General features: G+C 40.7%; 2 protein-coding genes and 1 pseudogene across 11 annotated transcripts in view; all 3 read right to left on the reverse strand.

The window, feature by feature from the left end:
- Positions 1-3,155, reverse strand: part of Rhoh (ras homolog family member H) — a 26,616-nt gene extending 23,461 nt beyond the window's left edge. The window contains exon 1 of one of the 4 annotated variants that reach the window (XM_070012326.1): positions 3,068-3,155. The gene's annotated coding sequence lies outside the window, so the exon portion shown is untranslated. Of the gene's footprint in view, positions 1-1,041; positions 1,448-2,091; positions 2,312-2,396; positions 2,680-3,067 lie in introns of those variants that run through there. The other 3 variants (XM_070012322.1, XM_070012324.1, XM_070012323.1) reach the window with 3 other exon arrangements.
- Positions 3,156-32,044: 28,889 nt separating this feature from the next.
- On the reverse strand, positions 32,045-109,789 carry N4bp2 (NEDD4 binding protein 2). 7 transcript variants are annotated; one of them, XM_070012755.1, is made up of 20 exons: positions 109,627-109,789; positions 102,518-102,569; positions 101,641-101,736; positions 99,043-99,145; positions 90,426-90,773; positions 84,007-85,159; positions 82,933-83,057; positions 81,043-81,131; positions 76,963-77,039; positions 70,598-70,753; positions 65,064-67,420; positions 63,916-64,001; positions 62,873-62,918; positions 61,324-61,514; positions 56,954-57,072; positions 52,226-52,364; positions 49,181-49,369; positions 47,708-47,876; positions 41,871-41,994; positions 32,045-40,747 (listed from the first exon to the last, which is right to left on the reverse strand). In XM_070012755.1, exons 5-20 carry the CDS (start codon positions 90,649-90,651, stop codon positions 40,702-40,704), a joined length of 5,292 nt encoding a protein of 1,763 aa, XP_069868856.1. In that variant the 5' UTR covers positions 90,652-90,773; positions 99,043-99,145; positions 101,641-101,736; positions 102,518-102,569; positions 109,627-109,789; the 3' UTR covers positions 32,045-40,701. The 7 variants fall into 7 exon arrangements, with proteins under 7 accessions (XP_069868856.1, XP_069868855.1, XP_069868857.1 ...); XM_070012754.1 differs by lacking the exon at positions 101,641-101,736; XM_070012756.1 differs by lacking the exons at positions 101,641-101,736; positions 102,518-102,569.
- Positions 109,790-142,467: 32,678 nt separating this feature from the next.
- Positions 142,468-142,872, reverse strand: LOC138820786 (splicing factor 3B subunit 6 pseudogene; annotated as a pseudogene).
- Positions 142,873-144,179: the final 1,307 nt, after the last annotated feature.

Genomic DNA, 144,179 nt, shown 5'->3' on the forward strand with positions numbered 1-144,179 from the left:
ACCCTAACTCTTGAATAGAAATGGGTTTTTTAGCTATGGCTTGCTAGCCCTAAAATCAAAATGCTCTAAAATTAAATAACTTAATTTAAGCTAGTCAAGTAGGAAATGTTGTTCCATCAACCTCTGCTTCCACTCATCTAATTTTGTCCAAAGCATTAAAGCAACACCAACCCAGATGCTTGCAAAGAAAACTCAGAGTACTTTCATATGCCTGAGAAACCAGTACAGAAAATCTTGAAAATAATCAATTCCTATTTTGGTTTTCTTTTTGCGTCTATGTTACCACTATAAAACCCTTCACCCTGTGTCTAGTCCATCTGTATTCAGCACTCAAGAATATTAATTTCCAGCCTCTCTAATATCACCAATTTCCTTATTACTGTACCCAGAGTTATTTTATAGACTTTTTTAAGAATCTGAACACAGGAGCATCTAAGTAACAGCCCAGAAATGATAGAACCAGGATTCAACACAAGACAGACAATCTGGCTCCAAAGACTCAGTTCTCATTCACCTTACTGTGTGTTTGCTCTGATGTTCGCTATGACTCAGTCACTACATGGCCCAGGAAACATTATGTACTGACTACCTAAAGGAATGGCCAGAAAAAAAATAGCAGCATGTCCTGACATTTCATTCAGCTATGCCAAGCAAGTAGTACAAAGTTCGTGGCATTTTGAGACTAGCGTTCCAATAACAGAGCTGCTTATCTGTCCACCAACTCTTCCTTCCAGAGGACTGCCACTTTAATTACAGGATGAAAAAGGGTCTGCTTAAAAAAAGGGGGGTTTCCCCAGGCCTTTCTCTGAATAAGGGATGCACCAAGGAAAAATCGTAGAGAATAGATGGGGGATCATAGATAGACATGGGGATGCAGAAAGCCACCCCAAGGACAAAGAGGCAAAGATGTCCCAACTCTCCTCAAATGGAATTGTGATGGTTAATAAGGAGGAGCCTGGTGGCATGAGGAGAGTAGAAAATCATCGAATGAAGTCTGTTCTGCTCTGTTGGCCCTCAAAGTCCCCCCTAACGTATCCCCACCTACCTCTCTCATCCTGTTTCCTGCTAGGGTAGAACAAACTTTCTTTTCTTCTCAGCTAGTATCTTCAACTGGGCTGGTCACCCCCAATCAGACTCCCCTTATACTAAGGTCCACAAGGTCCTCCCAGTGTAAAATGGCCCTCCCCTTCTCTTCTTCCTTCTCTTCTCCATCTTCTCAAGCTCACTTCCCTCCACAGCCTTTATGTTCCTTGACCCCAGGCCCCTTCTTGGAACTCATCTAACTCTTAAAGTCCACACAGTTTCATCACTTCATTCCCAGCTTGCAGTTTCCTAACGCTTCTTCTTAACATGACTACTACATTCTAAGGCCCTTCAAAGAACAGATTGCTTTTGTGTGTGTGTGTGTGTGTGTGTGTGTGTGTGTGTGTGTGTGTGTGTGTGTGTGTCTGTGTCTGTGTCTGTGTCTGTGTCTGTGTCTGTTTGTGCACACATGCTTGCATCCGCACATGCACGCATACCAGTACTGGGTACTGTCTCTTAGCTTTTCACTCAAGGCTGGCACTCTATCACTTGATCCACAGCTTCATTTCTGGGTTTTGGCCAGTTAGTTGGAGATAAGAGTTTCACAAACTTTCCTGCATGGGATGGCTTTAAACCTCAATCATCAGCTCTCATTCCCCTGGTAACTAGGATTACAGGCATGAACCCCTGGCACTCAGATCTAACATCCTACATAACACAAATTTACAGCCAGTAAATGATCAACTATTTGTCGCTCACTTGAATACATCAATGGCAGCTTTAATTCAGCATAACCCCTAGAACCAGTGATTTCCTAAACTTCATTAAATTACATTCTGGGCTACTAATTGGTACTTCGCAGTACAAAGGGAAATCAACCACAATCAAAAACTAAATTGAACTCACAAATACATACTTGTACATCACACAGCCCTTTTAGTAAAGAGGACTATAGCATTTGGTAATAGGGGAAACAATGAAGGTAGGAAGTCCAGATCCAAATGCACACCATTTTGATTTTGCTTTTGCTTCTCTTCATAACTGGAAAATGTGAAAATTGATACTTACACAAGTTAGAACCTTTAGGTCTAGTTCATGCACAGGGCGATATTTAAACTATCCACAGAGTTGAATTCAGTTACCTCTCACCATCTGTAATGATTCAAAAACTAGGATTCTAGTCAGGACTTTGTGAAAGGAGGGGAGGGGGGTTGTGGGATGGAATAACTACCTTCCTGCTATAAATTGGTTCCATACTTTATAATCCATAAACCCAGGTTATTACAATAGTTAGCCTAAAGTAAAAGCCAAATAAAATTACAAAGATGGCCATTGATCCTAAAGAAATATTTTCAAAGAGGCGAAAGTCTTACCTGTGGTAAAATATCAAAGAAATTTCTCCATACCAAAATGACTGACTCCAGAAGTCCAATTGGCTGGTAGGCACAGGTAGGTCAAAAACCCATGTAGTCAAAGCCTTTTCTTGGGGTAAGTTCCTCCCGGGATCTGCCTTCTTTTCCTCCCAGACAATGACTGACTCACATTACAAGAACTAAAAGTACGAAGTTGGGCTGGGAAAAGATCTCAGCCTAGATGCTGGGCTGAGCACAGCGTGTGCTGCGCTTCTGAGGAAGACAGCAGGAACCAAAGCGATTAGCAAGTTCCTGTGCGGCCGTTGATTTCCTGTCACGGGCTTCTCTGCAGAAGGGGTTTCATCTGTGTGGGGTTGGGGAGGGAGGGCAGTGTCCCACATTTCTCTCCAGGAGAATAGGTAAGCTACCCAGCTAAGAGGCACACAGAACAAGGCTTTGTTGGCGGATGCTGGATTGGCGTTTAATTTAGCCTTCTTCCTTACCCCCAGGTTGTATCTGTCTGTCTCCCTAACACTTCCTGCATTTTCCTTCAACAAATCACTGATAAAAGGAAGAGGGAAAATCCAGGATGGTTCCTCAAGGATGTGAAGAAGAAAGAAGAAAGAAAGAAATCCCCTGCCCTGGCTGGCCTTAGCTAAATCGAGCCTAAGGAAAAGTCCCTTAGAACTTACCGTTAGCTTGCTGAACCTGTGACCCACCGTGTGGTGCTTGCTTTATGTGTAACTGCTGAGTAATAATTTGGAAAAGTAGGGCTCAGTCACCGATCAGGCACCCACACCTGTGTGGGGACCCACTGGACTCTGAGTTGTTTTCAGACTCCTCTAGGTTTCATAATTTGCCTAAAAACCCAGATTGCCTGTCTTGTCCCCTATGACATCCAGGTGCAGGGGCCATCTGCAATTACTTAGATCATAGCCAAACTAACCGCCTAAACCAACTAACCCACCCATAATCCCTGAGCTTTGACTCCCGGAATCATTATAACTACTACTGTCAAGGGTGATGTCTGGTCAAAATGTTTGTGTGCCATCAGAATAATGTCAATGCCACTGAAGTCCACAAATGTAAATAGAAAGCAGAGCACTGGTGGCTCACGCTTATAATCCTAGCCACTCAGGAGGTTGAGATCTGAGGCTCATGCCTGGGCAGACAAATTCGAAAGACTGTGATCTCCAATTAATGAACATAAAGCCAGAGGTAGAGGTGTGGCTCAAGTGTTAGAGCATCAGTCTTGAGTGGAAAAGCTAAACAAGAGTACAAGAGTTCAAGCCCAGTACTGGCACACCAGCACACACCCACATCAAGAACAGAGACCCTGTGAGTTGAGACACAATGTCCAGTTCTGGGACGGAGCTGAAGACATACCCCAGACTCCTGTATTTCCGGGTAGCAGTAGAGAAGCACCAAGGCCAAAATACGTGTCCACTGTCCCTACAGCACCTCAGTCCTAGGGAAGGGGCTGGGAAACCAAACAAAAAGGGTCACATAAATTCCATCATTGCTAATTATGGCAACCATTAGAAAGGAACCAGAAAAGAGGCCGCATCAGATGCAGGATAATGACTGAATCCTAGAGGTGGTCTTAAGATGAAACTTAGAATCACCTGAGAAGTCTACCAGTTGCCAATGGCGCATGCTTATAATCCTAGCTATTCAGGAGGCTAAGATCTGAGGATCACGGTTCAAAGCCAACCCCGGGCAGGAAAGTGCATGAAACTCTTATCTCCAAATAACTACCCAAAAACCAGAGGTGCCGCTGTGGCTCAAAGAGGTAGAATGCTAGCCTTGAGAAATAAAGAGCTCAGGGACAGAGCCCAGTCCCTAAGTTCAAGCTCCACAAGTGACCAAAAATAAAAATAAAAAGTGTTATCTGAGAGGTCTGTTCAGTGCATCAGCTGCTGGAAGCACATCTGCAAGGAATTTCATTTCACTGGTGTAGATTGGGTCTTGGCATTGACATTTGAAAGTGAGGCTGCTGGTCTACTGGGTGAGAAGGAGGGGGCCTGAGGGGAATAAGAGGAAGAGCATTCCAGGTTTCCCTTATTTGCAAAAACTAATCTATGTCTGAGTCCAGCAGAAAAGGTCAGATAAGGTGATGTTAGGTGAAATGAACCCCAAGATAAGGATTCAAACGTTTTTTCTTTCTTGTGATTGTTTCTAACATATTATAAGATGATTTCTTTGTTGCTTTGTATGTCCCTCCCCCACGGTATAACCCCTGCTTTCATTGTATTTGATGTTGGTATAATTTGTGGAGGGGAAGGGAAAAAACAAATCATTTAAATAGGGATACAGGTGGACCCATTGCAACAATGACATATACAAGTCATTATGTCGAAAACGAACTTTACATCTTTGGTGGGGGCGGGCGCGGATGGAAAGGGATGTGAAGGGAAGGGGAAACAAAGGAGGAGGCAACAATGCTTGGTAAGAAATGTACTCATTACCTTGCCCATGTAATTGTAACCCCACTGTACGGTATTTTCACAATTTAAAAAAAAAAAAAGAGGAAGAGCATTCCAAACAGAGGCAAATAGTGTGTGCAAAGGCCAGGAGGTACAAAAGGGCTTGACTTAATCAAGAAAGTAAAAGGCTAATGATCCTGGGGCACAGTGATAAAGGGAAGAAATGTAAGAAGATAAGTACTCATAGAGATGATCACATGGCCCCCAAGCCCACAAGAGACTCTTGTTGTTGTTGTCCATTGTGGAGCTTGAACTCTGGGCCTAGGTGCTGTCCCTCAGCTCTTCAGCTCAAGGCAAGTGCTCTACCACTTGAGCCACAGCACCACTTCCAGTTTCCTGGTGGTAAATTGGAGATAAGAGTCTTACCATCTTTCCTGCCTGGGCTGGCTTTGAACCGTGATCCTCAGATCTCAGCCTCTTGAGTAGCTAGCATTACAGGCGTAAGCCACTGGTGCCCGACCACAGGAGTCTCTTACATGAACCCAAATAGGAACTTGTTAAAGTCCAGTGGGATACCTCTGCCAATTAAGACCTTTGAGTTCTCTGATAGGTGCATTATCCTTCTAGAAAATTCTCTGTGGAAACCCTAATCACTAGTGTAACATTAAAGTGAGTAGAACATATGGTGTGTTGGGTCCTTTATTTACCTTTTCTTTAGTCAAAATATTTAAAGCCACTTGTAATATATCTTGTACCTACACCTGGACCAGATAAGATGACCTAAAAACTGAAAGGAAATAATGAGGCCAAGAGAAATAAACACACACGAAAAGATAAACCAACATGAAGGGTGTGATTAAACAGCAAATGTCTGCCATGTGGCTTGAGGCTTATGGGCAACCAGTAAGAAGCAAGACTCAAACGCCACAGAAAATTGGGTGCTCACTGGGGAGAAATTAATGTGATCTTAGTCCTGGCTTCCTTAGGCTGAGACTAAGAAATTGCCACTGGATTCTCACAGAGAATCTGTAAGAGGTGCTGAAAAGTTGCTTTTGCGAGGCCCAAGCATCCACTAAAAGCAGAACAAAAAGCTAAAAGGTATAAACAACAACAACAACAACAAAAGTTTAAAAAAGGTGTAACGCTGGGACACCCAGCTCCCACCCCACCCCACTACTTCATATCTGTGTCCTTTTACTCCTGCGGACACTTATTAATCATCCAAGACTCCATCTAGGGAAGGATTTCCCAGTAAGACTTCGGTGACCCAAGGCAAACTGCCACTGGGACAGGCAATGGCATCTTTTTTTTTTTTTAATCAACTTGGGGCAAAAGGCAGCACTGCTCTAAAGAAACAGAACAGCGAAAACTCAGGCCAGACAGCAGCCAGTGACAGTAACTAACTTGCTCCAGCTCCCTTCCAGTCATGAAGTGATAACTGCCACTTTTCCGGAAACAGCCTGAGATAGCGACCACCAGGCCACACCTGTGACCAGGCATGTTGTGTCATCGTGCATCATCCTGCCTGCACCAGTTCTCCATCTGTTCAAGCATTGCGCTCATGTACGCGCCCCAAAGATGGCTGAAGTTGTGCTGAAATGCTCTCTTCCTGTGGCTGCCACGTAATAAATCTTCTTTCTCTGCCTGTTACCACATCTCCTAATTTGGCATCTTGGGGTGAGGGACCAAGATCTGATATGTGGAAATCCTGGGGTTAGACCCTCGGATCTAAATCAACCCATTTCCAAGAGGACCTCGTGGCGATGGCAAAACACCATCCTTACACTAAATTCGGCCAGCAACAGGTTTTGTCAAGCACATCCTTCGCTTGATTTCATCTCATCAAACAGTTCATCGAAACACAGCTCTAGAAATCTATAGAGTGGACTGTGGCTGGATCCCAGAAAAATGGTCTGAGAAAGGAAGGTTAAAGCACTCCCTCAGCAGTGTGCTGATTGCTCATGCTAGTAATCCTAGCTTCTCAGGAGGCTGAGATCTGAGGATCATGGTGCAAAGCCAGCCCAGACAGGAAAATCCATGAGACTCCAATGAACTAGGAAAATCTTTGAGCAGAAAAAACTAAGCAAGAATGTGAGACTCAGAGTTAAAACTCCACTACACACACACACACACACACACACACAGAGAGAGATTTTCACGCAATCGTCTAAAAGATTTGAAGTGGCAGTGGATGTGCATCTAGCAGAAAATCCAGTGGGTTTCTCAGAGTCCTCGCAGCACGTACCATCCATAGACTAGCAGAGGGACAAGGACAGCTGGCTCCATGGACCACCCCTCCGGCAGCATATGAGGCTGCTCGGCTTTTTGGTGGAAAAAAGCAAGAAGCACTGCAGCGTGGTTTAGAAGCTGAGGGCCTCCTGCCTTGTGTAGTGTCTCACCTTGCTGTGGGTTGAGAGTTATCTCAGAAGCAGGCTGGGAAGGGGCTCAGACGGGGCTGGCTGCAAGATCCCCTGAGCACGCTTCCTTTCTGAAGGATGCCTTCTCTCTGTCTGGGGATGGCCAGACAGAGACAATCATAAAGAGCCAAGCATTGTCTGCTGCTCCCATAGGGAGGCTTTCCCTACTGCCTCTCACACTCTTCCAGGCTTCACGTACAGATCAATTTTAGAGGGAGACAGGCTCTAACTTGCTTTCCTAGAAATGTATCTTTTTTTTTTTCCTTTTTGCCCATCCTGGGGCTTGAACTCAGGGTCTGGGAACTGTCCCTGAGCTGCTTCTGCCCAAGGATAGCATTCTACCCTTTGAACCACAGATCCATTTCTAGCTTTTTGTTCGTTTAATGGAGGTAAGAGTCTCATGGACTCAGATCCTCAGATCTCAGCCTCCTGAGCAGCTAGGATTACAGGCCTGACCCATCAGCACCCAGTGAGACATTTCTTTTTAATGCATTTTTCTTTCTCTCTCTTCTTCCTTCCTCTCATTCTTTGAACTGAGTTATAGAGGTAGTTACACGGGGAAAAAGCAAATTACTTAAAATACTGCTGCACACACACACACACACACACACACACACTACTCTCAGTGTGTTATTTCTGCCATGGTATAGGACAGCCAGGGCACAGAAGTGAGGGGAAGTCCTAGACACTTGAGAATGGCAGACAGGAGGGGAGTTATGGGCATGGCATCACACAAGGGGAATCAGATCCTCCTTAGAAACCACATTGTATTCACCCTTCAGTATGACTACCAAGCAAGAGACCAGAGGCCTGGCCTGGCTTACAGAGGTAGCACAGGCATGGATAATCAATCACTCAGTCATCACTTGCTGACCAAGAGCTTGATGCGCTCAGCTAATCCTCCCAACCATCCTGTTACATCTTAAAACCTTTTAACAGACAGGATCTCAAAAGACTGTAAATAAAGCTTTTGAAAAGCAAGACCAAGACTCAACCCATCATTTCTCCTGGCTTTGGACTCTGCTTGCTTCACAGGGCAGAGCGGGGAGGGAGAAGCAGCCGAGCCCCAACTTTTTCTCAGCGCTGAGCTTCACTCTTAGATTCTCAGACATACGCAATCGATAGGGGAAAGTGAAAAAGCGAAGTCTTTCTGAGAGACATCTTTGCTTGGAGTGCGTTCTGATACAGCCACAGAGAAGAGCTCGTTTTTCTTGGTCTCCTGAGAATAAGGAGCTTTTAAATGGAATGTTTTCAATCATGTGACAACTCCATGCCCTGAACTCACACGTAGCCGTCTTCAAAAAGCAAAGGTGGGAACTTGAATCAGGAATCTTTCACTGAATTATTCTGACTTAGATTAAGCTCAATGCTCCCCACACCTACTCACTCCAGCCATACATTTTTCTTACTAGTTTTGTTTTTATTTGTCTCTCCCCCGACTCCTCGTCAGTCATAGGGCTTGAACTCAGGGCCTGGGCCCTATCCCTGAGACTTTTTGCTCAAGGCCAGTGCTCTATCACTTTGAGCCACAGCTCCACTTCCGGTTTTCTGCTGGTTAATTAGAGATAAGAGTCTCACAGACTCTCTTAACCCTACTGGCTTCGAACCACAATCCTCAGATCTCAGCCTCCTGAATAACTAGGATTGCAGGCCTGAGCTACCAGCACCTGACTTTCTTTCTGGCACTCTGTTAACCAAAATGACTTAGCTTCCATAGCTTTTCATGTTGACATAGACTCTCCTTTGTGACATGCCACTTCGGATAGGAAATACGTCCAAATCTTGTCCTCCTGTTTTCAGTTTTAATCCCAGGACACTATAATTTTTCATTGTGTGTGTGTGCTAGCACTCAGGCTTGAACTCATAGCTTGAGTGCTATCTCAAAGCCTTTTTTTCTGAATTGCTATTATAAAAATGACATACAGAAGAGGTACAGTTCCATAAGTCAGGTAAAAAGTACATTTCTTTTGGATAATGTCACCCCTTCCCTCGCTTTCTCCCAGTTTTTCCCTCCCATCCCCACCCACAAGTTGCATAGTTCATTTTCAACATCGTGTCCAGTGAGTACCACTGCTGCATTTGTTCACCTTTGTCCCTCATTTCTGTAGTCCTTGAGCTTTTTGCTTCAAGACTGGCACTCTACCACTTGAACTACACTACTGGCCTTTTGATGGTCAATTGGAGATAAGAGTCTCATGGACTTTCTTGCCTAGTCCTGCTTCTGAGATCCTCGGATCTCAGCTTCCTGAGTAGCTGGGATTGCAGGTGTAAGCCACCAGCACCTGACAATACTATACTTATTCATATCTAGCTCCCAACTAAATGATAAACGACTGCATTAAAACAAAATGTCATTCCCTTCTGATCGAGATATAATGATGGGAAATATAAAATGTTAACTCATCTTCAGTGTAAGATCCGAATTCTGAGGTGTCACTTGAAGAGTAAGATTAGGCTCATAAAGTACACCTTAAAATTCTAAATATTGAGCTATCTTAGGAATGCCACAGGTTATTCATTTCATGAGTGACTTCCTCCTTGTGCATTCCAACTCATTACAGACAACAGGCTGCCTAGCCAGATAAGAATATCATTTCAAACATCATCTAGCTTCCCTCCTATAGAATGTAACAGAGCATATTGCTTTTTGATTTCCATTAACCTTAGATTATCAGATTATCTGTTGTTTTATCCTGGCTTGTTGGTCTTGTGGAACCATGTTTATCAAGGAAATATTCAGTGGAAGTGGCAAGGTGTTTCAAAGTGGTAGAGCACTAGCCTTGAGTGAAAAAGCTCAGGGACAGCACACAGGCCCTGAGTTCAAGCCCCAGAACTGACACCAAAGAAAAAAAAGGAAAGAAAGAAAGAAAAAGAAAACATTCACATTTTGGTTCTTCTTCATTGCGAAGCCACAATTCCTAATGGAAGATGATAGTGCCTTAGATAATTGTTCAAGCCAGGGCACTGCATAATTCAAACCTTGTTTAAAGACTATGAAACATAGGCAGTTGCCAGTGGCTTTGTAATCCTAGCTACTGTGGAGGCTGAGATCTGAGGATTGTGGTTCAAAGACAACCTAGGTAGGAAAGTCTATGAGACTCTTATCTCCAATTAACCACCAAAAAACTGCAAACGGATCTGTGGCTCAAGCAGTAAAGTACCAGCCTTGACTAAAATAGCTAACGGTCAGTGCCCAGGCTCTGATTCAAGCCCCAGTTTCAGCATAATTGTCATAATAAAGCAAACACATAAAACATATTTTTAAAGGCTGTCAGAGATGATATAGTCAAATGACAGTGCTCGTCGAAATAATCCTTGATTGCTGATGTACTTTCTAACATGGTAGACATTTGTCAATGTGCTTTTAGAACTTTTTTCTTAAAGCAAAATCCTTCAGAGACAGTTTAATAAACTACAGAACAAAACCAGTGTCTTTGCATTCTATGCCCAATTTACTGGTTTTCTTTGCCAGTCCTGAGACTTGAACTCAGGGCCTGGGCTCTGTCCCTCTCTATACTCAAGGCTAGCGCTCTATCTCTTGAGCCACAGCACCACTTCCATGTTCTTCTGTGTATGTGGTACTGAGGAATTGAACCGAGGGCTTCATGCATGCTAAGCAAGCAACTTTATCACTAAGCCACATTCCCAGCCCCCAACTTATTTTGTCTCAAAATATTACCTAACATGTCCACCCACCTGGTTCTCTGGACGTAGCTGCAAACAGTTGTCTTCCCAAACCAAATCCACTCTACAAGGGCAGCAATTGGCTATCAGTGGCAACATGTTTAAAGAAGGCGCTTCAGGCTGTGATTGCAAATCCAGACAGGAGTCTGAGATAGGAGGCTAGTAAGAGCAGGAAGTGCCCAGCTAGCAGCTGCAAGCCCACAGCGGACAGGCGTGCTGGATGGGTTGAAAAGAGAGGATGGAGGCCATCGCCGCGACTGCTGCTGCTGCTACTTCTCAAACTCAACTTCTGCTCATGGCCTTGATAGGGATCTCTCATTTGGGCACAGACATCACAGGGTGTCTGCAGCCGGCACATCTGCTCGGAGCAGAGCAGACGTTGCGAACATTTCAGTTCTAACATTTTCAGTTACAAGCAGGCAGCTGCTCAGGTTGCTATCTTTTCAAAGTCACAGCTCTCTTGCAAGGTTCTGGGGGGAACACAAAGACCAAAATTTTGGAGAAAGAGTAAGTTTGGATTCAGGCAACAGAAGATTTAAATCCCAGTGATACTCAATGTTAAGGATGAGGCCCTGGTCCACAAAAATAGATACAATACTAGCAACCTTGGAAGAGTGTGTTTAAAAGCAAAAAGCTGTTACCGAGCTTGGGAAAGCAGACGCACGCTACAGAGTAGTTATTGCTGCTACTCCTTTTGTAGATTTTGGCCTCCTAGATGTGTTTATTCTTTTCTTCCATCTCTACCCTTCTTAAAATAACAGCTGTTGGTTGAATTTCAATATTTTAGATACTTTCCCGGTGTTTCAATTTATTCCTTATATATCACACATATGATCCTTATATATCACACATATGGTCATTGCCTTAATGGCTTAATAACTCCAAAACTCTGTGTGTGTGTGTGTGTGTGTGTGTGTGTGTGTGTGTGTATTTGTATGTGTGTATGCCCCTATTAGGGTCTGAACTCGGGGCCTGTGTGCTTCCCCTTAGCTTTTTGACTCAAGGCTAGTGCTTTAGCCCCTATTAGGGTCTGAACTCGGGGCCTGTGTGCTTCCCCTTAGCTTTTTGACTCAAGGCTAGTGCTTTACCATTTGAGCTCCACATCTGGCTTTTTGGTAGTTAACTGGAGATAAGAGTCTCACAGACTTTCCTGCCTGAGCTGGCTTTGAACTGTAATCCTCAGATTTCAGCCTCCTGAGTAGGTAGGACGACAGATGTAAGCCATCAATGGCCAGCTACATCTAGAAATTTTAAAGTCAACTTGTTAGTGACATTTTTCTTATGTATCATCTGAACACAGAATCTTCAGGAATGCCTCATGAAATCATCTGCACTACAAATGCTTAGGATAAATGAGAATTTACCCTTTCATTTGATTCAGCAAATATTTATTAAACACTTGCTACACTGTTTATCAAGGCAGCAGAGAACTGCAAGGGGAAAAAAAAACTAGCCTGCTCTCATGAGCTTACAAGCTAAGCACATGAGTTTACAGGCAACGCACATACAACTTGGTAATGAATTATGTTACAATGTGCTAAGTCTTATGGAGGAAAATAAAGCAGGAAATGTGATAAGAAGCCTAGGAGTGTGCACATTGAAATAGAATCATCAGATAATTGGTGGCAAGAAGGTAAACTCTTTTTTTAAAAAACATCCAATGGCTATTCTCATCCATAGATCTTCACCATCAGCATAAATTAGGATTTAGCATTCATTTGCATCTCCATGTTCTAGCCTCTCTTTACCCATGGAAGCCCACTCCTACTGTTAGAAGGAGAAATAGAAAGGGAGTCCACCTCATAGCTAGCTCTGCAGGGCTGCTCTCCTCCTATGGCAGGGAACCAAATTCATGCTCACCTCTCTTCTCTAGCCCTCAACTTGCTCACCCCTTTACCTCTCTGGTCCTTTCTGAATCTCTTCTCTGTATCTTTGAGTCCTATATTCATAATAGACTGCTGACTGGCATCTAGAGAGAAAGATGACCAGGACTTAGGTGTCCAACAGAAAATGTCAGGCTAGCTAAGAGGCTGAGATCTGAGGATCTTGAAGCCAGCCTAGGGAGAAAAATCTGGGAGACCCTTATCTCCAAGTAACTCCCTCAAAACCAGAAGTGGAGCTGTGGCTCAAAGTGGTAGAGCACTAGTCTTGAGCCAGGAGCAACACCAAGGCCCCGAGTTCAAGCCCTACCACTGGCCACAAAAGAAAAACAAAAATGAGTCTGTGAGAAAGTGGAATTTCTTTGGGATTTTCTTTTGTGGTCATTGTGAGCAATTGCTTTTTCCTGTACTTAGCTTCACATTCTTCCTCTGTTCTAAAACTTAGACTGACATCTAGCCTTGACAATCATAGTATGTTTTATTTTCCTGAGAGGGCAATAACTTATAATGCTGTTTAGTTTTGTACTATTGGTGTGTTGGTGAATTTTTAAACTGTGTGCTAACTGCAATAAATTATATGAACCGACAAAAAAAAAACAAAGAAGAAAATGACAGGTTAGTACTATATTGCTGTTTTCTTCTTCTTCACTTTGTTAATCTCTGCTCTCTTAATCTTTTTAGCCACATCCTAAGAACAATTTGTCAGTAGTCACTCTGGAGTCAGACATTCGTGACTCAAATCTATAATCTTAGCTACTTCTGACCAACCTCTTTCTCACCCATTAGCTGGGTTCTGAGTAGAAAATAGTGATCAGTGGTGCAGCTTTAAAAATGTTTAAAGATCCAGGCACCAGTGGTTTATACTTATAATCCTAGCTACCCAGGAGGCTAAGAACTGAGGATTGCAGTTTGAAGCCAGCCCGGGCAGCAAAGTCTGTGAGACTCTTATCTCCAGTTATCTATCCCTAAAGCTGGAAATGAAGCTGAGGCTCAAGTTGTTGAGCACTAGCCTGGAGGGGGAAAAAAAACTTTTAAACACAAATATCTGGAATATGTGTAGACGTTTGGTTTTGAATGGATATAGGCTTTTTTGTGTTCAAAGATTCCAATTACAGTTGCTTTTTAAATGGTTGAGAATAATATTTTCAATGCATATTCTGTTAAACGAGGAAAAGTGAGGGGCTGGTAGGGTTGGTGAAGATGGGGGAAATGATGAAAGGGGTGATATGGATCAAGATGCATTATACTGATAAACTGATTTGTTGAATGGTAACTCTTTGTACAACTACTTAAAGATAATAAAATAATTAAAATGGTTGTGAATCAGCTCAACAAGAGAAAGTTACTCCTTGGATTTTCTTAACTTTAATGTGAAGTTTATATATGACCTGTTGGTAAATCTAGAACAATTTGACTAGAGCGTTAGGCAGATTATCTATCATACCCAATAGCTTTTTCCCCCCTGTGCTAGGAGGGGGCTTTATATGATGAGTAAGCTCTCTGCCATTAAGGTTCAACTCAGCTCTCAATTAACTTATTTTCATAGAAATATCTATGATAAACGTTTAATCACTTGAGTAAAAAACGTAATTTCTGTTCTCTTTAGTACTGATGAAACTTTCATAGAGAGATATCTGTGCGGAAGTTTGTACTTACTTGTAAATTGCAATTCAGTCTCTAGATGAAGAAAGTACATGGATAAATCAAAATGCTATGTAGTCTAGTTGAGACAGCACCACACACATTGCTTAGTAGGAAAAATAGTCAGGGGCTCAAAAGAGACAGGTGTCTAGCACAGCTGTCTTCTGTTGGTCACTGGTGGCTCCGTTTCAGGAAGCTGCAGTACCAGCTCACTATAAATCGTGATACAGGGATCTGCTCCCAATACACTATCAGTTGGGGGATAGGGAACCAGTTATACAACTTGAATGCAACTTGTGATCACATCCATATACATATATCCAAATACATATGGGCTAACCTTGTAAGTCAGGCCATAATTGATTTTCATGGTTTCCTTTCGGCTTTTCTATATGATTTTTCTAAAGCAGATGGAGAAGTTGTTGTTGTTGTTGTTTATAAGTTCATTGAACAAGCCTACCTAACTTTTCTCTAAAAACTCTTGTCATTTCTTGACAGGCAACATGTTTTCGCAGAATGCCCATTGATTTTACAGCAGCTATTCACACAACTATTCACACAGGTATTCACACAAGAGTCCGTGGACCACAGCCAAGCCCAGCAAGGCCATCCTTCTGTCGCTCAGCCCCGATGGGGTCACATGTACTTGGTCACAACCAGACACACAACCAGCTCTCACATAGACTCCCCAAGTGAGGAATTCCAGAAGTTTCTGCCTTAAATCTGCTAGAAATTCTGTCTTAGCTTATGATAGAACCCAGAGTTGGAAAAGCCATTCTGGGCTATTTAGCCACTCCATCTTTTTCTGGAGTGATAAAGAAGTATTCAGAAGTAAGACAGTGTGGGGGGGGGGGGGCGGTTCTGGGAAATTAATTCAGTGTCTGAACTCAAAAAGAAAGAGGTAGTGGGAAATGCTTGATGACTACTAGAAGAAAACATGTTTATGACAAGTGCAGTCAACGATTGCAAGATGGGCTTCGAGCTAAACTCGCTTCAAGCTAAACTTATTATTATTCATAGTGTTGCTGTGCATTTTTCAATCATTGAGAAGAAAAGGAAAGACTTGTCAGTTCTCCTAGGTGAATACTTTCTGCTTTAATTGTATTCAAAATTTCATTGTTAATCATAAACAAGTAGTCTGTTAAATTTTTGCCATATAAAATATGCCACACTAAAAGGCAAATATTTACACTGGTTTCCATGTTAAAATACTAATTTTTAAAAAATGTTTATCAAAAATGAAACAGCTTAGCAATTTTGAGCAGAACTCCCTCTATGGAAGTTTTCTGTTGGACAATTCCTGTCTTTTAAATTAGCCTCGTGGATTTAAAAGATTATAACAACTTTAAAAAACATTGTGAAAGGGTGATATTGACATTACTATACTTTGACTTGAAATGTTTGTTTTTTACATTCAATTCATTTTATTTTGTGTATTTATTTAGGTATTGGTGCTGAAGTTTGAACTCAGAGCCTATGTACTGTCCCTGAGCTTCTTTTGTTCAAGGCTAGCACTCTATCATTTCAGCAAGTTTCACTTTCTGTGTGTGTGTGTGTGTGTGTGTGTGTGTGTGTGTGTGTGTGTGTGTGTGTGTGTGTGTGTGTAGTTAATTGGTGATAAGTGTCTCATGGACTTTTCTGATCTGCGGATCACAGTTCAAAGCCAGCTGAGGTAGGAAAGTCTGAGACTCTTTATCTCCAATAAAAACTACCAAACAAAGGCAGAAGTGGAGCTGTGGCTCAAGTGGTAGAGCACTAACCTTGGAAAAAAGCAACTCAGGGATAGCACCCAGGCCCTGAGTTCAAGACCCAGTACACACACACACACACACACACACACACACACACACACACACACACACACACACACACACACACACAAAATTACTTTTATGTAAAATTGATTAGAATGTATTATAAACATGTGTAAAAGGGGGGGGGCTGGGAAGGTGGCTCAGTGGTAGAGCGCTTGCCTTGCATGCATGAGGCCCTGGGTTCAATTCCTCAGCACCACATAAGCAAAAAAGAAAAAACCAGAAGTGGCACTCTGGCTCAAGTGGTAGAGCGCTAGCCTTGAGCTGAAGAGCTGAGGGACAGCGCCCAGGCCCAGAGTTCACAACCGGACCAAAAAAAAAAAAAATGTATAAAAGTATAACAATGAAATTCCTCTTCCTCTCTGTATAATGTAAGCTAATAAAAATGCTTAAAAAATTACTTTTATAATAAACAAATATTACTTTTATAAAGATTTCCATATTTGATCATTACAAGAGCACCATAAAATGGGGGAAAGCATTATCATTGTCTTCATTTCATGAATGAGAAAACAGAAACTCAGAGAGCTTAAGCAAGTTGCATAAAGCCACACAGTCAGTGAGAGAGCTGTCTGCATCAGTTTGTTCCTATAGCATGTTCCCTTCCCTGAAAAAAAAAGATTTTTCCAAATTCTTTCTAGCACAAGATATAGACATTGAATAAAGTGATACAAAACAGTAGAGAAAAATCTATTATTTTAGAAGAGTCAAACTATAAACTAAATATGCTGAAGAGTAAAATCCAAATTTTGATGCCCAAAAATTATTTCAACCTATGTGTCTGAAAGTCTAAGAATGATTATACCAAATAGTAATAGGAGAGGGTCTCTACATGTGAAACTAAAGAGATTTTTTTTCATGTTTTCCTTTTCTTGCCCATTTTTTATACTGTACATATTTTTGATCATCAGAAAGGTAAACATTATAATCTGCTTTTAAATAAGTGCTACTGATATATAGTTTACACTTGCTGTGATTCTCTAGTGTATTTCGTTTCACTTCAGTCTTTTGGTTTGCTGGGAATTTTTTATTTGAAAAAGAAAGGCAGATGTGGTTTTGATGTTAAAAAAAAAAAGTAATGTGTAATCACCACAGGGCTATTTGGAGAATCTCTCTCTGTTCTGGCTCATGTAACATACAGGCAGGTTTTGAGATTTTTTTTTCACTCAAAAAATCCATTTCTGTGGTTTTCATGGTCTCTGCAGTAAGTCTCAGTGTTTAGTATACATGACTACTACCTGCCTATACTCAGGTCCAGGTCCTTTCTTCTTTCTAAAATAACTTCTATTTTGAGATGGATAAAGTGTGCTGTCCAAGGGTTTTCGTGTCGTCCAGTCACTGGGAATGAAAAAGAATCTGGCTTCCCAGCTTCCCTTGAAGCTATGAATGACCACACCACCCTGATCTAGTCAATGCAGCATTCCAGGGAGTCTCGTGTTTGGTCACCAAGGGGATCGGGGAGAGTGGGATCCAGAAATCCTGCTTTCTTTTCATGCTTTACATGCTATATACAAGTGCAATCCTCTGAGAGCCACAGCTGCCATCTTAAGAGGCAGGAAAGCTAAGAAAAGCTACAGACAGACAGTGGCAAAGATTTGACCGCCTCGTAAGTTTTAGTGTGTGAAATCATTAGTGGCGGTATTAGTCAAGCCATCGTTGTTTTTCCAATATTTAAAACTGAGTATCTTCTAATGCGTATAATAACAAAAACCTGAAGGCTGAACACCATGACTCATATGTATAATCCCAGCTACTCAGGAATTGGAGATCAGGAGGATCATGGTTTGAGGCCAGTCTGGGCAAAAGTCTTCTGAGACATCTTATTAATTAATAAGCCAGCCAAACTGGTGAATGTGTGATCCCCACTGCACAGACGCCGTAGTTAGGAAGATTTCATTCAGGCAGCCGAGGGAGGGGGAGGGGTGACAAGAGGGAGGAAAATGAGACCTTATGTGAAAAGTAACTAAAGCACAAAGGATTGTGAGGTGGGGCATGGCTCAAGTGGTAGCATGCTTGCTTAGAAAGCCCAAGACCCCCTGAATTTAAATCGTAGGACTGCCTTGTGAAAGTTAAAATGTGTTTGTGACTCTAAGTATCACTATTCCACAATACTGTGAAATATGTGAAATTTATATAAAGTGAGAGAAGGGATGGGTTAAGAGAGATGGGTGACAATGCTGTCAGATACTTTGTACTCATACACTGTTTGTAGAATGGGAACTTCTTTGTACAACTACTTAAAGCTAATAATAAAAAAAATTGGGGGCTGGGAAGGTGGCTCAGTGGTAGAGCGCTTGCCTTGCATGCATGAGGCCCTGGGTTTGATTCCTCAGCACCACATAAGCAAAAAAGAAAAAACCAGAAGTGGCACTCTGGCTCAAGTGGTAGAGCGCTAGCCTTGAGCTGAAGAGCTGAGGGACAGTGCCCAGGCCCAGAGTTCAGGCCCCACAACCAGACCGGAAAAAAAAAGCCAGGCTAAGCACTGGAGGCTCATGCCTATAATCCTAGCTACTCAGAAGGCTGAGATCTAAGGATCACAGTTCAAAGCCAGCACAGAACGAAAAGTCAGTGAGATCCTTATCTCCAATGTATTACCAAACAAGCTGGACAAGGATCAAGAGTGGTAACGTTGAACGAAAATTTCTTGGACAGCCGGGCGCCGGTGGCTCACGCCTGTAATCCTAACTACTCAGGAGGCTGAGATCTGAGGATCACGGTTCAAAGCCAGCCCAGGCAGGAAAGTCTGTGAGACTCTTATCTCCAATAAACCACTAGAAAACCGGAAGTGGCACTATGGCTCAAGTGGTAGAACACTCATCTTGAGCTGAAGAGCACAGGGACAGCACCCAAGCCCAGAGTTCAAGCCCCACAACCGACATAAAAAAAAAATTCTCGGACAGCACCCAGACCTGAGTTCAAGTCCCAGGACTGGCAACCAAAAATAAATAAGTGCCAATACAACCTGAGGCTGAAGCTGTCAACATAAAGGAACTTAGCTGACACTCAACCTATGTAGTCAATAGTGTAGAATGATACATAGAAACAGCTTGTAAATTGTTTTACTGGGACATTATATAGACATTTAAATAATATTTAGGGAGAGCAAGGAGAGCCACAGAAATGGAGAAACAACAGGTGAACAAATGCAGCAGTGGCACTCCTAGACATGATGTTGAAAATGAACTATACTTCTTACGGGTGGGGATGGCGGGAAAAACTTGGAGAGAGAGGGAGGAAGGGTTACATGGTCTAAATTGAAATGTACTCTTTACCTGACCTATGTAATTGCAATCCCTCTGTACATCACCTTTATAATAACAATAAAAAAATTTTAATAAAATAAAATATATTTGGGAAGATCATATGACCATGTGCTCATGATGTAAGTTCATGAAAACAAAACTAAACAAAACAAACCCAGAACTTGACATCCTATGAATACAATTAACTCCGACTGGCTGAGTGCTGGTGGCTCACGCCTGTAATCCTAGCTACTCAGGAAGCTGAGATCTGAGGATCATGGTTTGAAGCCAGCCTGAGCATGAAACTCCCTATGAAACTCTTATCTCCAATAAACCACTCAAAAACCAGAAGTGGCATGTGGCTCAAGTGGTAGATCACTATCTCTGAGCACAAAGAGGCTCAGGGACATCACTCAGCTCTGAGTTCAAGGCCCACAACCAACCAAAAAACAAAAATGCAAAAAACACAACAAAAAAGACGTCAGGAAATAGTGCCAAAACACTAACCAAATTTGTCTTAGGGCACTGGGGTGACACGTTGGTTGGGTTTTATCTGTTCCTGTTTTCTAAGTATTAAAGTCTCACAGGTTACCATTTTTTACATTTTAAAAATATCAAATACAGTAACTCAAATAGACAGACATTAGCCTAAATTTCACAAAGACGCTGTATCAAATATAAGCATATACTTGGCTCCCTCCCACCCTCAAGCTAAAAGCCAGCTTTGCCCACCTGGCTTATCCAGTCCCTCACCATCTCCGCCTGTGTTTTCAGTCTTACTTCCTACCACCAGTCCTCTCATCACCCTAACAAACACATTTTTGTACCTCTGGGAATGATCTTGCCACAAGCTCAAAAAGTGTCTCCTTGCCAGCACTCTAACTCCACTCAGGAGGCTGAAATATGAGGATCATGGTTGAAAGCCAACCCAGGAATGAAAATCTGTGAGAGTCTTATCTCCAATTAATCAGCAAGAAGCCGGAGGTAGAGTTATGGCTCAAATGGTAGCATGCCAGACTTAAGTGAAAAAGTCAAGTGAGAGCATCAGGGCCCTGACTTCAAGCCCCAGTCCCAAACAAACAATTACCTCTTGTGTGCCATTCAAAATGCTTAATAGAAGTTGGGAAAGTTTTTCACCACAAAAGAAATGATGCACGTTTGGGAAGAGAAATATGTGGAATGCAATGTATGCTTGTATGGAAACATTACGTGGTTCTCTATTACTCTGCAGGCATTTTCTATTTTTTTATGTCTCAATTGAAAATACCTGTTCACAAGATAGAAAATGTGGCTTGCATGTGGCAGAGACTGTGGATTCCTCCACAGACAGAGCTTTCCTTTCAGCTGGATGCAATTCTGGCTAACGGGATGTAAGCCACAGCCAGCAATCTCCAGGAAGGTCTCGAATGAGAACAGGTGCTCCCTTTCTCTGAGCAGCCGACTGAGATGAAGTGGAGGCCATGAGCTATGCTTGGAGGAGCAAAGAAGAAAACTAAGTCCCCCGGTACCCACATTGCTGGATCTAGCCCTGGAACACCTACCTCTGAGTTCTGTTTCTCATTCACACGGAGGAGAAGGGGAAGTCAACTTTCTTCTTACACACACAGTTGTGATGGTTGTGTCACGCAAATGGCAAAGGAGTTTATGAATACAGTGCATTCCTGATCAGTTTTTACCTTCTCACCCATCCCTCAAAAAATCAAGTTTTCAGAAGAGTTACTATCTGAAGAAATGACTTGAAAGAGAGGGGTTGAGCTCATTGCAAAGGGAAAAAAGAACGCAAAAGAAGGCAGCAGAGAAGGCCAAGGCCATCCATAACCAGTGGAAGGGCGGGAAATGAAGACAAAGATTTAGCCAAAGAATTTTTAAGAATAAAAATGGCTAATATGAGTCAGGCACTAGTGGCTCACGCCTGTAATCCTATCTACTCAGGAGGCTGAGATCTGAGAATCACAATTCAACATCAGCCCATCCAGATAAATCTGAGAGACTCTTATCTCCAATTAACTAGCACAACATCAGAAATAAAGGCTCAGGTGGCCACTGCTCACACTTAGAGTTCCAGAAAGAATTTACTGTAGTGGGAGAAGAGAGGTTTCTCAGAGGAGACTAGGGGTCAGATGTATGAGAGAGGCTTCTACTGAGGGATGGCACCCAGGCCCTGGCTCAAACCACAGTACCAGCACTAATTTAAAACAAAAGATAAGGGCTGGGAAGGTGGCTCAGTGGTAGAGCGCTTGCCTTGCATGCCTGAGGCCCTGGGTTCGATTCCCAAGCACCACATAAGCAAAAAGAAAAAAGCCGGAAGTGGCGCTGTGGCTCAAGTGGTAGAGCGCTAGCCTTGAGCTGAAGAGCTGAGGGACAGTGCCCAGGCCCAGAGTTCAGGCCCCACGACCGGACCCAAAAAAAAAAAAAAAAAGATAAGACAAAACTAGAAAAGAAAAGAAATAAGGCTAGATGTTGGGCTAGGAGTGCAGCCCGAGTGGTAAAATACTTGTTGTATGTGAGAAGATATCTAGTACACCTATATTTAATTTGTATACACAGAATAGACAAGTAAATAACTAAACTATTTGTTATTATTCTTATTTTAGTGTTTTCCTAGCAAGCAGTATTACTTTTAGAATCAGAAGTAAGTCCAAAAAAAATCCATGGTTAAAAGTCTCAATTTTATACCTTCCATTTCTTGTACTCCTTTCTAGAAAAAGGAAGGGAGAAACGTGCAAAGGAAAAGGAGGTAAGAAGAGAGGAGAGGGTGGAGAGAAGTTAGACTCTCCAGAAATGCACCTGTGCTTGGGTTCCAGGAGGGGCAATATGCAAACTGTTTATGGTCCTGCCCCAGGCTCTGCATGGAGACCACACAGTGAGAGGAGAACTAGCTAGACTACTCTCACCACTAGACATCCGGTAACAACAGGCTGCTTTCAGCTTCTAGCCATAGCTTTGAGCTTCATGGGTGCCATCTCCCTGTCTAGAGCACGGCTCCCTACATGTCTCTCAGATGCTCTGAGCTGTGTACTTTTCCTGCCCTCCCCTGCTAACTCTCCCCATATCTCACATGCAGTAATTATAATAAAGCAATAACACAGCAATGGCGTCCTCTTGGGTTTTTTGCTTTTGCGTGAAATGCTGAAGGCAGGGTCTGTCTCCACACAGCATCTATCATGGCTGAGATCACACTAAGAATCCTCATACAGACCTGTGATCATTGCAAGTGCCTTCCAGAAAGTTCCTGGGGTCAGGGTAGTCATATGACTATTGCAACTTGGAGTTTCCATTTTGCTCATACTTGGGGTTCCAGAAATTGGTTGTGGTGGGAGAACAGAAGGCCCCTAAACCAACCCCTTGGAGAAGACTAGGAACCTGATTGCAAGGGGCTTTCTCTACTGATGGTTAGACTGGAGTAAAGACCCTCCTTCACTCTTGGAGAGGGTAGAGATGGGAAAGAAATTGTCAACATCAAGGTGTCTACCTGAATCCAGTGTCAGCGATAACTGCAGAATTATTAGGCTGGCTTTTGAAAAAAACTGGTAGATTCCGTATCAACATTTGCTTGTTCAGTCAACAGACGTTAATACTTCTTGAGCTTGGCCTGGTATCAGGAGATTAAGATGCAATCTCTCAGGAAGGTGGCAGTGAAATGGCTTCTCACAGATAGAAACTCACACTGCAGAGTGCCATTGATCCAACCTCACAGTATTTGGTTGCTGGGACAGCAGTGACCATGTGCTAAGGCTTGGTGACTTGCACCAGTCTTTTTGGCTGAAATGCAAAACTACATTGCCTGCAGAGTTCCAGACTTCAAGGTTGTAAGAGAAGAATCTGCCCTTGACTCTCTCTTGGGCTTGTGTGGCCATCTTCTCCCAATACCTCATCGTATCATCTTCCCTCTATCCATTTTTCTTTTCTTTTTTTGCCCAACATGGGGTTTAAATGCAGGGCCTGGTCCTGTCACTGAGCTTTTATGCTCAAGGTTAATGCTCTACCACTTGAGTCACAGCTTCACTTCTGGGTTTTTGGTGGTTCATTGGAGATAAGAGTCTCATGGACTTTGCTGCCCAGGCTGGCTTCAAACCAGGATACTCAGATCTCAGCCTCCTGAATAGCTAGGGTTACAGGTGTGAGCCATCAGCACCCTGTCCATTTTTCTGTGTCCAAATTTCTCCTTTTTATAGGGATAAAAGTCACACTGGATTATGGCTCAAACGTCCCTCAATAAACATCTTACCTCTAACTCAAATACCATTCTGAATTTAGGATTTCCACATCCTAACATCCACCCACACCTTAGGGGCAATCCAAAGCCCAAGTGTCATTGCTGACATTAAACCATTTCCTGGCCATGTTGTGTGACTACTCCTAACACTGTCCCTGTTGGCAAAGGCAACAGGAGTCAAGGCCGGCAGCAGCAGGGGAGACACACGATGGCACCCTTGTCCTCCAAAGGGGCTTGGTGATCTCACAGTGCTCACTCCTGTTTTCTACAAGCATGATCCACACAAATGCTGAACTCAATTGTGGAGCCATTTGTCAAGAAGAGAAGACAGACTGATTAAAAAGGATACCCAAGCCAGGCACTGGTGGCTCATGCCTGTAATCCTTGCTACTCCAGAGGCTGAGATCTGAGGATTGCAGTTCAAAGCCAGCCTGGGCAGGAAAAGTCTAAGAGCCTCTTATTTCCAATTAACCACCTGAAAACCAGAAGTGGCGCTGTGGCTCAAGTGATAGAATTCTTGCCCTGGGCTGAAGAACTCAGGAACAGTGTCCAGGCCCAGAGTTCAAGCCCTATGACTGACCAAAAAAAAAAAGGATATTCAGTCCTTTACACATACAACCCAACCACATGTCCAATCTAAACAGTTTACCTGAACTCCCCTGTAAAATAAGAAAATCATTCACCAGGACACAAAATAAAATATGCCAGTCTGCTTTCTCTAAAATACCAAAATAGCATTCTCAAAACAAGAATCCAAATAGGAAATCTACCTAATCATTATCTCAAGAATAAATTTTATGTCTCAGTTTCAAGCACACAAATAGGACACCAAAGTGGAAAAGCTTTCACTAAACAAAATACATTAAATGGCTCCTGACCCATGAACTCAATCTTTCAAGTAATTATATAACCTGATATCTCTATTAAATAAGAAATAACCTCATTTGGTAGCATCTGAACCAGAAAGATTCAGCTGAAAAAACAGTCAACAGGTTCCAATTAGAGCACAAAACCCAGAAACTGTCTATGAGCGAATGCTTTGTCCTTTCTAGAATCTACCTCATTTGTTTTGTTTTCATTTTCTTTTGTAATCTTTAAATCTGGTGCTATTTGTGAGCACTTAAATGGGAGTGGAGATAGCCAGTGTGTCTAGTTAGTAGGCAAAACACACACAGAAAAAAATAGAGGTGAATGATGAGAGCAAGTTATTACAAGTAATCCAGCTGCTTTTTAAAAGGGTACCAAAAATAGAGCTACAAGAGGTTCTTTTAAACTTTAAACGCCTTCTAAAGACATTAGTAAGGGGGCTGGGAAGGTGGCTCAGTGGTAGAGTGCTTGCCTTGCATGCCTGAGGCCCTGGGTTCAATTCCTCAGCACTACATAAGCAAAAAGAAAAAAGCTGGAAGTGGTGCTATGGCTCAAGTGGTAGAGCGCTAGCTTTGAGCTGAAGAGCTGAGGGACAGCGCCCAGGCCCAGAGTTCAGGCCCCACGACCAGACCCAAAAAAAAAAAAAAAAAAAAGACATTAGTAAGTACCTTGAACCTGATCTGAAAAATGAACATTTAGGGGAAGTATTCATGGGCTAATTTCTGACCTCTTGTGGTCAAGCTGTAATAAGGTCTTCAAATATATCACAATTCTAAATTATTGCTGCCACTAGGAGAACCTCAATCTATGGAGGATTACAAGGAAAACAGTCATCCACAGGCCCAGGGACACTTATTCTCTTTGCCCCTAGAGAGTTCTATAGATGTTGTAAGCCCTTTGGCTAACTTCTGCTCAATGGATGACTGAAGAACCCCAAAGTAGTAAGCCTTGGGTGACTCTCTTCTTCTAACCTCTGCAGAATATTAGTGATTGGGAGAACACCCCAATGCAGCAAGCAAGTTGTGCATAATTGGCCCCCTAGAAGTGCTGAGAAGAGCAACTGTGTTACTTAATCATACCTACCTGATAGTGTGTCCCCCTAAATAAAGGCCATATTAGTACATCAAGAAGAATGTAGCCAAGGGCCAGGGGCTCACGTCAAACCCTAGCTACTCAGATATCTGAGATCGGAGAATGTGGGTTTGAAGCTAACCCCAACAGGAAAGTCTGTGAGACTCTTACCTCCAGTTAACCACGAAGAAGTGGAGTTGTGGCTCAAGTGGTGGCAGCCTTGAGTGAAAAAGCTAAAGGACAATGCCCAGGCCCTGAGTTCAAGTCCAAGTACCAGCACAAAAGAAGGAGGAGGAAGAAGGGGTAAAGGAGGAAGAAGAAGAAGTGGGAGGAGGTAACATTTAGACCTCAGAAAGTAATCTTTCACTGTTGTTTATAATTAAGACTTACAACCTGGAAACCACTGGACTGTGATCATCTGAATTCCATTCTCCTGAGTAGCTAGGTTTACAAGTGTGAGCCACCAGCACCCAGAGATTACTTGCTGTTTGGTTTGGGTTTTTTTTTTTAAGCCTTCTCTGTTTATATAATCACAACTATTTAGAGAGACAAAATAAAATTTTCAAGATTTTTTTGTTTGCTTATTTAACAATAATACATCATGGATTGTCCTCTAAATAAGCTGATAGGGATCTGTAGCACATTGCCTTATCCAAAGGAATGTATAACATGTGCTTCTGTACATGCTTTTCTAGAACCTGTCACACTCCCATAAACATGTGGAATCTTTTTTCCTCTTCTTGAACCATCATGACAAACAGAAAATGTCAGAAGCAAGGCTGAGTGAGCTAGATTAGCAAAGAGAATTCTCCTCTCCTTCTCCCCGACACTCCATTGAGGGGACCCCAGCTACAGAGGGACCCATACGTAGAAGTTCTAACAGATTTAGGCTTAGGGTTAGATCTTGAGTCAACAGCTAAACTGCCAGATATGTCAGTGAAGGGGCCCCCCAGATGGCTAGAACCTACCATGGAATCCTGCTCAGCTTTTTTATTGTCTAACGAGACTTCCCACAATGAAGAAGAGACAAACCACCTCTATTTCCTGATAGTTTCTTTTGTCCTGAATGATATTCTTGACACCCCAGAGTCCATGAGTATAATAAAATTTCATTTTATGCCACTAAGTTATGGGGAATTTATTATATGACAATAGGTAGCTAGAACAGAACCAGTTCATCCCTTCTAATGGTTGCACATTTCACAGTATGGCAACAACACAGCCTGCTCAAGCATTCCTGGCAAGGGCATGCACTTGGTTTCTAGTTTTTCCCACTACAAAGCTTACTGCATAAACAAAATAGATCCCAGCAGATACGTAGTTACCTTGAGACTTTTGTTTTCTTTCCATGAGAATTATGCAGAATTGATGAGTTAAATATATATATATATATATATATATATATATATATATATATTAGGGTTTTTTTTTTTACAAATTAATTTGTTTAGAATTTGTCATTTAGAATCTTCTTCTCATTGTTCCTTTGGGGTAGGAGAAGATGGATGCTCTATTCTTTCTCTCTTTCATCCTAACAAGTAGATGGTGTGGAGCTAGTAGATGGTGCTTTTCTTAAGCTATGAATGTGAATCCATGCTTTTATGCCTGGGCAGTTTTTAGTTTCCATTTTTGAAGGACCTCTAAATGTGCAAGATGTTTCTTTTTAACACCGAGACTCGTGATTCAGGAATTCTGTCAGGACAGGTTGAAATATGGCCTTTCTTTCATCATTCCTGCCTAGAATTTAATGATTTAATGTAAGACTTTATTCAGCTCCAAAATTTGCATCTGTTAAACCTGGCTTCACATGAAAAGCCCTGTTACTCATGTTAGAATTAGAGTACCAATTCAAGATGATAAAAAAAAAGTAGCTGAGTACCTTTCCTGAAAACATTGGATCATCACAGATGTTAGTTCAATGATCTGACATTTGGCTCTTGAAAGCAATCTGAAGTGCAATAAAACAAAATACATAATTTACCCTAATCTGATCATTACACAGTGGTGCATTTAAAAATATCACACTGTACCCCATAAATATGTACTATTTACTATGTGCTGATTTAAAATTTATAATGTATACATTAAACAATTCACTGTAGTATCAATGATGGTATTTCATTATAATTATATATGTATATATTTATATATATATATGTATATGCTGTGTCTACTTTTAAAAAGAATGGGATACACAGTTTGAGGGGAAAGAAAAACTACTCAATAAAAATAAAATATCTCTCATATTTAATACTCCCCAAGGCCTGTCCCAAGATAACCTGATATTCTTTTTTTATAAAAGCTTTCAAAAATTCAAGCTGGGCACTGGTAGCACATGTCTGTAATCCCAGCTACTCAGAAGAGAGATATGAGGATGGCAGTTCTAAGCCAGCCCAGGCCACAAAAGTCTGTAAGACTCTTATCTCCAATCAACCACCAGAAAACTGGAAGTAGTGCTGAGGCTAAAAGTGGTAGAGTCCTTGCCTTGAGCTGAAGAGCTGAGGGATAGCGCCCAAGCCCAGAGTTCAAGCCCCACAACCGACTAAAAACAACAACAACAACAACAACAAATCTTTGAGAAATTCTTCATGTGTAACAACAACAAAAATTGTTAGTGTGGGAGTATGCATAATTTCCTTCCTCCTCCTAATAACATCATTTGTACCCTGATCATTTCCCTTTCATTGGCTTATTATGTAAATTGGATAAATGGGAAATTTGGAAAGTTGAAAGTAAAACCAAAAGCCTGATATGAGAGATTTGTATCTGAAAGGCCCAAAGCTATTCTCTACTCAGAGAACCAATGGAAAGCAAAAGGGAGCGTTATTAACGAGGCCACACCTGGCATACATGTCAGGGTTGTGATGAAGGGCCAAAGCAGGAAATATGGAGACAAAAAATGCCTTGGGGTATCTACAAGATATGAGAATGGGAGACAGAAAAAATACATGGGCAAGGAAGACTTTAAGGAGTGTTCTTACAAGTTATGCCTATAGAGCTGGGAAGGTGGCTCAGGGGTAGAGCGCTTGCCTTGCATGCTTGAGGCCCTGGGTTCGATTCCTCAGCACCACATAAGCAAAAAAAAATCCGGAAGTGGTGCTGTGGCTCAAGTGGTAGAGCGCTAGCCTTGAGCTGAAGAGCTGAGGGACAGCACCCAGGCCCAGAGTTCAGGCCCCACGACTGGACCCCCCAAAAAACAAAAAACAACAAGTTATGCCTATACAATTTGTGTTATATAAAACAAGGCAAAGAAAGCCAGGTGCCAGTCACTCACACCTGTGAATCCTAGCTACTCAGGAGATTGAGATATGAGGATTATGGTTCAAAGCCAGCCCAGACAGGAAGGTCCATGAGACTCTTATCTCCCTATAGGGCATGTAAGCTCTTTGGAGAATATAAGTAAATATTAAATACTTCTCTGCCTTCTGAAGTAGACATTGCATGAAGCGGAGTCATCAACAACCCAGAATCTGTTCTACTTACTTCTTGGGCATGCTTTAGTGTACATACAAAAATAAAGCAATTAGGAAGCGATGTCTAGTAGATAAAATAATATGGCTACTTAGAATGTATTGTGAGGAAGCTTTTGCATCTGCTTCTGTATCCTTTAAAAGTAAATATTGAGCTGAGCGCTGATGGCTCACGCCTGTAATCCTAGCTACTCAGGAAGATGAGATCTGAGAATCACGGTTCAAGGCCAGCATGGTTTGGAAAGTCCATGAGACTCATATTTCCAATTAACTACCAGAAAACTGGAAGTGGCACTGTGGCTCAAGTGGTAGAGCACTAGCCTTGAGCTGAAGAGCTGAGGGACAGTGCCCAGGCCCAGAGTTCAAGCCCCACGACCAAAGACCAAAACAACAACAAAAAAAGCTCAGGGCCAGCACGAAAGCTCTGAGTTCTAGCCTCAGGACCAGCACCCCAAAAAAGAAAAAAAAAGAGAGAGAGACAGAGAGAGAGACAGAGAGAATATTGAGGCCAACTATGTTGATTCACATCTGTAAAATTCCATCTGCTTAAAGACTGAGATCAGAAAGATTTCATTCAAGACCAGTTTAGACAAAGAGCTAAGAAGATTCCATCTTCTTAAGCAGGGCTAGTGGTTCACACTAGTTATCCCAGCTATGTGAAAAGTATAAATAGGAGGATAAAGGTCTAGACAAGCCTAGAAAAAAAAAACTCAGGTTCCACTTCATGACTCACTTCTTTTCTCTAGTCTATCAGCACACCCCTAGATTCCACTTACTCCTTATTCACCCAGTATTCCACTCAACCACTTCACCCTTATGCATGGCCCAAATTCCCCCTCCCTCCCATAGCCATACCTGGTTGTCAGTCACCAACTCTGGTTAAACCCACTGAAGTCTCCGCTTCTTCTGACTCCCAAAACTGCTGGAGAAATGTCACTTGATTTAACAAAGGCATGCAGAGCTCCATCTAAAAGCTGGCTCTGCTACTTACCAGCTGGGAAAAATAACAAGATCTCTCTGAACATGTTACCTATTCTGAAAATGTAATCAAAAACTTCAACCAAAAGCAGTTTACCATCACACAAAGAAAAAGCTGCTAAAGATCACTCTGGGGTTGGTTCTAGGACTCAGTGGTATCATGGAGAACATTCTTTCCTCTCTGTTCCTAACTGTCCATCATAGGATTTTAGCCTGGCTCTTGCTGGTTTCAGCATGACTGCACTTCCAGGCATCACAAATTCTCACAAAGTACAGCTGGAGAAGAGTGCATACCACCTTGTGCCTCTTTATAATAATGAAAACTTTGATTGAATTCTTTTTTTTTAATTCTCTTATACATCATTCTACACCCATCCTTTAAACAATCAATGGCTATGAGAGATGGGATTGCATGGTCAGCTTGGAGAACAATCATAATTCACCTAATAACTTTGAACCTTGAGATGGGCCTGTTCTTGCACATACTGTCACCAGCTGGTGTCCTGAATCAACTCCAGATGGGAAGTAATCTCCCAAATGGTTGTGATGTCATTGCGTCACACCATTAAGGAAAGTACCTCAGAGGAACAGCCTCCCACAAACACTTTACCCTTTCCTAGTTAATCAAGGTACCTTTCCTTGACTTCTACCCCAATTGTGGTTTGCAGGTCTCAATCATAATACATGGAAAGAAATCTACCCTTTTAAGATGTCATAAGTTTAGTCCTCATAACAGTAGTGGGAGAAACTGAGGCATAAGGATGTTAAGCAGTTTGCCCACAATCATACAAATTCTTGTTTTCAGATTAATTCTTGAAAAGGAGTTGTGACTATGCACACAGGAATTTTTTTATTAATTGGTTGGATAATTTGAAGTGATAGTGCTCCTATATAGAACATTTGAAGAGTTTATTTTTGGTCCTGGGGCTTGAACTCAAGGCCTGGATGGTATCTCTTGAGTTGCTTTCTGCTTGGGCTAGCACTCTACCACTTTGAGTCACAGCTCCACTTCCGGCTTTCTGGTAGTTAATTGGAGATGAGAGTCTCGCAGCCTTTCCTGTCCGGGCTGGCTTCAAAACTGAGATTCTCAAATGCTCAGATCTCAGCCTCCTGAGACACTAGGATTACAGCTGTGAGACACTAGTGCCTGGCTTGAAGGAATCCTTAAGTGTTTGTTCATTATGATGGATTTCCTTTCTCAAAACCTGAAAAGCTTTTCAATGCACTTGTTTTTATGTATTCCAATTCTGATTTTACCTACCAGTGAACATAAAATCTTTACCTTCCTCCTTGTGCTTGATGGAGGAGGAGGGGGAGCCACACCTTCAGCCCTGTTCTGGTTATTTTTAGAAGGTGTTGCTTTTTGCCTTGGCACATGCTTAGACTGGGTCCTTCTCATGGGACAAATGGCACAGAGTGGCAAGTATATGCCACTGTGTCCAGTAATTGGTCAGAAGGTCTTATGAACCTCAGTGTCCAGGCTGGCCTCAAACAGCAATCCTCCCTTTCTCAGCTTTCCAAGGGGCTAGGATTACCTATGATTGATGAGTGGAGCCCAAAAATGTGGTGCCTATTCACAATGAGATTGTACACAGCCATTAGAAGGAATAATATGTCATGTGTGGGGAAATGGATGGACCTAGAACAGATCATGTTAAGTGGGGTAAACAAAGCTGAGAGAGACCAACAGCACATATTTTCTCATTTAAGGAAGCTAGGTCCAAAGTTAACTGGGACATGGTAAACATTGCAGGACTTGAGGCGTCCTCACACAGTGAGGACAAAGGAGCGTATTCTTAGGAGAGGACACAAGGATGTGATGCCTATGTGCATCTCATCATGTATTTATCCAAATGAACTCATTGGTTCTCAACTTATTTTGAAGTAAATGCCAACTATGTCATTTTCAGCAAGTATTTAACATTAAAATATAACAATACCATTGCTGTAAGCAATTGCTCTTTAATATATTCATCCAGTTCATGTTCACATTGTCAGTTGCCTTTTATTGTCATATAGCTTTGTGTGTTCTGCTGAAGCGGTATCCAAACACAGTCCACACATGCAAGTGCTTGAGGTTTCTGGAGTCTTAATGTATATACAGTTCTCTCTTCCTCTGTGTAGTAGTATTTTCTTTGCAAATTGGTTTTGGAGAAATCTTGTTCTTCCTTGCCCAGTCAGCATTCCAATGATGGTACGACCGTCTGTACTTCAGTCTTCTGCCTTTCCTATACATTGGCTGCCGGATCTAAGGCATGATCAGACATACTCCTCCAAGGTGAAAGTAGGTCATCTCCGAGACTTTCACTCACCTCTACCAAGAAGCTACTAGTGGCCTAACTGAGCTTCATAACTTTAAAAGTTTTTGATTTTGTTCTCTGTGCTGGGTGCTGTGAGGGTTGTAACAATGTGAACACCAGAAACAGTTTAAACTTCTGCTCCACACCAGGGCAGCAATCCTGGCAGCGTCCTTGGAGTAGGAGGAGGTAAGAATTTGACTCACCCTACTCCCCATAAGATGCAGCCCTTTAGGATGCTTACTGTCTGGGGTAACCCTTTTATTCATCTCCAAGTCTTCTGTCCCTATGAGTGAGTCAGGGATCACAGGTGCATTTCTTTTTAAAATTTTTTTTGTTATTATAAAGGGGATATACAGAGAGGTTACAGTTACACAGGTACATTTCTAAGCACTAGTCAACTCTTGTTGACTGCCTCTAACTTACAAACCTGATAATGTTTTAATGGAGTTCATATTTTCATCCAGAATTTTTAGTCTTCCAGCTCCCCAGGGTGGGTGGCTCTGAGTATGTAATTACAAAACACATGAAATACACATATATAAGGCAGGCTAATGTAGCAATAGCAGAAACACGTTTTGATTTATAAATTTCCTCCTCAAAGCACTCCTTGAGTCAGACCACATCTTTCCTAAGTAAGTTTCTTTCCCTAAGGAAGGCTAGAACAAGACTGCAATCCTCCCTAAAGCTCTTCCCATGCTATAGGCATGACTTGTCCCTAGATGTTTTAGATGCTACTAATGCTGCTTTTCTTTGTAAGGCATCCTAAATTTCTCAATATTTCACAAGTGAACCTCATTTCTAATTTTGTATACTAATTGGTTTAAGAAAACACAACCTTTTTTCTTTCATGCATGTGTTTCTAACGCATTTATAAGATTATCTCTTTGTTGCTTTGTATGTCCCTCCCCCACAGTATAACCCCTGCTTTCACTATATTTGATGTCAGTATAACTTGTGGAGGAGATGGGGAAAAACCAGTTGTTTAAGGATACAGGTGGACCTGTTGCAACAATGAGAAGTACAAGTTGTCATGTCCAAAACGAGCTTTACAACGTCGGTGCGGGGGGGTGAGGGGGTGGGGGTGGGGGAAGGAATAGGATTGGGATGGGGGGAGGGGGGAGGCTGGGAAGGGATGTGAAGGGTAAACAAAGGAGGAGGCTGCAATGCTTGGTAAGAAATGTATGCATTATCCTGCCCATGTAATTGTAACTCCTCTGTACAGTATGTTCACAAATAAAATAAAATTAAATTAAAAAAAAAAACACAACCTATACACCTGAAGTCAAGGTTTAAAATCAAATAAAGGCTATTTAATACATATTCTCATCACTTTATCACTTTATTTACCTGATGCTTCCAATGCACGGGGAAGGAAGCATGTTCTGCACTATTTTGAGATACTTCATAAGTGATCACTGCATCACCCCATTCCTTCACCTAGCCTATACCCTGCAGCTGCTTCTGCGTGACCACGAAGAACCACACTGGGGGAGGGGGGCAGCACAAAATCCTCTGTCATTCCTCTACACCAAAATATAGTCACGCTTTACAGTAAAGAAAACTGGTTTTTATTCTGAAACTTAAATGCAAGTATTTCTTAGTTATGAAAACCGAATAATCTGTGAACAAATTCAAGAAGTTGAGACCACTATGAGGAGTGCCCAGAACCTATAAAAGACATGAAGTATGTGTATGAAGTTCACAGGGAAAGACATTTTGTCGGACATTGGGAACTCATGTCTGTAATCCTTGCTACTGAGGAAGCTGAGATCTCAGAATCACAGTTCAAAGCCAACACAAGCAGAAAAGTCTGTGAGACTCCTTTCTCCAGCTACCCACCAAAAAAGCCAGAAGTGGGAGTTGTGGCTCAAGTGGGAGCATTCACCTCGAGCACAAAAGATCAGGGACAGTGCCCAGGCCCTGAGTTTAAGCCCCAGTGCCAGCACACGCACACGCACACACGCATATGCATACACACATGCATGCACACACACAAACACACAAACATTTCTAGTATTTCAAACAGGAGAGCAACATCCAGCCTCACCACCTCTACAACAATTAATCACTGCCCACCTTAGTGTTTCCATGGTTAAGGTTTTAGTTGCCTTAAATCATTGGCACCGGGGCTGGAAAGGTGGCTCAGTGGTAGAGCGCTTGCCTTGCATGCCTGAGGCCCTGGGTTTGATCCTCAGCACCACATAAGCAAAAAGAAAAAAGCCGGAAGTGGTGCTGTGGCTCAAGTGGTGGAGTGCTAGCCTTGAGCTGAAGAGCTGAGGGACAGTGCCCAGGCCCAGAGTTCAGGCTCCACGACCGGACCCCAAAAAAAAAAAAATCATCAGCACCAAGTGCTAGCTTTTTCACAGGAATGTGAATAAAAGCAAAAACCTAAGTGAGTATGCAAATACACTAAGAAGAAATAACTTACAAGCCTAATCTAATTGCCACAACTAAATTATCGGATCAACATCGACAATTAATTGTGAGCACAGACAATTAGCAGTGAAGCCATCAACTGAAAGTACATTTCCTCAGCCATGTTGGGTACTCAGATTATGTAAATATTCAGTTGAAACCCATACAACTGTGTTTTCCTTTCTACAAGTGACGCTATATGGATGTCACAAACAGCTATGGAAGGAATTCGCCAAGATTTTCACATTATTTTAATAGCACAATAAAAGATGACATGACAGGAATAATACCCATTCTCTTCCTTCCAAAAGAACACCCAAGGGGCTGGGAAGGTGGCTCAGTGGTAGAGCGCTTGCCTTGCATGCTCGAGGCCCTGGGTTCGATTCCTCAGCCCCACATAAGCAAAAAGAAAAAAGCCGGAAGTGGCGCTGTGGCTCAAGTGGTAGAGTGCTAGCCTTGAGCTGAAGAGCTGAAGGACAGCGCCCAGGCCCAGAGTTCAGGCCCCACGACCGGACACAAAAAAAAAAAAAAAAAAAAAAAAAAGAACACCCAAAACTTAGCTGAGCAGAACACAGTCTGAAACCATCTCAGCCTCCCTTGCAGCTAGGTATAATCATATGACTAAATTCTGGCTAACAGGCGGTAAACAGAAGTGTCTTATGACAGCTGAAGACTGCTGACACTAAGCTCTTTGCTCCTCCTTTCTTTGACCTTCCTCCCATAGAATATAGATGTGATAAATTTTAGCCACCTACCCGGGCCTACAAAAATGAGGACCACACCTTGGGTACAGCCGAGTATTAAGCTAAAACAGACCCAGATCTCCAAAAACTTTATAGAAAAGAGCATACCAGTCCTTGACTCTTAATTTCTGAGATTTAATTAATGTTAAAAGAGAAATAAACCTTTCTCTTCTGTCATTGGTATTTGGGTTTTATCTTTGGATAAAGGAAGCAGTCAGTTTCATAAATGGCAGATTTTTCACAGACATATTATTATGCAGCCACATCTCTCAGGAAGGGCTAACATTCCTTAAGTATTCTCCCTCTCACAAAAGAAGTGGTTTCAGCGGGTGCCGGTGGCTAATGCCTGTAATCCTAGCTATTAAGGAGGTTGAGATCTAAGGATCACAGTTCAAAGCCAGCCTGGGAAGGAATGTCTGTGAAACTCTTATCTCCAATTAAACACCTGCAAACCAGAAGTGGCACTGTGGCTCAAGTGGTAGAGTGCTTGCCTTGAGCTGAAGAGCTCAGGGACAGCACCCAGGCCCAGAGTTCAAGCCCCATGACTGACAAAAACAAAAATAAAAACAAAAGAGGCAGTTTCTCTGTAGTAGGAGTCAGAGAACCTAGGTTGGAACTATAGCTCTGCCACTTACTCAAAAACCAATTAACCCAAGGTTTTTTTAATCTATTTTAAATAGGGACAGCACCATCTGTGAAATAGGATTCTCTGAGATTTAAATTTTAACACATGTGAAAGTGTTTCAGAGTATAAATTGTTACACAAATAATAGTGAGACTACTTATAAGTTACTTATGGATAAAAATTGTCTCATAATGAATCCTGGGTAATAGGTATTCAATAAATATTTGTTGAATAAATATTTCAGTCTTGGTAATTGAGTGAATAAAGCTTTTTGAGCTGAATTACATTGAAGGTCCTTAATGTCACTTAACACACTGCTTGTGTCCCTAATAAACACAACTCTTTATTTTGATGTTAGCCAAAAGATAAGAGGGATGTGAAGAGAGGAACCTTACCTAATCCACTGCTCTGGTTCTAAATAGGACCACTATCTGCTACAGCAAGTCAACTAGCCAGGTGTGGAAGTGCAACTTCTAACCTAGCACTCAGGGGGCTGAGGCCGTAGGATATCTACTTCAAGTCTTGCCTAGATACATAGTAAAATCCTGTCTCATAAAATCAGAGTAAAAGAAAAAAATACAAATAGAGTAGAATAAAAGTCGTGGTACAGACATAAAACTTTTATGGCCTCTTCCCCCTGAAATTACAAGGTCATAAGCAAAAAATATTATTTAATATTTAAGCCATGAAACTTACATCAAACGAAGGACTTCCTCACACTGGGCTGTGGCTAAAGTAGTTTATTAAATTAAGTATGTAATTTGCAAATGGTCTCATAAGAAAAGTGGAAAGCAAACTTATAAACTGTTTCAATAAAAAAGTACAGAGTTAACAGCAAAATTACAATTTCTTTATAGTACAAATAAAACATTTTGTTTCTGATACACTGTGAAAATGTTACAATATATTCTCCAACTAACAGCTGCAATGTTGTACTTGAATGAAAAGTCTCATGGTTAATTCTATAGTTTATTAACAACAGGTTCATCATTTGGACCATAAAAGTCAATTACTGAACTTTAAGGAACATAATAAACTTTGTTGAGGGACAACATTAAGTTCTAAATGGCTCTTCAAGACGTAGGTTTGTTCTAGCCTTGACTATTCAATTCTGTAAAGAGGCATTAAGTAATACTGTAAACTTCAATTACATTTTAAAAAGAAGCACCATTAACAAATATTCTACAGAAACTTACTTTACTTTTAAATGACACTGATTTGGGCCACACAAACATTTAAATCTGTTTTCTTTACATGTAAATAAAAATAAGCAATATTTAACCACTAGACGGAAACATTATCAAACTTCACCTCATTGCGCAATGGAAAAGCACTTAGAAAAAGCACTTGGAAAAAAACAGCACACATGATTATTTTTGTTTGTATACATTTTCTTAATTGAGAGCAGTTAAAACATTGTCAGAGCAATTTCCTGAGTTTCAAAAGTTTCCAATTTCCACCTCAGAAATAACTAATTTTGTCATTACATGTGTTTTCCTTCTAAGCATACAAAACACTTGAATTTTTTTAAAAAGAAAATGACTAAACAAAAGAATTGTGAGCTTTTCTGATAAAATGTTGTAACACACTAAACAGGTTAGATGTTAGAGTGACAATTTCTATTATGTGTACTATGTTCAAAGGCCATAGAATTGCAAACAGTATGGAAATACTAATAAACAGAAGAAACCTCAACAGGACAATAACACAGAGATCAGTGAACAAATGATACATGTCAGAGGGCTGGCTTCCATTTTGCTCAGGCACAGGAGGTGGGCTGATTGGAAACACACTGAGAGTGCATGGCCCACCGCACAGCCTGCTGCTTCCCACACTCATTCTCTCTTTCCCTTTGGCAACTCTGGTAACAGACTGCTAAAATACTCTCAACTACAAAGACCGCTGCATTTTTAATATATTTTAAAACACTAATCAAGTTTACAAAGACTACTTCTGAATAAGCAGGCCAATGCATGAAAACTCTGACAGTCTCTATATTATCTTTTACCTTTGACATACAAGGTTTAGAAATCAACAAAACAAAGTTTTGATAATCCCTACGTTATCTTAACCTCTGGCATAAAGGATTTAGAAACAGACAAGTGGAGGAAAGGATTATGAATTTTCCTTTCTCAATATGTTGCTTAAACACACTAGATAGGACAGGAGATAGTTTAAAGAACATCATAATATATATATATATATATGTTTAAATTTCACTTGTATATTTTTTAGTAATAATTAAGAAATATTAAGTCAAGTGTGATGGCCTGTAATTCAGTACTCAGGAGGATGAGGTACAAGGATTGTAATTCAAGGTCAGCCTGGCCTATAATAAAGTGAGAACCTATCATTAAAAAACAAAAACAAAAACAAAAGCTTTTTGTTGAAACAGTATAAAAATTGATCTTCTTGGACTGGGAAGGTGGCTCAGTGGTAGAGTGCTTGCCTTGCATGCATGAGGCCCTGGGTTCCATTCCTCAGCACCACATAAGCAGAAAAAGCCAGGAGTGGTGCTGTGGCTCAAGTGGTAGAGCGCTAGCCTTGAGCTGGAGAGCTGAGGGACAGTGCCCAGGCTCAGAGTTCAGCGACCAAAAAAAAAAAAAAATTGACCTTCTTACATTTGATTTGATCACAGAACACCATACTACTTCTTTTGACTGTTTCCATGTTAATCATAATTAAAGTAATGAAATAAGTCAGGCACCAGTGGCTCATGCCTGTAATCCTAGCTACTCAGGAGGCTGAGACTTGAGGACTGAGGTTAGAAGTCAGTCTACACAACAAAGTCCATGAGTCTCTTATCACTAAACACCAAAAAGGCTGGAAGTGGATCTGTAGTTCAAGTGGTAGGATCCTAGCCTTTTGCAAAAAACTTAGGGACAGTGCTCAGACCCTGAGCTCAAGTCCCAGGACTGACACAAAAAAAAAAAAAAAAAAAGAAAAAAGAAATAAAAATAGCTGAAGGTGATTTTTTAAAAACCAGATGAGAAAATATAGAACAGAAAATGAGGGCTGGGAATGAGCATGCATCTTCATACTCTGCAATACTGAATTATGGGGCTTAGTGTTGTTTCTCAACTCTTAATTCATATTAATCTATACATAGGAATATTTTTATATCATTGACAACTTTATAACTTTGTTGTAAGTTATTGAAAAAAGGCTTTATTTTTAATGTATACAACACTTCTAAGCATCACAAAGTGTTTATACTGGTTATTTTAAAAACATATTACAAACATAATGTGAACAATAATTCAGTAACAGTCACTAATCATTTCTAAATAATAAACATGTTATTTTGTGGAAATAAAATTCACTAATAAGGCTTTATTTTAAAAGCATGCATCCATATAATATAAAAACCTGTTTTGAGTTTATTATCATTAAAATGTTGACTCTTGGGAAACAAGCCAGTATTTCAAGATTCTTTCGATAATATTCCGTCCTATCATTCCTGATCCAAATAAAAAATCCCCACAATTACTTGTTAAAATGTATGGTGAAAATACTCTATATATTCGAAGCAAAATTTGACCATTCTGAGAAAATTATACCTAATTCCATTAAATTCTTGTAAAGGTAATTATCATTCACATGCTAACCAAACAACAGAAGTTAATGAACCTTTTCTTTAAGAAAGTTGGCTCTTTTTCAATGACAAGGATTCGTTTTATAATTATACCAAAAATGTTTTCTGGTATTTGTTTTAATAGGATTTTAACTTAATGCAGCTTAGAAATTATGTGTGTAAATGTAAAATCTAGCACTGTCTGATATGCCACTTATAAGACAATTTTTTAGAAGAAGCTCTACTCAGGAACCAACATGTGGTAGAGAACGAGGCATTTCTCCTTTTCTGAAAACAATTCTACCTATGGAAGAAATAAGACTGCAAGATAATCTCAGACCCAACTTTCCTCACAAGAAAATATACACAGAGACCAGAACAGAGCTAAGTGACCACGATCACACACAAAGCAGTAGGAAGTGCATTAGAATGTCTTCCTTGCTCCAAAATATGGCAAAGTAAATAATATTATACATTTGGCCTTGAAAGTTTAAAAAGTATTCAAGTGTTTTTGTTAAATCTCTTTCTTTCCTTACTACCACTGCTTCTTTTAAAGCAAGCCTTGGAAGGTGTGAACTAGGCATGCTACCCTAAAATATCTCAATCATGTTATCTCTCACAGAAACCTTTACCATTATTAAATGTGGAACCATTAATACAAATTTAGTATTTTCTCTATGAATAAGAACTAGTGTACTTCATACTTTAAAACTGTAGCTGATACTTTTCTTAGGCATTTTGTAATTAACAAAAATTCTCTTTATTTAATGTCTTAGCAAGTAACATTTGGCAACTGATTCAGTAAAAAATTAATTTCTCTTGAATTTTGAAAACCATGTCTGTTTTATAACTGGACATAATCCTTAGTAAGACACAAGTTTAGAGCAGAATTGACTGCATTACTGCAAATAAAACTACTTTTTACCTACAAACCTTCATACTTATAAGTCAAGAACTTTTTTTTTACTTTAGCATGACTTTCAAGCACCCTGGTTTTATTTCAGAGAACCTGCAGAAATGAAAGAAGAGTTATTTTAAAGATAAAGTTTCCAAACTATATAAGAAATAGATCATATAATCTATTCAAATTGTCTGCATTTAAAATAACATTTACTATCAACATTCCTTTCTTAATATCCAAGACCAATATCTGTTTATGTTCCTTTTAATCTCAGTGTTACTCCTAAATCATTAATCAACACAAGTTATAATTTAAAAAAAATCTCTCAACCCTAAATTTGACTTGAAAAGAGCATACTGTGCAGATAAGATGCTGACAGCATTACAGTGTTTCTTATGCATCAAGAAAACACAAAGAAGATACCTCTGATACAGTGATAAATCAAATTCATGTGGCCACGCAAAGCTTGCAAATCCCTCAGTTTGAAAATTTAAGGAACATTAGTCACTAAAACAGATCACTAATCTCATCATAATAAAGTTTTCATGCATTCCTTTTGCAAAACTAATGCTGAAATGGATCTTGCTTTTATGTTCAGAATTAATGCTAACTGTTTTCTATAATATAAGCAAGAAACATTTCCTTACATGGCATAAACTCAACAAGTTACACTAATTGAAACTTGAAGGGCTTAAGCACCCATATCTTCAGGGAATCTATCCAATGAACCTTTCACCCCAGAATTGTCTTGTCACTTTCTATTATTAAATAATGATCACAATGGAAAGGGACATTGTATGTCTGTCAGCAAAAATCGCTAATGGCATTTAACTTCTAAAGACACATAAGACTCTAACTGGAGAACTCAAGGTTAAATAATAATCTAGAATATATCTGCATTTAAGCAGAAGTCCTAATTCCATCAAAACCCCACAAATACATTTTTTTCTTTCAAAACTAGCAAATCTTAAACTATAGTATATATAATATACTTGCATAGTTACATTTAATTTTCTTAGAATTTTAAAGTTATGACAGTTTTATTAGGTGATGATATACATTGTCCTTCATTTCTCTAGCAGAACAAGTTATATTTTAAGCATTAATCTGTGACTGAAATCAGATGGTTCAATTTAGCTAACTATCTTAACAAATCATTTTAAACATACTGTTTGCAGTTACTTAGTTGTAACAAATGGCAACTGTCATTAGACACCAGAAACATACTTACCTAAAGCTATGGCTTGTGAGGTATTTAATGACGGCTGGTTTGATTCGAGCAACTCCTCCCTGGCTGTGGTTTCCTCTCCCCGTGATCACAGAAAGGTAGGGCTTACCACCGTTCTGCTTAAATTCTGTCACAACAGGAATTGGAACAACTAAAGTCATGTCTTACATTCTCAACAGAAAACATACCTTAAATGCTTTGTACTTATAAACGGAATTGTTGACTTTAAAACTCTTTGCACAACTACATAAAGATAATAATAATTCTAAAAACACCTTAATTACTCACATACACATTAAATAGTTTTCATGGTAATTTAGAGATCAATTACCTATTTTTTATTATTACTGACTACACAGTGGCTACATAGTGGGCCAGATATGGTGTGTATTCCTGTAATCCCAGCTATGCAGGAGGTAGAGGTAGGAGGATCTCAGTGGAGACTGGCCCAGGGCAAAAAGCACAAGATCATCTCCTGGAAAATGAACTAAAAGTAAAAAGTACTGAAGTGTGACGTCAGTGCCAGTGTCTGCCTAGCATGCACAAGGACCTGAGTTCAAAACCTAGTGCTACCAAAAAAAAAGCCTTGTAGCAATCTATCCCTCTAGTTAGATAGAAGCAGGCTATGTGGTGGCTCACACCTGTAATCCCAGGACTAGGGGAGGTCTAAGGTACAAGTATTGGAAATTTGAGACAGCCATTTAATAGTAAGACCCCTTCTGAACGAACCAACAAACCAATTGAAGGGGGCCTTCTCTTGTGAGAAGGAAGATTCCATGCACCGTAAACATTTTCTACAAAATGACAATACATTAACAATCCTATTCATACCTAACAATTACTATACACACTGTCACTGCTTCAAATGACTTGTATTTGTTAACTATAAATCTTCATAATACCCCTGTTAATTAAATATTCAAAAGCTAGCTAGCTAACTTTAGTTTGAACCACAGCTCTGCCACTCTCAATGGCTGTGAAACTATGGACAAATTTCTTAGCCAAAGTCTCTTGAAAGACTGTAGCTCCTGCTTTGGATATGACCTTGGGAAAGCAAGTACATACATCTGAAAGTTAAGAAGAGCAGTAATAGGGCTGGGAATGTGGCTCAGTGGTAGAGTGCTTGCCTAGCATACATGGAGCCCTGGGTTTAATTCTTCAGTACCACAGAAACAGAAAAAACTGGAAGTGGTGCTAGGGCTCAAGTGGTAGAGTGCTAGCCTTATGCAAAAGAAGCTCGGGGACAGTGCCCAGGCCCTGAGCTCAAGCAAAAGAAAGAGAGAAAGAAGGAGGGAGGGAGGGAAGGAGGGAGAGGAAGAAGAAGGAAGAGGAGGAGGAGAAAAAAAAACCCAGATAATAAAAAAATAGCAGTTGCTCTAATTCAAGTTTTTGTTACTGTTGTTTGATATTAGATTTGAACTCAGAGCCTCATACTTGCTCAATTGGAGTTCCAGTTATTAAGCTGTGCCTCTAGCTTTGCTTCATTTGCTACTAATCTTGGAGTTGGAGTCTAGAGAACTTTCCTGACTAGGCTGGCTTTGAACCATGAACCTCTGGAACCCAGGTTCCTGAATAGCTAAAATGACAGGTGTGAGCTTAAGAAAACAACAATAAAAAAACACCAAATTCAAGGCCAGCCTGGGCTATGTAACAAGACCCTGTCTCAAACCAAACATACAAACCCTTAAATCTATGACTCAAGTCTACTGCCATTCACTGCCATCAGTCCTTCACTGTGTCCTCTTCCCACCCCCAGACTAGCACACCATTTACTTCACCTCACCTACTAGCTGTTCTGAGAATACTCATCAGTGCTTCGTTGAATAGATTTGTGTGTATGCTCGTTATTACAGGCTGTTTATCATCACTGAAAGAACTACTTAAGCACATTCCAGACTCCTTACTATTTCAACTACAAATGTTTTAGTATCTATCTCAAAAAGAGCTCTTTAAAAACCACAGTATCATACCACTTTACAAAATTAACACTAGATCCTTAATATTATTAGTTTCTAAAAATGTCCCCGATTATCTAACAAAAAGAAAAGGTTTACATGGTACTTTGTTTGAATCAAGGTTAAAAAAATCATTGCATTGAACTGATGGATTTCTCAGATAAATTTAAAAGTTTTTAATTTAAAAGTTCAATTTAAGGGGCTGGGAAGGTGGCTAAGTGGTAGAGTGCTTACCTTGCATGCCTGAGGCCCTGGGTTCAATTCCTCAGCACCACATAAGCAAAAAGAAAAGAGCTGGAAGTGGCGCTGTGGCTCAAGTGGTAGAGTGCTAGCCTTGAGCTGAAGAGCTAAGGGACAGCGCCCAGACCCAGAGTTCAAGCCCCATGACCGGACCAAAAAAAAAAAAAAAAGTTGAATTTAAAAAGCTTTCCCTCGGGGCTGGGAAGGTGGCTCAGTGGTAGAGCGCTTGCCTTGCATGCCTGAGGCCCTCCCTGGGTTCGATTCCTCAGCACCACATAAGCAAAAAGAAAAAAGCCGGAAGTGGCACTGTGGCTCAAGTGGTAGAGCACTAGCCTTGAGCTGAAGAGCTGAGGGACAGCGCCCAGGCCCAGAGTTCAGGCGCCACGACCTGACCACCCCCCCCAAAAAAAGCTTTCCCTCTGGAAAAGAAAATCTGAATTTTTCTTTATAATTTATTAGAAAGAGCAAGATGATTTATCTTAGAATTTCAGTCTGGCTTTTGTCAGTTATTTCTCTCTGGTGTTGCTTAACATGTTCTTCTGTCCCCTGTGAACAGTCAGGCCTAAAGGCTTGGTCTTCTGCTACACTTGGGAGCAAAAGTACTTCAAAGGTAGTAGTGTATTTCCATTAAAAGGAACATAAAGGCCAGTTGTATCTAGTCTAGTCTTCTACTCATTCCCAGTTTTGATGATTGCTTTATATTATGACTAAAATCTTCAGTGCAGAGCCACAGCCTTTCCCCTAAAAACATTCGTATTCAACAATACTACCACCTGGTGGTGACTGGTAATAATTACAGGCTACCATGGCTACCATGGGGGGCAGCACATACAAGATGGGCCTTGGCTTCCAGAAAACATTTGCACCTTGGATCTGAGTGTTATCTTAGGCGGTTATTTAATTCCCTAAAGGTTTTTTGTTTTTTTGTTTTTTGTCAGTTGTGAGGCTTGAACTCTGGGCTTAGGTGCTGTCCCTTGCTCTCTTCAGCTCAAGGCTAGCGCTCTACCACTTGAGCCATAGTGCCGCTTCCAGTTTTCTAGTTGTTTATTGGAGATAAGAGTCTCACGGACTTTCCTGCCCAGGCTGGCTTTGAACCATGATCCTCAGATCTCAGCTTCCTGAATAGCTAGGATTATACGTGTGAGCCACCGGTGCTCGGTTTCTCTAAAGGTTTTGTTGAGATAAAAATCCCACAGAATAATGCTCAACATTTTTTAAATGTACAATTCAGTGGGTTTTAGCACAGTTACAATGTTATTCAACCAATAATACTAAATCCATAATGTACCCTCATGTCAAAAAGAAATTCTAAGCTTGGTGCTGGTGGCTCACACATGTAATCCTAGCTATTCAGAAGGCTGAGATCTAAGTATCAAGCCAGCTCAGGAAGAAATGACTCTGAGACTATTGTCTCCAATTAATCAGCAAAAATGCTAACAATGAAGGTACAGCTCAAGTTAAAGAGTGCCAGTCTTGAAATAAAAAGCCACATAAGAGCACGAAGTCCTGAGTTCAAGCCCCACTACCAGTATAAAGAAAAAGAAAGAAGGGCTGGGAAGGTAGCTCAGTGGTAGAGCGCTTGCCTTGCATGCATGAGGCCCTGGGTTCGATTCCTCAGTACCACATAAGCAAAAAAGAAAAAAGCCGGAAGTGGCGCTGTGGCTCAAGTGGTATAGTGCTAGCCTTGAGCTGAAGAGCTGAGGGACAGCGCCCAGGCCCAGAGTTCAGGCCCCACGACCGGACCCAAAAGAAAAGAAAGAAAGAAGAAGAAAATAGAATTATATTGTTTTCAAGAAAACATATGGAACTGGAGATCATTATTGTTAAGTAACATAAGCCAAGCTCAAAAAGTCAAATATTATGTTTTTACTCATATGTGGACTCTAGACCTAAAAGATGATAATTTAATTTCAATAATGTGATATGAGTTTAAAAGGAGGAGGAGGAAAAGAGAGGCACTAGCTAAGTGAAGAGGATCAAAGCAGTTACATTCTAGTTATAAAGATAGCATAATGAAACCCACCAACTACTATCTGAAAAAGTAGGGGAGGAAAAAGGGGAACTAAGAATATAACAGGGAGGATGAATCTGTTTCAAGTATACTATGAGCATCTATAGAATTACTACAACAAATCTCCATGTATGACTCATGTATGCTAAGAAAAAAAGAAAGGAAAAGAAGGGGAAAAGGATTGGGGAGAAATACAAGGAAGAGCTACAACAAGAAACATATATAATAAAATGTTATCACTTATTACTTGAAGTTACTGGCACATAAATGTTCATTATTCTGGAGCCTGTTCAACATGGTAAAATGTCTCATAATAGATGACTTTCAGCCTGATATACCAATCCTATGTAATCATAAGTGATATGTACTAAATTGATAAACCTGTAAAGTATAATATAAAACTGTCAAAGACCTACAGAAATCAACCAAATCAATGAAGTTATCAGTGACAGCTCAGCCACAAGGTAAACAGCAGGGCACTGGCATCTCTCAATAAAATACAAAAGGAAGACAACGCCAAGTCAAATATTTAGTAACACTGAAAGGTGATGGCTTCTAGTGTTAAAGAGTTTGAAGTAACGAAAAAGGATTGAACTTCCCTAAGCAGTGCTATCATCTAATGATGAAAAAGAAATAAGATGCCAACCCATGTATGTGGACTACATGATACTGAATGGAGCCATTAAAAGATCATCTGAAGCCCTGAGAAGAGGCAGAACGAACACACACACACACACACACACACACACACACACACACACACACACACACACACACACACACACACACACACACACACACACACACACACACACACACACACACACACACACACACACACACACACACAAAATATATGACAGATGGGGACCCTTCCTACTGGCTCACAAAGACAAGATAGAAGTAAAAAGAAAGAAGGTGTGCGGCCACACTGAGGAGTCTTAGAAATCCAGCTTTTTGTGTCAATTTTCAAAAATCCTATCACCTTACTTATGTGTTTTATTAAACATCTATTGAGCAAAGATACATTGGGCTGAGCATGGTGTTATAGGTCCTTAATCCCAGTGGTTGGGAGGCTGAGGTGGGAGGACTGGGAGTTTACGGTTAACCTTGGCTGTGTCATATAACTACCTCAAAAAAAGAAAAAAAAAAGCAGAGATAAAAGTACAATTTATGCCAGAGCGCCAGTGGCTCACACCTGTAATCCTAGCTACACAGGAAGCTGAGATCTGAGGATCAAGGTTCAAAGCCAGCCCGGGCAGGGAAGTCCATGAGACTCTTATCTCCAATAAACCACTAGAAAACCAGAAGTGGCGCTGTGGCTCAAGCGGTAGAGCACTCGCCTTGAGCTGAAGAGCTGAGGGACAGCGCCCAGGCTCAGAGTTCAAGCCCCATAACCGACCAAAAAAAAAAAAAAAGTAGAATTTATAACTCACAGAAGATTCTCAGATTACACAGTTCCTTCTCCTTAATACAGCAAAGGAAGATACATAATGTGAAGAAGAAAATGTTAGTGGTTGTTTGAAGAACAACTAATATAAATGTCTACAGATGGCACAGATAGCCTCATACCCTCCTGATTTTGCAAGTATACCAACACTATGGATAGAAGCATGTCACCAGCACAATCCTACCTTCAGTTTTCCGCTGTAAAACTGTTGTCAAGTGTTCTATAGCTTCATCCACATGCAGCCCATGTAGGTCTAACACATTTTGTGGCAGCAGAGAAGCATTGACTTTCTCAAAGATCTCCACAGCAGCAAGGTGATTAGCTTCCCTCATCTTCTGCTCATGAAGACTACCCTTTAACCATAAACAAAGCACCATGGACATCTTTCGTACTTGCTCTTAAGACAATCAATCAACTAATAGTACCCTAAACTCAAAAGGCAGAACATTACATCTAAAATCTGAATGCAATAAGGCAAAAGAATGCACCAACATTTAAATTAATTTTGGTGAATGTAGTCCCTAAAGTACTTAGCCACTGATCCACAGTATTTTCTGAACCAAAAATCATAAAAGGAAACAACACTGAACACTACCTGTTGTCACGAAAGAAGCCACTGGCTTACTGCTGGATGAACAAAGGTATATCTTTTGGTGCTCCCAGGTCTGGGCTTGGTGGACCCTTTCAGCATCTCCCAGTGACTTCCTCAGCCACTGAAGGGCTCTAAGGGTCACACTCGTAGGAGACATTTCTCTGATCAAGCTCAACAAAGTAAGCCATGTGGAACCACCAACATAAAATATAAATCAAAGAAGTGTCTTACCTTCTCATACAAAATGAGCCCAAGTAGAAATTTTGTTTCCCTGAAAAATATGAATTTATTTTCTTTGTCCAACTACAAAAGCAATCAAGTAATTGGGTGCCAGGAGCTTATGCCCACAGAAGGCTGAGAGATCTGAGGATCTTGGTTCAAAGCCAACCCAGGAAAGAAAGTCCGTAAGACTCTTATCTCCAATTAACCACCAAAATGCCAAAAGTGGAGCTATGGCTCAAGTAATAGAGCACTAGCCTTGAGCACAAAAGCCCAAGGACAGTACCTAGGCCTGAGTTCAAGCCCCAGGACCAGCACAAAAGAAAAAAAAAAAGTGGGATATTACTAAAAATTCAAGCCTGACAAAAAATAATGGGACACCTATAATTCCACCCTAAGACAAGTATTTTGCTTTTCTTCTTCCAGAAAAATTGTATAAGTGCTACTAAATGACAGAATGTAATTATTTATATCTAAATACCTTCTTTATTCTTTTATTGTTGTCACAAAGGTGATGTACAGAGGGGTTGCAGTTACGTAAGTCAGGCAATGAATACATTTCTGTTTGGTCAACGTCACCCCTACACTTGTTCTCTCCTTTTTTTCCCCTCCCATCCTCACCCACAATGTCCAGTGAGACAATGTAATTTGAAAGAAAATATAGACTGCAAGAAAAACCAGCAATTCATGCAAAGCCTAAATGTAAAACAAAAGCAAGAACTAAGCACTCAAAGGAGATGGAATTCCCACAACAGTCTAGTTACCGCACAGGGCAGATATCATAGCTTCCAGATGACTTGAAGATCACGGCCTACTGACAAGCTGGGCAAAGGGTTCTGCACTTACCTGCTGGGCATAGAAGGTGGCAACATTTTTCTTCCCCATGCGGTAAGCCTCCTTGGCCTTGCTGTAGCACTCCGTCCTCTTCTGCTGGTGCAGGAAAGCCTCGGCCCGGTAGTCATCATACTCCGGGTACTCAAAGTCCTGGAAAGATGGCTCACCTGGGGGGTCTTCAGTCTCCTTCGACTTCTTTGCCTGAAAAATGTTATATAGTAAGTAATACACACAGAGAGTTTGAAAAATGCTTCAGAAAAATGCTTATAAAAAATGAGCTCTCTACTGAGGAGGCTGAGATCTGAGAATCAGATCTCAAAATCAGCCTGGGCAGGAAAGTCTGAGACTCTTATCTCCAATTAACCACCAGAAAACCGGAAGTAGTGCTGTGGCTCAAGTGGTAGAATGTTCACCTTGAGCTGAAGAGCTCAGGAACAGCCCCCAGGCCCAGAGTTCAAGCCCCATGACCAACCAACCAACCAAAAAACAAAAAAAAAAAGCTTTCTTATTTTCTCATCTTCTCAAATAGAGCCTGCCAAGCTATAAACCAAGCAGTTATGAACTACATTCACTTCATTGTGTCATTAATGTTAATGTTCTTTAACTAACCTCATTTCAGAACATGTTAAAGCATTCACGAAAATTACCAAAATGTATTTAGGTCACAAAATCAAGCAAAAAAAGATAGAATATAAGATACTCAAGAGTAAAATTCTAATCCCAGCTACTTGGAGGTGGTAATCAGGAAAATCATGGTTTGAAACCAGTGTATTAATAAAACAGAATTTTAAATGTTAGTTCCTTGAAAATAAACAAGCCAGAGGTGGGTACCAGTGGCTCACACTTGTAATCCTAGCTACTCAGGATCTAAGCCAGCCCAGACAGTAAAGTTTATGAGACTCTTATCTCCAATAAACTACTCAAAAAAGATGGAAGGAGCACTGTGGCTCAGCTCAAGTGAAGTGGTAAGCACGCTCAAAGAGGTTCAAGGACAGTACACAGCATAAAAAAGGAAGAAAGGAAGGAAGGAAGGAAGAAAGGGAGGGAAGGAGGGAGGGAGGGAATGTTATTGATACCATAATATATCTAGTAACTGGTTCCTTAGTGTCCTAGGATAGCAGGAAAAATTATTCTGCTTGCAAAACCTTAATGAGGGCTGGGAAGGTGGCTCAGTGGTAGAGCGCTTGCCTTGCATGTCTGAGGCCCTGGGTTCGATTCCTCAGCATCACATAAGCAAAAAAGAAAAAAGCTGGAAGTGGCACAGTGGCTCAAGTGGTAGAGCGCTAGCCTTGAGCTGAAGAGCTGAGGGACAGTGCCCAGGCCCAGAGTTCAGGCCCCACGACCAGACCCCCCCCCCAAAAAAAAAAAAAACCTTAATGATTTTTATCAGTCTTGTGACACATGCCCACATTTTGTAAACAAAACTAAGAATAATCTCCAAAATAACATTAAAGTTTATGCTTTGGCTAAGGTTTACATAATTTAGAGACACTTCTTTCCTGACTACATTTGCCAGTCATCTCCCACTTCAAGCAAGCACATCTTGTCCCCAGCACCTCCCATCACCAGGATGACTAACAGCTACAGGCATGCTATCAGGACAGAAAAGAAGTAATTTTTATTCCCTGTCTGGCTTATGAGTGCTCACATCATTGTGTATACTCCCTGCAACTTATAATATATTGTCTATTCAGTACCATGTTTCCAGCTAAGAGCATCAGTGTCTTCACTTGGCTGCTGCTCCATGAACAGCACTAGTCAAATTATCCAAATCCTCTATAGCAACTAAGTGATGGTGAAAAATACCAAGGAAAAGAGGCAGGATGGTAGTAGATGGCTATAATCACAGCACTAGGGAAGGTAAGGAACAAATGTATAAGAGTTCAAGGCCAGCCTGAGCTACAGAAAGACCTTGCCTAAAAAACAAAGAGAGAACAAAGGAAGAGAGGGAGGGAAGGCATATTTTATTCCTAAGCAGTCTTATAAAAAAGAATAGTCAGGAACCAGTGGTTTGTGCCTATAATCTGAGGTACTCAGGAGGCTGAGATCCGAGAATCATAGTTCAAAGCCAGCCCATCATGCAGAGAAATCTTTGAAACTATCTCTAATTAAACAGCAAAAACACAGAACTGAAGGCATGGCTTAAGGAGTAGAGTTACCAGACATAAGTGAAAAGGCAGGGAGAGAGTGAGAGGCCCAGAATTCAAGCATCAGTACTGGCACAAGAGTAGCCAATTAATTTAATTAAAAATAGAATTAAAAATTGTAAAAAGCCTAATGTTCATGCAATATTAATATATAAAATCAATTACATTTCTATGCACATTTACAGTAAACAATGTAGAAATAAAAATTAAGAAAACAATTTCGATATAAAATGCTGCAACCACTTTGGAAAATAATTTGACACTTTCTCAAAGGTTTAAATATGGGCTGGGAATGTGGCTTAGTGGTAGAGTGCTTACCTAGCACCCTGGGTTCAATTCCTCAGTACCACATAAACAGAGAAAGCCCAAAGTGGTGCTGTGGCTTAAGTGGTAGAGTGCTAACCTTGAGTACAGAGAGGCTCAGAGGCAGCATCCAAGCCCTGAGTTCAAGCCCTAGGATTGGCAAAAAACAAAAACAAAAAATCCAGCAGTGTAAAAGGTTAAACATTTCTGCCTATATACTTAGATTTCAAGACCACATTTTTATAAAACCATATATATATATATATATATATATATATATATATATATATTAAAACCATATTATAAAACCACATTGCTAAATGAATAAATCACATTACTAATCAATTCACCTTCATACTGAGTATATTACACTGTAGAGTCTTCACAGAAGTTGCAGAAATTCTAATATTTGTCATATATGCTGACATTAAAATCATAAATAGCTATAAAACCATTATTTGGCATGCAAAAGATAATCTAAACTGAACATGATAATGATCATTCAAGTTCCAATCCAATCTAAATGGTTCAAAATAATCATTAAATTATATTCCTTGAAAAAAACATTTTTATTTAGAACTTATTGAAGGAGGAAAACAACTCTTACCTTTTTCTCTTTCGACTTCTGTGCAGTATGAGGAGTGGCACTCTCATTTTGGTGACCAAACTCTTGAGCTACAACTGTTTTCACAGGGTCTCCTTCAAGAACACAGTTTAGAAACTGCACTGTGTGTTCTAATGAATAGCTGCAGAAAGTTTAAGTACAAATACAATGTCAATAAATGAAAATAAAAGACATACTGAGACACTAACAAAAGTAATTTTTCAAGCATTTTATAAGAATTTAAAAACCTAGCTTACTTTAAGTCTTCCACTTGAAATTAAATGCTCATGTGTATCTCAAACATTCGAGAATGTTCTGAGGATAAATAACAAATAATAGGCTTTCCAAAACTAATTTTTTAAAGTAAAAACAAAACTGGGTGGTGGGTGCATGCCCGTAATTCTAGCACTTGGGAGACTGAGGCAGTACCAGCCTGGACTACAAAGTGAGACTCATCTCAAAAGAAAGAAGGGAGGGAGGGAGGGAAGGAAGGAGGAGGGAGGGAGGGAGGACTGCAGAGAAAAGGGAATGGTAAAAGAGTGATCAATGGGTAGATATGAGAAAGAAGGCTATTCCATACAATAAGGTGATTATAATAACATGCTGTACTAGTTGAGGAATTTTTGGTCCTAGAAGATTGCACTCAATTACATGTACCGCTCACTGAGTCCACCTACCTTCCTTACCATAATGAAGCTAGAGTTACTGCTTGCTAAGAGAATCATCCACCTGCTGGCAAATAAAGAGGGACAATCAACCACCTCCTGAGAGTCCTGACTAACCAGTTGCTCTGGCCTGTAATTCTAGCTACTAGGGAGACAGATTGGGGGATCATGTTCAAGGTCAGACCAGGCATAGTTCTCAAGAAGGCAGGTGCTGATGGCTCATGCCTATAATCCTAGCTACTCAGAAGGCTGAGATGTGAGGATTGTGGTTCAAAGCCAGCCAGGACAGAAAAATCCATGAGACTCTTATCTCTAATAAACTACTTAGAAAAAGTTAGAAGTGGCACTGTGGCTCAAATGGTAGAACATTAGCTTCAAGCAAAAAGAGTCTCAGGGACAGCATCCAGACCCTGAGTTCAAGCCCCAGAATAAGCAAAAAAAAAAAAAAAAAAAAAAGAGGGAAGGGGGGAGTTCACAAGACTCCATCTTGACCAGTGGCTGGGCTCATGATTACTTATCTGTCATCTGAAGCTACAGAGAAAATACAATGGCTCAACACAGTAGTACACTCCTGCATCCCAGCAAGAAAGAAAAACATAAATAGGAGGATATCAGCCCATATAGGCCTAAACATAAAACAGATTCTTTCTCCAAAATAACCAATGCAAAAACAGGGACTGATGGAGTAGCTCAAATAGTAGAATATCTACTTTTTTTTTGGGGGGGGGGGCTGGTAATGGGGCCTGAACGCTGTCCCTCAGCTCTTCAGCTCAAGCCTAGCACTCTACCACTTGAGCCGCAGCACCACTTCCGGCTTTTTTTCTTTTTGCTTATGTGGTGCTGAGGAATGGAACTCAGGGCCTCAGGCATGTAAGGCAAGCGCTCTACCACTGAGCCACCTTCCCAGACCCATAGAATACCTGCTTTTATGTGAAGACCTGAGTTCAAACTACTACCAAAAAAACTGGGCTAGAAGCATGGTTCAAGTGGTAATGTACCTAGTAATCACATGGCCCTGAGTTCAAACCCCAGAAACTACAAAAATAAGAGAGTTGAGGGGGAAAGGAGGAAAATAATAAGGGAAAGAGGGAGTCAGGCGTAGAGAGAAAAGCCTGATGAAGTAACAAATCAATTCCTATATTACTAGATTCTCAAAAAGTTTCTAAGAAGAAGGTATCTATTGAAAACTAACCCTTGTTAAAATAGAAGGGAAAAAAAAATATGATCAAAAGTATATATTGAGCCAGGTGCCAGTGGCTCACACCTGTAATCTAGCTATTCAGGAGGCTGAGATCTGAGGATCAGGGTTCAAAGCAAGCCTGGGAAGGAAAGACCATGAAACTCTTATCTCCAATAAACCACCAGAAAACCTGTAGCTCAAGTGGTAGAGCGCTAGCCTTGAGCTGAAGAGCTGAGGGACAGCCAGGCCCAGAGTTCAAGCCCCATGACCAACAAAAAATAAAAATAAAAATAAATTTTAAAAAAAGAATCTATTGAGGGTTGGGAGTGAGACCTGAAAGTTGGTAAAGCCCCTGCTTACCAAGCATGAGACCCTAAGTCCAGACCTGGGGACCATAAACAACAACAAACATACATATTAAGCCAGCATAGTAGGCAGCATGCCTCTAATCTTAGCTACTCAAGTGGCAGAGATTAGGAAGATCACAGTCCAAGGTCAGCCTGGGTGAGAAGTTCACAAAACCCCCATCTCAATCAATAAATAATGTGGACAAGGTGCACACAAAACCGCCACCTGAACTACATGGGAAGCTTAAATAAGAGCCTCATAGTCCATACTCATCTAGGCAAAAAGCAAGACCTTAATCTAAAGAAATAACTAAAGCAACAGGGTAAAAAGGGCTCAAGTGGTAGAGTACCTGCCTACCAAATACAAGGTCCTGGGTTCAAACCATACTACTACAGGAAAAATAAAAATTTATATATTCATGGCCACATACAGGCCTGTGCCTATAATCTTAGTACACTCGTAAGGCTGACTTAGGAGGACAACAGACAGGTTCCAAGACAGTTTGGGCTTAGAGAGATCTGGACTAAAAACAAGAAAAAGTATATATTATTCAAAGTAAAAGCATGTCTAATACATCAAACATCAAACACACTATTCAGCTGGACATGGTGGTACAGACATGGACAGCCTGAGACAAAAGGATCTCAAGTTCTAGGCCAGGCTGGTCTACACAGCAACTTCCAGGCCAGCACAGTCTAGATAGCAGGTCCCTACTGTCAAAAAACAATATTTAAAACAACATTGTGGCAACTCAGGACCCAATAAACAGTTGGTATATTTTTTGTCAGTGAATTAAGACAATACATTCATCCTGTTAATCACTTAGGAAAATAATGAAGGTAAACCTTTAATTTCACTTATAAGTCTCTACTTCAGATACACATATAAAAAATGCTAGGTCTATTCGAAATTTTTGCTTATTAAAAGAAAGTGGGTGCTGGTGGCTCACGCCTGTAATCCTAGCTACTCAGGAGACTAAGATCTGAGGATCCTAGTTCGAAGCCAAGCTGGACAGGAAAGGCTGTGAGATACTTATCTCCATCCAGTTCACCACAAAAAAAGCCAGAAGTGGAACTACTGCTCAAGTGTTAGAGTTACCACCCTTGAGCACAAAAACTCAGGGACAGTGCCCAGGCCCTGAGTTCAAGCCCTAGGACCTATACCAAAAAAGGAAATATTATTTAATCTTTGGATAATACAAAATAAGACTAAAACTAAAGACATAAAGCTCACAAACAATAAGAACAAGATTTTCTGCTAAAATACATGAATTAAAAATATATATGAAAACGCAGCAATGGTACTCACTGGACACTGTTGAAAATGAACTGTACAGCTTGTGAGTAGATAGGAGGGAAAAACTGGGAGAGAAGGGGTAACACTGTCCAAAAAGAAATGTACTCTTTACCTGACTTATGTAACTGTAATCCCTCTGTACATCACCTTCATAATAATTTTTTAATAGAGAGATATATGAAACCAGGCACTGATGGCTCATGTCTGTAATCCTAGCTACTCAGGAGACTGAGATCGAAGGATCATGATTCAAAGCTAACCCGGGCAAGAAAGTCCAAGAAACTCTTATCTCCTATTAACCATCAGAAAACTGGAAGTGATGCTGTGGTTCAAAGTGGTAGAGTGCTGGCCCTGAGCAAAAAGAGCTCAGGGACAGTGACTAGGCCCAGAGTTCAAGCCCCACAACTGACAAAAAAAATATATGTATGGATTGGGTGATGGTGTGGCTCAGTAGTACAAGTGACACAGCACCTGACTAGCAAGTTAACTTTCCAATACCACCAAAAAAAAAAAAAAAGCAATCAACATGTACATAATAAGTTAGAGATTATCATTACAGCAGGAAAAATAACTGTACTCTGTCTTAACAAAGACTATGCATGATATCTAAAGAGCCCTCAAGTCTAGAAAGAGAAAAATTGGCAAAAATGAGCCACTGATGGGGGGGGGGGAGGGTATTAAGGCTTCACATTTATCAGAAAAACAAAAATTAAAAAAATATTTTTCTCATCAGACTGGTAAAAACGTAATTTCTAATATCCAGGAAGGTTACACTTTTATTAAAGGAAAGTTTTCAATGTACATATATAAACCAGCAGTTGTAGTTATGACTGGCAATCTTTCCAACAGTTTTAAAATCCATAAAAAGAAGCAAGTTTAAATAAATCATGGTACTTTCCTACTATAGAATACTTAAATATTTAAAGAAAGATCAGATCATTATGTATAGATAGGAAGATAAACTACCAGCAAAACTACAAAATCAGTATATAAAAAGCAACTTTTTAAATAAAATGCATATATGTATATGCACATAAAAAATAAGTATCATGCACACATATTAGTACATACATAAGAAAAATCAAGAAGAATCATAAGTTGTCAGAAAGTGCTCACTTTCTGTACATATACACCTATATTATATACATCACATTATTTTTATCAGAAAAATAATAGCTTGGCATATCCAGCAGCGATATCAGAGTAGAAACTATAGCCAAACTTTCCACTCCCAGGACTCACTTGTGATCCTTGAAAATGTCCACTAGGAAATTTTGGTTAATGGCTGGAAATATTTTAAAGAGCTGCTTCTCCTTTAGCTTAGTGGCACAATCCTTTTCAAACATAAGTGTCTCCCTTTTCTAAAACAGAAACATAAAAAGCACCTTTAAGATGAAACATAAAACAATGCTGAACAGCTGGTTATTCTGTTGCAAAAAGACTAACATTTTATAAGCCAGCCTTTCTTCACTGGTTAAAAGGCTGAAGTTAGTAGTGTAAGTATTTGTATACTATTTATATCCATGTTTTGCCAAGTACATAAAGCTGCTCATAAATATACACCTATGCATACAATCACACAGATGCACACATGTGCATGTATATATAAACACACATACCTACATACAACCAATACATCTGATCACAATACATAAAAAGGACAGAAGATAAATATCTATAGCTAGTCCGAGTACTACATAAGAACACTGTGATCAGCGAGAGGCACACATAAAATGTGCCCTATAGGTGTAGCAGGCTGCACTATCTAGGATTATCAAAGTACTGTGTCATCCTCACACAACAAAACTGCCTAACAAAGCATTTGTCAGAACACTGCTCATGCCATAAAATCCTGTACAATTGCTAAAAGTGGGCCACAAATTTAGTTCTGAGTCCCTTAGTGAACAAAGCAAAGGGGGAAACAAAGATTTTCAGTGTCCACAAAATAAAACAAACCAGTGGCTCAGAAAAAGTACTGAGATCTAAGAGAAATTTCTCCCACAGTCCTCACAAAACAGACACATTTGTGATTCCACAAATATCCTCAAAAACATGTTCTCCTCAATGGGTAAAACCATAAAGTACAAAGAAGGTACAAATTCAGATAGAAAGGAAATCTTAAAATGCGTAATTTTTTAAGTTGTTTTAAATGTTTAATGGTACAAAAGAGATTCAATTCAACATGTCAATTATTGTTTTTCCACAAATAAATTTAGTCTAAAATAACTATCAGAATTCTTAATTCATACTTGAGATCTCTAAAACCTTCACACCAGTTAGGCATGGTGATACACATTTGCAATCCTAGTACTCAGCGGCTAAGGCTGGAGGATCACAAGTTTGAGGCCAGCCTGGATTACATGGTTAGACTCTGTCTCAAAAATTAAATGAAATTGTCAGGTACTATGGCTCATACCTGTAATCCTAGATACTCAGAAGGCTGAGATCTGAGGATCAGTTTGAAGCCAGCCCAGGCAGGAAGTCTGTGATACTCTTATCTCCAATACAGCAGCAAAAAACTTACAGTTTTGGTTTTGGGGGTTTTTTGTTTTGTTTTGTTTTTTGATTTCTGGTTTGTTTTTTGTTTTTGTTTTTGGTAGTCGGGCTTGAACTCTGGGACTTGGCACTGTCACTAAGCTCTTCAATTCAAGGCTAGTGCTCTACCACTCAAACCACAGTACAACTACCAGTTTTCTGGTGGTTTACTGAAGATGAGTCTCACAGACTTTACTGCCCGGTCTGGCTTGGAACGGTGATCCTCAGATCTCAGCGTCCTTAGTAGCTAGGATTACAGTCATGAGGCACCAGCACCAAGCTAAACAACTTGTTTTTTTTGTTGTTGTTATTTTGGTCCGTGGTGGGGCTTGAACTCTGGGCTTGGTACTGTCCCTGCGTTCTTCTGCGTTCTTCAGCTCAAGGTGAGCAATCTACCACTTGAGCCACAGCACCACTTCTGGTTTTCGAGTGGTTTATTGGAGATAAGAGTCTCACGGACTTTCCTGCCCAGGCTGGCTTTGAACCATGATCCTCAGATCTCAGCCTCCTGAGTAGCTAGAATTACAGATGTGAGCCACTGACGCCCGGCTTCTTAAGTTTTTTTGAGCTGTGACTCAAGTTGTAGAGCGCTAACCTTGAGCAAAAAAAGTTCAAGCAGTGCCCAGGCCCTGAGTTCAAGCCTTAGGACCAGCACATTTTTTTTAAATTATGGACTGAAAACTAATGACCTTATAATTTTACATTTACAATTAATTTTACAATTATTATCATTATTCAATTAATTATATCACACACTCTACGTAAAAGTTTCTTTCATGTTCTTTGCTCAAAAAATAAACAAGGTGAGCCTGGTGCTGGTGGCTCACGCCTGTAATCCTAGCTACACAGGAGGGTAAGATCTGAGGATCGCGGTTCACAGCCAATCCAGGCAGGAAAGCCCACAAAAGTCCACAAGACTCTTATCTCCAATAAGAAAACCAGAAGTGGCATTGTAGCTCAAGTGGCAGAGTGAGCTGAAAAGCTCAGGTACAGCGCCCAGACCCAGAGTTCAAACATCATGACTGACAAAAAAAAAAAAAAAAAAAAGATAAACAAGGTATAGTTTTCTGAGTACAAAGACTGAAGGGAAAACATTAAGTAAATTTCTCTCTGGCACTGAGGAATCTAAGGGTGGGAGGCACAGTTGTGCCAGCAACGTGTGGTACCAGATGGCATGTGGTACTGGTAGGAAGCTAGCCCAAGAGCTGTGGGTCTGGGCTCCAGCAGAAGCACAGCCTCACCAGTCTGCCTTACACAGGCACCCTGAGGCTAACATTAGACTCCAGATCACACGGCTAGACAACTCAAGTTTACTGGTGGAGGTCATATCCACCATAGCATTTTCTGAATCGATCTGAGCTCTAGTGATAGAGAACACAAAGAAATGTTGCAGTCCATGAAATAAGACTTTGGTTCTTTTCACAAGTTTAAGAAGAATATAAAGCTGTGTCTGTTGGAATCCAAGGCTCACGTTAGGGTTAAGCTTGGCTTCAATAAGAAGCAAAAGATGAGCCAGGCACCAGTGGCTCAGGCCTGCAATCCTAGCTACTCAAGAGGCTGAGATCTTGAGGGTCAAGGTTCAAAGCTAGTCCAGGCAGGAACATCAGTGAGACTTTTATCTCCAATTAACCACCAGAAAACAGGAAGTGGTGCTGTGACTCAAATGGTAAAGCACTATGAGCTGAGGGACAATAAACCCAGAGTTCCAGGCCCATGACAGATGAAGAAGAAAAAAAAAGGAAGAAGAAAGAAGAAGCAGCAGCAGCAGATGGCTGCCCTGGCATGGGTGTTCACACCTATAATCCTAGCTACTCAGGAGACTAAGATCTGAGGATTGCAGTTTGGAACCAGCCCCAGAAGTAAAGTCCAAGAGATTTTTATCTCCAATTAACTGCCAAAAAAAATCTAGACGTAAACCTGTGGCAACTTTATTATTATATTGAGGTTAGCTTCAAACCACAATTCTTAACTCTCAACCTCTGGAGCAGCAAAGATGATAGGTATAAGCCATGGGAACCTAGACTGTTTTGATTTATTTCTTTAATTCTGTCAGAATTTAAAACAAAAAAAAAAGTTTAAGAAAAAGAAATGGAAAAGAAATCAAATTCACTTATGGATTAAAATTTAAATGTTGAAATAAGAAATGAAAGTAAACCAGGCTCATGCCTATAATCCTAGTGACAGTTTAAAACCAATCTGAGGATTGTAGTTTAAAACCAATCTGAGGGAATGGGAAGATGGCTCAGTACTTGCCTTGCATGCATGAGGCCCTGGGTTCGATTCCTCAGCACCACATAAGCAGAAAAAGCCAGAAGCGGCACTGTGGCTTAAGTGGCAAGCACTAGCCTTGAGCTGAAGAGCTGAAGGACAGCGCCTAGGCCCAGAGTTCAGGCCTCACAAAGGACCCCCCCCCCAAAAAAAAAAAGGTGAGAAAACCAATCTGAGCAGGAAAGTCCATGAAACACTTATCTCCAGTAAACCACCAGAAAGCTGGAAGTGGTACTGTAGTTCAAAGTGGTAGAGTGATAGCTCTGAGCAAAAGGAGCTCAGGAATAGCACCCAGGCCTTGAGTTCAAGCCCCACGACCAACAAAAAAGAAAAAAGAAAGAAAAGTAAATAAATCTCAAAGTAGTTTCTACTTGAACTTAATTGGAAAGTTAGAAAAGGAAGAATATTTCCTTTTAAATTCAAATTCTTAAGTTTCTGAAATTTTCTATAAAAATTTTGTTTCAGAGATGGCTGTATACTTATAACAAAATAGATACATTAGTAACTTCTGTATGAAATTATAGTTAAATGAAGACCCTTTTTCATTTTTTTCTAGAAGTAAAAAATTAAGGGTAAGTGTTAACATGAAGAACAATTTTGCGGATCACTTGCAAAATAAAAGACTATCAACCTAGAAGCAAAAATCTCCAGCTTCAGATATTGAAAACATTTTTCAGTGTTGACATTAATTTCAACCTGTTTAAATATGAAGTCCAGTCTGGGAAACACAGAAGTAATGAAAATCACAAAGTAAGCAACACATAATCAGCCACAGTCAGAGACAACAGTTTAGTATCTTACTAACATACCAAATCATGTTTTTCCTGTAAGGCAATTTCTTCTGACATTATTTCTCTGAGTGAGACTTTTTTAGTTTGAGTATTCCAATGATCCAGTAAGGGTAGCATTTCAGGGACTGCTAAAGTCTTCAGTAATTTTTTTCCAGTTCTCTGAGATGATTTTTGTTCAGGACTTTCAGTGTGTCCAACCACAGAAGGATCTATAAGAAAAATATAAACAGTGCACATCCTCATTAATTCATGTACAAATTAAACATTATTCACTGTTACATCTACCGATAGAGGTGAAAGAAATATGATTTTTAACTCTTCCATTTGTGAATATATTTCAACTCTAAAATTTCAAAATACATTATATAACTATATACAAGAAATGATGTGTAAATATAGGAATATTTCAAATGAGCAATGATATATATATAACTATAAATCAACTCAAAACTTCTTAGTCTTTTTCGTGTCAAACAGACATAAAAATGGCATCATGTTTTTAGGACAATGGGGGCCAGAGAAGTTACAGCCAATGGAAATGAGCAATTGGAACAGCTCTGCTCTGCTCTGCGCCTAACTACTCCAAAGACTGAGGAGATCAATATTTTAGTAAATCTATTACTCACTGGAGGTGCACAAATATTGACATTCAAAGTAAGGAATTAAGCCAAGTGCCAGTGGCTTACACTTATAATCCTGTAATCAGGTAAGCCAGTGACTTACACCAGTAATCAGAGAGACTCTTATCACCAATTAACCAGCAAAAAGCTGTAAGTGGAGGTGTGGTTCAAGCAGCAACAGCCTTGGGCTGGGAAGGTGGCTCAGTGTTTGCCTTGAATTCCTGAGGCCCTAGGTTTGATTTCTCAGCACCACATAAGTAGAAAAAGTAGGAAGTGGCGCTGTGGCTCAAATGGTAGAGCACTAGTCTTGAGCTGAAGAGCTGAGGGACAGTGCCTAGGCCCAGAGTTCAGGCCCCACAACCAGGAAGGAAGGAAGGGAGGGAGGGAGGGAGGAAGGGAGGGAGAGAAAGAGAGAGAGAGGGGGAGGGAGGGAGGGAGAGAAACAGAGAAAGAGAGAAACAGAAAGAAAGAGAAAGAAAGAAAGAAAGAAAGAGAGAGAGAGAGAAAGAAAGAAAGAAAGAAAGAAAGAAAGAAAGAAAGAAAGAAAGAAAGAAAGAAAGAAAGAAAGAAAGAAAAAGAAAGAAAGGAGGGAGGGAGGGAGGGAGGGAGGGAAGGGAGGGAGGGAGAGAAGGAAACAAACAAACAAACAAACGAAGGAAGGAAAGAAAGGAAAGAAAGGAAAGCAAGCAAGCAGTATCAGCCTTGAGTGGAAACACTAGCAAGAGTGCAAGGCCCTAAGTTCAAACTCCGGTGTACACACACACACACACATACACACAAACACACACACATATACACAAAGAGACCTGGTGTGGTTCAAGTAGAAAGTTTCAGCCATGAATGAAAAAAAGCTGAGTCCCAGTACTAGAACAACCATACACACACAGAAAGAACACACTAAGTTCGACATCAAGACATTACATTAAAAGTAACAATATATGCTTTACCTTGCACAAACTTGCCACAAGATACCTCCTCTTGTCTTTGTCGCTCCTAAACAAAAATTTAGAGCAGGAGATTGGCAAAGGAGCAGATGATAGTAAACACTGTTTACTTAATTGCACTGTTTTACTGTATATTACATTTTCTTTTTTGTAAAAATGTGAGCTAGTCTTATTAAATCTAAGTAAAACAGTAAAATTAGATGAAGTTACAAAGTAGGATTACATGTATATATTTTTTTTCTATTTATAGAGCTCTTGTGCTGGATTTTTTTAAATTATTTTAAATTTAACCAATTAGTATTACAGTCTTTTGGAGAATTAATAAAAAAAGAAAAAAGAAAAATAGCTGGGCATGGGTGGCTCACGCCTGTAATCCTAGCTACTCAGGAGGCTGAGATCTGAGGATCAGGGTTCAAAGCCAGCCTGGGCAAGGAAAGTCCTTGAGACTCTTATCTCCAATAAACCACTAGAAAACTGGAAGTGGAGCTATGGCTCAAGCAGTAGAGCACGCCTTGAGCTGAAGAGCTGAGGGACAGCGCCCAAGCCCAGAGTTCAAGCCCCACAACCGACCAAATTAAAAAAAAAAATTACTTTTTTCCTTAATAAAAAATGTAGGGTTTGGAATGTGGCTTAATGGTAGAGTACTTGCCTAGCATGCATGAAGCCCTGGGTCCAATTCTTCAGTGTCACAAACACAGAAGAGGCCGGAGGTGGCACTGTGGCTCAAGTGGTAGAGCGCTAGCCTTGAGCAAAAGAAGCTCAGGGACAGTGCCTAGGCCCTGAGTGCAAGCTCTAAGACTGGCTAAAAAAAAAAAAATCTACCATCACATTGCGCTCCATCACTAGTTATATAACTTGAACTATCTAGAACTATCTCAAATATTAAAAGAGAAAAACAATTTATAATCTATGAGAATTGGGAAATGAATGTTCACTCTCAAGTCAAAACTCAACAGAACTCTTTCATATGACATGGTGGATTTTACAACAAAACAAAGGTGACAAAGCAAACAAAAAGAGCTCTTCATACAAAGAAGCCTACCAACCATTACAGATTCTTTCCATTTCTCATGAATCACTTTAGCCAGATTGAGATCTATATGAACCACACAATCCTCAACTGTTAGAGACCCTTGTGAAGGGGAGAAAGAAAAGAAAATATAATCATTACTCATTATACTTTTACAGAAAATACAGTCAACTAGCATAATAGAAAAGTAATCTGTATTTTTAATTACTAACATTTTTAGTTACTAAACCTCTTGGAATATTTTTGTATTATATGTCATTGTTTTCACACTTCTTGATTGGTATAATACATAAAATTTCATAATAAATCTATTTGTTATTCATTACCCTTAGTCTCAATATATTTCATTGATACAGATTTTTCAGAAAGTATATTCTGAAAAATTAATTCGTTGGACTGGGAAGGTGGCTCAGTGGTAGAGCGCTTGCCTTGCATGCATGAGGCCCTGGGTTTAATTCCTCAGCACCACATAAGCAAAAAAAAAAAAGAAAAAAGCCAGAAGTGGTGCTGTGGCTCAAGTGGTAGAACACTAGCCTTGAGGTGAAGAGCTGAGGGACAGCACCCAGGCCCAGAGTTCAGGCCCTACAACCAGACCCCCCCCCAAAAAAAAAAATTTAATTCATGCTTTACATATACCTGCATGACATGTATCAAGGGACTAAAAAATGATCATATATGCAAGTGAAAGTGAAGTAAATACAAAAAAAATGTATACGAGATAGATATAGAACTCTACATAAAATATTCTCTAATTCTTCAAATTACTTTTAAAAACAGAGTCTGCCAAGCATTGGTGGCTCACGACTGTAATCCTAACTAGTCAGGAGGCTGAGACCTGAGGACCAGGGCTCAAAGCCCAAGCAAAAAAGTCCACAAGAGTCTTATCTCCAATTAACCACCCCACCCCACACTACCCCCAAAAAAACATAGAAGTGAATCTGTGGTTCAACTGGTAAAGTGCTAACCTTGAGCACAAAAAACGTGGCCAGGTCCTGAGTTCAAGCCCAAGGCACCCCCCCAAAAAAAATCCTCTAAAAAATATTTTGTGTGAAATCCCCCAACACTATCACATTTCAGTTAACATGAAATGATGTCATTGAAACAGAAACTTCTGTATTCTATTCAACCAAAAACAAACATATAGGTAATTTACTTTTTTCTTACCTGAATCAATACCAACTGGGCCAAATAGTTCATTGAGCTGAAAAGCCAGTTCAGGGGGTAAAGCCAATTCCAAACAGTCAATGGTCAGAGATTTGGCTGTCACTGGTGTGGGATTCAGTATGTCACTTTTGTTTTCTTCACTAACTCCAGCTGTCATAGTAGTTCCTGCCACTAGAACTTTCTCCATTTCCTGCTCATCTTCATTCAAAACTTCCTCTGTGTTTGCCAATTTGACATAATCCTTTGGGAGATTTTCATTTTTCTTCATTTCCAAAGAGTCAGTAACATAAACTTCTTCGTTTAATTCAAGATCAGATGTACCTGTTATAGAGTTTACGATATCTGACAAATTTAATGAATACATACTATCTCCAGACCCCGTGGCTACTAGATTATTCTGGATTTCATTCACATCTTTAGAGGCAGTGGACTTTGGAGTAGCTGGAACAGACTGCTTAAAGCTATATAAACCTGGATTATTAGGAAGCACCCCATTATTCCTGTTCCTGTCTACAGCAGCATTAGGAAATATACTTGCTATGAAGCCACCAGAGTTCTCAGGAGTTATAGTTCCTGCCAGCTCCAAGTCCCCATTTTCTGCATCACAGGTGGTTTGGGCATTAGATTTATTGATACCAATTCCTGGACTAAACTCTTGCACAGAAGAGTTAGAATCTTCTAAAGTTCCTCTTTGGCTAATAATTTCCTTCAAATTCAAACCGAGAGAAAAGGGCCCAACTTGTGAGTCATCATATGATTTTTGGAAAGTCTCAGATTCCATATCCTCACATAATTTCGTTTCAGAATCCAACAAAAGGCTGGTGGTCCAAATAATATCCTTATTACACCTCTCATACAAGTCTTTCAGGGCTTCTAATGAAACAGAGCCAAATAGTTTACAAAGAATATTCAGATTTTCAGATTCATCAGCACTGGTAAGCTCACTTTCTTCAACAAACGTACTTTTATCATACATTACCCTATAAGGAATTGTTTCTTGCACATTTGATTTTGTGTTAATATTGAAAGTTTTTGGTTTAAATCCATCCAATCTTCCTGCTAATACTCTGACCGAATCTGAAACACAGATTTTATTCTTCTCTATTTTCCACAAGAGAGCAAAATCCTGTGGTTCAGTCTGTGTAGACATGCCTACTTCTATTCCAGGGACTCCTTTAGGCATTGCCCCTGGAAATTCAGCTGAAGTCTGTGGTCCTACTACTCTAGGAATAGTTGCTGCACTACTGGTAAAAGTAAGAGGCAGTGTGTGCCTGTGGATCTTTTTACTTAGACAAGGCTGATTATCCTGGCTCACTTCACTGGATAGCATTTCAGAACTTTGGAGAGTGGGACTACCCAATGTTTTCAGTTCTTCAGGGCTTGTGCCCCAACAAACCTCCCGTGGTCTGTATAAGGATATTTCATTCATACTGTCGCTAGTTCCAAATTCTAGGATAGGTTCACTTAAACCAGCCTTCGATATTCTTGATCTTGGCTCTCTCTGAGCTAAAGAAGCAGATGAAGGCCAGTCGCTCACAATACTAAATGAGTTGTTTTCAGTATTTGTATAAGAATCATATTGACAGCTATTGAGGAATTCTGAGGGATCATCACACTGGGACTTCCTGCTGTCCTCTACAATTTCCTGTGGGGATCCTTGTTGTTGGATATGATCTGCATTCATACATATATTAGTATCTAATACTCTGCGTGACTGAGGGCGATTATACTTTTTGTCAGTTTGTATAGACGAGGCTTTTTCAGTTTTCCGATTCCTTTTTGTCCTCTGACAAATCGTCTTATCAACAGGCCAGTCACCAACAAAATTTGATAGCTCTTGTCTGGGAAGCTTTTCCAAAGTTGATTTGTTTTTTTGTTTCCCATTGGGTTTTTTCTTTACTGTTGTTCGTTCTTCTAATATCTCACTAGGTGAAGGTTTTTCATTTTGAACAGGTATAGTATTTGCAAGATCAGTGTCTTCTTGATTATTTTCCCCACAGCAAATATTCAGTGATGCTCTGTCTACAGGACTGTGTGCATCAATTTTAGCTTTTTCAGATGTTAATTCTACTTGTTCTTCTTCACTTCTGTCGGTTGCCTGAATTTTGCTTTCAGAGTTAGGAAAATACATGTGTGGAGCTTCCTGAATGAAAGCACTCTGTGTACTCTGATTCATACCACTTATTTCTTTTCTGCCTTTGTTTACTTCTACATTAGGGAGATATGTCATATTCTCAGGTAACACATTTTCTTTGGCCACTTCAAGATTCTCCTCTTCAATTAATTCTAAGTGTTTCAAAGATGAGGATAAAACATTTTCTTCTTTTTCAGAGGTAACATCTTCATTGTCTCTTGGGCTGTAAGATGTTTTAAAAAGTATCATAAGAAAGTCTCTTACTATATTCATTAATATTATGTTTAAAGAAGCATTCAACTGCAAGATAACAATCCTAAACATTTTTAATAAATAACATTACAAAATTATAAATTATAAAAGGCAGAGCCAGGTCTGGAAATGTGGCTTAGTGATAGAGTGCTTGCCTACCATGTATAAAGCCCTGGGTTTGAGGGCTGGGATGTAGCTCAGTGGCAAAGCGCTTGCCTAGCAAGTGCAACGTCCTGGGTTCGATCCCCAGTACAAAAAAAAAAAACAAAAACAAAAACAAAAAAATGCAGTTAAAAAAAAAAAAAGCCCTGGGTTTGATTCCTTGGTACCACACACACAGAAAAAGCTGGAAGTACCGCTGTAGCTCAAATGTTAGAGTGCTAGCCTTGAGAAAAAGCAGCTCAGGGACAGTACCTAGGCCCTGAGGTCAAGTCCCAAGACTGGCCAAAAAAAAAGACAGAGCCAGTATAGTAGATTACACACTTGTAATCTCAGTGAGAGGTTTGTGAGTTCCAAGCTAATTTAGGCAACATAGCAAATTTAAGGCTAGACTGGGCTACATAAATCTTAAAAACAAAAACTACTTTTTGATTATAAAAGCTGGGCTGGGAATAAAGCTCAGAGGCAAAGCATAGTGGTAGAACACTTGCCCAGCATGTGTAAGATCCTGAGTTCAACTCCGAGTAGAACTGAAAAAAACAAAAAAAAAATAGCAGCTAATCTCCATCTTTCCCTAAGAAACTATAAACATACACAAAGCAAACTGTTTTTGAATAGTAACCACAAGATTTTCAGTTAAGGTGCCCATTATGCATTAAATATTAAAGTAGAAGAGTCTGCCCTCCTGGTTTCTTTGATATTTATTGAAGTTTAGACTAGGTCTACCTTTATATCTGTCATTTGTTACAGAGGGGCTTCCATTATAGTCACAAAAATCCAACCGACAGAATTGACATGCTTTAGAAAAATTAGGGAAAGGATTTCCTTTAATGTGTTACATATGAAATGGTATTAAACCACCTTGGATATTGTTTTCACACTCAGAGCCCTTTGGTCTATCAATTATACTTTCCACTTCTATTTTTCTTTATTCAGTTTATCAATTTATCTTCCTTTCTTTCTTTATTCCGGGAACTCTCAAAGTCGCAACTCCCATGAAACCTTTTTTCTTTTTTTCTTTTTGTAGGTTGTGGGGCTTGAATTTGGGGCTTGAGCACTGTCCCTAAGCCTCTTAGTGCTCAAGGCTAGCACTCTACCATTTAAGCCACAGAGTCACTTCTGGTTTTTGAGTGGTAAATTGGAGTTAAGGGTCTCATGGGGACTTTTTTGCCTGGGCTGGCTTTAAACCGTGATCTTCAGATCTCAGCCTCCTGAGCAGCTAGGATTACAGGCATAAGCCATCAGCGCCCGGCTCCCATGAAACCTTTCTAAACTACACATGAATAGCATTATGTCTGTGCCCATGTTATTCTAGGTCCTTTGAGGTGTTCATTTATAATCTTTGTAAGATCCTTACAAACAGAGTGTTATTAGTGCCATTCTGGTATGAGAAGTTGAAGTATACAGAGATTCTATAATTATCAAAGATTACAAGCTTTATGATTTGAATTCAGAAAACAAAAATATGAGCCGGGTGCTGGTGGTTCACACCTGTAATCCTAGCTACTCAGGAGCCTCAGATCTGAGGATTGCAGTTCAAAGCTAGCCGGCAGGAAAGTCCATGAGACTCTTACCTACAATTAACCACAGAAAAAAGCCAGAAGTGGCACTATGGCTCAAAGTGGTAGAGCACTAGCATTGATGAAAAGAAGCTGGGGACAGTGCCAAAACCCTGAGTTGAAGCCCCAGGATCAGCACCAAAAACAACAACAACAACAACAACAACAACAACAAGAGAGGAGGAGGGAAAGGAACAGGAGGAAGGAAGAAGAAAACAAAATATGCCTTCAGTCTATGGTCTTAACCACTTTTCAACTTTGCCTTTCCAAAAGGCATTTGTGAATTTCCATATCCCATACCCAAATCCATAACACAGCCTCCCCATGCCTTGCCGTAATACTACAGAGGTAATTAAGAACTCTCTACATAAAGGTGCTTCTTTACACACTTCTTCAATTTTAATAGAATTAGTACTGCTATGACTCAGATAAGGCTCCTCAGTAACTCATGCCTCAAAGTACTGGTCCCCTGGGAGGCACAACTGGGAAGTAGCAGAACCTCTGAGGAATTTTGTTATAAAGACACTAAGCTGACAAGTAGTTTCCTGGACTGCAAACTTCCAAAGGGCTCTGACTTACATTACTTAATAAAAGTATACTGTGAATAATTTCTATGATACTATTGTGAAAGAGTATTTCCACTAAAACATTAGAAAATTAGTAAGTGATATGGGTATATACAGAATAACAACAAAGGAGAAAAGGAGGTTACTGGAATAACAGAAGACATCATGTAAGTGTATTCATAGCATATTCATAGACTTACAAAACCCTGAGCCTAATAGAAAATCTTTCATCTTCCACAAAAACTTTTCCTCTAATTTTGTTTATTGTCAGATAACTTCAGGTGAGAATGTACAAACAACAAAGGTCTGTCTTATTTTTATTTTATTTATTTATTTATTTTGGTCCGGTCGTGGGGCCTGAACTCTGGGCCTGGGCGCTGTCCCTCAGCTCTTCAGCTCAAGGCTAGCACTCTATCACTTGAGCCACAGCGCCACTTCCAGCTTTTTTCTTTTTTTTGCTTATGTGGGGCTGAGGAATCGAACCCAGGGCCTCGAGCATACAAGGCAAGCGCTCTACCACTGAGCCACCTTCCCAGCCCCTGTCTTATTTTTAAAGTTAACTGGCAGTGATTCCACAAGCTCTAAAAGTTATCATTAAAAAAAAAAAAAAAAAAAAAAAAACGGGGCCTGAGAATGTGGCCTAGTGGTAGAGGGCTTGCCTACCATGCATGAAGCCCTGGGTACAATTCCTCAGTACCATATACACAGAAAAAGCCAGAAGTGGCACTGCGGCTCAAGTAGTAGAATGCTAGCCTTGAGCAAAAGCTCAGGGACAGTGCCTAGGCCCTGAGTTCAAGCCCCAGGACTGGCAAAAAAAAAAAAAGTTTCAAATTAAATTGGTATGAATAAGACACTTTAACCAACCTGGAACTTCTATCCTCATAAGCATATGCACACAATTCAATCCGTTCAGTCTTCTCTGGAACTGAAGAACTCATGATTATGGGCACTGAAACAAAGCGCTGATAGTGTTCCAACATTCTTGTGATTTTTTCTTTGCTTACTCCATGAATATTACGCCTGAAAATTCCAGGGAAGAAGAGCACAGAAAAAATATTGATAATTAAGTTTCAAAAAAAGAACAGAAAAATAGTACATTTCTTTCATACTTGTCAGTGCTGAGGGCTGAACTCAGGACTTTGCATATGCTAAGGCAAGCACTCCACCACTGAACTTTATCCCAACCCCATTAATCATACATTTTTGTATATGTGTATGCCAATAGTGAGACTTGAACTCGGGTTTGGGAGCTGACCTTTTATTTTTTCACTCAAGTCTGCTGCTCTACCACTTGAGCCACAGCTCCACTTCTGGCTTTTTTGGTGGTTAACTGGAGATAAGAGTCTCACAGACTTTGTTGCCCAGGACGGCTTTAAACAGTGATCCTTAGATATAAGCCCCCTGAGTAGCCAGGATTATAGGTATGAGCCACCAGCACCTGGCTGTGATTTCTAATATAATATATATCAGAACATGTTGGTACATATCAGTAATTCTAGAACCCAGGAGGCTGAGGCAGTAGCATGGCAAGTTCAAAGCTAGCCTGGGCTAGCTAGTGTGAGACCCTATCTAAAACCCTGTCTCCCAAAATGAATATCAAAATGGGTTTATTAAGATATGATTTTTTTTTCTATTTTTTCATTTTAGTCATGATTTCTTTTTTCTTCTTTTATATTGTTAGTTGTAGGGCTTGAACTCAGGGCCTGGGCACTGTCTCTGAGCTCTTCTGCTCAAAGTTACTGTTCAAAGTTACTTTGACCGAACCTCTACTTCTGATTTTTGAGTGGTTAATTGGAGATAAGTTTCTCACAGGGACTTTTCTGCCTGGGCTGGCTTTGAATCACGATCCTGAGATCTCAGCCTCCTGAATAGCTAGAAATACAGGCATGAGCCATGGACACATGGCTAGTCATGATTTCTTAATTTACCATTTCTTTAATTATCCCATATAATCCTTATGAACTTGAGAAAAAGCAGTCTCAATAACTTTGAAAAGATGTTCTCAAGCTCTGTAAAAAAATTCCCCTAGGAACATAAGTCATTTCAAGACCTTAATTTAGCTAGTAATAAGCATCTCACTATAAAGGGTTCTACTTAACTACTATGACAGACTAGATGTCTTATAGTGCCTTCTCGTTAAATAAAACTAGATCCCAAGTAAATTAAAACAAGGTGTTCATTACACTTTAGGTGCAAACTAAAAAAAAAAATCCTAGCATATGAAGTCTGTGGATGTCAAAGTAAGTTTATTATTTGTGCTTTCATTCATAAAGGCTTATTTGTGTGTTTTATTATTGGGCTTATATTTAGCTAAAACATTATAAATGGATATCCTTGGGCCTTAAGTTAAGGGTGTTTTTATTTATACAGCATCTGGATTTATATCTGCCAGCAGGTCAGCTAGGTATGTTTAATCCATCCACAGGTCTGTCTTAACAAAATATCTCAGTTGCAACTTTTTTAACTTGGGTTGGATTCAAGACTTTGTGTCTGAATCCCAGAACTAATATTAGCGCTTGCCTCTTGGGTGAATCTGGCTTTCATATTTACCTTTCCTCGATCTCGTCTGGTTTCTGATCACAGAAGGAGCAGAGATGGAAAATATGAAAAAAGAGGTTAAGAAACATAGACATGGACGCCGGAATAAAAAAAGTCTGTATATACCTAATCCAAGTCCCAGGAAGAGAAGAAAGTGGGACAAAAGCAACTTAATACAAAATGCTGAGTTTTCCAGAACTGATGAAAGATACTAATCCCCTGATTTCAGTAGCCAAGGAGCCAAACAAATCCTAAAAAAAGATTTTTTTTAGTGAGAAATCTATAACTAGAAACAATACTAAACCTGTTACTCAAAGACAAAGAGATGATACTTTAAAATGGCCTGCAAGTTTTGTTTTTTTTTTAATTTAAGCTAGCCATACACAAAGAAACCAATGATTAAATTCATAGCTAACTTAACAGTAATGGAATTGAGACAATAACTGTTATCTTTAATAACTGAAAATAGCTTGTCAATCTAGATTATATACCAAAAGTACCTTAAAAGAATGAGGGCAATACAAGATTTTCAAAGCTGGGTGCTGGCAGCTCACTCCTATAATCCCTACCTCTCAGGAGGCTGAGTTCTGAGGATTGCAGTTCAAAGCCAGCTGTGCAGAAAAGTCCCTGTGAGACTCTTATATACAATAAACTACTCAAAAAAAAAAAAAAAAGCCAGAAGTATTGCTGTGTCTCAAGTGGTAGAGAGCAGGCCTTGAACACAAAGAGGCTCAGGTATAGCACCCAGGCCCTGAGTTCAAGCCCTAGAACCAGCAAAAAAAATTCAAAACTAAAATTTAAAAACAAAGAATTCAACAAGCAGATTAGACTTTGTAAAAAAAAAAATCTGAGGTAAACTATCAGGCAGGTGGAAATTCTCAGAATAAAGTCTATGAGGGCTGGGAAGGTAGCTTAGTGGTAGAGTACTTGCCTTGCATGCCTGAGGCTCTGGGTTCGATTCCTCAGCACCACATAAGCAAAAAGAAAAAAGCCGGAAGTGGTGCTGTGGCTCAAGTGGTAGAGCACTAGCCTTGAGCTGAAGAGCTGAGGGACAGCACCCAGACCCCAGAGTTCAGGCCCCACAACCGGACCCAAAAAAAAAAAAAAAAGAACAAAGTCTATGATGCAAGGAAAACAGAAGTGCAAAGCAGTGATTACATGAGTAAAAACCAGCACTTCTTCAGATACTGGAAAGTGACACTATGTAAGTTGAAAGGGAAGTTTAAGTACCATAGTTATAATGTTTTTAGTCTTAGTATTTATGAAGAAGGCTAAAAAATTAGTTTAAAATATACAAGATAAAATGTATAATGTAGCCACTAAAAATAAACATGATGTATTTAATGTACAAATTCAAATAGAAAAAAAATTGAACTAGAAAATTTAGATTTGACCCAAAAAAATCCAAGATAAGGCATAGCAGGAGGAAAAAAGCCACATACTTTTCTGTGCTAAAAGAACAACCATAGAAAAGGTGAAATAAATAGAACAGTAAGAAGTAAAGAAATGACCATGAACTGTGTTTATCCACTATAAGCCAAAACAAGATAGAGTAGAATTTTCAAAACTAGCCATACTGGTTTATAAGAGATAGAGCCCACCATAAGAGTACTAAAAGAATGAAAGAAAAAGGAAGAAAAAAGAAATAACATTCAAATACTAAGAAAAGGAAATGGATATGGTTCTATTACTATTAGACAAATTAGATTGCACAACAAAAAGTACTGGTAAAGATAAAAGGAAATCACTAGGAAAGGATAAAAGATTTGATTAGTGATATCAAAATCAGCTCCTACAAAACGAGGGATGTGGCTCAAGAGGTAAAGTGCTTGAGTAGCATGTGCCAGGCTCTAGTTTTAATCCTAGTATTGTTAAAAACAAAAGCCAGCTCCTATGAACTTCAACAATTACCCTCAGAATATATAAATGAGCATGGACAGAATAAGGAGAAACTGACAGCATAATAAGGGTATTTAAATACATATGTCACATATCCCCCTTCCAAACATAAACCCATTAGTAAGACCAAAAAAAAGGCAAAAAAGGCTGTAGATGTTGAGAAACAGAATTAGCAAGAATGATTATTGGGCATATTAACCCACTAAAACTATACATTCTTACCAAGCAAACCTGGAACAATTATTAAGATGTAACAATTAACCAGGCCATAAATCTACTATAGAGTTCAGTTGAAAGTCAACTTTTTTTAAAAAGACCTTTCTGCTCAGAAATTTTAAAACATAGCTGTAAATAACCCAAGTCAAAGAATGATGGGAAGGTGGCTCAGTGGTAGAGCGCTTGCCTTGCATGCATGTGGCCCTGGGTTCAATGCCTCAGCACCACATAAGCAAAAAGAAAAAAAGCCTGAAGTGGCGCTGTGGCTCAAGTGGTAGAGTGCTAGCCTTGAGCTGAAGAGCTGAGGGACAGCGCCCAGGCCCAGAGTTCAAGCCCCACAACCAACGAAAATAAGTAAATAAATAAAAGCCTAGTTACTCAAAGGCTGAGATCTGAGGATTATGGTTCGAAGCCAGCCCATGCAAAAAAGTCCATGAGACTTTTATCTCCAAAACGTAACCACCAAAAAGCCAGGAGTGGTGCTATAGCTCAGGTAGAAGAGCATTAGCCTTGAACACAAAAGCTCAGGCACAGCACCCGGCACTGAGTTCAAGCCCCAAGACCAGCACTAAATAAATAAATAACAACCAAGAGAAAGTATTCTATATCAAAATTTGGAGATCAGATAAAATAGTGCTCAAGAAAATGTATAGCATCAAGAATACATACTAAAAGATGACCCAAACCCTCAAGAAAATAAGTTTTTAAAGTAAGCAAAGCAAAATAGATATCTTTAAAGGCTAAGAATATAGAAAAAAGAGAAGCAGAAATGAATTAAACATATTACAACTTACAATACAGAAAGATCAACCTAATCAAGAGTTATTTGAAAAGGCTTACTCAAAACAAACCTCATCTCCAGTAAGAATAAATAAGAAAAAAAGGGACATAAATTCAACTGAACTTTGTTACAAATAAAATACCAGATCCAGTCAGTTTTAAAAGTTTAGGCAAACTTTATCAAATATCATGAACTCTGAATAAGAAATTAAAAATAGACTGTTTTTGCACTGGTAGCTTACACCTGTAACCCTTGATACTCAGGAGGCTGAGATTTGAGAATTGTGGTCAAAAGCCAGCCCAAGCAGAGAAGTCTGAGAAACTCTTAACTCCTATTAATCACAGAAAAAACAGGAAGTGAATCTGTGGTTCAAGAGGTAGAGTGTTAACTTTAAGCAAAAAGAGCTAAAGGACAGTGCTCAGGCCCAGAGTTCAAGCCCCAGGACCAACAAAAAAGAAAAAATACTTCCCCATTAATTTTATGAATCTAAAATTATACCAAAGTCATGCATGCATGTCTATCTAGTAACTATTATACTGATGCAAAACTCCTGAAGGAAATACAGAAAACCAAACCCTGTATTGTATTAAAAGAGTAATTAAAAAGGGGCTGGGAAGGTGGCTCAGTGGTAGAGTGCTTGCCTTGCATGCATGAGGCCCTGGGTTCGATTCCTCAGCACCACATAAGCAGAAAAAGCCGGAAGTGGAGGTGTGGCTCAAGTGGCAGAGTGCTAGCCTTGAGGTAAAGAGCTGAGGGACAGCGCCCAGGCCCAGAGTTCAGACTGACCAAAAAAAAAAAAAAAAAGAATAATAATAAAAAGAATAATAAATAGTAGAGATATATTATACAGCATGGATGAATCTTGAAACATTATTCTATTTTAGCTGAAATATGCCAGACATAAAAGGCCGTAAGAGGACATGTTATGCCAGACATAAAAGGACATTCCTTTTCTGTAATGTCCAGAACAGGAAACTCAACAGAAAGAGAAGAGAGATTAGCAGTTGGCTATAATTAGGAGTACTTGGGAGTAAGTAACTACTAGCAGATATATTTTGAGGAACTGGAAATGTCCTTGAATTACATAGCAGTAATGGTCACATAACACTGGAACTCCACTAGAGTCAGGCTGTTCTAATTTAGTGTTGAAATTAGTTTAAATTGGTAAGATGAAACTAGTTTGATCAAAATTAAGTTACATCTATCTTCTAAGGAAATGCAGAGGGCAAAGAAAAACATTTCATTTCCTATGGTAAGAAACTCTTTCATTAAAGCCAAGCAACCAAATAAAGAAAAAAGTATAATCTTGACAGAGAGCTGAAATACCTGTATACCTAGATACTTGCTACCTTTTCTATTTCTACCTCTTGCTACCTTCCAGTATTCTAAGTCACTGGACAGTTACAGATCTTCCCAGCTCTATACCCAAATTGAACAGTCTATATCTATTCTCAGACATTGACATATTATTAAAAGAAACTACCATTTGACCATATAAGACAATAAAAATGTTTTTGACTATGAACTCAATTTTAGATACAAAAAGCTTCCAAATTCATAAAACTAGGAGAAAGCATAAATCAAATAAAGTTTCTATTATTAATAAGGCTGAATTCTAACCATTTTTAATTCTATTAATAAGGCTGAATTCTAACCATTTTTATTTCATTCATCATTTATATAAGTAAAAAGAAATCTAGATGGACTTCCCATTATTATTGTTATGAAACAAAAAAAAAAAAAAAAGAGAGAGAGAGAACAATGACAAAAAATGTTAAACAAATTCAAGTTTTACCTTGCAAGCTCCTTTGGCTTGAACTTCCACCATGTGTCTGGTTCCCGGAAAAGGACTTTATATTTATGCTTCTGAGACTACATACAAAAAAGACATTAAAACAAACATTTTGAATATTTTGTGAAACTAAACATATTATTCCTAAATTCATAGCATGTTAAAAATGAAAGAACCAAGGTGAATTCCAGTGGCTCATACCTACAATCCTAGCTACTTAAGAGACTGAGATCTGAGGATCATGGTTCAAAGCTAACACAGATGACTCTTCAACTAACCAGCAAAAAGAGTAGCTGTGGCTCAAATGGTAAAGCACCAGCCTTGAACAAAAAAGCTCAGACAGTGTCCACATCCTGAGTTCGAGCCTCAGGACCAGCACATGCATGCGCGTGTGCACACACATGCGCGCGCACGCGCGCACACACACACACACACACACACACACACACACACAAACACACATTCAAAGATTCAAAGATGACTCAAAGATTCTCTCATGGATGTGTTAAACTGATAAAAATCTTTTTGATGCAGCAATTTATTTCCAGAAATGTAACACTGAAAATACTAATATGATGGTGGTAGAGTACTTGCCTTGCATGCATGAGGCTCTAGGTTCAATTCCTCAGTACCACATAAGTAGAAAAAGCTGGAAGTGGCACTGTGGCTCAAGTGGTAGAGTGCTAGCCTTGAGCTGAAGAGCTGAGGGACTGTGCCAAGGCCCAGAGTTCAGGCCCCACAACAGCCCACCCCCCCAAAAAATAAAATATTAATATGAAAACAAAAAAGGATAGATAAACCCACATATACACTACACAAATATACACACACCTGCTAAGATACACAGTTTGCTACTATTTGAAATAGCAAACGAATACAAATAGACTCTGATAGAAGGTGAAAGTACCAGAAGAAGGGAAGAAGGCTAAAAAATAGGATGAATAAGGAAGAATACATATGATGAATATTCACTTGCATGAAAGCTGAACAATGAAACCTGTTAAAATTGTTTCAAAAGCCAGGTGCTGGTGGCTCACGCCTATAATCCTAGCTACTCAGGCGAATGAGATCTAAGGATCACGGTTCAAAGCCAGCCCGGGCAGGAAAGTCTATGAGACTCTTATCCCCAATTTACTACCAGAAAACCGGAAGTGGTGCAGTGGCTTAAGGTGGTAGAGCACTAGCCTTGAGTTGAAGAGCTCAGGGACAGTGCCCAGGCCCTGAATCCAAGCCCCACGACTGACAAAAACAAAAAAACAAAAAAATCCTGTTTCAAGAAGCAAGAGTAGATCAAAAGTATATGGTACACATGTATAGAAATAACATGACAGTTATATATTTTCTGAGATTCTGAAGAAAAATTTGTTTGGCAATATGTACTTTTAAAGCAAAGGAATAAGTTTCGGCATTTGTCACTAAAAGTATTTGACTGCTACCTATTGAATCTCAGCTTTCTATTTTGTAAATAACATGCAGAAATAGATCACAATGTCTTCTTTATTCTACTTCCTGACAGCTCTTACTATCTTGCTTCCTAAAGAAAGGGGAAGTGATATGCCTTTTCTATAGTAACTGCTGTATCTATATTTTTTTTGAGGGGGGTCCGGTCGTGGGTCCTGGGCCTGTGTGCTGTCCCTCAGCTCTTCAGCTCAAGGCTAGTGCTCTACCACTTGAGCCACAGCACCACTTCTGGCTTTTTTCTTTTTGCTTATGTAGTGCTGAGAAATCGAACCCAGGGCCTCATGCATGCAAGGCAAGCGCTCTACCACTGAGCCACCTTCCCAGCCCCTGTATCTACATTTTTATCCTGCAACCTAGGTCCAGTGCTAGCCAAGTGTTCTACCACTGAATCACACCCAGCCTATACCTACTTTCTCATACATAAAAAAGTAGCTTGGCACTCTGGATTTGCAAAAGTCCTTCTCATTTAGGAAGACCAAGCAAACAATACTGGAAAGTTTGACATTTTTGATTATCATGTAAAAAAATAAAAAAGAGAAAAACACACAAGCCAACATGCTCAATGAACATCAGAAACACAACAAGCAGAAGACTTCTAAAGGTGAAAAAACATTTCTTCAAAATGATACAAGGGCCCAGCACTGGCAGCTCACATTTGTAATCCTAGCTACTCACAGGAGGCTGAGATCTGAGGATTGAGGTTCAAAGCCAGCCCAGACAGGAAAGTCCCCGTGAGATTCTTATCTCCAGAAAACCAGAAGTAACACTGTGACTCAAAGTGACAGAGTGCTAGTCTTGAGCAAAATAACTCAGGGACAGCACCTGGGCCCTGAGTTCAAGCCCCATGGGCAGAAGATACCACAAAGGAGACAGTTTGGATGTGTTCAGGACATACAAAAGGCATTAGAACAATCATTACAGAAGCCTAAATTGTATCTCTATATGTTAATGATGGAATAATAATTTAAAATACACCAGTTTAAAAAGTTCATGGAAACCGGGTGCTGGTGGATCACGCCTGTAATCCTAGCTACTCAGGAGGCTGAGATCTGAGGATCGCGGTTCAAAGCCAGACCAGGCAGGAGAAACCGTGAGACTCCTATCTCCAATAAACCACCAGAAAACCGGAAGTGGCGCTGTAGCTCAAGTGGTAGAGCGCTCGCCTTGAGCTGAAGAGCTGAGGGACAGCGCCCAGGCCCAGAGTTCAAGTCCCATGACCAAAAAAAAAAAGTTCATGGAAGTGGTGTTATGGCTCAGATGATAGAGCTTGAGCCTTGAGCCTTGAGCACAAACAGGCCCAGAGACAATGCACAGACCAGCAAAAAAACAAAACAAAACAAAAAACTTCATTTGGGCTTGGTATATGGTTTAGTGATAGAGTACTTGACCAACAAAAAAAAAAAAAAAGTTCATGGAAGTGGTGTTATGGCTCAGATGATAGAGCTTGAGCCTTGAGCCTTGAGCACAAACAGGCCCAGAGACAATGCACAGACCAGCAAAAAAACAAACAAAGCAAAAAACTTCATTTGGGCTTGGTATATGGTTTAGTGATAGAGTGCTTGCCTAGCATGCATAAAGCCCTGGGTTCAATTCCTCAGTACCATATAAACAGAGAAAGTCAGAAATGGTGCTGTGGCTCAAGTGGTAGAGTGCTAGCCTTGAGCAGAAAAAAAGAAGCTCAAGTACAGTGCCCAGGCCCTGAGTTCAAGCAAAAAGAGAGAGAGAAAAAAAAAAGCTTCATTTATCAATTTACATACAATACATAAATGTGTATGTCATTTCATAATTATTTAAATTATTATATATCTAACATAGTGCTATACCCTTAAGATTCAATGATAGATAAAACAATAGTGCTACTAGAAATCAGTATATGTACAGGCTGGGAACTAATCGTTTCTGTGCCTCTTAAAGGGAAGAAAAAAGGGGCAGAGAGGGAAGGCTTGATCCATGACCTACTGATAAAAACTGTGTGCTTCAGTCTATGACAGAATTAAGCCAGGATTCTATGGGGGGCAAGGGGGAGAATACCTAATGCTGCTTTTAATAAACTAATGATAGCTAACTTCAAAGGTGATATCATTTTTGCTGAGCAAAAAAGAGATACCCCAAAGAGGAAAATAATAGTAACTATATTCAAGGCAAAGGAAAAAGAGATAAATATTAAGAGGAAAGAAATTTGGGCAATTGAAGATAGTTTAGTTTATGAATTCTGAATTTCTTAGCACAACAAAAATTTTAAAAAATAAATATGAAAACTAACATGAGCCACCAAATTTTGATTCTACCATGTAAAAGCAATCTTATTTGGCAGAATCACATGAACACACAAACACACACACACACAAAATAATACCTTTTCATGAAAAATAACAAAAGGCAAAATCAATCTCAGAATGTATCCTTTGAATCTCAGAATTTAAACCTAACTAAATTCAGCTTTATGGAAAAATTCATGATCATACTAATAATCCTATTTTTCTCATTTCAATCTAAACAGAAAAAGCACAGAGACAGAGCAAGAATCAAGAGACTCTCAAGTGCTTAAGATTCACATGTTATCAACATCCCCCACAACTCCAATTCCACTATCAGAAACTTATGACAACTTTTAATACAAACCAAAGCAACATATGGCTTCATTTCCCATGCCTGAAGGTTTGTATTATCTATTATTATTGGAGATACTTTCTTCTCAAATGCTTCTTTTGCTAAAAAAAAAAAACACACACAACAGAAAATAAGCCATTTTTAATGATAAGGATTATCTTAATAACCATTTCTTAATAACATTAAGTGCTATCTTGTTTTTGTAATTTGAAAGTCACTGACATGAACTAGTTTTACTCACTATGTGACTAGGAAATATCACTTTTTGTGTATTCTGGTCCTGGGCTTGAACTCAGGGCCTAGGTGCTATCTCTAGCTTTTGTGCTCAAGGCTAGCACTCTACTACTTGAGCCACAGCTCTTCTTTTCTGGCTTTCTGGAAATAATAATCTCATGGACTTTTCTACCCAGGATGGCTTCAAACTGTGATCCTCAGAGCTCAGCCTGCTGAGTAGTTAAGATTAAAGACATGCGCCACCAGTGCCTGGTGGAAATACCACATCTGAAGAAATAACTATTTGGGGCTGAGAAGGTGGCTCAGTGGTAAGAGCGCTTGCCTTGCATGCCTGAGGCCCTGGGTTCGATTCCTCAGCACCACATAAGCAAAAAGAAAAAAGCCGGAAGTGGCACTGTGGCTCAAGTGGTAGAGCACTAGCCTTGAGCTGAAGAGCTGAGGGACAGTGCCCAGGCCCAGAGTTCAGGCCCCATGACCGGACACAAAAAAAAAAAAAAAAATAACTATTTAAAGTACAGGTAAATGTTGAATAATAAATATTAAATACTGAAGATATATAATAATCAGAAAAAATGTATCATCTTAAAAGCAATACAGTGTCCTATATTAAGTTCTGGAACAGTCAGGTACTTTAGTAGAAAAATGAAAATCCACATAAATCTGGAATTTCATTAACAGCAATGTATCAATGCTAATTTCTTATTTTTACTATATATACCATATTTTACCATATATTCCATTTTACCAAATATATGTTGACATCAAAGAAAAATAGGTGAAGTATATACAGAAGGTCTGTACTAACTTTGCAACAAAATTTTCTTTATCTAAAAACATTCCAAAATGAAGCTTAGAAAGAATCAAAATATAAATAAATATATGCAATTTATAATAATTTAAAATAAAAAGCAAGCCTGGAACTAACTGGGGCTCACACATGTAATCCCAGTTACTCAGGAGGCCAAGATCTGAGGATCAAGATTTGAAACCCCAACATGAAAGTCTGTGAGACTATCTCCAATTAACCAGAAAAAAACTGAAATGGAGTTGTGAGGCTCAAATGGTAGAAAACCAAGCTAAAACAACAAAGTTAGGGGATAGCACCAGAGTCCCAGTATAGGCAAAAATAAATTTTAAAAATATATATTTATATATATATATATATATATATATATATATATATATATATATTTTTTTTTTTTTTTTTTCCATTTTGGGGCCTGAATTCAGGGCCTCAGTGTTTCTGAGCTCTTTCTCAAGGCTACTGCTCTAGCACTTTAGGCCACAGCTTCACTTATGGTTTTCTGAGTGGTTAATTGGAGATAAGAGTCTCTCGGCCTTTCCATGATCCTCAAATCTCAGCCTCCTGAATAGCTGGGATTACAGGTATAAGCCTCTAGTGCCTGGCTAAAAAAGGAATTATTTAAATCTTTTAACTGCCATATGAAGTAAAACCTCATTTAACTCATAACATTATAATTGTTATACATTATAGTTATTTCATATGTATGATATAGTCCTAGAACTAAGGAAATCATAAATTCATGAAGTTATATGTCTCTCAAAATATAAATAAGCAAAATTTATTTCTACACTACTGTTCCCCAAATCACATCTATTCTTACCATAGTTCTGCACTACTGTTCCCCAAATCACATCTATTCTTACCACGGTTCTGGTTCCATTCATGTGCCTCTCCTAGGTACTTTATATCAAACTGGTACTGTCCATTTATATAAAAATAATCATCAGTACTAAGAATGACTCCACTTGGATTATCTTCTTGCAAAGTCCTATTAATGATAAAGGAAAGTATACTTATTAATGTTCCTTCCAAAATATCTCATAATTTTTAAAATAAAAATTGATATTATCATTTAAAGGAGTAAGACTAACAAAATATTCAAATAAATCATACTGAATATTTCCAAACAGAAGTCTGACTCCAAAAAATAATTTACGTATGGCAAGCTGATTTTTTAATGTAAAATATTCCAAAATTTTTAATGTTATAAAACATCTTCACAAATAACTATTAAAAGGTTTGAGGATTCTGAGTTTCTAATTACCAAGAAAACCCAGGGTCTGGGCATGGTGATATACACCTATAATCCCAGCTACTCAGGAGGCAGAAATCAAGAGACTGTCTAAGCAACCAGTTAGTGATACCTCATTTCAACCAGCCAACTGGGTATGTGCTTTTAAAACTGTTATCCCAATTGGGGGAGATACAGATTAGGATCTCATGATCCTAGTACCAGGCAAAAATATAGATCCTATCTTTAAAAAAAAAAAAGGAAGTCAGGCACATGCCTATAATCCTAGCTACTGAGGAGGCTGAGATCTGAAGATCACGGTTCAAAGCCAGCCTGGGCAGGAAAGTCTGTGAAACTCTTATCTGCAATTAACCACCAGAAAACCAGACATGGTGCTGTGGCTCATGTGGTAGAGTACTAGCCTTGAGCTGAAGAGCTGAGGGACAGCACCCAGGCACAGAGTTCAAGCCCCACGACAGACAAAAAAAAAGTGTCAGTAGAGCTGTGGCTCAAGTGGTAGAATGACAGCCTTGAGTAAGAAAGTGTCAATATTTACAATGTTTGAAAAATGTTAGCAAAAAATTATTATTTTCTATATTTACATAAAACTTTGGGGTTACTAAACGTCTCTTTAAAGAAACTTGCATATTCACATGAGTTATTCAAATTTACACATTATACATTTTAAGAACTGAAAACCTCATACCTTGCCAAAAAAGATTTTCCTGATCCCGGAAGCCCTCTGAGAAGAACAAGAATCAGTCCAACATAAGATGTTGTCTTCTTTCTTACAACCTGAGAAACTGGAGTCTCTTGAACCTGATAAGCACTTGTTCCCTCTGTGTTTCTCCAGACCTTGGTTGGGGAAGCATGAGGAATAACAGAGGGTGGAAACGTGTAGTTGACAGGTCTCCAGTGTGCAGCTGTGGTCACAACAGGAGCTACAAAGCCGTGCTTTCCTTGAAAGAGGTCAAAAGTAGGAATCATTGGATTCCAGATTGGTGGAGGTGGAGGAGGAGGAAGCAGTAAAGGGAGAGGGGTAAGTACTGGACAGTAATTAACATCCTTCCCCTTTGGTGGAAGTTCAGGATGTTTATGAGGCTTGAAACTGAACCCTTCAGAAGGTACAAAAACATCAGAGGCAGAAGTAGATTTCTGATCCCCACTAGTACCTGGTAAATCAAGCCCCAGATTCTGCACAGGAAGGGTTGAAGGAGCCTGAGGCTCATTGGCTTCCATATCCACAGAGGGTTGAGAGAGCTGGTTATCAACACATTCAGCTTCTAAACCCTCTTTCTGTCTTTGATTGAAATTGCTACAGCCCACAGTGAAGTCATTTGCTGGATTTAAAGAGCTACTGAGAAGAGAATCTTCTGGGTAGTTACCTTCCAATGCATATGTTTTATCCCTTATAAAACTGTCAGACTCATTCAAAACTGAATGTGAAGTTAATGAATTTGAACTTAATGTAGAATTATCAAATTTTTCACTGCTTGAATCCTTATTTTGTGTAGATAGAATGGGAGCCGTATTACTTGAATCTGAATTTATAAATTTACTTGGGTCATTCAAACTATGAATATCTTGCAAAGGCAAAAATGAGTATACTTGGTCATCAGAAGAGTTTAATTTCTCAAAAGCATTTTGTATTAAGGAATCCAAGTCTTCAGTTAGCTGCATATCCAAAAATGAATCCAGTTTTGAATCTTCACTCTCTTCTTCAGGAGAATACTTCTCCATTGTTCCAGTTCCGGCTGCACTTGGCTGGGTCTCAGAAGCAAGCAAGCTTTGTGAAGGTGATTCTTCCTTCTTGGTGTCAGTGGCAGATAACTCTAACAGACAATCCATGGCATTTTCAACTGCACAACAAGAATAATAACAACAACAAAAAATGCATAACATATTGAGAAAAGCCAGACACAACTTTGTTAAAATCCAGGAAAAAACACTGAACTTTGCATTAAACAGAATACAAAGAAACTAATAAATATTTGTGTTGTCTCCCAAAAATAAATACTTTGCTAATATACCAAAATCTATGTTAGTGAAAAATTTCAATGATAGTGACATGCAGTCTTGTTTCAGACAAACAATAACACAGCATCATCAAGTGGATATTCGTTGACCAATTTACTGGATAAATGTATACATATCTGTAATTGTATATATTAGAGTTATATAGATAGATAGATAGATAGATAGATATAAAGGTCCAAAATAAAGCCAGTTGATTTAATCAACAATGACTTACCTAAATCATGTCCTCTTAAGGATTACATATTTTAAGTGTGAATTATAAAGTATAATACATATATTTTTCATGCTATGAATTTCACTTCATGCAAAAATATTTATGACCATATACTACATGTCAGATAAACTTGGTACAAAATGTGTAAGACAGCCTTTACTATGCTCAAAGACTTTTGTATTTTTTGGGGGGGTGGGATTGGTCATGGGGCTTGAACTCTGTGTCTGGGCGCTGTCCCTAAGCTCTTCAGCTCAAGGCAAGCACTCCACCACTTGAGCCACAGCACCACTTCTGGCTTTTGTAATTTTAATGGAGTTTAAAAACAGGAGAAGATAATTATATCATGATATAAAGTGTACTTTTGATAATGTCCTAATATCTATAGTAGTGGACAGGAGAGTAAGGAAATATCCCACATAGAGTGATATGTGAACTTGCTCTTGAAGATTAAAAACCAGGCAGGAGAAAAGGAAAAACCAAGTTTGAAAACACAAAACCTGTTTACAGTGTTAAGAGCAGGTGTCAGAGAGTAGGCTTACAGTGCTAAGCATGGTGAGGAAGAGAAGATGATAAACCTGACAGGGAGGCTGGGTGAAATGGAGAAGGGTCCCATGTGTCATACTAAGAAATAATAATTTTATTTTCTAAGGGAACTTGAAGAAAAACTCTCACAAGTCACAGCATACAGGCTAGAAGCTTTATACAAAAATGAGGGAAACATCATCCTATTAAATTCGATGAAGAACATGAAGCTCAAAATGCACAGTAACTTGACCCAAGTCATACAGATACTAAGTGACACAGCCACAGCTAGGGATCGGATTCCAGTGCTGAGCTCTTCCAGTTATCACGAAAATAGGAAGGTATTGGAATTTTTACACATTTAGAGCTAAGGACGTAGCTCAATGGTAAGAACACCTGTTTTTGCATGGGTGAGCCCCTGGGTTTGATCCCCAGCACAGCATGGTAAGGGGGGGAAAAGTAAGCATTTGAAATGTTTGCATTTTGTTTTAAGAGACCTAAATCTGGAAACAGCACAGCACAGGAAGTAACAGCTCTGGTGTGGAGTCAGAACACTAACATTTAAGTCCCTGGCTGGCTATCACACTTCAAACAAGTTAGTTACCAGCCCTAAGCCTAGGTTTTTCTCATTTATAACATGGGGATAATAAAAGTACCTACCTCATAGGTTGTTGTGGGGATTAAATGAGATAATCCATGAAAAAATGCTGTGCACAAGGACTGGCACCTAGTAAGCACCCAATTAATGTTCCCTTAAGAAGAAAAACAAAGAGGGATTGGAGGGGCAAGCCTGGCAGAGAGACCAGAGATCTTAGCAATACTACAAAGGCAAGAAGCCCTAAAAACAGACAAAAAGGAGAGGGGAAAGAAAACACAAATACGAGGAATTTCTATGAAAATAAAAATTGATATAATAAAAATTAAAAAGAGAAACTAAAAAACAAACACATATACAATGAAAAACAGTATAAACAGAACTAAAAAAATCAAAATAAACAAACAGGTTATCATACAAAAAAAAAGGTCCTTAAACAGACTGGTGGAAAAAAATTACAACTATGACATGAAAACAAAAACAAAAACAAAAAAAGAAAACAACACTTCACAAAAGAATAGAAACTAACAATAGAAACTAATTTACAAGAATGTTCAATAGTCTTCTTTTTTAAAAAATACAAATTAAGAAAAAGTACAATTTTTATTTTAATCTTAATTCTATATAATGCTGAAAAGGCTGTGATGAGTTAGACAATGCTGGTGGTACTACAAATTAGCACATCTCATTGGTACGTAATTAGTAGTATATTTCCTAGAGTTGAGAACTAACCTTACCCTGTGAATGCAGAAAATAAAACTCTAAGACTAAGAATTTAAAGAGTCTAAAAAGTATTGCTCATGCCTGTCATCTTAAGCTACTCAGAGGCTGAGATCTGAGAATCACAGTTCAAAGCCAGCCTGGGCAGCAAAGTCTGACACTTTTTATCTTCAATTAACCAGTAAGAAATTAGAAATGAGGTTGTGGCTCAAGCAGTACAGTACCAATCTTGAGTGAAAAAGCTAAGGGACAGCACCCCTCCTGTTCAAGTACAAGTACTAACACGTGTGTGTGTGTATGCGCGCACACATGCACACGCACACGCGCATGCACATACACGAAGAAAGAGAAAGAAGGAGGAAAGAAGAGGAGGGAGAGGAGAGGAGGAAGACAGAGAGAGAAAAAAGAGACAGAATGTAAGAAAGAGAAGGCTAATTTTAACAAATGTTCTTTGTGGTATTTTCATTAAAAATTAAGATATAAATAAGTAAATTAGGATGCAACAACTGAATGGAATTAAATAACTACTAAAAATAAACATAGATTGCAGCAACACTAAACGATGTTTAATCATATTAAGTTAAAAAAGTAAACTGAGTATGCATTACCTGAACTGTGAAATGGTAACCTTCTGTACAACACCTTAATAACAATAAAATTATATTTTTAAAAAGTAAACTTAAGTTATTTTAAGCTTAAAAAGTAAAATGTAAAATGTCATTCATAATACCAAGTGTTTATAAAGGAAGTCTATAGAAGATCCTAGAAAAGAGAAATAAGTTCTTTGTTAAGATAATACAGTTTTCTTCTCATTCCCTACAACTATGTTAGTATATGTACAATAAACTTTAAAGACATCAAAGTTAGAAAATATAGAAGTCATTTACAAAAATCTACATACTATGATTTCTGAAGACCAAGTGCACTACTGAAATCTGGTTTTCTGCATGCACATCCTAACAGAATAAATTAAATATGCTCACACCATACAGTTACACAGTAACCATGTATTACCAAACACTTCAAGTCTAGAAGGATTATATCTTATACTAATCATAGTCATTAATAATAGAGTATCAATATTTAATTTGCTTACCCAACTTATGTAATGACTTCCTTCAGTTGGCAAATATACTCCTAAAAATTATTGTAAGTTACTAATAGTATATCCTTCTAAATACAAAAACAAAAAAAACTTCAGTCCTCATTGAAAAAGTTTTGCCGGTAAGAAACATGCTACCATTAAAAAACAGACTCAAAAAAGATAGTGGCGGGCTGGAAATGTGGCTTAGTAGTAGAGTGCCTGCCTAGCATGCATGAAGCCCTTGGGTTCAATTCCTCAGTATCTCCTTTTTTTTTTTTTTTTTTTTTTTTGGGGGGGGGGGGGGGCGGGGGCTGGTCGTGGGGCCTGAACTCTGGGCCTGGGCACTGTCCTTCAGCTCTTCAGCTCAAGGCTAGCACTCTACCACTTGAGCCACAGCACCACTTCCGGCTTTTTTCTTTTTGCTTATGTTGTTCTGAGGAATCGAACCCGGGACCTCGAGCATGCAAGGCCAGCTCTCTACCACTGAGCCACCTTTCCAGCCCCCTCAGTATCTCTCTTAAACAGAAGAATCCAGAATGGCACTGTGGCTCAAGTGGTATAGTACTAACCTTGTGCAAAAAAAAATCTTAGGAACAGTACCCAGCCCCTGAGTTCAAGCCCCAGGATTGGAAAAAAAAAAAGTATAGTGGCAGAAATAAAGATACAACTCAGATTGTATCACCAGCTCCAATATAGCTCCAACTCCAATGTTTTGAAACCAAACCAATCACTAAGCTCCTGGTTTTTTGTTTTATTTTATTGTTTCTTTGTGTTTGTTTCAGACTCTCTCACTATGTAATCCACAAGGTGTAAACTCTATCTTCCTGCCTCAGCCTCTGAGTGCTAAGATTAGCAACACCACACTCAGCCTATGTTTGATTTCCATAATTCATTATAAATATATTTCAACTCCTACTATAAGTTGTTATTTTAGAAATTATAAATACAACAGTAAAACAAAGTAAGCCTTTAATGTCTGTCTCCATAGAGCTTACATTCTAAGACACTGGTTCTCAATCAGGTAAGATTTTTTGTTGTAAGAGATAAATAACAATATATGGAAACATTTTGGTTCATGACAGGGATGCTACCTACTTAAAGATCCTATAATGCACAGCAGAGCCATTCACAGCAAAGAATTATCTGGCCCAAAATCCCAATAGTGCCAAGCTATTTTACAGGGGGAAAAAAAAGAAACAAAAAAATATAGAGAATATAGTGTCTTTAGATGCATCTTTTTTTTTTTTTTTTTTTTGTCGGTCATGGGGCTTGAACTCCGGGCCTGGGCGCTGTCCCTCAGCTCTTCAGCTCAAGGCGAGCGCTCTACCACTTGAGCTACAGCGCCACTTCCGGTTTTCTGGTGGTTTATTGGAGATAGGAGTCTCACGGTCTCTCCTGCCCGGGCTGGCTTTGAACCGCGATCCTCAGATCTCAGCCTCCTGAGTAACTAGGATTACAGGCGTGAGCCACCAGCGCCCGGCAGATGCATCTTATATCTCAATGCTGTACTTTTTTTGTATGCCAGTCCTGGGGCTTGAACTCGGCATAAGCACTGTCCCTGAGCTTTTGTGCTCAAGACTAGTGCTCTACTACTTGAGCCACAACTCCACTTCTGGCTTTTTTGATGGCTAATTGGAGATGAGAATTTCACAGACTTTCCTTCCCAGGCTGGCTTCAAACTGTAGTCCTTAGATCTGAGCCTGAGTAGCAAGGATTACAGGCATTAGCCACCAGGGCCCAGCTATTGTACATTTAAGAGTAGAAATGATGCTTTACTCTTCTTCAGATCCCTCATAATACCAAATGTAGTAACTTGTCTATGGCAGGTACTAAATTAAATGAAGAACAAAAGGGAAATCAAGAAAGTCATATTCCTCTATTACCATTGATAATAGTACAAAACATGAAGTCTTCTTATAAGATGCAAAGGGTTCAAACTAAACTTTTTCTCACCTTTGAAATCACATTCAGAAAGCATCAAATATACTACATCAGGGTCCAATTCAGAAAACATCTCTGAGATACTGGTGAAGAGTTCTTCCTGAGCACTTTTTGTCTCACACATGGAAGGAAGAGTAGTGGTTGGCTTCTCATGACTAGCAACACTGGATACAACTTCCTTAGAGCTTGCAGTCTTCCGCAAAGGATGGCCCCCAAGATTTTTCCTTTTCCTTGGCATTCTGACTTCCAAAACTAAAATGTTTCCCTTTTTTTAAAAAAATTTAAGACTTTTTTTGTATTGAAATCATAATTCAAAGAAAATAGGATTAAAAATCTTGCACAATCCAGCAGTAATAGCACCTAAAATAGAAAGCAAGTAAAAACACTCAGACTACATAATTACGTTTCCATTTCTAAAACTGGGAGGGCACCTTTATTTAACTGTAAGAAATTATCATAGATTTTGTGACAGCGAAGACAAAAAATAGCCAATTTTTCTCTCTCCAAAACATTCCAGTTTTGCCAGGATTAAACATGCTATTATTAAAAAAAATAAGATAATAACATAGCAAAACATAATTCAGAACAGTGAATACACTGTTTCAATGACATTATTTCACTTTTGAAAAATATAAAATGACACATACAAATATACACTAGAATGCCTATTGAACACCTACATTCAGATTTCTAAAAAGCATTATAAAGTTAACATGTCCAAAACTGACCTCCTGATAACCCCTTCTTGCCAGTCCTTCCCAACACAGTAAATGTAACTCTTTCCTTCTACTTGCTCAGGTCAAAAATCATGGAATAAGCCAGATACCAGAGCTCACACCTGTAATCCTAGCTACTCAGGAGGCTGAGATCTGAGCATCACAGTTCAGAGCCAGCCTAGGCAGGAAATGGCAAGAATATCTATGAGACACCTATCTCCAATAAACCACTCAGAAAATTAGAAGTGGCGCTGGGGCTCAAGTGGTAGAGCACTTGCCTTGAGCTGAAGAGCTCAGGGACAGTGTCCAGGCCCAGAGTTCAAGCCCACCACTGACCAAAAAAAAAAAAAAAAAAAACTCATGGAATAATCCTGGACTCCTCTAAGCCAACTTCTAAATCAATTTTGTCAGTGTAATCCCCAAAATGTATTCAGAATGTGATTATTCATTACCACCCTAGATTACCCTAGATTTAGCTACTATAGCCTCTGGTTGGTTTATTTAGCAAAGTAGGCAAAGTGACTCAACTCATCTATAGTTGGATAATGCCTCTTCTCTACTAAACTATCCACTAACTTATCAGCTCACACAGGATCAAAGCAGGAGACCTGAAAATTACCTATAATCCAGACACTTGTTACTTCTGTATTACTATCCCCTAATCTTCTTCCTTTTCATGCCATTCCAAGTACACTTAGCCTCCTTTGTCTTCTCCAAACATACCAGCTAGTTCTCACCTGGGAACCTTTACATGGCTGGTTTTCTCTGACTGAATTTCTTCACCAGATATTTACAGATTCTTTCTTATTAGTATTCAAATATTACCCATATCAGGAATTTGGTCCAATAAAACCTCTCATTCTTCTTACCCTACTGGAATTTTCTCCATCAGACTTATTTTCTAACGTGGTTTATGTTTTCTTTTTTTCTTTTTTCTTTGCCAGTCCTGGGTATGAACTCAGGGCCTAGGCAAAGTCCCTGAATTTTTCTGCTCAAGGCTAGCACTCCACCACTTGAGCCATAGCTCCACTTCCAGCTTTTTGGTGCTTCATTGGAATTAAGTCTCACAAACTTTCTGGTGGAGACTAGCGTCAAACCTTGATCCTCAGATCTCAGCTTCCTAAGTAGCTAGGGCTATAGGTGTGAGCCACCCCAACACGTTTTTTTTTTTGTTGTTTTGTTTTTTTTTGTTTTTTTTTTTTTAGCTAAGTCTAGAGAATCACTTGTTTTTGTTTGTTGTTGTTGTTGTTTTCAGTTGTGGGGCTTGAACTCTGGGCCTAGGCTATGTCTCTCAGCTCTTCAGCTCAAGGGTAGGGCTCTACCACTTTGAGCCACAGCACCACTTCTGGTTTTCTGCTGGTTAATTAGAGATAAGAGTCTCACTGGCTTTGCTGCCCGAGCTGGCTTTGAACCTCAATCCTCCAATCTCAGCCTCCTGAGTAGCTAGGATTACAGCCACTGGCGTCTGATAAGACCTATGTTTAATATCATTATATTTACTATGCATAATCCAGTAAATGTGTAAGCTCCACAAAGGCTGAGACTCATTCAGTCTGCTTGGTTCTCTTTGTTTGGCTGAATCTAATAAACATTTCAAAATTTAAATGTCTGATATTTTTGCCAAAATCTGCTCTAACCATTTGGCATGACTACCATCAAGTGGTATTTTCCTAACTAGTCTTTCTGTCCCCTTCAGTCTATTTTCAGCATGATCGTCAGACTGAATCAGCATCTATACTAAACTCTCAAGTGATTCTCTAGACTTAGCTAAAGTTCTTAAAATGCCCTATTTCCCTGCTAGTACTCTTCTCCTGAAATACTTACATTGCTAACTCACTCTTTCAAATTTCTGGTCGTGACACATGCAATGGATTCTTCCCTGACTATCCAGTTAAAAGTCAAATACCCTACCTACCTATTCAGTCCCCATTTCTTGCTAGCTAGTCATTATCCATATTGCCTTCTATATTTACCTTTTAGTTAAATTTGTATCAATTTGTGTCATAGCTCTCTCCACCTTCCAACACTGAACTGATAATTTGGTAGCCACCAGACACAAGTGCCTATTTAAATTTAAATTAATTAAAATTAAACAAAATTACATTTTTATACATGAATTCATATATAAATACAGAATTCAGAGCAAGAAAATATTGGAGATAAAAAGGATATTACATAATAATAAAGGATCAATCTACTAAGAACATATACCAAGCCTAATGTCTATGTGCCAAACGAAAAGAGCTATAAAACAAGTGGCTAAAAAAAAAAAACAAAAAACAAAAAACAGAGGGGCTGAGAAGGTGGCTCAGTGGTAGAGCGCTTGCCTTGCATGCATGAGGCCCTGGGTTCGATTCCTCAGCACCACATAAGCAAAAAGAAAAAAGCCAGAAGTGGCGCTGTGGCTCAAGTGGTAGAGTGCTAGCCTTGAGCTGAAGAGCTGAGGGACAGCACCCAGGCCCAGAGTTCAGGCCCAATGACTGGACCCAAAAAAAAAACAAAAAAAAAAACCAGAGGGGCTGAGAAGGTGGCTCAGTGGTGGAGCGCTTGCCTTGCATGCATGAGGCCCTGGGTTCGATTCCTCAGCACCACATAAGCAAAAAGAAAAAAAGCCGGAAGTGGCGCTGTGGCTCAAGTGGTAGAGTGCTAGCCTTAAGCTGAAGAGCTGAGGGACAGCGCCCAGACCCAGAGTTCAGGCCCAACGACCGACCCAAAAAAAACAGAGTTGGCTGGGAATGTGGCTTAGTGGTACAGTGCTTGGCTAGCATGCATGAACCCCTGGGTTCGATGCCTCACTACCAAATAACCAAAGCCAGAAGTGGCTCTGCGGCCACCTAAAACAAAAACAAAAACTGATAGGTATGAAAGGAAAAGTAGAAAAATCCACTACAGCTATAAGTACCACTATCACTCTATCAATAATTTAAACAAAAATTAACAGAAAATCCCAAGGATACAGAACTTAACAACACCAACAATTAAGGATCTAATTAACATATATGGAACATTGCACTCAGCAGCAACAAAATATACATTATTTTCGATTGCCCACAGAACAACTACCAAGATAAACCAAAACAGAGCCAATACCATTAGCTCGTGCCTATTATTCTAGCTAATCAGGAGGCTGAGATCTAAGGATCTTGGCACTGTGGCTCAAAGTGGTAGAGCAGTAATGAAGATCAAGGTTTAGAGCAGACTGGCCTGACAAACTCACTATATCACCATACTGTTATCTCCAATTAATCAACAAAAAGCCAGAAATTGAGGCTGGACTGAAGTGGGAGAGCACCAATGGTGAACATAAAAGTGACCAAGAGCAGGGGGCCCTGAGTTCAAGCTCCAGTATGGACACAATAAGAAAGAAATCTCAAGAAAAATTTAAGAATACGCTGAATGATATGAAAATCATATCAAAACCTGCAGAATAAGAAATGGAGATATGACTCATATGGTATACTGAAAGTCATCAAAATGGGGCACTGGTGGCTCATGCCTGAAAACCTAGCTACTCAGGAGGCTGAGATCTGAGAATTGCAGTTCAAAGCCAGCCCAGGAGGGGAAAGTCCATGAGACTCTTATCTCCAATTAACCACCTGAAAACTGGAAGTGGAGCAGTGGCTCAATTGGTAGAGTGCTAGTCTTGGGCTGAAGAGCTCTGGGACAGCGCCCAGGCTTAAGAGTTCAAGCCCCAGACCAACAAAAAACAAAAAAAGAAAGTAAGTCATCAACAGAGGCTGGGAAGGTGGCTCAGTGGTAGAGCACTTGCCTTGCATGCATGAGGCCCTGGGTTCAATTCCTCAGCACCACATAAGCAAAAAGAAAAAAGCCGGAAGTGGCGCTGTGGCTCAAGTGGTAGAGCGCTAGCCTTGAGCTGAAGGACAGCACCCAGGCCCAGAGTTCAGGCCCCACAACTGGACCCAAAAAAAATAAAAAAAGAAAAAAAAGAAAGTCATCAACAAGAAGCCAAATGAGACCAGGAGGTCCTGAGTTCCAGCCACAAGAGTAGCATAAAAAAATATTAAAGATGAAAAGTCAAAACAAATTACAGCCAAGCACCAGTGACTCAACACTGTATCCTAGCTATGCAGAAGCTGAGTTCTGAGTGAGGATCACCATTCAAAGACAGCCTGGGCAGGAAAGTCATATCTCCCATTCAGAAGTAGAGCTACAGCTCTAGTGGCAGGGTGCCAAACCTCAAGCTTTTAAAAAACCAAAAGGAGGTCTGGGAAGGTGGCTCAGTGGTAGAGTGCTTGCCTTGCATGTATGAGGCTCTGGGTTTGATTCCTCAGCACCACATAAGTAGAAAAAATCAGAAGTGGTGGTGTGGCTAAAGTGGTAGAGTGCTTGCCTTGAGTTGAAGAACTCAGGAAGAGCAGGTCCAGAGTTCAGGGCCCACGACCGACCAAAAAAAAAAAAAAAAAAGCAAAGGAAAGGGTCCAGACCTTGAGTTTAAGTCCCAATAGCAATGACATGGACATAGAAATTTAAAAGCCAATCTAATTGATAATTACTGAACATTTATATATAGTTATAAATCTAACAAAACAAGTACAGGACTTGCATGCTGAAAACTACAAAACAGTGACACAAGAAACCACAGATCTGGGCTGGGAAGGTGGCTCAGTGGTAGAGCGCTAGCCTTGAGCTGAAGATCTGAGGGACAGTGCCCAGGCCCAGAGTTCAGGCCCCACGACTGGACCCAAAAAGAAACCACAGATCTTGGGACATGAAATGTGGCTTAGTGGTATAGTGTTTGCCTAACATGCATGAGGCCCTGGGTTCACTTCCTTACTACCGCATAAACATAAAATTAATAAAAGGAAAAATAACTATTAAAAAAAACAAAGACCTAAACAAGTAACAGGAGACAACATGTTCACAGCCTGGAATACAGCAAAATAAAGATGCCCAGGAATGAGCTGATTAGACAATATTGTGTACAAGTGTGGAAATGTCACAATGAAGTCTCCCTTTGTATAACTAATGTATGCTAATAAAAAGTAAAGATGCCAATGCTCCCCAAATTAATACACAAATTTAATACAATTCCTACTAAAACCTAAGCAAGATTTTTTTTTATAGGGGCTGGGAAGGTGGCTCAGTGGTAGAGCACTTGCCTTGCATGCCTGAAGCCCTGGGTTCGATTCCTCAGCACCACATAAGCAAAAAGAAAAAAGCCGAAAGTGGCACTGTGGCTCAAGTGGTAGAGCGCTAGCCTTGAGCTGAAGAGCTGAGGGACAGCGTCCAGGCCCAGAGTTCAGGCCCCACGACCGGACCCAAAAAATAAAAAAAAAATTTTAAAAAGATTTTTTTTATAGACAAAACTGCTCTAAATTTTCAAAGAAAAAGGAACTGGAATAGCTAGAATATTGAAAAAGAACAGAAAGGATCAATTCAATTTCAAGAATTGTTATATTGCTACAATATAATCAAGACAGTGAAATGTCAGCAGGCTAACAGATATAAAGGCCTAACTAGACATTTAGGAAGAGTCAAAAAGGCAAAGAAAAAACAATATAAATATGATCAAGTAATTTCTGACAAAAGTGCAAAAACAATCAGTAGATAAACAATACCCTTTTCAACAAACCATACTAAACCAAGCGAACATACATACATTAAAAATAATAATATTAAAGCTAGATTTGAGTCCAAACACTTTACAGAAAAATTAACTCAAAATGGATTTTGTATTTTTTGCTTTTTGAGACAGGATCTCATTATGTAGCCCAGGCTGCTTCCAAACTTGCAATCTTAAATTTTAAGTCTTACCCACCTAAGTGCTGGGAATATTACATGTGTGTGCTACAACAACCAGCTGGATTGTGAAAGATATAAAACTATAAATACTTTAGGGGAAAAAAATATGGAGAAAACCTTGAGCATCTAGAGGTAAAGAAAAATGCCAAAAACAACCCAAAAAAGGAAAAAGTAGCTAGGCATCAGTGGCTCATGCCTGTAATCCTAGCTACTCAGAAGGCTGAGATCTGAGGAACTTTTCTTGTCTCTGTCTCATCCACTCTTTTGATGACACCATCCAGATTCATGGCTTCAAATATAATCAGCATGCTAACAAGTTACTATCTCCAAATAGCACCTGTTCCCTTGTCCACACTGAAGTCTATTTTGTATAATGATACAGCTTGAATATGAAAAATCCTCTAATAAGCTCATGTGTTGAAGGCTTGGTCCCCAGCTTATAGACATAATCATTGAAAGGTGGTTGGGTAATGAGGGCTCTGTTCTAACTAACTGATCTATGGGTAAATTTATTATTTGGAGGTGTGGAAACTAAGATGTGGGGCCTGGTTAGAGGAAGCAGTTCACTAGAGGCATGTCTTTAAAGGTCTTATCTTGGTTTAAATTCATATTAGGGCTAACGGTTTGGTTAAAACAGTAGACCACCTGCCTAGCAAGTACAAGGCCTCTGAGTTTAAATTCCAAGACTGTCAAAAGGAAAGAAAAAATAGAACGAAGAGAGAAGAGCTGATACTAATATCCAGGCACATTAACAGAACAAAATTTTTAAAAGCCTCTTTCTACAAGAAATATATAAGAAACCTACAGGAGAATGGTTAAATTACAGGGAAAAAAAATCACACTTTGAAATCATATGCAGCAATTTTAAAAAATAAAGCGATGTGACCCTGAGACAGAGCTCTAAGACAAGTTGTCAAAGTTATAAGGCAAGCCAGGCACTGGTGGCCCATGCCTGTAATCCTAACTACTCCGGAGGCTGAGATCTGAGGATCGTGGTTCAAAGCCAGCCCGGGCAGGAAAGTCCGTGAGACTCTTATCTCCACTAAACCACTAGAAAACCGGAAGTGGCGCTGTGGATCAAGCAGTAGAGCGCTTGCCTTGAGCTGAAGAGTGCAGGGACAGCGCCCAAGCCCAGAGTTCAAACCCCACGACCGACCAAGAAAAAAAAAAAAAGACATAAGGCAACTGCTGAACAATATGCAACTTTTGACAATAAAGTATGGCAGGAGGTGTACTTCTGTACAATCTTTCAATGCATACTACAATCCTTTAGTACTTACTGCAATATTTGTCTTATTTATCTTACATCCTTCCATTTCTTAACCTGTTTTCTCTTCTCACTAGCTATTTTCCTACATGGTTTGTCATCTCCTTTGTCACTGTCAAAGAAGACTCTGGTAAGCTGCAGTAGTATGCAGGTACACACAAAGTCCATCTTCATCTCCTACACTATAGAAAGAGACTGTGCACTATGGGGAAGCACCTGATGCCCTCAACTACTTGGACAGATCCTGTAGAGAAAGACCTCTCAGATATTCACACTGGAACTGACTCTGAATTTATCTGAATATATCCCCATATATCTCCATGTTCCTTGAAACCATGCATTTTGACATATTCCAACATAGTTCTGTATGTAAAATTGGTACATAAGTACTATTTGCAGATGGCAAACAACATATAAAATACAAAAGAGTAGAGATGAAATTTTAAGGATAGAAAAACTAAAGCACTAAATTTTTTTTGGGGGGGGGTCTGGCCGTGGGGCCTGAACTCTGGGCCTGGGCACTGTCCCTCAGCTCTTTAGCTCAAGCTAGCGCTCTACCACTTGAGCCACAGCGCCACTCCGGCTTTTGGCTTTTTGCTTATGTGGTGCTGAGGAATCAAACCCAGGGCCTCATGCATGCAAGGCAAGAGCTCTACCACTGAGCCACCTTCCCAGCCCTAAAGCACTAATTAAATGGGAAAGCCAGAACCACAATACAGATCTCAACAGGTTTTAGATTACCACCAGCTTTTCTAGAAAATCTACTAACAAAACCTGTAATTATTTTTGTCTCATGAGAGACTTTTCTTGCTCAAATATGCAAGTGATATTTCAAAAACTTATATGTAAAAAATTCATAACCTCTGATTTTAATAATACTTACTAGGTATCTGGCATTGATGCTATCAATGTGATTGTTAGTAAGGCCACGGTTGGTATCTGCAAACTCTATAGCTCTTGCTATTATCCAACATAATGTCTTCTTACTATAAAATAAAATGTTATGTATTAAAGGCAATCTTATAACAAGCCATAATCTTAGAATTAAAATCTAAAATAGTCAGCTAGCTACTAAATATTAAGGGGAAAATAGAATTCAAAACTAATTACCATTTTGTGCCCCATAATTAAAAAGCCAATCAAGATCATCAATGACAGAGTACTTGCCCAACATACACAGACCCTGGTTTCAATCTCAGCATAGAAAAAGAAAGAAAGAAAGAAAGAAAGAAAGAAAGAGAGAGAGAAAGAGAAAGAAAGAGAGAGAGAGAAAGAGAAAGAGAAAGAGAGGAAGGAAGGAAGAAAGGAAGAAAGAAAGAAGAAAAGAGAGAAACAAGAGAGAGAAAAGAAAAGAAAAAAAGAACAAAGCCAGGTGCCAGTAACTCATGTCTCTATAATCTTCACTATTCAGAGGTTAGGATGCTGGGATCTGAGGACCATAGTTCAAAGCTAGCCTAGGCAGGAAAAGCTGTGAGACTCTATCCCCAATTCCAGCTCCACCAAAAGTGAAGCTATGGCTCAAACTGGTAGAGTCCTGGCCTTGAGCATTTAAAAATTCAGGGACTAGCCAGGCACCGGTGGCTCACACCTATAATCCTAGCTACTCAGGAGGCTGAGATCTGAGGATCACGGTTCAAAGCCAGCCCGGGTAGGAAAGTCTGTGAAACTCTTATTTCCAATAAACCACTAGAAAACCAGAAGTGTCGCTGTGAGCTGAAGAGCTGAGGGACAGTGTCCAGGCCCAGAGTTCAAGCCCCAGGACTGATAATAATAATAATAATAATAATAATAATAATAAAAGCTCAGGGACAATACCCAGACCCTGAATTCAAACTCACCCCACCCTCAAAAAAAAGAAAGAAAAGAAAAAGAAAATTATCACTGGATAGGGGGAAAAAGAAGTCACCGTTTATTCCATGGATTAGATGCTTATCAAGCACCTTTTCCCTAAAGCCTCTCTTCTCCTTTAGCTCCTCCTTCTATCCCAGCTTTAACTTCAGATAATCCCAACTACCCACCTTCTCCCTGTGTCTAATCTGTAGTCTTTTTTTTGGGGGGGGGGGGGGGTTCCAGTCGTGGGCCTGAACTCTGGGCCTGGGCACTGTCCCTCAGCTCTTCAGCTCAAGGCTAGCGCTCTACCACTTGAGCCACAGTGCCACTTCCAGCTTTTTTTTTCTGCTTATGTGGTGCTGAGGAATCAAACCCAGGGCCTTATGCATGCAAGGCAAGCGCTCTACCACTGAGCCACCTTCCCAGCCCCTAATCTATAGTCTTTTTATCTGTTCAAGAGGAAACTGGAAACAAAATTAGAAACAAAATGGGCAGTTTGTATTGTTTTATCTCATTTTTAGTTTTACAAATATGTAAACCTCAAAAAACTAAATCATAAAGCAATGTTTAAAATATTAGGTGAACAGCTGACAGAAATAGACCTGGTGCCAAAACACCATCCCACAGATTACTTGCAGTATACAAAGAGAAAATCATAACTCTATAATGAAATGCTCATCAAGCTGTCACCACCTGATGTCAGAGATATGACGTCAGAGATAATCTAATAGTGGAGGCTTAGATACTGTTTGCCTTCTAACAAAATAACATGAAGTACAAAGCCCTACCAAAAGAAGTTCTTTCCAAAATGTTTAACCTGAATCTACTGACATCTTTAGATTTAACTCCCCATTTACAGAAAATATAGGAACAGTGAAAGCAGTCACATTGCACCAATAGAAAATAACTTTTAATACAAATACAACAGTCCAACAGTGAGCAAGAAGGAGTGGTAAGGTACAGGAAGGGTGGATGTGTAGGAGAGACAATTCCATATAAAGACAGGGAGGAATCTTTACCATTTCCTATACAGGGTACAAGAAATGTTTTCTTTTGCTTGCTTTTGAGCCACGTAGTTCAAGCCAGCCATTTCCCTTAATGATGTATTTTCTCTATTAAACTCTCTGCTTTACCACATAAAGAAAAAAAAAAGTTAAGCCAGGTGCCAGTGACTCCCACCTGTAATCCTACCTACTCAAGAGGTTGAGATCTGAGGACTGCAGTTCAAAGCCAACCCTGGCAGGAAAGTCCATGAAACTCTTAATCTCCAATTAACCACCAGAAAACCAGAAGTGGCACTGTGGTTAGTAGAGCACTTGCCTTGAGCTGAAGAGCTCAAGAATAGCACCCAGGTCCAGAGTTCAAGCCAATGACCAAGAACAAGAAAAAAAAAAAAAAATGCAATGGTTAGCCCTTGAATGAAACCTAACATTGATTTTTAAGCAATCCAGGATATTACTGGGAAAATCAGAATATGGCATGAATTGAATAAATTAGAGAATTACTATAAAGTTTCTAGGAACAATGACAGAAAGTAAAATGACAGATGCCAAGACCTGGGTAAAGGAAGGAAAGAAGCTATTCAGTGTATATGGAGTTTCCATTTCAAAGGGGTAAAAAAAAAAAAATATTGCACAACAGCAGGGCATACCTGTAAATCCTAGCTACTCAGGAGGCTGAGATCTGAAGATCACAGTTCCAAGCCAGCCCAGGCAGGAATGTCCATGTGATTCTTATCTCCAACTAACTAGCAAAAAGTGGAAAGTGGAGCTTTGGCTCAAGTGATAGAGTGCTAGCCTCAAGAACAAAAGCTGAGGAACAGTGCCCAGACCCTGAGTTCAAGTCCCAGGACTGGCACAAAAAAAAAAAAAAACTGGGAGCCAGTGGCTCACACCTGTAATCCTACCTAATCGAGAGGCTGAGCTCTGAGGAATGCAGTTCAAAGCCAGCCCAAGCAGGAAAGTCTGTGAAACTATTATCTCCAATTAACCACCAGAAAATTAGAAGTAGCACTGTGGCTCATGTGGTAGAGCTCTCACCTTGAGCTGAAGAGCTCAGGGACAGTGCCCAGTCCCAGAGTTCAAGTCCCATGACTGACCTCCCCCCACCCCAAAGAAAAATTGTACAACATGTGCTACTAGTTAACTTGGCTATCCTATACACTTAAAATAATTAAGATGGTCATTATGTTAGTGCTTCCCCTACTTTCCCTCGGGTATTCTCTACAACAACTGTTTTATGTTTCCCTCTTGAGATCAGCTAACATCACATTTCTATGAAGTCCCTCTACCCCTACCAAAGTCATACTTCTTGCCTTAAACTTTCCTTCAGGAAAGTTTTCTACTCTCAAAGTTTGATTTAAACTCACTTCACTTCCTACTGTACCCGACACCTACCTTTATCTTAGCACCTACATACTTATTTCTTTAGTCTACTAGTCTATACACATATCACAGATACAGGTGTTATTTAACAACAAGAATGCTAGTACAACCAAAAATCCATCTTAGTTCTTTAAAATTTAGTACCTGGGATATTCATGTCCATAATACAAAACATCGCTTTCCCACAAATAAGTACCTACAAAAATAAATTCATAATTAGAAGAATGGTTAAGAATTACATCGGACATTCTTTTTATCTACCTAGAACTCCTTTCCCTTGCTTAACCCATTGGGGTCCATTTGCTGCTAAGACAGCCCCAGCCATATAAATGACATCATATGACCTTGACTGAACTAAGGACAGTAACACATCCGTGCAGCTGCAGAAATGGGATGCACATGTAACCAGATGTTTGTAGAGCCTTGGACATGGTACTCTAAGTAGACATGCCTGTGTTACCAGGGACTAGGAAGCCAGATGCACAGACTGGAAATATAAAAGGACCTATCTAGGGCAAGTGTCTACCCCTGCTCCCCATGATATTGCTATCATACGATTTACATTATACTGTCCACCAGTAACTTGTCCTCTCATAAACCATTTCTGGTGCTTACACTCTAAAAACTGTTAACAAATTGGGTAACTGAATAGATGAGAAATAGATTTCAAAGGGTGCTTTTAAATTCAGGCTAGAATCCAGTATGTTTTTCCTATCACCTATCCTACCAATGTCTCTTTTCTTTCCCTACCACATAAATTACTACCAAGTAAATTTTTCCATCCCAATTTACTACTTAATCTCCTCTTTAATATGCTCTGTACAAATCACATCTTTTTTTTAAAGATACTCAATTTACCCATTTTCTTTGTTACTGTGAGGTAAGGAATAAACAAGCACTGACAGGGTAGTGAGAGAACACAGAGTTCTAAGGGAACAAACAAGAAGGAGGCTTGTGGAAGCCAGACTTGTATCAAGAGGCTTTTCTTATAGAGGTACCACCCACACTACACTGCCACCTGAGCCACAAGTACAGTTAACAAACACCAAGAAAGAGAGAAATAGAGAAGTATTAGAGACAGACAGAGCTACTGTACTCAGGCCAGAATGTAATGAACTTATAATCTTAAGAAATATAATAGGAAATGAATAGGACTAGCACAATAAGGGCAAAGGGAAGAAGGTCAGGAGAATAAAGTAAATTAGAGGTCAAAGCATGAAGATCCTAAAATTTTAATTATGTTCTATTATTGTGAAGGCCACCAAAAAAAAAAAAAAAAAAAGCAGAAGGGTCACTTGCTCAGTTAAGTTAGAGACCACTCTGCCGAGAGTGGAAAAAAGAAAGGGACTTGAGGGGCTGGGAAGGTGGCTCAGTGTAGATTGCTTGCCTTTCATGCATAAGGCCCTGGGTTCGATTCCTCAGCACCACATATGCAGAAAAAGCCGGAAGTGGCGCTGTGGTTCAAGTGGTAGAGTGCTTGCCTTGAGCAGAAGAGCTGAAGGACAGCGCTCAGGCCCAGAGTTCAAGCCCCATGACTGACAAAAAAAAAAAAAAAGTGTGACTATAAAAGGAATAGCCCACCAGGCGCCAGTGGCTCACATCTGTAATCCTAGCTACTCAGGAGGCTGAGATCTGAGGATCGAGGTTCAAAGCCAGCCCGGACAGGAAAGTCTGTGAGACTCTTCTCACCAATAAAGCACTAAAAAACCAGAAGTGGTGCTGTGGTTCAAGTGGTAGAGCACTGACTTTGAGCTGAAGAGCACAAGGACAGCGCCCAAGCCCAGAGTTCAAGCCCCATGACTGACAAAAAAAAAAAAAAAAAAAGAATAGGCCATGTTTCTGTCAAGTTATTATTAGCAGTGTATACCACACTGAACTATCTAATTTACTTTTCCTAGACATGAGATGAGGGAGCGACAGAGAACATGCTTGTTTTACTTTTTGAATTGGGGGATGGGAAGGTTGACAATGTCTCAGGCTTATGATATGCTATTTGAGGTATCTGAAAGAACATCCTAATGCACATATCATGAGACATGTAAGTCCAGTTACCAGAAAAGAGCTTTTGGGTTGAAGACTACAGAAATAAAATATACACAGCAACTGCAGGAAATACTTTTCTAAGTATCTGTTATTCATGCCAAAATGTATTTATTTTCCACATTCCTGTAGAGTGTTGGAAATAGTGCTAGGCAAAATAAACAGTGAATTAAGGGGCTGGGAAGGTGGCTCAGTGGTAGAGCGCTTGCCTTGCATGCCAGGGCCCTGGGTTTGATTCCTCAGCACCACATAAGCAAAAAGAAAAAAGCCAGAAGTGGCACTGTGGCTCAAGTGATACAGCGCTAGCCTTGAGCTGAAGAGCTGAGGGACAGTGCCCAGGCCCAGAGTTCAGGCCTCACGACCGGACCCCCAAAAAAAAAAAAAAAAAGTGAATTAAGATTCAGTACCAGCCTTCAAGAAGCTCCTACTTAGCAGGGCTACATCTGTAGTATTAGCTATTCAAAAGGCTGAGAGATCTGAAGCTTGGGGTTCAAAACTAGTCAAGACAGACAAATCCACAAGACTGTTATCTATAATTAATTAGCAAAAAGTGGGAAAAGTGGGAAGTGGATGAATAGCTCAAGGGTTAGAGCACCAACCCTGAATTAAAAGGTCAGCAAAAGAGCAAAGCCTTGAATTCAAGCCCTAATACCAGAACTAAAAAAATAAAGTGCCTACTTAGTGGAAGTGACTTAACAAAGTATTACCAGTACAAGGAAGTATAATAAAAAAATGTAATAAATAGTAATTTGTAGAACCAAGGTGGCTTCACACTTTATATAAACTCTTACAGAGTTAAAGGCTGGGCAATCATGGTTCATACCTGCAATCCTAGCTACTCAGGAAGCAGAGATCAGGAGAATCAAGGTTCCAGGCCAGCCTAGGCAAAAAAAATTCTAGACATCTTCACAATAGAAAAAGCTAGTCATGATGGCACAAGCCTGTTGTCCCAGCTACAGTGTGAAGTGAAAAATAAGAGGGTTGGAGCCAGGCACCAGAGGCTGAGAAGCACCTAGCTACTCAGGAGGCTGAGATTTGAGGATTGTGGTTCAATGTCAAGCAGCAAAGTTCATGAGGCTCTAATGTCCAATTAACCACTCAGAAAACCGGAAGTGGCGCTGAAGAGCCGAGGTGCAGCGCCCAGGCCCAGAGTTCAATCCCTACGACTGACCCAAAAAAATCCCAGAAACATTTTTTTAAAAGAAAAGAAAAATATTAGAAAATATATCAGAAAAACAATGAAACTTCTCAACATGGAAATAGAAAACAATAACAAAGAAAAAGAATGATAGGCACATATGAACATCTTTTCAGCAATGAAACATAAGCAAAGAGTTGGGGATGTAACTCAGTGGTAGAGTATGCACATGGCATCGGTTTGATCCCAGCACTACAAAAAGAGAAAAGACACTAATGCTGGCCATGGTGGTAGACATTTGTAACCTTAAACAAAAAAGATAGTAATATCCATATGAGGCTTGCTCAGTTGTATGAACGAACAGTTTGAGCCAATAGACAATCAAGTGGTATGAACAGACAATCCATATTAGAACAATGGTGTATTGGTGACCAGTCCCTAGTGAGTTTAAATGAAACTGGCACACTCAAAACCAGCCAGTACAAAACATGAGTTCTTTATTTTATTTTTTGTCAGTCCCGGGGCCTGAACTCAGGGCCTGGGACTGGATGCTATCCCTTAACTTTTTTGCTCAGGGCTAGTACTCTACCACTTGAGCCAAAGCTCCATTCCCAGCTTTTTGGTGGTTAATTGGAGATAAGTCTTTCAGATTTTCCTGCCCTGGCTGGCTTTGAACCACAAGATCTGAGCCTCCTGAGAAGCTAGAATTACAGGAATGAGCCACCAGCACCTGGTAAAATGGATTTCTGGAAAAAAAAAATGTACACTTTGTTGGATACAAAAGATTCCGTTTCAGCCGGGCGCTGGTGGCTCACGCCTGTAATCCTAGCTACTCAGGAGGCTGAGATCTGAGGATCGAGGTTCAAAGCCAGCCCGGGCAGGAGAGACCGTGAGACTCCTATTCCAATAAACCACCAGAAAACCGGAAGTGGCGCTGTAGCTCAAGTGGTAGAGCGCTCGCCTTGAGCTGAAGAGCTGAGGGACAGCGCCCAGGCCCAGAGTTCAAGCCCCACGGCCGACAAAAAAAAAGATTCCATTTCAGAGAACTATGAAAATAAGGTATTAAAAGAAATATTTTGGGCTGGGTGCTGGTGGCTCACACCTATAATCCTAGCTGTTCAGGAAGCTGAGATTGAGAATTCTAAGCTAGAAAAGTCCATGAGACTCTTACCTCTAATTAACCAGCAAAAAGGTAAAGGCAGAGGTATGGTTCAGGTGGTAAAATGCCAGCCTTGAGCAAAAAAGCTAATCAAGAGTGAAACGTCCTAGTTTAAGCCCCAGTAGATGGAGGAGGAGGAGGAGGAGGAGGAGGAGGAGGAGGAGGAGGAGGAGGAGGAGGAGGAGGAGGAGGAGGAGGAGGAGGAAGGAGGAGGAGGAGGAGGAGGAGGAGGAGGAGGAGGAGGAGAAGGAGGAGGAGGAAGAGGAAGAGGAGGAAGAAGAGGAGGAAGGAGAAGAGGAAGGAAGGAAGGAAGGAAGGAAGGAAGGAAGGAAGGAAGGAAGGAAGGAAGAAAGGAAGAAAGGGAGGGAGGGAGGGAGGGAAGAAGAGAAGAGGGGGAAGGAAGATATTTAGGTTTGACTGAATTCTGGCTCTTCTACCCTGGTTGGATGACCAGGGTAGTATGACCTTTTCATACTCTTGAGTCTCTGTATCATCTGTAAGACAGTACTGAAAATAATGCAAAATGTAAAGCCAAGAAATTAAACACAATGACATAAAGTGCTTAAAACAGTGCCTGGGATATCAATACAAATGTGATGGATGGATGGATATATAAGCTATCTTCTTCACCAATAAAGATGAAATTTGGCACATTATAGACTATCACATCACAGGTGTCGAAAAATGTTCGGTTTCTTCTTTAATACCTAACATAAACTACTTTTAAAGGTATTTAACATACCTGATGAGCCGGGTGCTGGTGGCTCACGCCTGTAATCCTACTCAGGAGACTGAGATCTGAGCATCAGGATTCAAAGCCAGCCCAAGGCAGGAAAGCCTGTGAGACTCTTATCTCCAATAAACCACTAGAAAACTAGAAGTGGTGCTGTGGCTTAAGTGATAAAGTGCTCACCTTGAGCTGAAGAGCTGAGGGACAGCACCCAGGCCCAGAGTTTAAGCCCCACAACCAACGAAAAATAAAAATAAAAATAAAATACTTGATGAGATTCATGGCAAGAAAGTGCAAACTAAGATTCTTCCTGAAACTTGTCATTTTGCATATAAAATTCTGAAAAGCAAAAAGATGGCCAGCTATTTTCTAAAGCGTGCATTAATTGTTCCCTTTTCACTTCAAAATGGACACAAATAATTGGGAAAGGCTTTTAAATGAAAATATTAGCATTTTAAATGTACTATGTACACACTATTTATCTAGCCTCCATTGTGTTCTGTGCCTACTTTCATGAAAGGAAAAATCAGCCTTTACCATAATTAAAACCATTTTTCTATGAAATTCAGGATCCCTGTTCTCTCCCTTCAAAGCAATTAAAGTCAACAGGTGCACAAACTGATATTCTTAAGGAGTTTGCTGATTTGCAAAGAGGGAGCGGTGTTTTTCTTTTCTAAAAGCCTCTGGGTGAGGCTTTTTTTAATTAATTGTCACCTCCCTTCAGAGGAGCAGCCATTTTTGTCCTATCCTTTCCACCTCCCCACCACTGAAGCCCCCCATCCTGGCATAATCCTTCAATAATAAAGGCACAGGTATAAACGCTATAAATGGATTCCATTTCTGTCATTCAAAAGGCAACCATGTAGAACAAGAAAATAAAACCACATTATCAAAATGTTTACATTTCTTAAAGCAATGTAAGAATTTCTTCGGGGAAAATTAATGATGGTTAAAAATGAATTACGAGAGCTGGTTGAGGGGAAGGCACTGGAAATGTGTTTGTTTGTTTAAAAAAAAAAAAAAGGATGAAGAAAGGCTGGCATTGGTTTCAAAGGATAACACACTTAAAAAAAAAAAGTAGAAACGAGGCAGCTGTCAATCAGTCATTGTTTTCTAGGGGGCCAGGTTCATCTCCGGGATTTTCTCCTCCGGAGCTCAACCAATCCCCACCTTTCCAGAGTTAACCAGTCTCCAGGCAAGCCGCGCTTCCTGATTGGCTCAAAGATGTCGAGTAGCAAAACCAGCCAATCCCGCCTTCAAGTGAGCACTGTGCTAAGGAGACGTTACAACCACTGCATGGCGAGAATGTGTACAAACCTGGCCGGGCCACAAATACCAGATCCTAGTTCTAAAGACGGCGGCGCTGAAAGGCACATTCTCGCTTCTGATCTGGTATCTGATCATCTTTCTTTAGGCTCTCTTAAAAAGAGGGCAGGGTTAATTAAAAAAACCAAAACAAAACTGTTGCACTAAAAGAGCAGGAGGGAAAAGCTGTGTCCCAGTATGACTCACGGTGTCGAAGCCAGATTTCCAAACCCGGAGCTCAAGAGCGCGCATCCCAGCGACACTCAAAGTAGTTGCGGCTGGGGGGTGAGGAGTGGCCGGGGTCCGACCACAAGCGCACAGCCTCAGAGTGGGGGGGACGCCCCCCCCACACCCCCAGCCGCCGCGTCCAAAATCCGAACGTGAGCGGCGGCGTGCTCGGGTAGGAAGAAGTGAGTAAATAAGCAGCCCTGCCAGGACTACGTGCTCGGGAGGGTGGCCTCGAGTTCCAGGACTCCGCCTGGGAAACGCTGGAACGGATCCAGGGGCGCAAGGTCAAATCCCGGCGGGCTCCCACGTCGGGGGGAGGGCAAAGGGGAGGGTGTGTCGGGGCCTGGAGGCTCGAGCCGCACGGGAGGCCGGGCTGCAGCCGCGGCGCCCGCCTTCGCCCGGCCTCGGGCGGCGCGCCAGGGCCCGCCTCTCGACGACGCCTCACTTCCCTTCGGCCGGGTGGCCCGGCCTGCGCCGCGCCGGCCCCGGACGTCCCCGGGCTTCTCTTTCGCATCGCCCCCCCATACCCCCGCCTCCTCGCCGCTGCCACCAGGCCCCACGGGGCGGGACGACGCTCCCCGGCTTCGGGCCCCTTTCCCTCCTAGGCCTTCACCCCAGCACCCAGCTCCTGCCTCCCAACCTGCCGCCCTTACCTGTTCCTGGAGCGGGCGGAGGGCGTCGAAGCCCGGAGGCCGCGTCGTCGAGTGAACGACACGGGTCCGCAACCCTTTCCCGCCGCCGCCACTGCGCTCTCCGGCGCGGCGCGGCGCGGGGCTGGCGGGGCCGAGCGGCAGCCGCGGCGGGGGGGAAAGACGCGCGGCGAGCGCGCCGGGCGGGGAGACACTGCCGCTCTCCGTCCGGCCAGGGAAGAGCAGCGGCGGAGGAGCCCCGCCGCGAGAGGGCGGGTGGGTGGGTGGGTGGGCGGCCGGCCGCGTGGGGAGGGGTCTCGCGGAGTCGGCAATGGCTGCCACGTCGCCAGGTGGATCTCCGCCTCCGCCTCCCCCACCCCAAGCCGCGGGCTCCGCGCCGCGACCTCTGGTTTGTCCCGGGCCTCACCGGGGCCGCGTCGTCCCGCCCCGTGGGGCCGGCCCGGGCGCCCCGAGCCCGCGGGCGCTCCCACCTCTCCGGCCGCCCCTCGGAGCGCGAGGCCCGGCCTGGCCGGTTCGGCAAGCCTCGGTCTCCTGCCTTCCCTGAGGGCTCCCCGAAAGCCTGTGTGGTTTTTTCCCCCCCGGCCTCCTCCCGCCCTCGTGGTCAGGGGGCCTCAGGGAGGAGCCAGCCCCCTTTCAGGGTGTCAGGTTCTCGGGGACCTCCGAGGGGCCCACGGAACCCGCGGCTTGGGGAACCCTGGCTCTTGCACGGGGGGCGGGCCCCGGGGTCCCGCCAGCTGCCGTGAGGCCCCGACGCTGCCCAGCCCCGGCGGCCCGGACACAAAGGGCCCGCCGCCCCCGCCGCCGCGGTCGCCGCCGCCGCCGCCGCCACACACTCGGACGGCGGCTGCCGGGTCCCATCCCGCGCCGCCTGCGAGCCCAGAAACGCGAGCCTGGCGCGGGCCCCCCTGCAGCTGGGGTGGCCCAGCCCCAGCCACGGCGTCACCGTGTGTTCGAATCCCCTTGGCCATCGTGAGCGCCTTCGCCGGGCCCCACACCACCCCGTGACCTCTCTGTCCCCCCCCCCCCCCGCTCACTCCTCCTCCCCCCCCCCACCGTGTGTTCGGACCTGACCCTATTGTGGGCTTTCGGGGTGCTAATTGTTCGCCCCAGGCATTCTGATTGGAGGTGGTGAGAGGGGCTGTTGTTCATCTCCCTCCCTCTGCAATCACTTGGAATCCTCGCTGGCGAAGTGTCCTCAGCACGCGCGGGAGTCAGTCTGTTTACCGTATTGTTAGGGTGATGGCGATGGCTTTAAACCGAATGTAAATCTGAAGAAAGTGCAAGTGACATTTGTTTTTCTTTATTTAGGTCCGGTGGGAACACCGACTCACGCTCTGTGACCATTCTAGTGGTTTTTCTAGAAACCAGAGACCTCACCGGGGTGAATTTTCTGATGAAAGCACAGCACCCATACGGAATAATTAAAAGTCAATTTTTCCTTTTTTTTAAAAAATATTTCTAGAGACACCTTGAGTTTCACTGGTAAGAAATTACTATACAAACCTTTCTAAATGGTCTTATTACATAAAAAAAAAACACGTAATAACTTGGAAGCTTAAGCTACAAATAGCTGCTGCTGAGAACCTAACATTAACTCTACCTCCAAACACCCATTAAAGAGACTAATAACTGTAATATATGCCACTTTTGAAATGAAAGAACCCTAGTAATTATAAACTTCAAACAAGTCTAGCAAATTAATATTAATTTTGTTCATACCTTGCATTTAAATTCTTAATTTTCCTTTAACATCTGTTAAGTCTGAACATGTGTTAAGTCTGATCAATTTAGACATTGTATTCTTAACATTGAAGAAAACGTTTCAAAGCACAAAGCTGAATGTTTTAAAAATGTTTGTTTACTATGTCAATAAGAGAAAAACACCAATATCATCAAGTTATGAGACTCAAATGAAGAACAAAGCAGTCTTTACTCCACATTGACATTGCAGGAATTCTTTATGAATAAAGAGTTCCTCCTTCCTTATTGGTTCAATTCTAAGCCAATAGGAAAAGTACAACACATCTTTGAAAGGGTGTGACAGCATTAGGTTAATGCATGGAATCAATGTGTTGTTTAACATGCTCTTTCTCATTCAAGATCACGTATTGTATAATTTCAAAAAAAATGTATCTTTGAATTACTATGTGATGTGAGTGCTACTCCTGCTCATACTGTGTGTAACCTTCTAGTTAGGAATCTTACAATGTGTTATAAAATGATAATGTGACAATATTTAATTCTCTAAAATGCCAGGCGCTTATAAAAAATGGCACACTGACTACAACTTAACACTTAAAATGTGATGAGCTGGTGTTTTAGTTGAAAAAAACAAACTTTAAATGAAGTTTTTATCTGGGAAAGTGTCTTTAGTTTTATTTTTTTGTTTTGTTTCTTTTGTCAGTCGTAGGGCTCAAACTCAGAGTCTGGGCACTGTATTTAAGCTGTTTAGCTGAAGGCTAGGGCTCTATTACTTTGAGCCAAAGCACCACTTCAGGTTTTTGACTAGTTAATTGAAGAGTCTCACTTTTCTGCCTGGGACTGGCATAGAACTGTGATCCTTAGATCTCAGTCTCTTGAGTAGCTAGGATTACAGGTATGAGCCACTAACAGCTGGCTTGTCTTCAGTTTTTATAAGTAAGTTGACAAGGCAAAAATAGACATCCCCCGCCCCCCGGGGTATATTGCTCTTGCTTGGCTTTTTTGCTCAAAGCTGGTACTATACCATTTGTGCCACACCACTGATTCCATAAACCTTTTATATTTGTCTACAGCTACCTTTGGTCTGTTTAATAATTTAATTCAAGGGGCTGGGAAGGTGGCTCAGTGGTAGAGCGCTTGCCTTGCATGCCTGAGGCCCTGGGTTCAATTCCTCAGCACAACATAAGCAAAAAGAAAAAGCCGGAAGTGGCGCTGTGGCTCAAGTGGTAGAGCGCTAGCCTTGAGCTGAAGAGCTGAGGGACAGCGCCCAGGCCCAGAGTTCAAGCCCCACAACCGGACCCAAAAAAATAATAATAATAATTTAATTCAAGGCAGGTACCTCACCACTCAAAATACACCTCTAGCCCTTAGCAGCTAAATACTAAATGTGCTTGTTTATGTCTATAACACAAACACAACTTCCTTTCTATCAGTAGCAGCCTGTGCCACATATGTATGTAATACATATATATGTGTATATATAGGTATGTATACATACCACACATCCCTTACTAGATCATCACTTCCTTGAAGATAGGGCTCTTCCTTCCCTCCCACCCCCCCCCACACACACACACATTTAGCATTATATTCCTCACTGCCAAACTCAGAGCGTAGTGCAATATAAATAATGCAGGGACTCAGCATGTGACAAATTTTTTAAAAATGTCTCTGGATTTTTTTCTTCCTTTATATAATAGCTGTCATTCCCAGTTATCATTCCCAGTTAAACTTAGAATTGTTTTTGAGAACTTCACTAAAAGAAAATAAGACCAACATCTGCTGGAACTCCTATGCTTTATCATTTGTCTAATGAGGGGGATAGAGGTATGGCTCAGTGACACAGCATCTTCCTAACATGTGTGAGGTCCCAGAATTTCAAAGCAGCAAGTAAATAAATGGAAACTAGATAGTAGGTAATGTTGCTGTTGTCTAAAGTACATAAGCTGAGCCATCACCAGTGGTTCAAGCCTGTAATCCTAGCTACTTAGGAGGTTGAGATCATGATTGGAAGCCTGCAGGGAAGGAAAGCCTCTGAGACTTTTTTTTTTTTTTCTGCCTGTGAGACCCTTACCTCTTAATTAACCACAAAAAGGCAGAAATGGAGCTGTGGCTCCTGGTATAGCACTAGCCTTGAGCAAAAAGAAGCTCTGGGACAGAGCCCAGGCCCTGAGTTCAAACCCCAGGACTGACACCAAAAACACAACTAAAGTACATAAGCTTCAGTGAAGTGGTTTTTTTTTTTTCTTCAGTCCTGGGGACTTGCTCTCTACCACTTGAGCCACAGCGCCCCTTCCAGCTTTTTCTGAGTAGTTTATTGGAGATAAGAATTTCATGGACTTTTCTGACCAGACTACTTTGAACCACAGTCCTCAGATCTCAGCCTTCTGAGTCACTAGGATTACAGGAGTGAGCCTCAGGCAACCAGCTTGAAGTTAACTTTATATAGAATTGCTTGGGGGGGGGGGGGGCGGGGAGATGGGAAAGGGATGGGAAGGGGAAACAAAGGAGGAGGCAACAATGCTTGATAAGAAATGTACTCATTATCTTGCCCATGTAATTGTAACCCCGCTATGTGGTATTTTCACAATAAAAAAAAATTGCTTTACTAAACCAAGCATTGGGGGAAACAGGAAGTAGAGCTGTGGTTCAAGTAGCAGAGAAAAGCTCATACAGGGCCCAGGCCTTGAATTCAAGCCCAACACCCACAAAAAAAGATTGCTTTACTACCTTCGAAAAATATACAAAGCGGGCTGGGAAGGTGGCTCAGTGGTAGAGCGCTTGCCTTGCATGCCTGAGGCCCTGGGTTCGATTCCTCAGCACCACATAAGCAAAAAGAAAAAAGCAGGAAGTGGCACTGTGACTCAAGTGGTAGAGCGCTAGCCTTGAGCTGAAGAGCTGGGGGACAGCGCCCACGCCCAGAGTTCAGGCCCCATGACCAGACCCCCCCCCAAAAAAAATAGTACAAAGCTGTGGCCTTGGGAAGATTACTTAAGACTTAAGCTGTCATCATGTCAGTTTTCTCATTTCTCAAGTGCAATATCTAGCCAGGCACTGGTGGTTAACCCCTGAACCCTAGTTACTTAGGAGGGCTGAGATCTGAGAATCATGGTTGAAACCAGCCCTGGCCGGAAAGTCTGTGAGACTGTTAGCTCCAATTAACTACCAGGAAACCAAAACTGGCACTGTGGCTTAAAGTAGTAGAGCTCTAGTCTTGATTGAAAAAGCTAAGGGAGGGTAGCCAGACCCTGTGTTCAAGCCCTACAACCTAAAATAACAAAAAGCTAAGAACAGTATCTACTCACTGATTAAAATAATATGTTAAAGCAAGAGCCTACTACATAATAGTTATTACTTATTAATGGATTCAGTTGTGAAGAAAAAGTAATTCTCAGCTGGGTGCCAGTGGCTCATACCTAGAGTGCTACCCTTGAACAAAAAGCTCAGAGACAGTTCTCAGGCTGAGTTCAACTCCCAGGACTGGGGGGCAAATCTCCTAGCTACTCAGGATGCTGAGATTTGAGGATCATGGTTTGGAATCAGCCTGGGCAGGAAAGTCCATGAGACTACTCAGAAAAAGCCAGAAGTAGTACTGTGGCTCAAGTGCTAGAGCATTAGCGTTGAGCACAAAAAGGCTCAGGGACAGAGGCTAGGCTCTGAGTTCAAGCCCTACAACCACCAATAGCAACAAAAAGAAAAAGCTCAGTGGCAGCCCCCAATCCTGAGTTCTCAATCCCTATGGCTGACAAATCAGAGGGTTGGTGGCATGGCTCAGTTGGTAAAGTGCTATCTTTTTTTTTTTTTTTTTTGGGGGGGGGGTCCGGTCATGGGGCCTGAACTCTGAGCCTGGGCGCTGTCCTTCAGCTCTTCAGCTCAAGGCTAGTGCTCTACCACTTGAGCCACAGTGCCACTTCCGGCTTTTTTCTTTTTGCTTATGTGGTGCTGAGGAATCGAACCCAGGGCCTCAAGCATGCAAGGCAAGTGCTCTACCACTGAGCCACCTTCCCAACCCCGGTAAAGTGCTATCTAATGAGCAGAAATGTCAGGTACTCGATTGGAGTTCCAGTCTCAGACCTAAAAAATAATAATTATAGAGCTGGGAATGCATGCATGAAGCCCTGGGTTCAATTCCTCAGTACCACATACACAGAAAAAGGCAGAAGTGGTACTATGGCTCAAGTGGTAGAGTGCTAGCCTTGAGCAAAAAGAAGCTCAGGAACAATGCCCAGGCCCTGAGTTCAAGCCCCAGGACTAGCAAAAAAAAAATGAACTATACAACTTGTGGATTGGGATGGGAGGGAAAAACAGAGAAAGAGAGAGAGAGAGACTGAGAGAGAGTGTGAAGGGGTGATATTGTCCAAAAAGAATGTATTCTGTACCTGACTTATGTAACTGTAATCCCTCTGTACATTACCTTTATAATAACAATCACAAACATTTAAAAAAAAAAAAAAAAAGAAAAGAAGGGGCTGAGAAGGTGGCTCAGTGGTAGAGCGCTTGCCTTGCATGCATGAGGCCCTGGGTTCGATTCCTCAGCACCACATAAGCAGAAAAAAAAAAAAAAAAAGCCAGAAGTGGCGCTATGGCTCAAGTGGTAGCATGCTAGCCTTGAGCTGAAGAGCTGAGGGACAGCGCCCAGGCCCAGAGTTCAGGCCCCACAGCCAGACCCAAAAAAAAGAAAAAAAAAAAAAGAAAAGAATAACCCTCACTAAAAAAATTAAGTAAAAATCAGGTGCTGGATATGATGGCACATTCCTGTAATCCCAGTACTCAGTAGGCTGAGACAGGTGGATCGTGATTTCAAGACCAGCAGAGACAAACTTAGTAAGATCCTAGCTCAAAAACAAAATACAATCAGGCACTGGTGGCTCACGCCTGTAATCCTAGCTACTCAGGAAGCTGAGATCTGAGGATCGTGGTGCAAAGCCAGCCCAGGCAGGAAATTCTGTGAGATTCTTATCTCCAATAAATCACTAGAAAATCAGAAGTGGTGCTGTGGCCCAAGTGGTAGAGCACTCGCCTTGAGCTGAAGACCTGAGGGACAGCGCCCAGTCCCAGAGTTCAAGCCCCACAACCAATGCCCCCTCCCAAAAAAAAATACAAACAAAAGTGCTGGGTTTAATGATTGAATTAAAGAAACTACATCCTATAACCATATCAGCTCTTTTTGACCTTTTATCCTAGAATTGAACCAATGGCCTATGCACATATTTTTATATTCCACCACTCTTCTACTGAGTCTTACATTCTACCAATTAGTCTACATCTTCCAGTGATGGTGAGCTATTGGCCTACTCATCTACTTTGACTTGTGTCTCCAATTCACCTCAAATGCCCCTTTTTGTGCAAAATAGTCCCAGATGTCCAAGTGCAAAGATCTGTTTCGTCCTCTGTGCTCACAGTAATTTTTATAGACCTTTTTCTCCCAGTTGTAATGATTGCTATTTTTTGGCAAATATCTTACCTAAAAATGTGAATTCTTTCCCCGAGACAAGGAAATGCATCCACATTAACTAGAAAATATTTCTAACACATGAAAATGGAATATGCTCTTTTTAGGGAACTTACCAACTCACATTTTCCCCTTAAGGTATACCCACACTGGTTCTAGAAATTCTACACTCCAGGCCTCCACCATAGACATAGTTAATAAACACAGGCTGGATATCTTTATCAAATTAGCCCCTTCCTGGAAAAGGTTCAGAATTGGGACACAAGCTATAATTAAAATACAAATGACAAACATGAAAAAGAAGTACAACTTATATCAGAGACAAAGGGTGATTTTATGAATGCATAAAAAATAAGGAAAAGACTAACTGCAGTAGAGAAAAAGTGGACAGAAGCATGAAACCCTCTATGCCTACTTGATGTTAATAAAAATAGAAGAAAAATGGACAAAGTGATTACAGAAAATGACAATTACTCTTAAACATACTTTAAACAAGGTTGGGTTTTTTTGGTTGTTGTTGTTGTTTCCCAGCATTATTTGCAATAATGAAACTGGAAAAACCTAAATGTTCAGCAATAAGAAACAAATATGTTATACCAAAGCAATAGAACTTGTAATATAAAAGAATGATGGCATTCTCTAAATGCTGATACTGCACAATCCCTATGATATATTTCTTAGTAATTTTGTGTGTGTGTGTAGATTTGAGGCCAGCCTGGGAAAAAAAAGTCTGTACTCCATCTCCAATTAACCACAAAAAAAGCTGAGCTAGGAAACATGGCTGAAGTAGTAGAGTGCTAGCAAGAAAGCAAGTATGGGTACTGAGCTCAAGCCTTAGTACAGGAGCGCACATACACATACTGTCTCTCTCTCTCTCTCTCTCTCTCTCTCTCTCTCTCTCTCTCTCTCTCTCTCTCTCTCTCTCTCTCTCTCTCTCTCTCTCTCTCTCTCTCTCTCTCTCTCTCTCAGAATTGGAATACCAGCAAGTATTATCAGCTTCAATTCAGTTTCCCCATTCTCTAACCACAACATCCCCCATTGTCCTTAACTGTCTATACACTGCCTCTCATAATCTCATGTTTTCAAATTAGCCCAAGAGGGTAGTGGGGAGAAACATTCCAGGGGGGAAAAAAAGCCACAGCTATTATTTTCTTCCAGTTCTATCCTGTTAGGGAATGTTAGGGAAATAAAAATACATGACTTTTCTCCATGGCTCAGAATTAGGGAAGGATTAGTCATTAGCAGTTACTTCTATGTAAAAACAAATCTTATCCTTTATTCTTGGCTGAGAGAGAGACCAGCAGAAAGTCTGACAAAATCAGTTTCTCAATTCATATCCTTTATAACAAATTATCAGGTAGAAATTTTCATTTGGTCAAGACCAAATGACCAAATGTATTGCCAGACAAAATGTCATCTTGAATCAAGATAAGAAAAGATCTAATGCTAGGGATGGTGGCACATTCCTGGGGAATGCACTGGGGAATTTGAGGAAGAAGCATGAATTCAAGGCCAGCCTGGTATGCTTATTGAAACCTTCTCAAAAGAAGGAAAATAAAAAAAGAAAAGAAAGCCAGGTGCTGATGGCTCACATCTGTAATCTTAGCTACTAAGGAGGTTAAGATCTGAGCTCTGTGTTTTGAAACTAGCCCAGTCAGGAAAGTGTGTGAAAGTTCTATCTCCAAGTAACTACCAAAAGGTAGAAGTGGAGCTGTGACTAAATGGTAGAGTACTAGCCTTGAGCAAAAAAGCTGAGGGAAAATGGGTGCTGGTGGCTCACACATGAATCCTAGCTACTCAGAAGGCTGAAATCTGAAGATTGTGGCTTGAAGCCAGACGGGGTAGGAAAGTCTGTGAAACTTTTTCTCCAATTAACCACCAGTAAACTGGAAGTAGCACAAAGTGCACTAGCCTTGTTCAAGAAAGCTCAAGAATCGCATCCAGGCCCTGAGTTCAGCTCCAAGACCAGTACAAAAATAAACAAACATACAACAAACAAATATATAGTAGAAATAAAAATTTGGTGACATAATAAAGTTTGTGATAGAGCATGTCAAGAGTTTCTTTTTTTTTTTTTTACCTTTCCTGGGGCTTGAACTCAGGGTCTGGACACTGTCCCTGAACTTCTGGTGCTCCAGGCTAGCACTCTACCACTTGAGCCACAGAACCACTTCGGGCTTTTTCTGTTTATGTGGCACTGCGGGATCTAATCCAGGGCTTCATGCATGACAGGCAAACACTCTAACACTAAGCCACATTCTTTATCAAACATAAAGAGGCAATGAAAATCTTGTCAGTTATGTGGCTATCACAGTTACAGGCTAAAAAACATCTTGCAGCTGTGTGGTCAAAAGAAAAGGAAAACAGATTTTGATGAATACATATTAATCTCTGCCTCACACTGAGATTATTATCCTCATTTTGAGGGGAAAATGACTCCCAGAGACAGTAAGTAACTTTCATGTAGTCACAACTCAAGCATAGGCCTATTTAATAAAATACCTCCTTTGGAATCTTTTTTTTTTTTTTTTTTTTGTCGGTTGTGGGGCCTGAACTCTGGACCTAGGCGCTGTTCCCCAGCTCTTCAGCTGTAGATCAGCGCTCTACCACCTGAGCCTCAGCCCCACTTATGGCTTTTTCTGCTTATGTGGTGCTGAGGAATCGAACCAAGGTCCTCATGCATGCAAGGCAAGCACTCTACCACTGAGCCACCTTCCCAGCCCCATTGGAATCTTTTATGATGATAGCTTCTGTATTTTCACTTAAAGAGTAAAAATGTATGCAAAAGTTCTCCTCCCTTTTACAGAGGATTCAGGACAATTTTTTTCCTTGGCAATAATTATCTCTTCAGTCCCCACTTTTTTTTTTTTTTTTTTTTTTGGGTCCAGTCATGGGGCCTGAACTCTGGGCCTGGGCGCTGTCCCTCAGCTCTTCAGCTCAAGGCTAGCGCTCTACCACTTGAGCCACAGCGCCACTTCCGGCTTTTTTTCTTATGTGGTGCTGAGGAATCGAACCCAGGGCCTCGAGCATGCAAGGCAAGTGCTCTACCACTGAGCCACCTTCCCAGCCCCAGTCCCCACTTTTTGATTAAGCCCTGGGAGTTGGCACTAACATGCTGACAGAGTCTGCCCTTGAAGATCCCATCCACTTCCTGCCACCCAGCCAGTAACCCACCTCCATCACCTTCATACATTCTGCCAGACTGCTTGGTTCAGAGGAAAGAGGCATAGGTCTATCAAATGTTCCTTTCTTCTGTGTTTTAGATCTCTCCTTCCCCTCATCTCATTTTCTTTGATTTTGAAGTAATTTTTATTAGCATTCATTAGTTGTACAAGGGGAGATCTCATTGTGACATTTCCACACATGCAAACAATGTATCTCTAGCAACCTTTCCTGTTCTGTTACTCTCCCCCATCCCATCCACTTCTTAAAACAATTTCAGCAGGTTTCATTGTTATCTCCCCTTCCCTTCCTTCTCTCCCCTTCCCTTTCCCCATCCCTTTCCCCTTTCCTTTTCCCCTTCCCCTTCTCCCTTCCTTTTTGTTATTGGTGTTAAGGTATTGAGGCTTGAACTTAGGGCCTGGGTGCTATCCTTTAGCTTTTACACTGAAGTCTATCACTCTACAACTTGATCCACACCTCCACGTTCTGTTGTTTTGGTGGTTAATTGGAGATGAGTCTCTCAGACTCACCCAAACTGTGATGATCACCAGTACCCAGCGCATTGTTCTATTTTCATACATGCAAGTAAACTTTCTTGACGAGGTTCAGCTTCTTCAGTTGCCCTCCTCTCCCCCATCAGAGTCTTTTCATTCTTTTTTGTTCAGTGTGTATTAATTTCACCAAGGGCTTTCACTGTACTATTTTATATGTGCATATATTATGTTTTACTCATAATAACCTCTTGTTTTCTCCTCCCCCACCCCCATAACATCCTATTCATTGGTAAGTTTTCATTGCTATTTTGAAATATTTTTATGCTTACACAAAAGCTATAAAAATAATAGCTTTGAAAAATAACAGCTCAGTATTCACAAATAACCTTTCCCAGCTTTTCTTTTTTTGTGTAAGTCTCAGGGCTTGAACTCAGGGCCTGGGCACTGTCCCTGAGATTTTGTGCTCAAGGCTAGAGATGCTCTACCACTTAAACCACAGCTCAACTTCTGGCTGTTTTAGTGATTAACTGGAGATAAGAGTCTCAGAGGCTGGGCTGGGAAGGTGGCTCAGTGGTAGAGCGCTTGCCTTGCATGCCTAAAGCCCTGGGTTCGATTCCTCAGCACCACGTAAGCATAAAGAAAAAAAAAACCTGGAAGTGGTGCTGTGGCTCAAGTGGTAGAGTGCTAGCCTTGAGCTGAGGAGCTGAGGGACAGTGCCCAGGCCCAGAGTTCAGGCCCCATGACCGGACCCATAAAAAAAAAAAAAAAAAAAAAAGAGTCTCAGGGGCTTTCCTGCCTGGGCTGACTTTGAACTGGAATCCTCAGATGTCAGCCTCCTGAGTAGCTAAGATTACAGCATGAACTGCCAGGGCTGGATGGTAAATAAGAATTTCCAAAAGAACACTGAAAAGAAGTAAGCAAAAACATAGGAGGAAAACCAGAACTACATGTTGTAGTAGAAATCCAAGGAGGGAAATTGAGAGGGGTGGAGAGAGAGAATGAGTTTCCCTTGAAAGCTGTCACTAAGTCAAAAGTTTGGGTGATTACATAATAAGAAAATAAAAAGCAATAATCCAATTTAGTAAGAGAGCAGTTTGTGGAATGAGTTGAGCAGGGTGGGGTGCACAAAATGTTACCTCACATGTGAAGTAAATAAAGATAATGAAAGCAGCACTGTGTATGGAAATAACTAGACTGTGCCCCAATTACAAAGGGCAAATGCACTGTGACTCGGTCATACAGAGGACTACTATAAACAAACCCAAATGAATGAACTAAAGCTACAGGTATCAATATGGATAAATGTAAAAACAAATTGAACTTGGATCATACATTTTAATGTAATTAACTTTTAGAAGACAGTACAGAAATTGTCAGAACCTATACCCTCATGAAGAATTATTAGATACAACACAAAATATGATCTGTAAAAGGGAAAGAAAATATCCAGGCATAGTGACATATGCTGGTTATCCCAACACTTGGGAGTCTGAGGCAAGAGGATCTGTGTTCAAGTCCAGCCAGGGCAACTTAGTGAGACACTGTCTTAAAATAATGTAAAAAAGGGGGGCTGGGAAGGTGGCTCAGTAGTAGAGTGCTTGTCTTGCATGCATGGGGCCCTGGGTTCAATTCCTCAATACTACATAAACAGGGGGAAAAAAGCTGGAAGTAGCGTGGCTCAAGTGGTAGAGTGCTAGCCTTGAGCTGAAGAGCTGAGGGACAGCGCCCAGGCACAGAGTTCAGGCCCCACAACTGACCAAAAAAAAAAAAAAAAAAAAAAAAAAGTAAAAAAAAGGACTGGGAATATATCTTGGTGGTATAGCACTTTCTTCTAGTATGAATAAAGCCTTGAGTTAAATCCCTAACTACAAAATAAAGCAAAAAATAATCAATTCCACTTCATCAATATTGTATTTTGTTTGTTTGTTTTAGGGTTTGAACTCTAGGCCTTTCACTTAGTAGGTAGGAATTCTATAGCTTGAGCCATACCCCTAGCACTTTTTGTTTTTAGGCTATTTTTCTAACAGTGTCTCACTGTTTTAGGGAGGAGTGATGGGGCCCTGGTCTGTCCTCAGACTAAGATCTTTCTACCTTTCGAGTAGCTGCAATTATAGATGTGAACCACCACATCTGGCTTATATATATTGATGCTAACTTTTTGCCTGAGTTAGCCTTGAACCTTGATCCTTCCATTTTATGACTCTCAAGTAGCTGGATATGAGCCCCACATCTGAGTAACAAAACATATGTAGAATATATAAAGAACCCTATATTGAATAATAAAGCAAAACAAAACAAATCCAGTTAGAAAATGGGTCGATATTAGGGATGTGACTCAGTAATAAAATGCTTACATGGAAAGTACAATAGCCTAAGTTTGATTTCAAAATAGAAAAAGAAAAAAAAGACATGCAAAGACTTGCAAAGAGGATATACTGCACAGATGTAAATGGGTATATAAAAAGATGTTCTACTTTACTAGACATTAGTAAAATGCAAATTAAGACCTTGAAGAGATATCATTATATACCTGTTAAGACAACTAAGATAAATAACCAGAATAGTGACATACCAGGTGCTGGTAATCCTAGCTACTCAGGAGGTTGAGACCTGAGGATCGTGGTTCAAAGCCAGCCCGGGCTCAAGTGGTCGAGTACTAGTTTTGAGCTGAAGAGCTGAGGGACAGAGCCCAGGCCCAGAGTTCAAGCCCCACAAAAAGAAAAAAAAAGATTTAGCATGTATTGATTGTACAACCCAACCTTACACTCCCAGACATTAATTCCAAAGAAGGAATATTTATTTATTCATTTATTTTTATTTATTTATTTATTTTTGGTCTGGTCATGGGGCCTGAATTCTGGGCCTCCCGCTGTCCCTCAACTCTTCAGCTCAAGGATAGCACTCTACCACTTAAGCCACAGTGCCACTTCCGGCTTTTTTTTCTTTCTGCTTATTATGTGGTGCTAAGGAATCGAACCCAGGGCCTCATGCATGCAAGGCAAGCGATTTACCACTGAGCCACCTTCCCAGCCCCTTAAAGAAGGAATATTTATATTCAAAAATTAACTTCAAACAAATGTTTCTAGTAGCTGTATTTGAAATAGCCCTAACCTGGTAACCCCTAATATATTTCTCAATGGGTGAATGATTAAACTGGTATATCCACACCACAGAATATTCAGTACTAAGAAAAAAAGATGAGCTGTGTACTGGTGGTTCATGCCTGTAATCCTAGCTACCCAGGCAGCCAGAGATCTGAGGATCAAAGTTCCCCAACCCCGGCAGAGAAGTCTGTGAGTCTTCTATCTCCGATTAACCACCAGAAAACTGGAAATGACACGATAGCTTAGAGTGATATAGTGCTAGCCTTGAACAAAAAGAGCTCAGGGACAGCACCTAGGCCCTGAGTTCAAGCCCCATGACTCACAAAAAAAAAAGAAGAAGAGAAGGAGCTGGATGCCAGTAGCTCCCGCCTGTAATCCTAGCTACTCAGGAGGCTGAAATCTGAGGATCTCGGTTCAAAGCCAGCCCGGGCAGGAAAGTCCGTGAGACTCTCATCTCCAATTAACCACCAGAAAACCAGAAGTGGCACTGTGGCTCAAGAGGAAGAGCACTAACCTTGAGCTGAAGAGCTCAAGGACAGCACCAGGCCCAGAGTTCAAGCCCCATTACTGACCCCCCCCCCAAAAAAAAAAAAACGTAGAATATACTGGGCACTTTGTGGGTCATACCTGTAAACCTAATCTGTGAGACTTTTATCTCTAATTAACTACCAAAAAAGCTAGAAGTGGAGCTGTAGAGCACTAAAGCTCAGGGACAGTGACCAATCCCTGAGTTTAAGCCCCAGGAATGGCACACACACAAAAAAGGAAAGATGAGATCTGGGAATGTGGCTTAGTGGTTGAGTGCTTGCCTAGTATGCATGAAGTTCTGGGTCTGATTTCTCAGTACCACACAAACAGAAAAGGCCAGAAGTGGCGCTGTGGTTCAAGTGTTAGAGCACTAGCCTTGAGCCAAAGAATCTCAGGGACAGTGCCCAGGCCCTGGGTTCAAGTCCCAAGACCAGCCAAAAAAAAAAAAAAAAAAAGAAAGGAAGGATGGGTCGATGCAGACAACAACTCTTTTTTTTTTTTTTCCTGAGCCTGGGGCTTGAACTCAAGGCCTGGGTGTTACCCCTGAGCTTCTTTGGCTCAAAGCTACATACTAACACTTGAGACACAGCACCACTTCCAGCTTTTTCTAAATAGTTTATTGGAGATAAGAGTCTTACAGACTTTTTTGCCCAGGCTGGCTTTGAACCACAATACTCAGATCTTAGCATCCTGAGTACTAGGATTACAGGCATGAGCCACTGGCACCCAGTAGGCAACAACTCTTAGACAGTTCTCCAGGGCATTTTGCTGTGAAACATCTAGTCTCAAAAGTATCACATGAGCTAGGCGGAGGTGGCTCACGCCTGTAATTCTAGCTACTCAGGAAGCTGAGATCTGAGGATCTCGGTTCAAAGCCAGCCAATAAACCACTCAGAAAACCGGAAATAGTGCTGTGGCTCAAATAGTGGAGTGCTAGCCTTGAGCTGAATTGCTGAGGGACAGTGCCCAGGCCCAGAGTTCAAGCCCCATGACCAACAACAAAACAAGAAAAATGTATCACATAAGCTGTATGATTCCACTTACATAATTTTCTCAAAATGACAAATTATAGAGGTGGAAAATAACCTCTTGTTCAGGGCTGTTCACATTTCCAATAGGTTGAACCAAATGAAATAATCTCATAGTAGATAAGGTTCAAATACTCAGGTTTCAAATACTTGCAAAGATGGAATGAAACACATAAATTCTAGGATGTGGATTCCAGGGCAAGGAGGAAGAATACACGGAATGATGATTTTGATAGAACTTTGACTGAGACCAGGAGTAGAGTAATTAAGAAGCTTGCCTACAAAGGGTAGTAGACAAAGGATCTAAATTGATGGGTGGGGAAAGGGAGTTTTTGTTTGTTTACATTTGTTTCTCTCTCCAGGAAAAAACCAGTAAAGAGAAGTTGAAAATCCCTCCAAGAGATGAGAACTAGTTCAAATATAAGATAAGAAGTTGTTAAATGGTAATAATTGCACTAGCAACTGGAAAGATTAGAGATTAGGGTCAATGAATAATGAGAAACCACCGATGTACAGTGAACATTGACCAAACCACTTGGAACAATAGAACCCTGATTTACAGCCTCAATATCCCTGCTCTCAGAACTAACAGGATTTGGTCAATGGCATTTGCTTTTGTTTTTTGTTTGTTCATTTGTTTGTTTTGTCAGCCATGCAGCTTGAACTCAGTGCTTGAGCACTGTCCCAGAGCTTTTCTGTTCAAGGCTAGCTCTCTACAACTTGGAGCCAAAGCTTCACTTCCAGTTTTCTGGTGGTTAATTGGAATGAGAGTCTCACAGGGGCTGGGATTGTGGCTTAGTGGTAGAGTGCTTGCCTAGCATGCATGAAGCCCTGGGTTCGATTCCTCAGTACCACATAAACAGAAAAGGCTGGAAGTGGCACTGTAGCTCAAGGGGTAGAGTGCTAGCCTTGAGCAAAAGAAGGCTTAGGGACAGTGCCCAGGCCCTGAGTTCAAGACCTAGGACTGGAAAAAAAAAACAAAAAACAGTCTCACAGAGTTTCATACCCTGGCTAGCTTTGAAGTTGGATCCTCAGATCTCAGCCTCCTGAGTAGCTAAGATTACAGGTGTGAGCACTTGGCTCAATAGCATTTTTGTATTCTTCCATTTCTATTTAGAATAAAAAAACACCAAGTATATTTCTACCCAAATTGTATAAAATGTTCCACTTCCAGCTGGGTATATAATCCTAGCACTTGGGAGGCTAAGGCAGAAGAATGGAGAATTCCAGGCCAACCTGGGATAGACAGTGAAATTTTGTCTTAACAGTAGCAACAGCAAAAACATTCCCCTTTTAGATCACTTGTTTCCAGCCTCCCCATGTTCTGAATCTGATTTCCAACCAGACCATACCTGAAGCCCTTTCTCTCTTGCCCTCTCTTCTTCCCTCCCCCACCTCTCTTTTCCCCTTCTTCTCATTTCCTGCTTGCCTTTGATTCTCTGCCAAAAGCAAGTGGCGGTGGCTGACTCCCTTGCCATAGTGAGTTCTGAGTAAACAGCCTCTGTTTGTTAGTTCTCATTTGATTGAGTTTCATTTATTTCCACAGGTTAGAGAATAGTTGGACTCATAATTTGTAAAATATGTTTACTGTAAAAATACTGTACAGAGGGATTACAGTTACGTGAGTAATGTGTACATTTCCTATGGAGCATTGTTACCTCTTTTGTTTTTCCCTACCATCCCTTCCCTCCTGACCTCCCCTTGGACTCATAACTTTGAAGATAGGCCTACATAAAACGCTCTAATGTGGAGTGGAGAGGTCTATTTGAAGATGGAGAAGTCAAGAAGCTGAAAGAACAAATTTTGGATGGTCTGCCTTTGCATATGCTGAAACCCAGAAAACCAGCTGGTTTTGGGAAACATAACTGTTGTCAACAGTACTAAGAGACAAGGCATAGTTAGCATAGTAGTCTACATCGACAAAGTAAACTATACCATTGGTGCCTTCTGCCTGTAATCCTAGTTATTCAGGAGATTGAGATCCAGAGAATCAAGATTGGAAACCATCCTGGAGAGAAGAGTCACGTAGATTTCATCCCCAATTGACCAGCAAAAAGCAGGGTTGGTAACTCAGTGCCATTGGCTCACACCTATAATCCTAGCTATTCAAGAGGCTGAGAGCTGAGGACTGAGGTTCAGAGCCAGGCTGGGCAGAGAAGTCCATAAGACTCTTAACTCCAATTAGCCACCAAAAAGCCAGAAGTGGAACAGTGGCTCAAGTGGTAGAGCATTAGTCTTGAGCAGAAAAGCTCATGTATAGCACCTAGTCCCTTACTTTAAGCGCCAATACCAACACACACACACACACACACACACACACACACACACACACACACACACACACACACACACACACACACACACACACACACACACACACAAGCAGGACTGGTCACTTAAGGAGAAGAGTAGAGCAAATAAAAGCCCCAGAGCAGGGAATCAAAAGCAGCAGAAAACTGAAAGGAGTGCAGCAGTGCTGATTACATTCTTGCAAGTTAGTACTTTAAGAAATGCAATTGCCTGAAGATCCACAGTGTAAAGAGTGAGGGTCTCTGTCCTCACTCCGGAGGGGAGGCAGATGGTATAATGGTATAATAAATGTGCCACATTCTGTGAAAGTTGTCACAATTAAAATAGACTCACCAGGCTGGCATGTTATCTGTCTCAGTGGCAAAGTGCTTGCCTTGCAGTCATGGGGAATAAATAGAATCAAAAGGTTATGAAGGACAGGCTCTCACAGATTGCTTAATAATAATGTACAAATCCCAAAACTTACTAGAACCACAGCTTTCACAAGTTCACTGAAACCATACACAAAGTAGTTTTACAAGGATGTCTGCCTAACAACCTTGGTCCCAAAGTTCAACCTTGGACTCATGACACTTTTTTTTTTGGTCAGTTGTCAGGCTTGAACTCTGGGCCTAGGAGCTGTCCCTCAGCTCTTCAGCTCAAAACTAGCACTCTACCACTGGAGACACTTCCAGTTTTCTGAGTGGTTTATTGGACATAAAAGTCTCATAGCCTTTCCTGCCCGGGCTGGCTTTGAACCGCAATCCTCAGATCTCAGCCTCCTGAGTAGGATTACAGGCGTGAGCCACCGGCACCCAGCTTCATGACACTCTTTTTAGGAATTATTGTGTCCAAAGATTATTGTTTCAAAATACATGATAAAACCTCTTCACTTTTCTCTTTAAAAAGTTCCCCTGCCAGGCACCAGTAGCCCATGCCTATAATTCTTGTTACTCAGGAGGCTGAGATCTGAGGATCAATCAAGGTTCAAAGCCAGCCCAGGCTGGAAACTCTGTGAGACACTTACCTCCAATTAACCACCAGAAAACCGGAAGTGTCACTGTGGCTCAAATGGTAGAGCATTAGCCTTGAGCAGAAGAGCTCAGGGACAGTGCCCAAGCCCAGAGTTCAAGCCCCACAACTGACAAAAAAAGGAAAAGAAAAAGAAAAAGTTTCCCTAAATATGATAAAGACACCTGTCCATCCATATTCATGCTGCAATATTGACAATAGTCAAAATAAGAAAATAGACCAGATGCCCCACAATAGATGAGTGGATACAAAAATGTGGTATACCTATACACAATGGAATTTTACACAGCCATTAGAATGAATAAAATAATATTATTTTTAGGGAAATAGATGGAACTAGAATAAATCTTGTTAAGTGAGGTAAGCCAAACTCGGGGAGAGAAATGATGCATGTTCTCTCTGATATGTGGAAATCAGATATAAAATACACTGGGATATGATAAATTATAAAAGATTCTAGATACTCACATACAGTGAAACCAAAAGAGGATACTCTTAGGAGAAAAATATACAAAGACACAATGCCTAAGTGCCTCTCTCTCTCTCTCTCTCTCTCTCTCTCTCTCTCTCTTTCTCTCTCTCTATATATATACATATATATGAATGACAATGAACTCCAAGATATGATAATAAGAAATGCCTTTTTATTTTCAATTTTTAAGTTTTTTAATGATTCTGTCTTCTTTTCCTATGTGTGGTATATTTCTGTGCATATTTTCAGGAGGGTAGGAGGGATGATACGAACTCAAGGGAAAAAGGGTGAAAAAGCGCAGCAGTGGAGCTCACTGGACACTGATGAAAGTAAACTATACAATTTGTAGGTGGAGACAGGAAAGACAGACTTGGAGAGAGAGTGAGGGAACAGAAGACACTGTACAAAAGAAATGTGCTCATTACCTGACTCATATAATTGTAATCCCTCTGAATATCACCTCTATAACAACAACAAAGTAAATTAATTTTTAAAAAGTTCTTCTAAGCTGGGCAGTGGTAGTTCAAGAGGCTAAGATTTGAGGACCACAGTTCAAAGCCAGCCTAGGCAGGAAAAGTCTATGAGATTCTTATTTTCAATTAACCACTAACAAAAACAGAAGTAGAAGTGTGGCTCAAGTAGTACAGCACTAATATTGAGTAAAAGAAGTTAAAAGACAGTGCCTAAGCCCTGAGTTCAAGCCCCAGTACTGGCAAAAAAGGAAAAAAAAGTGCACTTGATCCAGGCACCGAAAGCTCACCTATAATCCTAGCTATTCAGGAGGCTGAAAGCTGAGGATCTTAGTTGGAAGCGAGAGTGGGCAAGTATATCTGTGAGACTCTTATCTCCACTAAAATGGCAAAAAATTTTAAAAAGCCAGAAGTAGCACTGTGACTCAAGTGGTAGAGTGCTAGCCCTGAGTAAAAGAAGCTCAGGGACAGTGCCTAGGCCCTAAATTCAAGCCCCAGGACTACCACACACAAACACACACACACACACACAGACACGCGCACACACACACACACACACACACACACACACCTTCCTCTTGCCTATTTGTCCATAGTTGACTATGACATGCACATTCTCATTGTAATACTGTAATACAAATAATAAAAATAAATATATTTATTTCCCAAATATATCATTTGGAGACTTTCTTGTGCTTTTTCCCCCCAGGTTAATAGTTTTGTTTTTGTTTTTGCCAGTCCTGGGACTTGAACTCAGGGCCTGGGCACTGTCCCTGACCTTCTTTTGCTCAAGGTTAGCGCTCTACCACTTGAGCCCAGTGCTACTTCTGGCTTTTTGTGTTTATGTGGTACTGAGGTATCGAACCCAGGGCTTCATGCATGCTAAGCAGGTACTCTACCACTAAGCGACATTCTCAGCCCCAAGTTGGTAGATTTGTGTAAAGAAAGTTAGGAGTTTATTGAAACACCTCAGGAAGGAACCTAATCAAGGTTTTGAGGAAGAGGGGTGGTCAGAAATTTCCTGAGACAGTAATATTCACATATCCTGCGGGATGATGGGAAAAGTACAAGCAAACAAAGTTTTCCATTTCTCTATTTTTGCATGGCTTTTCCTGTTTAAGTATAAAGAAAAGAATTTGATTGGGTCCCTTGTTCTGGGTAAGAGTAGCTATGGCAATTCATTGTAAGTAAATGCATCAACATTTTAATGTTGACTGTCTTTGGGAAGAACTACAGCTTATCTTTCCTACCCTGAGCACCAGTCGTTCATGCTTATAATCTCAACCTAAGGAGACTGAGATGTGAGGATCATGGTTCAGGGCCAACCAGGCAAGAAAGTCTATGATACTCTTATCCCAATTAATCATCAAAGAGCTGGAAGATGAACTGTGGCTTAAGTCACAGTTAAGTGGCAGAGTGCCAGCCTTGAGAGAAAAAAACTAAGGGACAGCGCCAAGGCCCTGTGTTCAATCAAGTCCCAGTAATCAAGCGCGCGCGCGCGCACACACACACACACACACACACACACACACACACACACCAGCTCATAGCTGTTATTCTACCATATTAGTTACTGCTCCAGCCCTATTTTTTTGCTGTTTCCTTTTTGTTTTTGTGTCAGCACTGAGACTTGAACTCAAAACCTCTCCTCTCATGACTCCTACTCTACTCCTTGAGCCATACATCCAGTCTGGCATTTTTTTTGCCAGTTATTGGAGAAACTTGGACTTGTTGGCCTGGGTTGGCTTTGAATCATGATCTTCAGATCTCAGCCTCTTGAGCAGCTGAGATTACAGATGTGAGCCTGGCTTGCTGGTTATTATTATTATTATTATTATTATTATTATTAAAAATAGTGTCTTGTGAAGTTTTCTGCCTGGGCTGGACTCAATCTGTGATACTTTCACTCTTAGCCTCCTTCGTTAGAATTAGATGTGAACCACCAGCACCTATTCTATTGTAACCATTTGATGAGTCCAAATCAGAAAAAGCCATATTTAATCCCTAACTTCCTGGTCAAACTACCAAATATCTTTCCAGAAAGTTTAGAACAGCTAAACAACCTCTGTCCTTGTATCTGGCAAGAGAAGAATTTAGGCAAGACTTGAAAGTTTATTAGAAGAGAAATATGGTAGAGAAAGAGAGCATACGGCCTAGATATTCCTGAGGAAGATAGCACTTCAGTTTCCTTCCACTATCTTGACTGTTTTCTTCCTTACAAAGCTTGGTCTTGGATTAAATAATGAAAATCAAACAGCTTTCTGATGGTGGGTCTCCTTTCTGTTTCCTGTAAGGTAGTGATGCCTCGTTCTTATTTCCTTACTCTTCTGCCCTTCTTACTTTCTCATTCTTTTGTAGCCCTTTGCCCCCATTTGGTTGGCAAGCAGGTTTTGGTTTTTCAGCTTATTCTGCCATCTGCAAGTCTATAGGCATAGGCTACTTTTCTACTAACCTGTATCACTGTTCTTTTTGTTGGCTTGCATGGGGACATGATGGCTGGAACTAAGCAGTCATCTTGGATTGTAAGGTAAACAAACAAAAAAACCCCACAACGCGCCCCCCACCCAATAACATCTTAAGTCACAATATAAGTATAATTTGAGAAGTAAGTCTTTCTTTACCAGCCCTGAAATACCTGCCCCAGATATGGTGGTGGGTTTTTTTTTGGGGGGGGGGGTTATTTGGGGAGGGATGGTCCTAGGTACTGTCACTAAGCTTTTGTGTTCAAGGCTAGTGCTATATATCTTTTTTCTTTTCTTTCTTCACTTTTTTGTCTGTCATGGGGCTAAACTCTAGGCCTGGGCGCTGTCCCTCAGCTCTTCAGCTCAAGGCTAGCGCTCTACCACTTAAGCCACAGGGCCATTTCTGGCTTTTTTCTGCTTATGTGGTGCTGAGGAATGGAACCCAGGGCCTCATGCATGAGAGGCAAGCACTCTACCACTGAGCCAACTTCCCAGCCAGTGCTATATCTCTTGATCCACATGTCTACTTCTGGCTTTTTGATAGTTAGTTGGAGATAAAAGTCTCACAAACTTTGTTGCGTGGCTGGCTTGGAACCACAATCCTCTGATTTCAGCCTCCTGAGTAGCTAAGATTACAGGTATGAGCCACTAATGCCCAGCTTACTTGTTTTTTACATAAAAGAAAAGTAATTTGCTGTCTTATAAGCCATTGTTTATGTTTTCTATTCTGTACAGCTGAAACTAATTGTTTTTTGTTGTTGTTTTTTTTTGGGGGGGGTCCGGTTGGGGGGCCTGAACTCTGGGCCTGGGCACTGTCCCTCAGCTCTTCAGCTCAAGGCTAGCGCTCTACCACTTGAGCCACAGCGCCACTTCTGGCTTTTTTCTTTTTGCTTATGTGGTGCTGAGGAATCGAACCCAGGGCCTCAGGCATGCAAGGCAAGCGTTCTACCACTGAGCCACCTTCCCAGCCCAGCTGAAACTAATCATAAGTGATGTTATTTACCTTTATTTCTTTCCCTCTAATCTTCTTTGGTATATTTGTTTCCCTTTTTCCACCATATATGCCAATCACATCTACCTTTCTTTTTCCCCCCTGAAATGCTAAGAATGAACCCCAGGACCTTGCACATGATAGGCAAGCACTCTGCTACTGAGCTAAACCCTCACCTTTTCCCCTGCTTTTTTGTTCTTTCTCCAATAAACTTCATTGGGCAAAACTATATGCCAGATGAGGGAAAATGTACAAAAATATAAAATTCTAGGGGAAAAAAATAACGAAGATACTTCTACTCTTTAACACTTGTAAGCTGGTACAGTAGAGTGAAAAATACTATGAAGAGACACATAAGGGGCTGGGAAGGTGGCTCAGTGATAGTGGTAGAGTGCTTGCCTTGCATGCATGAGGCCTTGGGTTTTGATTCCTCAGCACCACATAAACAGAAAAAGCCAGAAGTGGCACTGTGGCTCAAGTGATAGGGTGCTAGCCTTGAGCTGAAGAGCTGAGGGACAGTGCTCAGGCCCAGAATTCAGGCCTCACAACTGACGAGAGGGGGGGGGGGGGGGTAAGTCCCAGCTTGTAGGAAAGCTGAGTACGGAGGAATGCAAGTTTGAGAAAAGGCTGAGCAACATAGCAAAATCCTGTCTGAAAATACACACACTAGCCAGGTGCTAATGGCTCAGGAGGCTGATATATGAGATTATGGTTCAAAGCTGGCCTAGGCAGGAAAGTTCAGGAGATTCTTATTTCCAATTAACCACCAAACAGCCAGAAGTGGAGCTGGGACTTAAAGTGATAGAGTGCTATCCTTGAACACAAAAGCTCAGGGACAGTACTCAGTCCCTGAGTTAAGCCCCATGACTGGCAAAACACACACACACACACACACACACACACAAATGAGACACATAAAAAGGACAGGAAGAGTCCTTCATGATTCACCTTTATTTTCTGTACTTCTAGTAATTATCACACTTAATGATCTGCAAGCATTTCCCTACAATCAATTGTATTATTTATATACAAGGCCTAGGTACTTGTCCCCCCCCCCCTTTTTTTTAAGTTTTTGCCAGTCCTGGGGCTTGAACTCAGGGCCTGGACATTGTCCCTGAGCTCTTCAGCTCAAGGCTAGCGCTCTACCACTTAAGCCACAGGGCCATTTCTGGCTTTTTTCTGCTTATGTGGTGCTGAGGAATGGAACCCAGGGCCTCATGCATGAGAGGCAAGCACTCTACCACTGAGCCAACTTCCCAGCCAGTGCTATATCTCTTGATCCACAGGTCTACTTCTAGCTTTTTGATAGTTAGTTGGAGATAAAAAGTCTCACAAACTTTGTTGCTTGGCTGGCTTGGAACCACAATCCTCTGATTTCAGCCTCCTGAGTAGCTAAGATTACAGGTGTGAGCCACTAATGCCCAGCTTACTTGTTTTTTACATAAAAGAAAAGTAATTTGCTGTCTTATAAGCCATCGTTTGTGTTTTCTGTTCTGTACAGCTGAAACTAATCGTAAGTGATGTTATTTACCTTTATTTCTTTCCCTCTAATCTTCTTTGATATATTTGTTTCCCTTTTTCCACGATATATGCCAATCACATCTACCTTTCTTTTTCTTTCTCTTCACTTTCCTTTCTTTTTTTCCCCCTGAAATGCTAAGAATGAACCCCAGGACCTTGCACATGATAGGCAAGCACTCTGCTACTGAGCTAAACCCTCACCTTTTCCCCTGCTTTTTTGTTCTTTCTCCAATAAACATTATTGGGCAAAACTACATGCCAGATGAGGGAAAATGTACAAAAATATAAAATTCTAGGGGAAAAAAATAACGAAGATACTTCTACTCTTTAACACTTGTAAGCTGGTACAGTAGAGTGAAAAATACTATGAAGAGACACATAAGGGGCTGGGAAGGTGGCTCAGTGATAGTGGTAGAGTGCTTGCCTTGCATGCATGAGGCCTTGGGTTTTGATTCCTCAGCACCTCATAAACAGAAAAAGCCAGAAGTGGCACTGTGGCTTAAGTGGTAGGGTGCTAGCCTTGAGCTGAAGAGCTGAGGGACAGTGCTCAGGCCCAGAATTCAGGCCTCACTACTGACAAGGGGGTGGGGGGCGGTTCCAGCTTGTAGGAAAGCTGAGTACGGAGGAAATCAAGTTTGAGAAAAGTCTGAGCAACATAGCAAAATCCTGTCTGAAAATACATACACTAGCCAGGTGCTAATTGCTCACACCTATAATCTTAGCTACTCAAGAGGCTGATATATGAGATTATGGTTCAAAGCTGGCCTAGGCAGGAAAGTTCAGGAGATTCTTATTTTCCAATTAACCACCAGACAGCCAGAAGTAGAGCTGGGACTTAAAGTGATAGAGTGCTATCCTTGAGCACAAAAGCTCAGGGACAGTACTCAGTCCCTGAGTTTAAGCCCCATGACTGACAAAACACACACACACACACACACACACACACACACACACACACACACACACAAATGAGACACATAAAAAGGACAGGAAGAGTCCTTCATGATTCACCTTTATTTTCTGTACTTCTTAGTAATTACCACACTTAATGATCTGCAAGCATTTCCCTGCAATCAATTGTATTATTTATATACAAGGCCTAGGTACTTGTCCCCCCCCCCTTTTTTTTTTAAAGTTTTTGCCAGTCCTGGGGCTTGAACTCGGGGCCTGGGCATTGTCCCTGAGCTTCTTTTGCTCAAGACTAGCATACTACCACTTGAGCCACAGCACCACTTCCAGCTTTTTCTGTTTATGGAACCCAGGGCTTCATACAAGCTAGGCAAGCACTCTATCACTAAGCTACCTTCCCAGCCCTCCTGAGCTTTTTTGTTCAGTGTTAACACTCTACTATGTGAGCCACAACTCTGCTTCCAGCTTTTTGGTGGTTAATTGGAAATAAGAATCTTATGAACTTTCCTATGTGAACTGGCTTCTCCTATGTGAACTCAGCCTCCTGAGTAGCGAGGTGTACAGATGTGAGCCATAGGCAGCTGCTTTAGTCATTATCTTTAGTAGTTGTACAATGTTTCAACATATCCATTTATAAGTATAATGGGTCTTGATCTATGTCACTCCTTTCAACATTCTCCACAACCACATCAACTGTATTATTATTATTATTATTATCATTATTATTATTATTATTGTCCGGGCCTGGGTACTGTCTCTGAGCTCTTCAGTTCAAGGCTAGCACTCCAACACTTGAGCGCCACAATGCCACTTCTGGCTTTTTTCTGTTCATGTGTGTTAGGTTTTTAAAAAGAGGTAGCCGAGTAAGAACAGCACCACGCACGTGGTAAGGGGTAGGTTTATTCAGTAGACCTGCTGGGACCAGGCAAGGTTGGCACTCCACGCGGCTGGCACCAGGCCATCTTGTCCTCCACACGGTAGGGAAAGGCCTGGGAAAGAGAGCTGGGAGAGCTGGGAAAGAGAGAGAGCCGGGAAAGAGAGAGCTAGGAAAGAGAAGAGAGCTGGGAAAGAGAGAAAAGGAAAGAGCTGAGAAAGAGCTAGAAAAGAGCAGAGAGAGGGCATCTGGGCCTGGGCTAGGCCTTATCTAGGGTATGGGCAGAGAAAGGTGTGGCCACATCAAATTCAGATGTGACAGGGCTGGGAAGGTGGCTCAGTGGTAGAGCACTTGCCTTGCATGCATGAGGCCCTGGGTTCGATTCCTCAGCAACACATAAGCAAAAAGAAAAAAGCCGGAGGTGGAGCTTGAGTGGTAGAGCGCTAGCCTTGAGCTGAAGAGCTGAGGGATAGTGCCCAGGCCCAGAGTTCAGGCCCCACGACCGGACCCAAAAAAAAAAAAAAATCAGATGTGACCTCTTCCAGGTGTCCCAGTTGCCTAGGTAACATAGGTACTGGATGGGCACTTTGCTGCGAGGAGGGTGGAGTCTGCTAGCCATCCAGGAGTGGACCTTACAAGGTGGTGCTGAGGAATCGAACCCAGGACCTCATGCATGTGAGGCAAGCACTCTATTACTGAGCCACTTTCCTAGCCCCATCAACTGCTTTATTTTTAAACAGAAATTTTAATATATATTTTCCTTTCCTTTTTTTCTTCACTCAGTGAGGCATTTTATTTATATGCATGTTTTGCTTTCCTAGAAAAAAAATACCAGTACTTCCCTTCCTGTGCATTTTTGTCATGCTTCTTCATGGCTTATGATGCCAGCTGAAATTGTCAGTACAATGAAACCCAACTAATGAGGGAGCAGATTATTCTGCCGTTTTAAAAGGTCTTTAAGCTGCACATTCAATCTGGGTTTGATTGTACCTTACTTGTATACTCTGGCCATGAGGTTCACAACCATTTTCCCAGCTCAGTAATCATTAGTGATTTCAAATGCACTGTGTAACCATGCTTCATCATCATGGCAAGGAACCATCCATGACTTTGGAGCACAGCTGGATTTGACTTAGTGTTCAGCATTACTGAGTATTTGCCTGGGGCATTCATGTGCAGCATTATGGCAGCATGGAAAGACAGCAAAAAGCTTTTTCCTTTCTACCAGATGTCTGATTTTTTTCCTTTAATATATTAAGCATCCTAGTAGCAACATAAGAAAGTTGGCATAACAAGCATATTATAATGGTTTTTTTTTCATCTTTTTGTTTACAGTCCTGGGGATCAAACCTGGGACTTGCTAGGCAAGTGCTTTGCCACTGAGCTACCTCCCAGCCCAAGAATAGTATTACAGATCTTGCCTTTGGTGATTAAGCATCACTACTTGGGCCCAGTCATGCTGATGACAATTTACTCCCGTTTTGCTTCAGTTTTCCAATTGAGTGGCTGCAGTTTACACTATGTCTAATATACAAACAAGTGTGATCACAGCACTTTTCCAGGATGCTGAGGCTCTCCTCATAAATGTGTTTCTCTAAGAATTTTTGTTTGTTTCTGTGCTGGTACTAGAGCTTGAACTTAGCACTTCATGTTCTCACATGGCTTTTTTACTCAAGGCTGGCACTCTATCACCTGAGCCACAAGCTCTACTTCTAGTTTTTACTGGTTAATTAGAGATAAGAGACTCATGGGATTTTTCTGCCGGGGCTAGCTGTGAACCACGATCCTCAAATCGGAGCCTCCTGAGCAACTAAGATTACAGGCATGAGTCTCTTGGCACCTGTGTTTACTTCTCTTTAGTCTCCGCACAAGTTCTGCATACATAAATTCTGAAGAGATTTTCCAAAATGGTATTTATCTAGGTAGCGCACCTTCTAAAAACTATTCGGTTTCTGGAATTGCTTGGGAAAATCCACAAAGCAAGAGTTGTGCAAATTCTTGGCACAGTCCTTGGACAAGTCAGATGGCATTGGTTGCCAGTTCAGGAACTTACATTTCCAGTTAAACTGGAAATTTCAAGTCAAGTACTTGTTTCACTGACATTTGACTGGTTTTAAAAAATAGAATATATTTCTCTTGTAAAAAAAAAAACATAGTCAATAAAATGAGAGAATTGATTATTAAATAAGTAGAACATTCAAATGAACATAAAATATTGATTACTTGATTATTGCAATGTTCCTTGACTTTTTTAGTATTTTCAATTTTGTGCAAGTTCAGTTAGTACACTTTATTTCCATTACTAAATTGCTTTTAAATTTTTACTTTGGATTTTAGTACATCAGCTGACAAATGAATACTTGGGGCCAATTTTAGTGGTGCTTTCTGCCAACCGAGTTTCATTTTTTTCCTGTTTTTTTTTTTCCTGTTAGCTGTGTAATTACTTAAATATTTGCTTGTATAAATTAGGGAAGCTGTTGTTCACTGACTTACAAATGTTCCCTGGTTTCTCTCCCAAAGCAAAGGTGTAGCTGGGTGTGGTGGCTCACATCTCTTAAGTCTCAGCACTGCCAATGTTGAAGCAGGAAGATCCCAATTCAAGGCCAGCTTGGGCCATATGGTGAGTTCCAGGCCAGTCTGAGCTGCCTAGCAGCACTCTCTCATCAAAAGGAACATTAGCATATATTAAAAAAAGGAAAAACAGGCCGGGAAGGTGGCTCAGTGGTAGAGTGCTTGCCTTGCATGCATGAGGCCCTGGGTTCGATTCCTCAGCACCACATAAGCAAGAAAAAAAAAAAACTCAAAAAAGGAAAAACAAACACCAACAGCAACAACAACAAAAAAAGAAGAAAAAGAAAATCCATAAAAGTTTAAGTCCCAATAAAGTAATGACTTTTGTCTCTGAGAAGATAAAATACTTTTGCTTGCTCAAAGCTACAACTATATCACTTTAAGATGGTTTCCTGGGGTTGTTGTAATGTTTTTCCGTGATGGTTTAATACAACATAAACACATTCTCTTACAGAAGTCTGCAGGCTATAAGGAAGATACCTTGCCTGCCTTGCTAGCAATCCTTGGCTTGAAGCTGGTCTACTTAAACAATTTCCTCCGTTACCTTGCCTTATGAGCTTTCATTGTCTTCTTGTGACTCCAGCCCTTAAATTTAGGACCCACCTAATCTAATCTAACTTGACTTTAGCTGATTTTGAGAAAATTGTACTTCCACATATGGTCACATTGTGAAGTTTCAGTGACATTGGAACATGAATTTTGGGGAGACACTATTTGACTCAGTACAGCTGAGTCATGATTAAGATTCTGAAGTCAAAGGGGCACCGTTGGCGCATGCCTGTAAGCCTAGCTACTTAGGAGGCTGAAATGGGAGGATCATGGTTTGAAGCCAGTCCAAGCAAGAATGCCTGTGATTCTTATCTCCAATTAACTACCAAAAAGCTAGAAATGGAGATGTGGCTCAAGTGGTATAGCACTAGCCTTGAGCAAAAAAAGAAACTTTTTTTTTTTCAGTCCTGGGGCTTGAACTCTAGGCCTGGGCACTGTCCCTCAGATCTTCAGCTCAAAGCTAGTGCTCTACCACTTGAACCACAGCACCACTTCTGGTTGTCTGAGTGGTTTATTGGAGATAAGAGTCAAAGGGGCTTTCCTGTCCTAGTTGGCTTTGAACTGCAATCCTCAGATCTCAGCCTCCTGAGTAGCTATGATTGCAGGCGTGAGCCACCTGGCGCCCGGCTAAGAAACTAATTTTAAACATAGTGTCTAATATGTATTCCTGCTGCATTTGTTCACTCTTTGTCCCTGTATTTGCAAGTTTTCTATAAAAATCTAGGACAGGTTGCCTTTTAACAAAGGTAAATTTTACAGTGATTGTAAAACAACCTTTTCCATCTCAGTGCCTCCAAAGTTCATTTGGGTGAACAAAGCATCTATTTCTGCTCAAGCTGGATTTGACACATCTTCCTCTGTTTTTGATCTTGAAGTTTCTTGAAGTAGCTGGGAACTCTAGCCTTACCTTGAAATGAATCCAGGGTATCTGGTCATATATTATGTATAGTGAGATTTTCACAAGATTCTTCTTTATCTTAGTGGTTAGTCTAACGAATAAATGCCCAATCTACAACCAGTGTTTCTCCTGCAGGAAATTTGTTTTTCCTGGCAGATGCCCTTGTGGGGTGGCCTGTGTCCAATTTACTCTAACCAGGATAGTCACCGGAACCAGAATTTGGTGTGGGTGTCATTCAGGCAAGACACAGAAGAGGATTCAAAATGAATGCTGAGACAACAGAAAATTTACCACAGTGTTTTACAAGAACCCAGAGGAGCCTAAGAGAAAATCTGGAAGCCTATTCAAAATAACTAGCTGTGTGGACATATTTTGGAGACCAATTTATTAGGAAGGTAGCTCTTCAAATTGGCTTCTGATTCCTTTTTTTTTTTAATATTTTTAATGTTTCTTTTTTCTCTTTTTAATTTTGTTTCTTTGCTTTATTTTTTGTGTATGTGGTCCTGAAGAATTAAATCCAATGCATGCTAGGTAAGCACTCTACCACTAAGCCACATTCCCATCCCCTGGCTTGTTTCTTATCTAGATTACTGAGTTCATGGCAGGTAGAGCCCAGTGAGGAACAGGACAAAGCATTTTTTTTATTTTTTATTTTATTTTTATTTTTATTTTTTTTGGTCCAGTCGGGGGGCCTGAACTCTGGGCCTGGGCGCTGTCCCTCAGCTCTTCAGCTCAAGACTAGTGCTCTACCACTTGAGCCACAGCGCCACTTCCGGCTTTTTTCTTTTAAAGCATTTTTTTTTAATGCCTGGATATGAACAGATCTGGAAAATCAGCTTGACCGGGGGCTCAATCAATGTTTATAAACATTTTACTTAGTTTTCTTTTCACCTTTTAGAGGAATGTGATAGTAACAAAGTGGAGAAGTTTGCAGAATTCTTTTTTTTTTTGGTCTGAGATTGGGACTCCAAATTGGTGTCTAACGCTTTTGGTCATTGACAGGTGCTTTATCACCTAAGCTATGCTTCCAACCCTAGGGTGTCTTTTCTTATTTTTAATTTTTTCAGAATTCATTTTTGAGCCAGCAGCAGTGGCTCACACCTGTAATCCTAGCTCCTCAGAAGGCTGAGATCTGAGGATCACAGTTCAAAGTCAGCCAGGGCAAGAAAGTCTGAAAGAATCTTATCTCACTAAACTAATGATGATGATGATGATGATGATGATGATAATGATAATGATGATGATGGTACAGAGCCATAAGCTCTGTGGCTCAAGGGGTAGAGTGCTATCCTTGAGCAAAAAAGCTCAGAGTGCTCAGGCCCTAAATTCAAGCCCTAGGACCAACACACACACACACACACACACACACACACACACACACACACACACACACACACACACACACACACACACACACACACACAGATTTTATTTTATTTATTTATTTATTTATTTATTTATTTTCTTGTCAGTCGTTGGGGTGGGGCCTGAACTCTGGATCTGAGCACTGTCCCTCAGCTCTTCAGTTCTAGGCAAGCGCTCTACCACTTGAGCCACAGCACCACTTCCGGTTTTCTAGTGGTTTATTAGAGATAAGTCTCACAGACTTTCCTGGCCAGGCTGGCTTTGAACTGTGATCCTCATATCTCAGCCTCCTGAGTAGCTAGGATTACAGACGTGAGCCACCCATGCCCGACTGAGAGAGATTCTTTTTTTTTTGTCTGTCATGGGGCTTGAACCCTGGGCTTCGGTGCTGTCCCTGGGCTCTTCAGCTCAAGGTGAGTGCTCTATAGCTTGAGCCACAGCACAACTTCCCAGATTTTATTTATTTATTTATTTTTATTTATTTATTTTGGGTCCGGTCGTGGGGCCTGAACTCTGGGCCTGGGCGCTGTCCCTCAGCTCTTCAGCTCAAGGCTAGTGCTCTACCACTTGAGCCACAGCGCCACCTCTGGCTTTTTCTTTTTGCTTATGTGGTGCTGAGGAATCAAACTCAGGGCCTCAGGCATGAAAGGCAAGCACTCTACCACTGAGCCATCTTCCCAGCCCCCCAGATTTTATTTTTGAAAATCAATCACTTAAGGTTTTTGTTAAGAGCTTTTGAAAGAGAAACAATTGTTTAAAAGCTTTCAATCTTCTGTGCATTAATAGGTCTCCTTTCATAGTTCTAATTCAGGAGTCCTTACTTTATTATTATTTTTTTTACAAAAAACTACAAGTTTTATTAACATATTTTAACATGTATCAAAGATCCAAGCAACTCATTTTAAATCTCAAGAAACAACAATATTCAGTATTAATTACAAAGAAAAAATGGTAGTGGTGGTCACTCATAGGTTAGTCTAAAATGAAAATGTGAGAAACCTTTATTCTGGTGGATCTGTGTTGATGCCATATTTCTCCTTGAGAAGCTTCAACTGTTCCTCCTTTTTCTTGGTGTCCATCTTCTGAAATGCCCTGTTAGCATTATAGTACAAAACCACAAGATATCTGTTACAAATACAAACGTTGAATCCTGACAGGTGGTCACATGCATTCTTGGTATCAAAAATGTCTTCATAGACTACATAAGCTGTTCCTCTAGTTTCAGGTGTTTCCCACTCTGATTTGACGAATAGGTCCATATTTCCCAAAGATATCATACATGTCTTCAGCTATGATTTTGTATGGCAAATTTCTTATATACAAAATCCGATTTACTTCAGGTGGAAGGCGAATGTTCACCCTCTTGGCCGCTTGCATCGCTGTCTTGGCAGGCTGAGGAGGTTACAACACTAAGAACAGAAACAGGCAGAGGACCTGGAGAGGCCCCACTGGACTTCGAGCACAGTGGGGTATCAAACACAGAACCCAGGAGTCCTTCCTTTAAATGTACTTCTTAAAGCTTGGGACCAGTCTGCATAATGGCTACATTTAGTTCTTTAGAAATTTACACTGAATTTGAGTCTCCCAAGGCTAAGATAAAAGCCAAACAGGGAAATGGGGAAGTGGTGCTGTGGCTCAAGTGATAGAGTGCTCACCTTGAGCTGAAGAGCTGAGGGACAGCACTCAGGCCCAGAGTTCAAGCCCCACAACCCACCCAAACAATAAACAAACAAAAAATGAAGGATTTATATAAGCCAGGTGTGGGTGGCTCATGTATGTAATCCTAGCTACTAAGGTGGCTGAGATCTGAGGATCACAGTTCCAAGCCAGCGCTGGCAGGAAACTCTGTGAGACTCTAATAAACCACCAGGAAACAGGAAATAGCACTGTGGCTCAAGTGGTAGAGCGCTGGCCTTGAGCTGAAGAGCACACAGTCAGCGTAAAAACAAACAGGGAAATGGAGTAGGAATGGGTTGGGTAATGCTTTAACATTGTACCTCATTGCACAGATGTTTCTTTTTTAATTTTATTTCTTTTTTTTTTGCCAGTCATGGGGCCTGAACTCTGGGCCTGGGCGCTGTCCCTCAGCTCTTCAGCTCAAGGCTAGCGCTCTACCACTTGAGCCACAGCGCCACTTCCGGCTTTTTCTGTTTATGTGGTGGTGAGGAATTGAACCCAGGGCCTCATGCTTGCAAGGCATGCACTCTACCGCTGAGCTACCTTCCCAGCCTCTTTTTTTTTTTTTTCTTTTTCTTTTTTTTGGTCATGGGGCTTGAACTCTGCACCTGGGCGCTTGTCCCTCAGCTCTTCAGCTCACAACCAGCACTCTACCACTTGAGCCACAGTGCCACTTCTGGTTTTCTGGTAGTTTACTGGAGATAAGTCTCACGGACCCCTCCCCCACAGTATAACCCCTGCTTTCACTGTATTTGATGTCGGTATAATTTGTGGAGGGGAAGGGGAAAAACAAGTCGTTTAAATAAGGATACAGGTGGACCCGTTGCAACAATGAGAAGTACAAGTCGTTATGTCGAAAACGAACTTTACAACTTTGGTGGGGGGGGAGAGGATTGGGGGGGGAGGCTGGGAAGGGATGGGAAAGGGAAACAAAGGAGGAGGCTACAATGCTCATTATCTTGCCCATCTAATTGTAACCCCTCTGTACAGTATTTTCACAATAAAAA

The sequence above is a fragment of the Dipodomys merriami genome, unplaced genomic scaffold (assembly GCF_024711535.1).
Source record: "Dipodomys merriami isolate MVZ:Mamm:240054 unplaced genomic scaffold, mDipMer1.0.p SCAF_9, whole genome shotgun sequence".
In the NCBI taxonomy this organism is placed as follows: domain Eukaryota; kingdom Metazoa; phylum Chordata; class Mammalia; order Rodentia; family Heteromyidae; genus Dipodomys; species Dipodomys merriami.

Coding starts and splice junctions, on each gene's coding strand:
- N4bp2 (XM_070012756.1), bottom strand. CDS start 90,651: ATGCCAAGGAAAAGGAAAAATCTTGGGGGCCATCCTTTGCGGAAGACT. Junction 83,058..84,006: donor GGAAAATCTTTTTTGGCAAG/GTATGAGGTTTT, acceptor TATCATTAATAG/GACTTTGCAAGAAGATAATC. Junction 40,748..41,870: donor CTCACAAGCCATAGCTTTAG/GTAAGTATGTTT, acceptor TCATTTCTGCAG/GTTCTCTGAAATAAAACCAG.